The sequence below is a fragment of the Vanessa cardui genome, chromosome 2, assembly GCF_905220365.1.
Source record: "Vanessa cardui chromosome 2, ilVanCard2.1, whole genome shotgun sequence".
NCBI lineage: Eukaryota > Metazoa > Arthropoda > Insecta > Lepidoptera > Nymphalidae > Vanessa > Vanessa cardui.
Genome location: NC_061124.1, coordinates 14,867,998 through 15,012,176, shown reverse-complemented (window position 1 = coordinate 15,012,176; position 144,179 = coordinate 14,867,998).

The following is a 144,179-nucleotide window of genomic DNA, read 5'->3' as shown; positions in this document are numbered from 1 at the left end:
GTTTAGTTGAATAAGATATTTTAAATTGTTTTCTTTTACTACTTTTGTTTGTCAATATCACGTGTTATTTAATTTTAAAATAGTCGTTTTATAATCTACTATTGTATGCTTTGTGAATTGTTTGTTGGTTTGCAAATGTCATATACAAGGCTGAAAGCGATGTGTTTAGACTCAGATGTAATGGACTGGCTTCTTTTGCCACACAACGTTTTATTGAAGTTTTCGTTCTCTCTTTATTTCTGTTTGTAGTAAAGAAAAATATATTTCGAATTATTAAATGTTGAAAAAGCGCTTTGATAAAGAACTTATTCTATAAAAATATATTGCTGAACGCACAGTGTAATGAATATTTAAAACCAACTTTTTTAAAACTAGGCAAACTTTAGCGAAAAGAGAATCCACTCATACATTTTTTTCTGTTCAATTATAATTAACAGTGATGACGCTTATAAAATAAACAGAATTAAAATTGCACGAGATACACTCATTTGCAGTCACATATAATATTATCATAGAAAAATCGTATTTATGTCGACAATTATAAGGCTGTTTTTCCCGTCTCAACAGCTACAAAATGTTATAGAGGTTAAAGCATCAATTGGTAGCTATTCAACGTTTCATATGCTTTTCTAATTGTATTTTTAACTTTGAAAATGAAACGCAGCTAAGAAACATTAAAAATAACGGGAAATTTTATAGATCGCATTTGAAACTGTTTATTATTGGTTTGTAATTTATTTAAAGTATTTTGTAGTAAAGTTTCGCCGGCGGTTTTTTTGAACCGATACGACATGGGAACCTTCAAGAAAAGAGTGTACTCCTTTCTTAAAGGCCAGCAAGGCCGGTATTGCAGATGTTCATGTGCGGTGGTAGTTATTTTCCATCAGGTTGGCCACCTATGTCATAAAAAAGAAAAGTTCTGCAGCCAAAGGCGACGTTATCACTAACATTCAGCTACAGTTTATTAGATTTGAAAATTTACGTTAGTAATATTATCATTCAAAATATATTTTTGGATGACAAGTTATCAATTTATAAACAGTGTTTAATTATAAGTGCTAATCTATACATAACTATGTTAAGAACAGTAATTGGAAACTGGTCTTAGGAGTAGTGTATATTTGTCAAACGTCGAATACGAAATGGAGAGATACCGCTCTATTATTACTAGAAAAAACTATTACGAGCAAATCAGATATTTGGACCTTTTTCATATTGCATGCATACTATGGCTGAAAAATTAGGTGAACCTCGAATATTCATAAAAAGTAAAAAACATTAATAATTATATAGTGATCCATTCTATGTTGATTCATGATGATCCATTCTATCCATTGTTACATTAAAAATTATTTTCATAATTTTAACTTTTTTTTATAATTATATAAAACGCCAAAAAAGTGTCAATTCGCTAAATTCCGTGCCATTGACCCATTTCCCACTTAATTTATGTCGGTGTTGCTAGTATAACGCTTCGACTTGGCATTTTCTAAAATTTTAATTAATAAAATAAATTACATTTATTTTAAAGGCACATTAAAACAATTATTAAAATAAGATTTTAATCATCTAATTCGTTTGCTGAATTTTATTAGAGGTCATTTTCCATCGTTTCAGATTAATTTAATAGCTGTCTTCCAGTTTAATGGTTAGTTCTTCGATGTAGGTGTCGGAGTCTAGTTATGATAAATTTACTTTGCCTCATATTTGGCTTTTCTTAATTTTAATAATTATTCCATAATTATTTCCTTGATTTAATTATGGATTTAATTCCTTTTTCATTAAGGGTATTTTGGTAGTGATACTGGTCACACTCGTTAACCTTTCAAAGGTTCGTGAACTTTCGATTTCGTTCTTTTTGAATTTTGGAACTATCGGCTTCACACCGAATCCAAACTTCTAATTCGATATACTGAATATATCGGTGAGTTGTCTTAATAATTGAGTTTCTTAATTTGTGGTTGTTTAGTATTCAGTGCTTTAATAGCAGTTATCTTTTCAGAATTGATATTAACAATGAAGTTTTGAAGTTTGACAGAACTTTATATCATGTTTACCGACTCGTAAGAAATTGTAAGTCTTTAATTCTTGTTTTTGATTAAATGCATTGGTTTACAATTCGAAAAGTCGTAGTCATGTGTAAATTGTGGTTTCCAGTGACCCTTTGAAATGGTTCTCCGGAGTTGAGATCGTCAATTTGTGTAAGCAGGACTTTAAACCTCCAGAAGGTAAATTCGTGCTTACATCTCTCGTTAAAGGTATTTATAATTTTCTTATTAGCTTATCTTATTGAACCTGTATATTTCGTATTACAGGAGGTTTTTTTTTTTAATCGGATTTACCCACCACGTGGACTTCTTGAATGGAAATATTAAGAGTGAACAGGTTCCTGGTTGAGTGTGCCCAGATAGCGGCTGGTGCAACTCCAAGGACGGCAGGCCTGTTCCCTAAGCCTTTGTCGGTATCCACGTGTAGCTGGAAAATTTGGTGATGTACCCCCTTTCAATTATATTATAAATTTCGTTTACACCGGTCTGGCGAACGGTGTATTCTTTCAAACCACATCAACTAATTTAATCGTCAGTGGCGCCTAATTTTCAACCTTATAATAAATTGCATTGAATTACATTGAATTTTCAAGCTTGCCTTTTATCCCAAGTGACCCACGCTGAGTCTAGCTGGCATAATTTTATATAATAGTTATTATAAGAAGTAACATAAGTAACTAGTAAATTAAGTAATTGCTTGTTTATAATACTATGTTACTGGGCATTAAAAATTTTATAACATAATATTGTTTCTTTATACCCACCACCACGGAAAGGTAACAGTGGCGCCCAACGTGGGGCGTGACTTGGGATAGTCAGTATGTCTGTATTTGCTATATTGAAATAAGGCGTTTGAAAATCAATGTTTAATATTGTTATTGTATAAAAACTATTATAAAGATTTTACAAGTACTACTTTAATAATTATGTCCTTTATTATGTGTTTCAAATTAACTTTACAACATTTCATATTGCATTGGTAGTAAATTTTAAGTAAATTATCATACTGTGATATTACTTTAATTATATAATAATTATTACTTTAAGAGGATTATTTTAAATTATTGATGCAATTATATTTTAAACAGGTTTAGTATTAAGTGACTTACATATTATTATATTGTGAAGCCAGCTCGACTTAACTTTTTATTATCAGCATTTAATATGACAATTAATTTTACTTGCACTTTGGACTTTTGCACATTTAGTTTTATCTGAACTTTGATTCAAATTTATTTGTTTTTGAACCTTATTCATATTGTTTGTGTGGTTCTTTAGTATTACAACTTTTAGGGTTCTGCAAATATTTATACTGGTTCAATACAATTTTTTTTTACTGAACTTTTTTTTCAAATAGTTTTTTTAATTTTGTTTTATGTGTATATAAAACCAGTTGTCACATTCATAGCTTTTTTTTTTGGGAAATATTTTTTTTACATCATGGAAAGGCCTATAGCTTATCACTTACTTAGGAAGGATGAACTTATTTATGAAGTTGAGATAAGGGATGCTAAACCTAAAGGTTCAGTGGAAGAGTTGAGGATTCAGATTCGGGACTTAGTGAATTCAATTCCGGTTACCTGTTCCCAAAGCCGTTGTCGGTATCCACGTGTAGCTGGAAACTTTGGTGATGTACCCCTTTTAATTATATCATAAATTTTGTTTACACCGGTCTGGCGAACGGTGTATTCTTTCAAACCACATCAACTAATTTAATCGTCAGTGGCGCCTAATTTTCAACCTTATATTGAATTGCATTGAATTACATTGAATTTTCAAGCTTGCCTTTTATCCCAAGTGACCCACGCTGAGTCTAGCTGGCATAATTTTATATAATAGTCATTATAAGAAGTAACATAAGTAACTAGTAAATTAAGTAATTGGTTGTTTATAATACTATGTTACTGTGCATTAAAAATTTTATAACCTAATATTGTTTCTTTACACCCACACCACCAGAAAGGTGACAGTGGCAATTGTAATGAAAAATTTTGAAGGGGGGCCAATTGTAATATATAATTGGCTAAAAATAAATTTAAATTTAAAAAAATATTAATTTTCTTCGAGGTAAACTAAAAATGCGGTAGAGCTGGACAAGGTTTTTAAATTAAACAAATCCTCGAAAGAAAGTGCACCGGAAGTCAGTTAAATAACCCTTCAACATTACAAGTAGATTTACAGAAAAGGCAAATCTATGTTATAAATTAATTTATTCAAAAAAAATGTCAAAATAATTTTAACAATTAAAAAGTCTTAAAGTAACAACAGTAACAAAATCGGGCGCCTGGATGTTTACATCCATTTAAATTCACTAATCTTAATTAAATATTTACTTATTGTAAATGTTTTAAAGTTAGCAAAAAATATTTTAAAGTTAGACTAAGTTATGTAATAAAAAGTTACAAACAAGTCAAAAATGAAGTTTAAATAACGTTACAATAATATATAAATATCCTTTAAAAAAAAAGTGTTTGAATGCCAAATTTTCATAAAGTTATAAAAATGTATACTAAATCCCACGAAGTTCCAATGTTGCGGTAAAAATAAATATGTAAAAATTACATACCGAAATCCAGAAGTTAAATAAATGTTATAAAGTTTCCACTTCCTTTACGGTTTCTAAAATTTAATCTTCAAAATATCCAAAGAAATACAATAATTAACTATATTTATATTAGGCTAAAAATAAATTTAAATTAAAAAAAAATATTAAGTTTCTTCGAGGCAAACTAAAAATTCGGTAGAGCTGGACAAGGTTTTTAAATTAAACAAATCCTCGAAAGAAAGTGCTCCGGAAGTCAGTTAAATAACCCTTCAACATTACAAGTAGATTTACAAAAAAGGCAAATCTATGTTATAAATTAATTTATTCACAAGAATAGAATATAAAAAAATAATTTTAACAATTGTAAAATCTTAAATTTAAAGAGTAACAAAATCGGGCACCTGGATGTTTACATCCATTTAAATTCACTAATCTTAATTAAATATTTACTTATTGTAAATTTGTTAAAAGTACGGTTAAATTTAAACGATCAATCTACTGATCATTCACCTGCTTTGGTTAATCCTTTACCTATTTCTAAAATTTCTTGTTCGTCTGATAAGTCTATTGCTCGTTTAAATTTAAAATTTAATGGCAAATCATGTGTCCGTTTCTTTATTCTTAGGCTTGAAGAACTTTGTCTAGCTCGAGGTATTTCTGATGACATTTTATTTCAGTCAGCTGTTGAACTTTTTTCGGATGAAGTTTTAACATGGTACCGCAGTGTTCGTTCGGAAGTCGCAGACTGGCAGAGTTTAAAGAAGAAGCTGATTGAAGATTTTTCACCTTTGGAATATGATGAGCAGCTGTTATCTGAGATTCGTCGTCGAACGCAGGGTCAGTCAGAATCTTGTTTAATTTTTATTGCGGTCATGATTAATTATTTTTCGAGACTTTCATATTCACTACCAGAAAGGGATAAATTAAAGATTATACGTAAAAACCTACGTCCGTGTTTTACGCAAGCGCTAGCGCTGGAGAATATTGATAACTTGCAGCAACTTCGGGATAAATGTAAAATTTTAGAATTTACTTTTAAACAAGTAAAAGATTTTAGGGATCCACCAAAGATTGATGCTGATACTTTAGCTCCGGATTTAGGTTTCAAATATAGTAAATCATTTAAAGTCGAGTTGATACGCGGCAAGAATAAACCTGGTTTGTTTTGTTTTCGTTGTAGGGTTAAGGGACATGATTTGGGTACTTGTAAGTCTAAGGATATAGTCTGTTTTCGTTGTGGTACTAAGGGCATCACCGTTAAGTCCTGTCTTAATTGTAAATCTGCTGATCCGAAAAAACGGATAAGCCTTCCGTCAAGTCGTTCCGCTAACTTTGATCCTGACGATTGGCGGAAGTATTTAAAACGAATCTCACTTTTCTTTACTCATAGAGTAGCGGCTATGCAGCGTCCTCCGGATGACATTCGTCCTTATTTGTCGGTTTCTATTTTTGATGAACAATTTTGTGGTTTGTTGGATTCCGGTTCATCTATATCTATATTAGGGTCAAATTTAGGTCAATATTTTGTCGATCAGGGTGTTCAGATGTATGACACATCTGATATTTCTTATATAGCTACGGCTAATGATGCACGATCCCGTGTGTCAGGTTATTTATTTTTACCGATTACGCTGAAGTCTAAGACTAAAGTAATCAAATTTTATGTTGTCCCTAGTGTGACAACACCCTTAATTTTTGGGGTTAATTTTTGGCGTAGGTTTGGTTTAGCACCAAACTTATTTTTTGATGTAAGCTTTGATTCATCCGAAACGAATGTAGTTTCGGGAGTGAAGTTCTTACATCCCCTTGAGGATTTATCTTCTTCGCAAAGCGTAATTGCGAAGGAGGTGATTAGTAAGTTTGAAGAGGTTTCCTTCGAAAGGAAGGGCTTAGGTCGAACGGATGTTATAACACATTCGATAGATACGGGTGATACGGCACCCATTAAGCAACGTTATTATTGCTTGTCTCCCGAACGTTTAAAAGAATTAAATCGTCAGCTTGACGAAATGTTAGAATTAGGTGTGGTGGAACCTAGTACAAGCGCTTGGAATAATCCAGTTCTATTGGCTCCTAAATCTAATGGAGAGTTTCGATTCTGCCTTGATAGTCGCAAACTCAATGCAATTAGCAAAGGAGATGCATATCCACTTCCCTATATTTCACAGATTTTAGACCAGCTTAAGGAAGCTAAGTATTTGTCTTCTATTGACCTTAAAGCTGCGTTTTGGCAAATTCCTCTAGATCCAAAATCTCGAGAAAAAACTGCGTTCACTGTCCCTGGACGAGGTCTTTTCCAGTTTGCTGTTATGTGCTTTGGTCTGAAAGGTGCACCAGCTACCCAAGAACGTTTGATGGATAAGTTATTTGGCCCAGAATTTGGTAATCGAGTTTTTGTATATCTTGATGATATAATTATTGTTAGTTCTACCTTTGATGAACATATTTCTTTACTTGATAAGGTCTTGGATCGGCTTAAGTCAGCTAGTCTGACTATTAATTTGGATAAATCTCACTTCTTTAGAAAATAACTTAAATATCTTGGCTACATTGTAGATCAAAGGGGCTTACATACAGATCCCGCTAAAATTAAAACTATAGTTGAATATCCTACTCCCACTAATCGCAAGGAAGTTAAAATGTTTTTAGGTACTGCATCCTACTATCGCAGGTTCATTAAAGACTTTAGTTCAATCGCAGCTCCTTTAAAAGCTTTGACTAGTACCCGTAAAGATGCTCCTGCGTTTTCCTGGTCAGAGGAAGCTGAAAAAGCTTTTTTTAGAACTTAAATCCTGTTTGGTGTCGGCTCCTGTTTTGGCATGCCCCGACTTTTCAAAGCCGTTCTCTGTCCATTGCGATGCTTCTAGCTATGGGATTGCTGGAACTCTTACCCAATTAAATGATGACGGTCAAGAGCATCCCGTTGCTTTTGCTAGCCGTTCGCTTATCAGAGCTGAACGAAATTATTCCGCTACGGAACGAGAAGCCCTCGCTGTCGTTTTCGCGGTTGAACACTTTCGTGCTTATCTGGAGGGGGGCCCGCAATTCAAGATCATAACTGATCATTCTAGTTTGAAGTGGTTTTTTAATTTGTCCAATCCTACCGGTCGTTTAGCACGATGGGGGTGCAGGTTATCTCCGTTTGATTTTATCATCGAACACCGTAAGGGTAAAGACAACGTAGTTCCGGATGCTTTGTCACGCTCGGTTCCGGTGGTTTCTGAAATAAAGTCTGACTTATCAGATCCCTGGTTTAACAGATTTTATACTAAGTGTAACCAATTTCCTCGTTCTTGCCCTAACTACGTCGTTGAGGGAGATAAGCTCTTTAAATATTCCAAAAACAAATTCGGGTTTACAAGTGAATTTGATTGGAAGGAAGTTGTACCTTTGAAGCAACGTGAACATCTGCTAAAGTCCAATCATTGTAGTGAGACTTCCCCCCACTTCGGTATTTTTAAAACGTATAAACGTTTATCTCTTCGTTACTATTGGCCGAATATGTATCAGGACGTTATTAAATTTGTTAGTAATTGTGATGTTTGTTCTGCACACAAGCATCCACAGACCTCGGTTCCTGGGTTAATGGGTAGTGAAAAGAATTGTTCCCGTCCTTTTGAAACCATCAGCATAGATCTAGTTGGTCCACTACCACGTTCCAGAGCTGGTTATACATTTTTACTGGTGATAGTTTGCTGTTTCAGTAAGTATTGTCTTGCTTTTCCTTTGCGTAGGGCTGTCGCTAAGTCTATTGTGTCTCGACTGGAGGAAGGTGTATTTTTGGTACATGGTATCCCGCGTACAGTGATTGTAGATAACGGTACTCAATTCACGGGTAGCGAGATGAAATCCTTGTTCAAAAAATATCAGATTCCAGAAATTCACTTTACACCTAAATATTGCCCCCAAGTAAATACTGTGGAGCGGTATAACCGTACTATCATTACGGCCATTTCTACGCTTGTTAAAGAGGATCATCGCTCTTGGGATTCTTTCGTGCCTAAGGTAGTGTTTGCAATGAATTCTGCGGTCAACGAAGCCACCCGCTTTTCTCCGTTTTTCTTGGTACATGGTAGGGAACCCGTCTCTTGCGGAAGCCTTTATAACAGAGGTTGTCCTTCTAAACAGGGTACTCCTTCTTTGGAGGCTTATGGTAGTGGATTAGGTGCGTTAGAAGGTATTTTTTCTAAGGTTAAGACAGCACTCTCTAAGGCCCATCATAGAAGCAGAATTTATTACAATAAATCCCGGCGACATTTAGAGTTCAACGTTGGAGACATTGTTTGGAAGAAAACCTTTCCTCTCAGTGACGCTACAAAATTTTTTACAGCTAAGCTGGCTCCGAAATTCGAAAAGTGTCGGGTGGTACGTAAACTAAGCCCATTGGTTTACGAATTAGAAGATTTTAATAGTGGCAAACATTTAGGTAGTTGGCATATTAGAAACCTTAAAAAGTAAACTTATTTATTAAAGAACGTCCGGACAGCAGAGAGTTTATTGGTATGTAACATCAGTCCTGACAGTTGGTTTATTAAGGTATGATAGTGTCGTTAGGTATTGCAAAGTGTGTACGTCCGGACAGCAGAGAGTAGAGGTATGAAACATCAGTCCTGACAGTTGGTTTATTAAGGTATGATAGTGTCGTTAGGTATCGCAAAGTGTGAACGTCCGGACAGCAGAGAGGAGAGGTATGAAACATCAGTCCTGACAGTTGGTTTATTATGGTATGGATAGCAGTGTCTTTAGGTTTCGTTTGTGTTCGTTAGGCATCCTTTTATCCGTTTTCCTCATCCTATTATCCTTATGGAGCGGTTGGTAACTCCTTAAATAAGCCCTAATACTCAGAGCGGATTGTAACTCTGTAAAAATAAGCCTTACGACTCAGAGCGGATTGTAACTCTGTTAAAATAAGCCTTACGACTCAGAGCGGATTGTAACTCTGTAAAAATAAGCCTTAAAACTATTCCTTCAGGTTAGGTGACCGTCCAGTATCAACTTTGAGATAGTGTTGTATCTGTTTGGCATCCTTTTATTCCTTTTCCTCACCCTAAAATCCTTATGGAGCGGTTGGTAACTCCTTAAATAAGCCTTAATACTCAGAGCGGATTGTAACTCTGTAAAAATAAGCCTTACGACTCAGAGCGGTTTGTGACTCTGTAAAAATAAGCCTTAATACTATTCCTTGACATTTTGTCACCTTCCAGTGTCCACTTCTGTGTTGGCGTGGTAACTGTTTGGTTTCCTAATATTCCTTTCCCATCCCATATTACCTAACAAGTGTTGTTGTTCGTCTGGTCAGTAGAGAGTCTTATGTGTGAGTACCATCAGTCCTGACGGTTGGTTTTATCAAGGTTTGTTATGTCTGTTGGTTTGTATATTTTTTTTGGTATAGTGTGTTATGGTTAAGACTGTTAACTTCTCGTGGGTTCGAATAGTTAATCAGTCATATTATTTTCGCGAATTTTGGTGTCGTGATACTATTTTATAGAGGTTAATTATATTCTCTATTTAGTGGCATAGACCACTAGTAATTTTTTTTTAATATTGCTTCTGAGAAGCATTATTTTTATATTATCTGTGTTAGGGCAGATATTAGTTTTGCTCATGCGTTTGGTTATGCATGCAACGAAGCTTTTGCTGAGCTTAAGCTTTGGTGGAGCTTGTCCTGCTCATATCGTGGGAGCTCTGTTTGTTTTATTTGGTTGTAGCCGAATAAATGAGTTGTGGTGAGTAGTAGTTTTCTTAAGTTGGATTTTCCACTTTTTTTGTCATTTTATATTTCACATTTGAAATGTTATTTAAATTAATTATTTGTGTTGTTCGAGGTTCTGAGCTGGAGGGCCAGCTCGAATTTTTCTCGTTTATCCTCGCAAAATTCTTCCGGGAGGGGAGGTACTGTTACATTAAAAATTATTTTCATAATTTTAACTTTTTTTTATAATTATATAAAACGTCAAAAAAGTGTCAATTCGCTAAATTCCGTGCCATTGACTCATTTCCCACTTAATTTATGTCGGTGTTGCTAGTATAACGCTTCAACTTGGCATTTTCTAAAACTTTAATTAATAAAATAAATTACATTTATTTTAAAGGTGCATTAAAACAAATATTAAAATAAGATTTTAATCATCTAATTCGTTTGCTGAATTTGATTAGAGGTCATTTCACATCGTTTCAGATTAATTTAATGCCTGTCTTCCAGTTTAAAGGTTAGTTCTTCGATGTAGGTGTCGGAGTCTAGTTATGATAAATTTACTTTGCCTCATATTTGACTTTTCTTAATTTTAATAATTATTCCATAATTATTTCCTTGATTTAATTATGGATATAATTCCTTTTTCATTAAGGGTATTTTGGTAGTGATACTGGTCACACTCGTTAACCTTTCAAAGGTTCGTGAACTTTCGATTTCGTTCTTTTTGAATTTTGAAACTATCGGCTTCACACCGAATTCAAACTTCTAATTCGATATACTGAATATATCGGTGAGTTGTCTTAATAATTGAGTTTCTTAATTTGTGGTTGTTTAGTATTCAGTGCTTTAATAGCAGTTATCTTTTCAGAATTTATATTAACAATGAAGTTTTGAAGTTTGACAGAACTTTATATCATGTTTACCGACTCGTAAGAAATTGTAAGTCTTTAATTCTTGTTTTTGATTAAATGCATTGGTTTACAATTCGAAAAGTCGTAGTCATGTGTAAATTGTGGTTTCCAGTGACCCTTTGAAATGGTTCTCCGGAGTTGAGATCGTCAATTTGTGTAAGCAGGACTTTGAACCTCCAGAAGGTAAATTCGTGCTTACATCTCTCGTTAAAGGTATTTATCATTTGCTTATTTGCTTAACTTATTGAACCTGTATATTTCGTATTACAGGAGGTTTTTTTTTTTAATCGGATTTACCCACCACGTGGACTTCTTGAATGGAAATATTAAGAGTGAACAGCTCCAGGTTCCTGGTTGAGTGTGCCCAGATAGCGGCTGGTGCAACTCCAAGGACGGCAGGCCTGTTCCCTAAGCCATTGTCGGTATCCACGTGTAGCTGGAAACTTTGGTGATGTACCCCCTTTCAATTATATTATAAATTTCGTTTACACCGGTCTGGCGAACGGTGTATTCTTTCAAACCACATCAACTAATTTAATCGTCAGTGGCGCCTAATTTTCAACCTTATATTGAATTGCATTGAATTACATTGAATTTTCAAGCTTGCCTTTTATCCCAAGTGACCCACGCTGAGTCTAGCTGGCATAATTTTATATAATAGTCATTATAAGAAGTAACATAAGTAACTAGTAAATTAAGTAATTGGTTGTTTATAATATTATATTACTGTGCATTAAAAATTTTATAACCTAAGATTGTTTCTTTATACCCACCACCGGAAAGGTAACAGTATTACAGTGGCACCACAACGATAGGGGCGTGACTTGGGATAGTCAGTATGTCTGTATTTGCTATATTGAAATAAGGAGTTTGAAAATCAATGTTTAATATTGTTATTGTATAAAAACTATTATAAAGATTTAACAAGTACTATTTTAATAATTATGTCCTGTATTATGTGTTTCAAATTAACTTTACAACATTTCATATTGCATTGGAAGTAAATTTTAAGTAAATTATCATACTGTGATATTACTTTAATTATATAATAATTATTACTTTAAGAGGATTAATTTAAATTAATGATGCAATTATATTTTAAACAGGTTTAGTATTAAGTGACTTACATATTATATTGTGAAGCCAGCTCGACTTAACTTTTTATTATCAGCATTTAATATGACAATTAATTTTACTCGCACTTTGGACTTTTGCACATTTAGTTTTATTTGAACTTTGATTTAAATTTATTTGTTTTTGAACCTTATTCATATTGTTTGTGTGGTTCTTTAGTATTGCAACTTTTAGGGTTCTGCAAATTTTTATACTGGTTCAATACAATTTTTTTTTTACTGAACTTTTTTTTCAAATAGTTTTTTAATTTTGTTTTATATCTATATAAAACCAGTTGTCACATTCATAGCTTACACTTAGAATATTTTTTTTTGGGAAATATTTTTTTTATATCATGGAAAGGCCTATAGCTTATCACTTACTTAGGAAGGATGAACTTATTTATGAAGTTGAGATAAGGGATGCTAAACCTAAAGGTTCAGTTGAAGAGTTGAGGATTCAGATTCGGAACTTAGTGAATTCAATTCCTGCTGATGAGATTTTAGAAACATCTTTGGATCCAGCCAGCGAGTTTGAAATTATTGATTCTAAACTGGATGAAGTCTTACTCACCTTGTCATCTAAGCCTCAATTTAAAAGTTTTAACCGGTTAAGAGCTATAGCACATCACCTTTTCCATCGATTTAGTAGGATTGAAGTGGATGTTAATTTATTTTATAAAAAGGAAGAATTGAATGTGAAACTTAAGGATTGTCTCTCGAAAGTGGATAGTTTGTTTCAATCTTTTAGGAAAACTTTTGAAGAAGCTGCTAACGATCAATCTACTGATCATTCACCTGCTTTGATTAATCCTTTGCCTATTTCTAAAATTTCTTGTTCGTCTGATAAGTCTATTGCTCGTTTAAATTTAAAATTTAATGGCAAATCATGTGTCCGTTTCTTTATTCTTAGGCTTGAAGAACTTTGTCTAGCTCGAGGTATTTCTGATGACATTTTATTTCAGTCAGCTGTTGAACTTTTTTCGGATGAAGTTTTAACATGGTACCGGAGTGTTCGTTCGGAAGTCGCAGACTGGCAGAGTTTAAAGAAGAGGCTGATTGAAGATTTTTCACCTTTGGACTATGATGAGCAGCTGTTATCTGAGATTCGTAGTCGAACGCAGGGTCAGTCAGAATCTTGTTTAATTTTTATTGCGGTCATGATTAATTATTTTTCGAGACTTTCATATTCACTGCCAGAAAGGGATAAATTAAAGATTATACGTAAAAACCTACGTCCGTGTTTTACGCAAGCGCTAGCGCTGGAGAATATTGAGAACTTGCAGCAACTTCGGGATAAATGTAAAATTTTAGAATTAACTTTTAAACAAGTAAAAGATTTTAAGGATCCACCAAAGATTGATGCTGATACTTTAGCTCCGGATTTAGGTTTCAAATATAGTAAATCTTTTAAAGTCGAGATGATACGCGGCAAGAGTAAACCTGGTTTGTTTTGTTTTCGTTGTAGGGTTAAGGGACATGATTGGGGTACTTGTAAGTCTAAGAATATTGTCTGTTTTCGTTGTGGTACTAAGGGCATCACCGTTAAGTCCTGTCTTAATTGTAAATCTGCTGATCCGAAAAAACGGGTAAGCCTTCCGTCAAGTCGTTCCGCTAACTTTGATCCTGACGATTGGCGGAAGTATTTAAAACGAATCTCACTTTTCTTTACTCATAGTGTAGCGGCTATGCAGCGTCCTCCGGATGACATTCGTCCTTATTTGTCGGTTTCTATTTTTAATGAACAGTTTTGTGGTTTATTAGATTCCGGTTCATCTATATCTATTTTAGGGTCAAATTTAGGTCAATATTTTGTCGGTCAGGGTGTTCAGATGCATGACACATCTGATATTTCTTATATAGCTACGGCTAATGATGCACGATCCCGTGTGTCAGGTTATTTATTTTTACCGATTACGCTGAAGTCTAAGACTAAGGTAATCAAATTTTATGTTGTCCCTAGTGTGACAACACCCTTAATTTTTGGGGTTAATTTTTGGTGTAGGTTTGGTTTAGCACCAAACTTATTTTTTTTGATGTAAGCTTTGATTCATCCGAAACGAATGTAGTTTCGGGAGTGAAGTTCTTACGTCCCCTTACATCCCCTTGAGGATTTATCTTCTTCGCAAAGCGTAATTGCGAAGGAGGTGTTTGGTAAGTTTGAGGAGGTTTCCTTCGAAAGGAAGGGCTTAGGTCGAACGGATGTTATTATAACACATTCGATCGATACGGGTGATACGGCACCCATTAAGCAACGTTGTTATTGCTTGTCTTCTGAACGTCCGGACAGCTGAGTTTATTAGTATGAAACATCAGTCCTGACAGTTGGTTTATTAAGGTATGGATAGTGTCGTTAGGTATTGCAAAGTGTGAACGTCCGGGCAGCAGAGAAGAGAGGTGTGAAACATTAGTCCTGACAGTTGGTTTATTAAGGTACGATAGTGTCGTTAGGTATTGCAAAGTGTAAACGTCCGGACAGCAGAGAGGAGAGGTATGAAACATCAGTCCTGACAGTTGGTTTATTATGGTATGGATAGCAGAGTCTTTAGGTTTCGTTTGCGTTCGTTAGGCATCCTTTTATTCCTTTTCCTCATCCTATTATCCTTATGGAGCGGTTGGTAACTCCTTAAATAAGCCTAAATACTCAGAGCGGATTGTAACTCTGTAAAAATAAGCCTTACGACTCAGAGCGGTTGGTGACTCTGTAAAAATAAGCCTTAAAACTATTCCTTCACGTTTGGTGACCGTCCAGTATCAACTTTGTGATAATGTTGTATCTGTTTGGCATCCTTTTATTCCTTTTCCTCACCCTAAAATCCTTATGGAGCGGTTGGTAACTCCTTAAATAAGCCTTAATACTCAGAGCGGATTGTAACTCTGTAAAAATAAGCCTTACGACTCAGAGCGGATTGTAACTCTGTAAAAATAAGCCTTACGACTCAGAGCGGTTTGTGACTCTGTAAAAATAAGCCTTAAAACTATTCCTTCACGGGTGACCGTCCAGTATCAACTTTATGATGGTGTTGTATCTGTTTGGCATCCTTTATTCCTTTTCCTCACCCTAAAATCCTTATGGAGCGGTTGGTAACTCCTTAAATAAGCCTTAATACTCAGAGCGGATTGTAACTCTGTAAAAATAAGCCTTACGACTCAGAGCGGTTTGTGACTCTGTAAAAATAAGCCTTAATACTATTCCTTGACATTTTGTCACCTTCCAGTGTCCACTTCTGTGTTGGCGTGGCATCTGTTTGGTTTCCTAATATTCCTTTCCCATCCCATATTACCTAACAAGTGTTGTTGTTCGTCTGGTCAGTAGAGAGTCTTATGTGTGAGTACCATCAGTCCTGACGGTTGGTTTTATTAAGGTTTGTTATGTCTGTTGGTTTGTATATTTTTTTGTATAGTGTGTTAAGGTTAAGACTGTTAACTTCTCGTGGGTTCGAATAGTTAATTAGTCATATTATTTTCGCGAATTTTGGTGTCGTGATACTATTTTATAGAGGTTAATTATATTCTCTATTTAGTGGCATAGACTACTAGTAATTTTTTTTTTAAGATTGCTTATGAGAAGCATTCTTTTTTTATATTATCTGTGTTAGGGCAGATATTAGTTTTGTTCATGCGCCTGGTATTGCATGCAGCGAAGCTTTTGTTGAGCTTAAACTTAGGTGGAGTTTGTCCTGCACCTAATGTGGGAGCTCTGTTTGTTTTATTTGGTTGTAGCCGAATAAATGAGTTGTGGTGAGTAGTAGTTTTCTTAAGTTGGATTTTCCACTTTTTTTTTGTCATTTTATATTTCACATTTTAAATGTTATTTCAATTAATTATTTGTGTTGTTCGAGGTTCTGAGCTGGAGGGCCAGCTCGAATTTTTCTCGTTTATCCTCGCAAAATTCTTCCGGGAGGGGAGGTACTGTTACATTAAAAATTATTTTCATAATTTTAACTTTTTTTTATAATTATATAAAACGTCAAAAAAGTGTCAATTCGCTAAATTCCGTGCCATTGACCCATTTCCCACTTAATTTATGTCGGTGTTGCTAGTATAACGCTTCGACTTGGCATTTTCTAAAATGTTAATAAATAAAATAAATTACATTTATTTTAAAGGCACATTAAAACAATTAGTAAAATAAGATTTTAATCATCTAATTCGTTTGCTGAATTTAATTAGAGGTCATTTCACATCGTTTCAGATTATTTTAATAGCTGTCTTCCAGTTTAAAGGTTAGTTCTTCGATGTAGGTGTCGGAGTCTAGTTATGATAAATTTACTTTGTCTCATTTTTGACTTTTCTTAATTTTAATAATTATTCAAAAATTATTTCCCTGATTTAATTATGGATATAATTCCTTTTTCATTAAGGGTATTTTGGTAGTGATACTGGTCACACTCGCTAACCTTTCAAAGGTTCGTGAACTTTCGATTTCGTTCTTTTTGAATTTTGGAACTATCGGCTTCACACCGAATCCAAACTTCTAATTCGATATACTGAATATATCGGTGAGTTGTCTTAATAATTGAGTTTCTTAATTTGTGGTTGTTTAGTATTCAGTGCTTTAATAGCAGTTATCTTTTCAGAATTGATATTAACAATGAAGTTTTGAAGTTTGACAGAACTTTATATCATGTTTACCGACTCGTAAGAAATTGTAAGTCTTTAATTCTTGTTTTTGATTAAATGCATTGGTTTACAATTCGAAAAGTCGTAGTCATGTGTAAATTGTGGTTTCCAGTGACCCTTTGAAATGGTTCTCCGGAGTTGAGATCGTCAATTTGTGTAAGCAGGACTTTAAACCTCCAGAAGGTAAATTCGTGCTTACATCTCTCGTTAAAGGTATTTATAATTTTCTTATTAGCTTATCTTATTGAACCTGTATATTTCGTATTACAGGAGGTTTTTTTTTTTAATCGGATTTACCCACCACGTGGACTTCTTGAATGGAAATATTAAGAGTGAACAGGTTCCTGGTTGAGTGTGCCCAGATAGCGGCTGGTGCAACTCCAAGGACGGCAGGCCTGTTCCCTAAGCCTTTGTCGGTATCCACGTGTAGCTGGAAAATTTGGTGATGTACCCCCTTTCAATTATATTATAAATTTCGTTTACACCGGTCTGGCGAACGGTGTATTCTTTCAAACCACATCAACTAATTTAATCGTCAGTGGCGCCTAATTTTCAACCTTATAATAAATTGCATTGAATTACATTGAATTTTCAAGCTTGCCTTTTATCCCAAGTGACCCACGCTGAGTCTAGCTGGCATAATTTTATATAATAGTTATTATAAGAAGTAACATAAGTAACTAGTAAATTAAGTAATTGGTTGTTTATAATACTATGTTACTGGGCATTAAAAATTTTATAACATAATATTGTTTCTTTATACCCACCACCACGGAAAGGTAACACCATCAGCTGGAAATGTTGAATCTTTTCAACTTTTTTTTATGACACAGGTGGCAAGCGATCAGAAGACTCACCTGATGGAAAGTGACTACCACCGCCCATGGACACCAGGGTGCTTGCAGGTACATTGCCGGCCTTTAAGAAAGGTGTACGCTCTTTTCTTGAAGCTTCCCATGTCGTATCGGTTCGGAAAAACCACCGGCGAAAGCTGGTTCCACAAAGTGGTTGTGTGAGGCAGAAAATGTCTAATTCTATTACATATTTCAAATATTATACTCTTCAAATTATGAATTCGTTTATTTACACCATAAGGCAAATTTGACTGATTTAATTAATTTTTTCCTAAGAAATTCCTAAAACAAAAGCAAGAAAAGTTTTCATAGCATGGTATAATTAAAAACTGTTCATATCCAACATCAAAGCGAAAATCACGAACATTTTATCACAGATACAAAAAAGGCAAAACAAGGAAGCGCCCGACGCACGCTTAGAGCATTTAACAAAATGACTACCCTCAGCTGGATTACATTAGTGACGTCATAAATTATACGGAGATGTGTGTAATGTGTACACATATAGAACTTTGTATAGTACAACACAACTTAGATGTAGCATCGGCAAATTCAATAAAACCGACTAGTAACGACTTATACAACCAAAAAATAGCTCCCTATCGCGCCATTCGACTCTATTCGTCGCTATCTAATCTCATGTCAGCTTAACCCGAGAAAGCAAGTTCATGTAAATCGACGTGTCAAATTGACGAATATATTAGGTCATATATTCAAGTTTGTGTAAAGATTATATTCAAATAATGAAGAAATATTTATAATAATTTGAGTTAGCGTACTTAATTCGGATGTGACCGGTTTTACGAAATTTGCCGATGCTACGTCTAAGTTGTGTCGTAATATATCTGTATGCATTTTCCATCTGTTCACTTACTTAGACGCACCACTACAGTTTATACACTTTACAACCATAGGAATAATGTTAAAGGAGTGCTTTTGCCTTTTTTTGTTTGTAACTCTGTATTTTTTACGACCCATCATTACATAATACAGAACAACGCTTACCGCTGTCTTTCCCTATATGCTTAGATCTCTAAAATTACGCATCAGATTTTAATGCAATTTTTTTAAATAGATATAGTGATTCGAGGGAAAGATTTTTGTATATAGACAATACAGTAAATAAACACATCTTTTGTAGTATATTTTTTATCGGTATTTTACCCGTGCGAAGCTGGCTCGGGTCCGCTAGTACTTTCATATGCGATAATCCATATTCAAAACTATTTGTAAACAAAATTGTTTTCAAATCCGATAACCTTTACGAAACTAAATATTTTTGTTTGTATTTATGCTGTGTATATACTACACACATGTAGGATTCAAAGTTCACAACGTAGAGAGGCCATCCACATAATGCGGGTATGTCACACGATATCCTACGAGGTGGCAACAGATTTAGAACGCTTCCTGCCTTTGGGCATTTTGGCGGATATGGACGAGAGAGTGGATCAGACAAACGGGGAAAGCATACCCCCTCCGTGTGCACTAGAGGAGTTTAATCGTAAGCGTGCTATTTATAACAGAATCGATAAGATCATGATGTCCTAAAACCGGCTGTACACATACAAACATCGAGCACGAATTCATGTGTATAAATTAGAATAGCAAATACTTATGCGCAAATAACATGACTTTGTATTTTTAATAGTTGAAATAGAGTAACTACTAAGTTTCATATCAGTTCTTCTCGGTGGAATCTGTATGCCAAACTGTTGTTAGCTTCACTTAATATAGTTTGTTCAATGACGATTCAAAAGTGCTTGTATAAAATCCTTCTTGAATAAAGTATATTTTGATTTTGAAAAGCGAAACGATTACGATTCGACTCGTATTCTTGCACAATCAACTTCAGAAGTGGACGATAGTTACGTAGCAGAAAGACTCTTCGAGACATGTATCAATATTTTTGGTGCGTATCGCTAGGCAAAGTTTTCTTAACATCGACAATAAATAACGTATGAATTAGGTCACCAAGTTTAGTATCGAATATACTGTTCGAAGTTAGGACGCAAGTGGAAACAAATATGTTAAAATATACATATTCATGCACATTTTTATAGTATACAATGTAATGTAATGCATTTCATTGTACAGGCCTTCTCTTCCTTTGAGAAGGTTAGGAGCATATTCCACCACGTTACTCCAGTGCTGGTTGGTGGATTCACATGTGGCAGAATGTCGTTGAAATTAGACACATACAGGTTTCCTAACGATATTTTTCTCTATAGTCTGGCTTGAGATGAATTATAAATATAAATTAAGCACATGAAAATTCAATTGAAGATATACGCGCTCTAACCACTAGGCCATACTATTAGGCTTGATATTATTTTGTAATATACATATATTTGGTTTTTTTTTTGCATATTTATGTTGGTCAATAATAGTAAGAGTTCTGACTATAACAAATATAAACGTTAAAATACCTTTTATGTTGCTAACTTGTCATTGTCAGCCACAGCGAAAGGGTACTAAAAATCATTGTTGGTTGAAATATTTCGATGCTTGACACTGATGACGAAATGTTTTTATTAATGGGTATTTTAATTTTAGAAATGATGTTTTAGAAAAATAATATTATTTTAACAAAAGAAATATAACTCTTCAAACTCACATAAGGACACGTACCTTTTTTATTGGTAGGATTGTTACAAAATAAGGATTCCAGATTTTAGGAATATTAAGGTTTCCTCCTAGATAACCATTATTTTTATAACGATTCCCGGTCTTATTAAATATTATAACTATGATTATAAGTTATTAATTTAACCTATTATAGTTACTTATTTAGTTTTATTAAATAAATAAAAATATGACTGTTTTTAAGCAATAAATATTTTATAATTATTTTTATATTATGTTATGATTTCAAGTAAGATAAACGTTAGCAGTATTCAGTACGTTATATATATTTTCATCACCAGTCATGCTTTGCATTGTATTATAAACAAGTCCCGTTTATTCCCAATATCCCAAAAATAGTTTTTAGTCGTTGCTATAACCTACTTGCGTGCTGAATTTGAAACCACTAGTAATTATAGTTACGGAGATAGAGCTACTTTGGTTCGAAAATATAAATCCCATTTATTCCCTATCCCGTGGGAATTTTGAAAAATCCCTTCTTAGTGCACCTCTAAGACACTCAAGGCATACATGTGCCAAATTTCAAGTCTGTGTAGGTCTAGTGGTTTAGGCTGTGCGTTGTCTGTCAGTCACTCAGTAACGGAACAGTTTTATATACATATATTGGTTATAGTGATTATCCTTTAAATCATAAAACTTCAAAAGCAGATAATTAAAAAATAATATGTAAATAATACAGTATATCACATGCGGACTTATAAAATAAAACATTATGCAACGTAATTGAATTCCTACTAGCTTTCGTCTAATTGTAGCTATTATTCGAAGCTCTAAAACAATATTTCGTGTCCCAAAAGAGCCGTGTTCTATTTTTGTATGAAATGAGTTTCCTCTCTATTAGAAGCTTTTCAGTTGCAGAGTTTAATTCAGTTGGATAATAATTAAGCACGCTGGGCAAATAGTCAGCAGAATTTAAACAACGGCAATGCTTGCTGTTTCTGCGCCTGCATAGTTTTAAATTAACTTTTGTATATAAAGTAAAGTCACGGCCTGTAAATTTTACGTCGCTCGGCTAAGGTCTTCTCTCTTTGGAAAGTTTGGAACTAATTCCTCCCCGCTGTTATATTGCAGGTTAGATTAATTAGGGTACATATTTTGATTCGACATAGTTATTCTGGTTATGGATTATTAAGAATATTTCGTCGATGGTACGTCCACATCAGTATCTTCTTTTTGTGAACATTTCTGTGAAATTTTCTGCCTCGCATAACCACTCTGTGGAACTACCTTTTTCTTAGTTCCAAACCAATACGACTTATAAACCATTAAGAAAAGAGCCTACACATATCGCAAATCGCCCTGTGCTGCAAATATCCATGGGCGGTGATAGTCACTTTCCATCAAGTAAGCGTCCTGCTCATTTATACCAAAAAATAAAATAAAATTGCTTTAGTGATTGTCCAACTATGAACTTTCTTGGACGAGAGTGTAAGCATTAAAGAGAAATTGAAAGAGAAAGAACCTCGTTAGTTTAAATAAAGTTCCTCAATTTCCCCAAAAAAAGTGTGATTGATTATGACATTGATAATCAGTAACGTGCTAAGTTATCTTGAAATTGAAATTAAATGTTAAAAAAAAAGTAATTAAGAAAGTGCTATAAAAGTTCTTTTACAAATATCGTGAGCAAAATCGCTTGCGTCAGACTATTTATTTAAGATGATTGAAAGCCATGTTTGTGTTTGACGCGTCAATCACTAGAGATGAACGACGTCTCTAATTGAAGTCGCCCTGATCGTGACGTAAACATGAGGGAAGTCAAGGATGAAAAATAAAAGAAACGATTTATTTTATTAATTAAGAACTAAAGCTATGTGCACACTAGTACTAGACTGCTTCTGCCTGTATCCTATGTAATTCCACTGGAATTGTACGTGTTCATCGAAACTCATTGGATCAGTTTGACTTGAAACTCTGAACCTCCTTTTCTTTCAATGCCACGTCAACCACCAATTACTACCTGGTAGCCTATTAGATAGTCCGTCTTTTCTATAAAAAGAGAAGTGAGGTCCAGCTGAGCACATAGTATTGGAGATAGGTTTATTTCAGATCATTTACAATCTAATATTATTGGGTGATATTATCAAAAAAACTTACTGACTCTTTCATTTGATTTTATGAAACAATATACTTTTTTGTCGTTAAGATGGTATTAGAACTCAGAAGAATGTTCACTCGAGCGAATGTTTATCATTTTCGAATAGCTATGTCCATTATTGTTGAAACAGTCCATTGATGAATTTTACTGTCACGATTATTTCGTTATTTAGTTAAAAAATGTAATTTTGATTAAAGAATAAATGGGATGATAAGAAAGTCTGATTCTCCCATCTGATATGATTTTGACTCAATTATTATTATTTATTCATTAAATAGTTTGGAGAAAGGTTACATAGACCGCCTAATAGTAAGTTAGCGTCATCGCCTATGGTAAGAAATATCAACCATTGTTTAAAATACCCATATGCCACTAATATTGGGAATTAAGATGTTATATTATCTATAGGTACATCGGCTTACTCACTATTAAAACCGCAACACAACAATCCCAAGCTTTATTAATTGACAAATGAATAGAATAATTAATATTATTTATAGAATATCTATTATAGTTTCTAGAAAAATATAATATTCTTGTTTCTTATAAAATATTCCCTTAGCATTGGTTTTTATCATCTTACAACACAAGCCTTTATTCTCAGACCACGTTATTCGGGAAACAGAATTTTTACCATGTTTCAAATTTACCGTTCCTTGAATATTGGAATTCTGAGGGAATTCTTCAATATATCCGAACGGGTTCGATAAAAGACGAAAGAGTATGTACAGCTGTAAGCCATGTACAGTCAGCATCAAAAATATTTACAAGATATTTTGGATTGTCAAGAATACAATATTATATTTAAGTACGATACGTTAAGTCTTATGTTTGAAGGAAAAGTTTCTGACGAAGAAAACATTTATCTTTATCTATGCATGACTGTAGTGAGTAATACTTGCTTCTGTTTTTTATACAACCTATTTATATATTCTTTTGATGAATTTCTGTCTGCGTTCCTGAAATAAATAATATTAAGAAAAGGTCAGACGGTATTGAAGTCTAAACCTCCCAAATAGATACACCAACGTATATTATATATTTGGTATTTTTATTAAATAAGAAATATATTTATGAATACATTTATTTATCCCTAGGGAAAAAAAAAGTAAGTAAATAGGTACAGTTTTATATTTTGGTGAGGTTTCATCTATAAGCAGAATGATTTGAGTGTAAGTTTAGAAGCATTATGAATATACGCATATTATAGTAGAGAAAAGCAGAGAATTACAACTTTTTAGCTTATAAAAGATCTTTTTTGTATCTTTGTTCTTCAATTTCTCTTGTCATATGTGTAAGATACGAGTAGGAGGCTTACCTGATGGTAAGTGATTACCACTGCCCATGGATATCAGCAACACCGGGGCTTACTGGCCTTTAAGGAAAGTTTACGTTCTTTTATTGAAGGTACCCAAGTCGTATTGGTTCGAAAAAAACAGACGGCTAAAGCTAATACTATTCTAAGTTACTTTTTAGTTTTTTCAATCTGAATGTTCTTTATAAATCATTATACCTGCTTAAAGCTGAGACGGTTAGCTAGTGATTTGATTTGTGTAGTGATTAAATTTTCTCTACTTTTTAATGTGTAATTCGAGTTTAAAATAAGATTGTAACACCATTCGATTTCAGTAACGTCAATGAAAATTACCCACGAATATTATCACATTTTCATTTATATAATATTACGCTAAAATATTACTATGAATATTCCTTTAATGTGTTATGTAATTAGAAAAAGCCAGTGTCGGGCACAGCCTATTGCACTTATATCAGCGGACAATAGGCGGCAAAGTCTTTCCATTAACACGATAATAGAAGAACGTTCTGAGAATATGTGCGAAAATTAATTGCTAAAATTATTCTGTTAATTATATACTAAAATCAAATTTGATATTAAAGATAACAGGTTTTTAAATGAAGTCAGTTTGTTTATAGTTATTTCTTACGCATTCACAAGAAAATCACTAAACGGATTATCGATATATTTCGATAGTAGCACAGTCAGAGGTCCAGAAAAGAAAATATGATAAACCTGAACATAGGCTTTTTATGCGGGCAATGTCGCGGGCGGAAACAAGTTACAAAAAATTTTGAAAGAAATTTGTATTTGTGTACTCTTAAAAGTTATTACGTCATAAATACGACCTGTTGAAGTTTGGAGATGGCCGAGTGGTAAGAACGCGTGCATGCGATGATTGTAGGTTCTTGTTTCCGTATTCCCGCATTGGTAAACGTGAAGGAATTAGTTCCAAAACTTCTCCTCAACAAAAATAACAACTTAGTTGATAAAAGAGTTAATATTGATAGATAAATTTTTAAGTACTTAAATACTTGCTTAAGAAAATAATTATTTCCTTTTCAATACATTCCGCAAGGGAGATTTTACATTTAATTTAATCCTGATTTTATAAAAATTAAGAAATATAAGTTTTTGAGAGTATAACAACCACAACAACATAACTTTTTTTATATTATTAAATCGAAAAAGAAATTGAAAGAAAATTTCTCCCAAAAAATTAATATCGTACATTAATTATTTTACTTTAAATTGTGCAAGTTCACGCCAGATACTGGATGACACTTCAAAAATGTCGATAAGAAATTTAAGGGCGATATAAAATACATTAATCACTTAGGAACCGTTTAAGTGCTCAAGACACAGTAACAAGACGCTTTTCCGGGTATCGTAGTAATGCGTTACATTTTTCAGAGGGCAAGGCGACTGTACCGTGTCCGGCTGTAGCCATGGCAACGGCAGGGTCAAATTTCCGGTATCTTTTTTTATGTAAGAGGTACGTGGACCGGAAATGGGCCACCTGATGTTAAATGGTCACAATTACCCATATGCATTGATGCTGTCAGAATTACTTACCATTACTTATATGACTAATGTGCCACCAACCTTGGCGACTAGGATGTTATGTCTCGTGTGCCTGTAGCTACACCGAGTCACTTACCTACACAGGAATACAACAATACCAAGTAATGCTACTTGACGGTAAATCGCTAAAGCGTCACCAACCTAGGCAAGTAAAATGTTATGTCCCTTTGCTTGTTACTACACTGAGTCACTCACATTTTACACAGTAATACAATATCAAGTTTTTTTTTTGGCGACGGAATACTTGTTTAAGTTTACTACCAACATGGCCTTGCACAAAACACTACACAGCACAGAGATTGACTTGATAATTTATTAGCTATACTGATGAATATAAAATACTCGTAGAACTGTGCTTCATTACATAGTAAACAAAGTCGCTTACCGCTGTCTGTGCCTGTGTATGCTTAGATTTTTAAAATTAGGCAATGGATTTTTTTTTAATAGATAGAGTGATTCGAGAGGAAGGTTTTTGTAATACATGGACAATACAGTGAAGAAACACTAATAACATTTCCGAAGTTTCTAATGTGATGTCGTAAAAAAAACAGTAGTGTACTCGGTATCAGCATTGCACCCGTGCGAAGCCGGGGCGGGTCGCTAGTATACATATAAATTGCTTAAGTTTTATATCGGAAACTAGTTAAGCACTCCAGCATACTTCCTCAATGAAGGCTATGACAGGAGTACTCGAGGATCCGGGCAAGGGTCATAAAACTACTATTTCGTAACGAAAGGTTTTTAAAGTAAATCGTTCCGGATACTTCGAAATAGTTCAATGCATTTAACCTTACAACGTATATTATATGAAGCCAAATAATATACTCAATTATTGTAACATAATTTGTTATGTATAAAAAATATAAATAACATAGCAAAATACACAATCATCTATTTTTAAGGGACATGCAATTTAACTATAATATAAAATTAAAGTAAACTAAAGTAACAGCCTGTAAATTTCCCACTGCTGGGCTAAGGCCTCCTCTCCTTTTGAAAAGAAGGTTTGAAACAACGTTAATATTTCTTACAACGTCATTGTCTGTGGGTGATAGTGACCACTTACCGTCAGGTGGCCTATATGCTCGTCCGTCCAACCTATTCCTTAAAAAACGTAATTTTTCTACGTTTTCCTATATTACGGTCAGCAATCTTAATATAAATGCTGCTTACGTCATAATTAGCTCCAGTATATTCACGAAACTTATAATATGAAAACTATCAAAACTTGTTATTTTGATAACCCATTTAAAACTACACATTTGTTTACTAATCTCCATTTTAGCTTAAAACCGCAATAATGATATGCGTCGAATTTAGTTAATTGGATGAAAATGTGAAACACAACACGGAACAGCTATTGTTTTAACAATAGAGTTTATAATTAGCATAAATTGTATATTTGATAATCTTTGTTGAATTCGACTAACGAAATTGCTGAATGAATAATTAAATTTAAATCACAACACGGAAATAATAAATAAATATTTATAATTGTTTATTGTTACGCTCAACATTACTTTTTATGGTATCGGTAGTGTGACTGATATACATATGTGCCATATAGATACTGTAGGTAGGTTGGTGCTGTATTTTATTTAATTTCTTAGATGTCTAATGAGCCATCAACCTTGGGAACTAATATGTTATTGTATGGTATGGTATTATTATGGAGCTAGAGACTTTCTTCGGAATGTTTGTAACAAGGTTTTATGCCTGTAGTTATACTGACTAACTCACCCTTCAAACTGAAACATAGCATACATATATATTTATATATTGAGAAGAGTGGGTAGTACCCACATAAATGGGCTCGAAGAAAGCCCTACCCTTTTAAATCACTATTAACGTAACACTATTTCTAAATTACATTAAGTCATATTTTATCATCATTTTGTCATGACGTCAAAGACAGTAATAATACTAATAATCTTAATAAATGTACATAATTTATTAATTCTCAGTATAAAGAATACACGATTATCACTTGTTTCATAAATGGAAATTTCAGCCGTGCTCAGAATCCTGTGTGACGATTACGCAAGCGAAACATAAAAAATGTGAAACGTAAAATTTCTCGCTGAATTGGAATTCACATTTCCGAGGTCAAATAAGTAGGAAACGATTTGTCCTTTTCAAATTTTTGTTTTTATCTTTATATCGTTCGTAATTTTTAATGGTGTCTTTTTAAAGTAAGGCTCTGGCGGGTTTAATCGAATTTATTCATGGAAAAGCATTTATTGGCAGGTCTGGCAATTAAACTGCACGAGCTTTCACAGTTTGTAACATCGCCGTCGACATTTACGCTTTCCACCGCGTATATTTTGTAACCAGCATGGTTGAAATGCTTAACATTCGTGTATTATTAATATACGTACTTATATATTCATTTCTTTATACAGACTGCTTCATTTAACTAGTGGTAAACCACAAGATGTTAAAATTTCGAGACCAGGTCGGGTCATTACGTTTTATTGGTTCTATCCGACAAAAAATTGTCAAGAGCCCGAATTCGTGAAATTGTTAGTGTTTATAACGTAAAGTTCTGCACATTAATTATTCTGATGTATTTATATTAAACTGAGCTGAGATGGCCCAGTGGTTAGAACGCGTGCATCTTAACCGATGATTGCAGGTTCAAACCCAGGCAAGCACCACTATATATTTGTGCTTAATTTGTGTTTGTAATTCATCTCGTGCTCCGTGGTGAAGGAAAACATCGTGAGAAAACCTGCATGTGTATAATTTCATCGAAATTCTGCCACATGTGCATTCCACCCCCCCACACTGAAACAGCGTGGTGGAATATGTTCCAAGCCCTCTCTGTAATGAAAGAAAGAAAGAAAGAAAGAAAGAAAGAAAGAAATGTTTATTAGGAGACAGTGCATAATAAAATAATAAGAAGTATAAAAAACAAAAGGAAGAAAAAACAACAAAAAAATATAAACATATTAACTAACTATAACTACTCGCTAACTTAATATACAAAAAAAAAACAACAACAATACAAAACAACACAATGATGCTTAACGTGTCCTAAAGGTGTACCATTCAGCTTCCAAGTTGGGTTCTAAGAACCCAACGCTGATTTTCAATGGTACCCTGTAAGAGGAGGCCGTATCCCCGCAGTGGGAAATTAACAGGCTGTTACTTTACTTTACTTGCTTTGTATTAACCAAAACATTTCAGTTTATTGATTTAATAGCCTTTCCAGTCAGGCAGAAAGAGATGTTCCTTGATTTTTAGAAGAATATTTGACAACAATTGCTAAAACATTTTTATCTTCCTCATTTGCTTTGTAAAATTCGTTTATATTCTTTAAGTTAACAAAATGTTAGATTGTTTTAACATTATCGGAATGTTGGCAACGAGAATGCTATACAATCAACGTCACACGATTCTGTTTGGTGCCCGGCCAAAAATACTACCCAAAATACTTTTACCGTGACTATTTGTTAAAGCAGTTTTTATTTCATGGTGTTTCTCAGTAACATTTAAAGTGTATGGAGATAAATACAATCTAAAACCGTATATTTATATGCAATTTTGTTTATAGTATAGGCACACGTGCATGTAGGCCACCCGTTGAGGAGTGGTCATCACTCATAGATGGTAACTTTAAAAAAATGTCAAACATTTCACATTTCCAATACGCCACCAACCTTCGGAGCTAATATATTATGTAGGGTGCTATATACCTAGGTACCTGTAATACCTCTCTACTAGGTCACCCTACAAACAAGAACACAACAGAACTAAGTATTTCTGATTATCAGTGGAGTACCTGATGAGTGTGTAACACCTACCTAGATGGTCTACCACAAAGCCCTACCAAAAAATATTGTAATGTAGGAAATGGAATAATCGGAACCACTATGATAACGAAAAGTGTTTTGCCATTTTTTTTTCTATATAAACCGCGAGTGAATAGTTGAAAGAGTGAAGTGAAAAGAGTGAGATGAAATGAGCCACCTATTCTAAATCCAGATGCAGCAATGACTTTAAAAATATTACAAATCCTTTATAACGTGTAAATCCAGTATATAATCTATGGCTGGGCAATGGCTTATAATATTTCTCCTTTTGACACCATGAAGTAAATTGTTGAAGAAGAATAACTATTGAGTTTCTTGCCTGTTCTTCTCGGTAGTACCTACTTTCCGAACTAGTGGTAGCTTCTCTCAATATATTTATTAAATGACGATTCAAATTATTTGTAAAAAATTTAATTTTGAATTATAAATACATCTTAAACACATGTAAATCTATTAAATCCGTGATCTTTTAGTAAGATTTACTTGTTCAATTAACATATTTAAGCAAATCTTGGTTTACTTTAAGTTTATTTGATTATAACAAATAGATTTGATACTTGAATTTAATCCTACGAATAATAAAACAAAAGTTTGTGAGGGATGTATGTTTTTACTCTTTCACAAAAAAAATACTGGGCGGATTTGGATGAATTTTTACAGTAATATAGGATATACATCAGAATATAACATAAGCTTCAATTTATAATGATTTTATGTAATACGGTTGTTACCATATATAACGATACATATAAAGTAACCGTGCGAAGCCCGGGCGGGTCGGTAGTATATGTATATTCAAATGAATAAAAGAAATATCGACGTACTCTTCATTTACGTATAAAAAAGGGAGATGGCGATAGAAAAAAGGGGTGAGATTAGTGCTTGACGCGGGTGAATCCTTTTGGACTTCAGCCTTGTTCGACGCAATTTGTATCTTGTTTGATATTTTTATTAAATTAATTCAAGTGCTTATTAAAATCTATTTCAAGCGAGTTGATTTGTTTTTGTTAAATGAAAATTGTCTTTTGCAGAAAGAATAGAAAATATCGCTGTATGAAACTACTAATAACTACAATTTATATTATTTCATATTAACATAGCATCTAGCAGTACAATTATGTGTCATGTAGTTTCGGTTTATTTTTTATAGATATAGATAACTAGTGTTCGCCCGCGGCTTCGCTCGCGTTTTAGGACGTTGATTGTCATATGTTAGGCAAAAAAAGTAGCTTTTGTTCTGTTATAGTGAAGTTTATACCAGGCTTGTTATAGAGGAATAAAGTTAGTTGTCAATGACGTGATGTCTTTAATTTACAACATGTCGTGTCTTGGAGTTCAAGTTTGCTTCATACCAAATTTAATCGAATTCAGGTCAGCGGTTTTGTCATGAAAGAGTGATAGTCAGAGTTACTTTTCCATTTATAATATTAATAAATCTAGAATACATTCTATTATATTATTTATAGTAACAGCTGTTTGCTTCATAGCGCGCAAACACGTCGAGGAAACCGCCTTGCAATTTCGACTTTGCGCATAAATATTGTATGAGTGCTGTGCAATCGTTTTACAATTTCTTATAGAGTTCTAGTGTTCATTGTCATTTTATTGCGTAGTTGTTATGTTTGATTTATAGAACGAATAAAGCAAAACAAGTAGGTCGCCCGAAAAACGTCTCGTTTATTCAAAAGATTTTTTTCAATAAATTATTTTTTTGGAAAAATAAATAATTGGAGTTCCTCTTTAAAAATTACAACAAAAACAGCCTGTAAATTCCCACTGCTGGGCTAAAGACTTCCTCTCCCTTTGAGGAGAAGGTGTGGAACATATTCCACCACGCCGTTCCAATGCGGGAATACACATGTGGCAGAATTTTTTTGAAATTTGACACATTCAGGTTTCCCCGCGATGTTTTCCTTCACTGCTGAGCACAAGATTAATAATAAACACAAATTAAGCTCATGAATCAGGATTGCCTGTGTTTGATCCCGCAATCATCTTTTAAGCGCGCATTCTAACCGCTGGGCCATCTTGACTCCTTTAAAAATTACGATGAAGAAATTCAGATTGTAAATATTAATTAATAATTTGGTACTGCTTAAAAAAATATAAAATAAAATCTAATGACCTAGACATATATTTAATATCATAAAGGCGACATTATTTCCGTCTGTTTCGAGCTCCTCCACGGTCACATACTTGAACCAAATTTGAAAAAAAATTGTATGAAGATGATGATTTATTTATATACCCACTGGACAACTTTAACAGATAATAATATAATATATAATAGATAAATTAATAAATAATAATGATTCAATCTAAATTATAAAATGTAATTTATAAATTTAATAGGAATGTAAATAAATTTATTTGCTACAAAATCTGTATAGATTGAGCAAATATATTTAATGAAGACACTATTTGACTATTCTTGTTATATGGGCTACATAGACGAGTAATTAGAAAATCGCGACCTAGGTCTGAAATACACAGTGAAGGGCGATATAATGAAGAAACCGAAATGTATAGAAAAAATATTTGAGACAATGTGAAAGTAACTCTGAATTTTTATCTCGCGTTCACGCTAATACTACTGGACCGATTTAAACTTGATACTCAAATCTAGAGCCTAAGAAAGGACTTAAACTACTTGTTTTGAAACAACGGTGTAAGACCTTTTTATGTACCAATCATGAACGTTATATTTTAAGTTAGTTGGTAAATATATATTTTTATGGTATAGGTTGGTGGACGAGCATATGGGCCACCTGATGGTAAGTGGTCACCATCATCCATAGAATATGAAGCTGTAAGAAATATTAACTATTCCTTACATCGTTAATATGCCACCAACCTTGGGAACTAAGATGTTATGTTCCTTGTTCCTGTAGTTACACTGGCTCGCTTACCCTTCAAACCGGAACACAATAATACTGACTACTGTTATTTGGCGGTAGAATAACTGATGAGTGGGCGGTACCTACCCAGACGGGTTTGCACAAAGCCTTACCACCTATACACCTTACCACCTAGTTAAAGTAACAGCTAGTTAATAATATTTATTTTGACTAAACTCATCATCATATCGAGTTATCATCTAGAACACTCCTCAAGTCTAAACTAGAAAGGAAAGAATTCATGGGATAAACTAACATAGATATACCCATAACTCACGGTCGAAATTATACCGGGTTAAGTGATGTTTGTATAGGATGAAACCTTCATCCCGGAATACGAAATTTTCACATAACGTCACGACTCCCAGTTCTGTACGTAATAATGTTAAAGCCGTTTATATATACAGCTGTTATATACACGTAAGTCCGATTGAAAGAGACATAACAAGATAAATCTGAATCTTAGATTGTAGAGTTTTATTAAATCATTATTATTTATAAGGAATGAGTAAATATTCGTATATACAACCTCTTTTCGATTGGTTTATGAAATTCTCGTCACGATTTGTCTGTCTGTTTGTATCCAATTTACAATTTACTAATAAGGTTTTGTTCGAGTAAAATCGGTATATTTTTATCGGTAATATTTATTTATTTATTAATAGACTTTCGAAAAGACTTACATTGATATATCTTTAAAACAAAAATATCAACATCAATATGAAAGAAAATTAATCAACCAATACATACTTACAACAAAAAAAAAAATAACTTGACTCTTAGTTAAGAAAGAAGTCAGCGCTCTCTTTAAAACTTTTGCTATTGTATATATATAATATGTGCATGTCATAAGAAGCGATATTATTATAGATTCTCGTGTATTGGATTATAAGCGAAAACACCCTATATTTGAACGAAATTCAAGAATAGCGAAGGTATTTTGATCTGGGGGACGCGGAATCGTTCTTGAGTTATATAAATTTGAGAATGTAACCATAAATTAATTTATGCATAAACATTAAATCATTTTCTCCGACGAGGTGAGTTTGAAGTCTTCAGGTCGTAAAATTTTTACTTTGTAGAGCTTTTTGCTATAACCTTACTATAACATAATATCGATGTACCGCTTTTACACAAATATTATTGAATGTAATTACATTTTCAACGAATGCGATAAGCGTAAAAGTTTGAAGAGAATATATATTTTTTTTATCATTTTTATGTACTTTGTACTAGTCGAGTCGAGATGGCCCAATGGTTAGAACGTGTGCATCTTAACCGATGATTGCGGGTTCAAACCCAGACAAGCACCGCCGTTTCATGTACTTAATTTGTCTTTATAATTCATCTCTTGCTCAGCGGTGAAGGAAAACATCATGAGGAAACCTGCATGTGACAAATTTCTAAGAAATTCTGCCACATGTGCATTCCATCAACCCGCATTGGAACAGCGTGGTGGAATATGTCCCAAACCTTCTCCTCAAAGGGAGAGGAGGCCTTTAGCACAGCAGTGGGAATTTACAGGCTGTTGTTGTTGTCGTTGTTGTTGTACTAACCTTACTAATACTATAACAAAATTCATGCATTTATGTATACTTAGTAGGGAACATAGAGAAACTATCAGCATGTTCAGACGTTCAGTTACAATTTTATAGTGAGATTTAAAACGTAACAACCGAACTTTGTTGAATTCCAAGAAATTTTATAAAAAGTCGTACTCGTGTTATATCGCACCGGGATGGAGCTATGGTATAAATTATTCCTTTTCTCGTTCCACAAAAACCCTTTTCAATTCACGCAGAGACCAAAACAAACGTTACTTTTGTGATAAAAGTTAATATGTTAAAAGATATTTGGATTAGGTTAGAATAATAAACGATAAACAAAAATGTTAAGAACAAAAATAAAAACCGACTCGAAACAAAACACTATTTCAAAATAAATGTATATGAACTATAAATTTATTTTGAATTTATAATTACGTATTTTAAAATATTTTTTAAGTTTTCCTAGGTAAAATTAAATTAAAAAAATTAGAATACTTAAAAGTAGATTTACAATTATATAACGTAGTTACAATTATTGTTATATTTTTGTGGATGTGCATTACTGTTGTGGATCCCATGCTCACAACCGTTAACTTATGGGGTACCATAAAAAATACAGACGAATTGATAACCACTTCCTTTTTGAAGTCGGTTAAAACCGAGAAGGCTCAGCGGTTAAAATACGAGAATATTAACCGTACATAGCTCAAGTCCGGGTTTTACGTATGAAAGCTCTAAACTGTAGCCTTGAGTATCCGAGCCGTCTTATTCAACCGCTGCATATAAGCTTGTTGAATTGCACAATATTTCTTGAGTATAAAACATTTTGAACAAAGATCTATAGCCTTTTAAACAAGAAACCTTACTTGCTACTTGTATCTCGTGAAGTATATAATCGTGTTGAAACAAAATTTCGTGAAGTAGATATTTTAGTCAAAATGATGATCAACACGTGACAACCAGTGATTATCATGTTGCTGGTAATACTTACTTGATAAGGGAAATATATCGCCATGCTACGCTTAAATAATTAATTAATACAACGACGTAAGGCGATAAAAGAGAACATAGTTTCTTTTGGAAAAGCTTAGTATGGAAGTGTTTTGAAAGGATGCATTGGAAAGCGGACATTGTTTGGGCATGTGTATGTTTATACAGTTAAAAAAAAACAGGAGCGTATTAAGGCAGTGTGCGACGGGGATTTTATAGCGAGGGTTTCACAACGAGCCCATGTATGACAAGTAACGTATATAAAATTGCATGTCGTTTTTCAAAATAACTACTATATATATATAACAAATATAACAAATATAACAAATATATAAATATAACAAATATAACAAATATAACCTTGTCATTAATAATTAATAATTACTTAATTATTTATGTCTATGTTATTTTACTTTGTGGGTATTCTGGATATAGTTCGACTCGAGGTGGTGAATAAGTTTTACAAAATATTGTAATAGAATAAATTTTAGTAAACAAAGATTATCTTTGTCTTTTAACTTATACTATTATAGCATGTGTATTCTTTAGAGTTTTTTTGACGTGAAGCGTAATGGTGAAAACGAAAAATCAGTAATCAGGAAGAGTTCGTTCGTATTTTGATAATTATAATGTACGTAAGTTGTTTAAACGTCATAAGCTCGTAGCTCGCTCTTTGCATTTGTGAGATTTTATAGACCATTACACAGAAGGATTACTGGACGATGCTACCTTTGTGAATATTAAACGGCATTGAACATAGGACATTTTATTTGTACGTAATATACTAGAGTCTTACACAAAACTTAAATGTTGTACGCTACTAAAGGAAAACCTTGTAAAGACAGCTGTAATTGTAAATACAACTGAAAGATTATTTTTGTTATTGGTGGACGAGAAAATGGGCCATCTGATGGTAGGTGGTCACGACTATGCATAGAAATAAGCGAGGTAAAAACATTAACAATTCATACGTCATTAAAAAAGTGTGCCAACAACCTTGGGAGCTAAGTGTTATATCCCTAATAATATAATAAGCCTGTAGTTAGACTTACATACTCACCCTTAACATATTTTGGTGATAAAATATCACATTGGTGGTTGGTACCGAGTAAAATAATCAGAGGAAACCCTCTAGTTTATAAATTCATATTTGTGTCATATCTGAAAATTTTGGGAATATTAACTACTACTAATATTTTTAACAGGATACATACCTAAAATTAAATCAACTAATAATAGTTGGCACCATAGCTTCGAATATCACTGTAATAATACGTTAAATAGTAATGTTACGGTTCGCAATGTATCGACAGTTCACAATCTCGCGAAATAGATTATAATCTAACGGCATTTATAATTTTACGGTGACTTATAAACATTAATATAACTACCAAAACGTTTATAAAAAGTAGTGTTGCAATAAATTGACAGTAAGCTTTAACAATTGAACTAAAAATAAACAATCTTATAGACTTCTCGTTCTGATTATATACATATCTCTTTAATTATAAATTAAAATTATATTGCAATATGTTGTGATTTTTTGCATATTATTACAGCATGTATAGATGCTGCTTAAAATTTAAGCTACATTTTTGTTTCAAAAATGTCGAATCAAATCTGCTCCCGATGCTTTAGTAGACAATCAGTGGAGCGCGGTCTCCGGTCAGCCTTGTTTCTGTCAGCTGAAACCGCTTCATCTGCACAATTCAGACTTGCTGAGATGTATCTGCGGTATTGTATTCCATTTTTGGTTGAAATATTTAAATTTAAATATGTTTATGCAGTCAGAGAAAACTTTCGTCAGTTTTCAAATTCATTTCTTTATTGAGTATTAAATATTGTACCTTTTGAATCTAAACATCAAATCATTGCGACGCAATACGTCATTCTTGATCGGCAAAGCAGATTATCGCTCATACTGAGCGCACGAAAATAGATCATAAGGTGACGAACCTTTTCTTAGCCCGACTGTACAAAGTGAATAGTATTTACTTTTTAGCTTTTACATACGAAAATTTAGTAGAATTAGTTTTTAATTATCATTGCAATTTCTTTGATTATCGATGTTAGACTTTTCGTTAAGCATCTAAGTAGTCGTGTGAGAAATATCTTCAGTAAATTTACATTAAAATAGAGAACTGAGGAACTCGGTTTTGTTAACGAGGTTCAAGTTTGAGTTTCAATGCGAATGAAACGGATATACACACTCTGTCTCTCTCTATCGTATTACTTTATTATATTATCTTGTAAAATTTGGCAAGTCATTTACCTAATGAACGTTTATCTGATTAAACACTCCCGATAATTTCCCGGGAGAGGATGTTATAGATACGGACACGGGATATAATAAATGAACGGTGTTATCCGTTTTAACCTTCAGGTTTATTTAAAATTTTGATGTTTTTTTTTTTACCATCGACCACGATATACTATAAGTTCTAAAGCAACTCGGTGTGTTTGTTTTGTTTGTGCTGAGTTGAATTCGGTGAAATTCGCAGGCTCGATTCCGAAGGACACGTGATTTGTATACATACCGCCTACACTACTTTTTTTATTAAATTTAAACTAATAAAATCAAATAATGTGAAATCTGATAGAATATCAATCGCGATTGATTGATTGACGTTTCTATATTCGTAGATATTACGAAATATCGAGCTCCACCGAACAAAAATAAAAAAATAATAATAAAAATAACTTAATAAAAATGTTAATTAAAAATCTTATTATATTCATCAATAAACATGAAAGTAATTTCAACGTCGGTGGCATAAAAAAGTAGTAAAAAATGATATCAATTTAAAAATTCAACAGCTTCACACATTTTTTATCAGTATATTAATTGCTTCAATACTTTAGTTATATATTAATACCATCGTCCGACCATCGTTAAAGGTTCAATAAGGGATCGTCTTTATAAGTATATTTAAATATTTTTCAATGTTCATACATTAATTAATTAATTACACTCACGTTCTAATTAAGATAAACGAGATACCCCGGTGAGGGGTGATCGATGACTCTTTACCTTTTATTTAATTATATATTGATACTGCACAAAATGGCCATAATTGCCTTATCATGTGTATTAATAGTTCCTGTACTTTGTATTAAGGGAGATTTATGTAATTTAAACTTATAGTATTTAAATGTGTTATTTAGACACAAGCTGTATTTAATGTACTTTGCACAGCGTGACTTTATTTTTAATTTAAATATAAAATATAATTTTAAAATTAAAGTAACATCAGCTGTCTGCCAGTGAAAGTCCCATCAAAATCGGTCCAGCGGTCCCAGAGATGAGCCGGAACAAACAGACAGACAAAAATTGTAAAAATCTTAAGTTAGTACATGTGCCATGTACAAAATACAATAGCAAAAAGAGGTACTTTTAATATTACAAACATAGAGTCCAATTTTATTATATGTATAGATTTTATAATAGACAGTCAGTATACTTTTTATTAGAGTGTGTGTATTTTATAATCACATGCACACTATTAAAGTATATTGCGTGTAGTTGTGTGTGTATATTCATATACACGTATACTATTAACGTAGTATGACGTCAGACTTAGGTAACACACACACACACTTGCAAGGTTGGTTTGTTTTAGTTCTTTTGTAGTGGGATACTCTATGTATAATAATAATCTAAGGGTTTAATCTTAAAGCTTATCAGGGTATGTACTCCTAGATCATTGGTTTTACAGTCAAACATCGTCCTTGTATTACTAAATTCTAAATGGAAGGCAAGTAAGTCAATGAACTTATTCTATGGTATATTCGATAATGGAATTTATTTTCGAACAAATTATGTAGTTTTTTATTTATAATTTTATGTATATTGGACTCGATTAAAAGAGTAAGGATTTACTTAATTTCATTATAGTTATATACATTGTAGATAATACACAAAACAACGTTTTGAATAATTTAAGTTTTAAAAAAATTAAACTTTACTCAAAACGTTTAACATATTCGAAACCTTGGCTAGATTTAATTTTTACAAATTACATTATAATTTAATTAGTTATTACATAGCATAAAACCTTATGTAGCTTTAGAAGAACGCAACGAATTTTGATGTGTTTTTTTAATTAGATAGAATTATTCAAGAGAAATGTTTATTCATATAATACACGCATATTATAGTATACTGATAATTTTAGGCGTGATTGGTGATTTTCAGCAATACTTGGTGGCAGGGTTCCGGTTTGAAGGGTGAGTGAGCCAGTGTAACTACAGGCACAAGGGACATAACATCTTAGTTCCCAAGGTTGGTGGCACATTGACGATGTAAAGAATAGTTAATATTTCATACAGCTTCATTGTCTATGGGTGATGGTGACAACTTACCATCAGGTGGCCCATATGCTCGTCCGCCAACCTATACCATAAAAAAATACAGCATAAATCTTTATCCAATTAAATACCTTAAATACATTGTGTAATTGATAAAGATCAATACGGGCCTTTACAAAATGTAATTTTAATAAATACTTTATACTACTAAATATACATATATACTACGAAAGTTTTGCAAAAATGATTACTTGAATTTTAATTATAATTATATGTAAGTGTATACAGTGTAGTCCTGACTTATTTCGACCATGGCGACTAATCTCAAAAGGGACTAGCAAACTACGTGTAGTCACTCTCTCACACACTCATAATCCGAAGGGACGGCAAATTGGATACGAAAGAGTTTAGACAGGACCAAGGGCTATACGAACTTTCCAAGTTATATGCATACACACCTCTAACTTCCAAACAGGGATTTTATTGAGATTTTTTCAACAGGAAAACCTTATGCCTTTAAACTGAACTAAGCTCAGGATCTACAATATTATATCTAGCCACTGCTCCCACGAGGTAGTCATCACCATAATTTTCATTACATAGTATAAAGCAAAGTCGCTTACCGCTGTCTATCCATGTATGCTTAGATCTTTAAAATTACTCAACGGATTTTGTATGTATAGCGGTTTATATGTATAATACATGAAGTTGAGAATCACTGATTATTTTAAAGGTTTCTAAAATTATGTCGTGATGAACACATTTGTGTGCGCTTACATTGCAAACGCTGGCTAAGACCAATGATATAGAACAAATTATTATTGCACTGTATGCCTCTTAGTGATTATCGGTGACAGTATATTTATATCCTTTACTTTTTACTGGAAATAATGCTTACTTAGCGATTAGCGATTTGTAGTAACACAGCATTACTCCTTATCCAAAAAGCTATGAAAGTAGTATATAAAAATATTCTATAGTATATTTAGTACCAGCATTGCACCTATGCGAAGTTGATACGAGTCACTAGTATATAATAAAACAACACTGACGCAAGTATATTACCACAAATGAAAGGCCATATGTTGATTCTATTTACACACATATATTGGATCCAATTTCGTTTTCAATATACAGCGCGTTTGTTTGCCAATTCATTGTAATCAGAATGCGGTATTACAATTAATCCCACATCTAAGCCTTTGTTAAACGCGCGACCGAATTGCATAACTGTTTGACAAACGAAAATATGATTTTGATATTCGTGTGTTATTTTATCGATATTTAAATGTAATATGAGTTTGATATATAATAGGTAGGTGTATGGGCAAATGGGTAAGTGGTTACTATCACCCAGAGACATTACCCAATACGTCACTGACCTTGAGAACTAAGATAATATGTCCCTTGTACCTCAAGATATTTGAGTATATAATACAAGTCTTAATTATTGATCTCGCAAAAAGATTAGTTACTAAACTGACTAAAATATTACGTAAATATTAGATAATCCATATAAAACTATTTGAAAAGTTTATTGTTAATATGTACAAAATTGTAGTTTTTCCATTTTACTAAAAAATGCATGTCTTCTTTGCCTAAACATTTAATTTAAACTGGGCTACTATTATTATAAAACGGATTCACCCTTTATCTGTTGATCTCGATCAACGAAAACGAAAATGTTTTAAATCTACTTCCGATCAATTTTGTTTCTCCTATTAAATTAATGCTTAAAAATAACACTGAGTCACGTACATGTGTAGGTAACACAGCCAGTTAAACTTTGTTAATGTATTTAAAAGGCTGTACTCATTTAATTATGCAACAGATCCATTAACATGCGAAAGCCCTATCAGTAAGAGCACGTGTAGCCGGTAAATAAACCGTCGACGGTGAGTTGATCACTCGCTGCGTATCAATTATTTCATAGTGTGTACGTTTTTTATTTTGCTGCATTACTCAATTAACGTTCACTTGCTTTTAACAGGATTTTGGGATACCGTGACAATTTGACTGTTGACACGCCGAGCTAAACTGAGATAGCATAGAACTAGTGAGGGGATCAAATTAGAAAGCAAATGTGCAGTATTTTATGTAGCAAGCTATACAAACTATAAAAAAATTGAAGTGTCTGTTAAAATTATATTCATATTATGGTCAATTAAAATAAAATAATAATATAATTAATATATTTTTTTAATTTAATGTATAAAAATGATATAATTTAATAACAGAAAGATTAATTTACTTCATTTTGTTAAATTATTAAATATTTGAGGAATATATACATATAATGAAATTGGAATTTTTACTCTATGCATATGTATGTAGGTATACGCGGTACATACAGCAAAATAACATTTTTTACAATTTTTGTCAGTCTGTCTATCTGTTCATTCCGGCGGATATCTGGAACAGCCGGGCCGATTTTGACGGGACTTCAGGGGAATAATAAGAAGTAACTTAGGCTACAGTCATAATTTTTTTTGTTGAATTCAAACACGCATAAGATCGCAGGCACTGTTAGTGTATAATAAAAAGTTAAATATATATAATATAAAATGGACGTGTTGAGAAATAAAAAACATTTTTCATTTTATTAATTTATTACGATTGAATAGCATTCATTTCATATTTCGCACGTTTGTCGCAATTACGACATTACGCCAAGCAATTGTCACATACTGAGATTAATCAACGTGTAACGTCACTCATATCAATTAGTTTAATATACTGACAACATAGTTGGTTTATTGACTAGTGTATAAACTCCGTGTTATAATGATCATGAATATTTATAGAAGTGGCTATACATGTAATAAAATTGGTGTGTCGATTTTTTAATGAAAATAACCTCTTTGTATAAACTCAAACTCAAACTCAAATTCCTTTATTCAATATAAAAGCATTACACTTACTTATTGATTGTCAAATAAACATTACCACCGGTTCGGAAAAAGGAACACCCTGACCTGAGAAGAACCGGCGAAAGAAACTCAGCGGATCTTTTTTTTCTGTTATTTTTTTTTTTTGTTAAATTTATAAGGTACATAGTAGTATATGATTAGAAATAGCCAGGAGGCGATCGTTTCATTCCCAAGGTGTGCTATCAAACATAAACTCGCTAATTGTATAGTAACCTTTTGCACACAAGCGTTCCTTAACAATTTTTTTAAATTTGGCAACAAAAGCATTTTGAACGCTTTCTGGGATCCTGTTGTAGAAGCGTATACATTGCCCCACAAAAGAGTTACTGACTCTATGCAGTCGAGTAACAGGAGTAACAAGATTGTGTTTGTTCCTTGTACCAATGTTATGAGAGTCACATTTTCTCATAAAAACATTAATATTTTTCCGTACATACAAAACATTACAAAATATGTATTGAGAAGAATTATTAAATTAATTATTAAATTCACATGTCGTGTTATGCATATGTTATATAATTTTTGTCTGTATGTTTGATCCAGTGGATCAATTCTTGTGGGTATTTCACTAGTAGATAGCTTTTTTTTTTTTTATATGAGACAACATCACATACATTACTCTGATCCCAATGTGCACTTACATTGGGATCAGAGTAATGTATGTGATGTTGTCTCATATTTATTTATTTATTTATTTAATGTAAGTAGCTGAAGCACTTGTGTTATGGAAATCAGAAGTAACGACGGTACCACAAACACCCAGACCCAAGACAACATAGAAAACTAATGGTAATCTACATCGACTCTGCCGGGAATCGAACCCGGGACTTCAGAGTGGCGTACCCATGAAAACCGGTGTACACACCACTCGACCATGGAGGTCGTCGAGAGCTTAGAGCTTATGCATTAGGAAGTAACTTAGGCTACTTGTATCACGCTGCAATGTCCGAATACTGGTCTATACTCCGCCCGATGTCACTTCGAGTGCCCACTACCAACGAATTAATGTTATAAAAATTGCCTAATATATAATTAATTAGTTTATTTCTATATCTGTTTTCCTCTAAATGAAGGTTGCCTGGAAGAGATCGCTGTGTTAGCGATAAGGCCGCCTCTTGTACATCTTTCCTAACCGTGTCTATGTTATTTATTTACTGATGTACAATATAGAGTATTTTGATTTGATTAGGTATCGTAAAATCTGATCTGCGAACTAAACAATACTTTCTTTGTAAATTCAAACGCGCACGAAGTTGTGAGTATTCCTAGTGATTTATGTACACTCTCGTATACATATGCCGTGAATATCATCAACGTATAAATAATAAATATGATATAAAGCACGGGTATTGCTCGGAATCAGTATTGCTATCTCAATGGAACATTTTTCAAGCATCCATCAATACTTCATCGCACTTCTGCAAGCAATAACCAGTTTGGCTCGAAGTCTGGCTCCTCGCCAGCGATGTGCTTTGCTTATGATACCATCCTCAACTTGGCTGTCCGTCATTCTATATTACATGTAAACTAGCTAAGTATGATATGTTGTAATGGTTTGTAAGCAGAGATTTGAAATATTTGACATGAGCCTGGAATCTTAATTAATATTGTTTTGTTGTATATGGTTCGTCTTGAATCATAGCTGAGGAATTGGAATTTATAATTAATGTGTTTATTATGTCTTAAGTTGGCATCAACACAGTTGACAAGATTACGCACACACACACACGAACACAAACACACACAAACATAATTACGATTTCCAATTTATTACTTAACCCGCCCCGGCTTCGCACGGGTGCAATACTCATACTAAATATACTACAGACTTTGTTTATTTACGTCAATTTTGCAAACTTCTAAAATTATCAGTGTTTCTTTTCTATATTGTTCATGTATTATATACAAAAATCTTCCCCTTGAATCACACTATCTATTAAAAAAAAAAAACCATACAAAGTGAGGGATAAAAAAAGCGACTTTGTTTTATACTATGTAAAGATTAGTCAGATGCTTGTCTAAACAACCAATTGACGTGTAAAGTCATAGTCGAGAGAATGTATGAGACGCTCATCTACCAATAGCTGTTCTGTAAATTCGTATATAGAATCATATCTAGGCATTTTCGCTGCACATTTGTGAAATCGAAACATTATTCTATAAAATCAAACTTGAAATTCATGATGGAACACGATCGCAATATCAAAAAGCAATGAGATATTGAGTACTGTAAGTCAGTTTTCATTTCAGGAGTGATATTTGGAGTGAGATTTCACGGAATAGCACCGCCTGCTAGTGCGTTTGCATTCTACTATATTTATGAGCACTAGTTTCAACAACATCCTTAGAAAGCAAACATCATTCTCGCTTGAAAATATTTCCATCATATAATAAAATATCTACGTTCCCTTTACATTTATTTTTCTGTAAAATGCAGCGCATAAAATGTTCCCATTTAAACAAAGCGACGTTCAAAAAGTCTCAGTCAAAGAAAATTCAATGAAGCTATCCATTAATGTCAAACTTAATAAGATAAATTCTTTCTTTTACTTTCTTGTAGCGCATTTTTGAATCACTTGTCTCAGTAAGTCTAGAATGTCTTCAGAGTATCCATTTAAATCATTAGTTGCAGGAACTATATAAGTACGAGTGGGTCTAGCGAACTGCGCGTTTATTCAAAAGATTTTTTTGGAAAATAGATATCTATGTCATGTTTTGTTTTGATTTCATTTCATTGTAAGCTGTAAGTCACTCATCTCACTAATTTTATAGTAACCTTTCGCACACATGCGTTCTTTAACATTTTCTTAAATTTGGCAACAGAAGCATTTTGAACGCTTTCTGGGATCCTCTTGTAGAACCGTATACATTGCCCCACAAAAGAGTTACTGACTCTATGCAGTCGACTAACAGGAGTGTGTTTGTACCTTGTACCAATGTTATGAGCTAGATACTATTTTTTTTAGATTTTCTCATTAAACCATTAGTATTTTTACGTACATACAAAACATTACAGAATATATATTGAGAATCAACAGTTAATATCTTGATTTCTCTAAATTTGTACCTCAATGATTCCTTGGCTCCTAGGTTATATATGGAACGGGTAGCCCTTTTCTACCCCAACCCAAAGCATAATAACGTACCAACATCGTGATGGAATAAGCTCCAATAATTCTCTATAAAAGGAGAGAAACTCATAACCCAGGAATTATAACAGGCTTTTGGCTTTAAATGTAAAACTCTCTAAAGGACTTTATTATACTCATAAACATGAATCTCGCAGAGAAGTATCTACCGACTTGGTTTATAGATATTGTATACAATGTTGTTTTTTTTGTTGACTCAGTTGCGTGAATAAGTGTATCCTTACTTTTTATAACAACCCTTTTTTATTCTATAAACAACACGTAAATGGATCTGAGGTATCCCTGACCATTATCCGATAAAAAACGGACGTTTGTATGATAATGTATTATTTCACTTTTGTACTAGAAACCGAAAAAGGGTTCGATAAAAATTGTGATATATTTTTATTCGAAGCCATGATACCGCGTTTTTGTTACTTTTCTAGCAAACTATTAGGTATAAAAGAGAAGAGGTATAGTAATATAATAAAGCAATAGAATATCTATAATATAAATGAGGTAAAGAATGCTTTAGAATCAAAGAAAATCTTTTTCAAATCAATAAAATCATATCTGGGGGCACGGCAGTACCCCCACCAAGTCGAGCAAAAAAGCAGCACGGCCGTACCATCCTTTTCTCGAAGCAATTCAGGCCATTTTCGACCCCCTGTAACTTCGTTGTGGATAAAACTAGAAGACTGAATTTTCAGTAACCATGCAAGCATTGTAAAGACACGGTATATTTCAAATTTCATTCAATTTGAACTAGTAGTTTAAGAATTATAACGGGTCAAAGTTTCTTAATTTTGTCACTCACTCACTGACTCACCGATCATCAAAATTCTAAGGCACTTCTAGCAGACCTAGAAGCTTCAAATTTGGAATATAAGTAGTGTTTAGTGTATGAATATGTATATACTGGAGGGCTGGTTCGTTTTTTGCCCAGAGGATCGGAATTGCGATTCAACGGGGAAATGCTGCTAGCATTCTTGCCACCATTCCACGCGGTGAAGATTTATACAATAACTACTGTTAGTTCATATTTGTATATATTTAAGCATTTGATGTTATTAATTCTTATGTTAATAAATGATATTTTATATAAGTGGTTTTTTGAATTTCGTGTGTGCAAGAAAATAGACTACCAATAAAAAAATATCAATTTAATACATATTAGCTAATATTATTAAATACCAAAGTATAGACACAACTTAGATGTAGCATCGGCAAATTCAATAAAACCGATTACTGCCGATTTGTACAACCAATAGAAATAGCTCCCTATCGCGCCATTCGACGCTATTCGTCGCTATAGATTCTCGCGTCATTTCAAACCGAGGAAACAAGTGCGTGGTGTCAAATTGACGAATATTACGTCATACGATATTACAAGTTATTATGTTTGTGTAACGATCACATTCAAATAAGAAATAAATATTGATAATTTGGGATAGCGTACTTAATTTGGATGTGATCGGTTTTGCGAATTTAGCCGATGCTACATCTAAGTTGTGTCGTACTATACGCATTCATCTATATTTCTATACTTGATATTAAAAATGTGAATGTAACTCTGTCTGTCTGTCGTTCCTACACGACAAAACCGCTGAATCGAATTTGATGAAATTTGGTTTGAAGCAAACTTGAACTCTTAGAAAGGACATAGCCTACTTATTTTGCCTAACACATGACAACCAACACCATAAACCGTGCGAAGCAGCGGGCGACTACAAGTAATCTATATATTTAAAAGGTTTTTGAATCAATAATTTTTCAAAACGATTTAATCCAACATTACAATACTGACTTCAAATAATACAGTTTAATATGCGATACTGATTGATTCGATAAAAGAAAATACAATTCTTGTATTTAATTTCAAATGAAACGAATTGTGAACCAATTTCATTTATTCATAAATTAATTTCCATTTTCTGTATTTCCTTCCCGTCTCTTATCTTACGTTTAATTGTTTCGGAATACAACATGCGTGAAATGGAATTAATCAAACTTCACTGTGCTCCTCTTATGTAATAAATATTATATAATATGATCTCGATGGAATGTAGACTTTACCAACCAAGAACAAGCAATAATAGTAATGCTTTCTCTTTGTTAATATCAAAGAGCAAAAAAGACGTTTTGGTACTTTTTTACTTTCCTTTTGTGTACACGTATAAGCAGGCTGGTAAATGTAAAGGTACTTTAAGATTTAGTTATTGGAACAGCTTTAGACAAACTTGTCCACCAAACGGTATTAATTACTACGTATGGTTGTGTTCCGGTGTCAAAGGTGAATGAGCCAGTGTAACTACAGGTTCAAAAGACATCACATCAACAGCCTTTCCACCACGGTGCTCTAATGTGGGTTGGTGGATACAAATGTGGCAGAATTTCGTTGAAATAACATACATGCATGCGCCGAGCACGAGTTGAATTACACTCAAATTAAGCACACTTTGTAGTGCTTGCCTGAGTTTTAATCCGTAACCATCGGTTCAGATGCACGCCTTCTAACCACTGGGCCATCTGTGCTCATGTCAAATGACATAACATCTAAATATACCTTGGATATACAATCAAGTATAAATACTTAAAGTTGGTGCATGCAAGTGATATCTATTAAAACTAAAAAAAAATCAAAATAAACTTTATTCAAGTAGGTACTTTTGAATCGTCATTTTACAATAAAGTGAAGCTACCATCGGTTCGGATAGTAGATTCTACCGAGAAGAACCGGCAAGAAACTCAGTAGTTACTCTTTTTCAACATTTAAAAAATACAAAGTCAGGTTAGTTAAATACAATTATTTAAATTAACATACCCTTCTTGGAAGTCAACAGGTATTAACTCCACACTTTTTAATCATCTATAAAATCTTGTATCGAAATATAATATAAAATATGGATGGTAAATACCACTTACCCTTTTGAAAAAAAAAAACGTAACACAAGTTTTATAAGAATAAGGTACTTCTTGAAATATAACTTGAAATATAATTAAATAGAAATACATTAAAGTTAACGTTAAATAGAAATATAAAACAGTTTACCGTATAACAGGATTCGAGGATATCTTTGTATTTGAACGGAACTCCGCACCGATACAAGCCGTGTCGAATCAAGCCAGGATTGTTTATTTAGGATCGGTTTGGTTTCATTGTAGAATAATCTCTCTATCTCGCCATAAATTATTTAAAGTACTGAGTGTTTAATTGCTAGCAGTAATCTTCGAAATGAATGGAGTTAATATAAATTTTAATACCCTTATTGTATTGTACGAAAACTATAATGTTGTTTACTTTTGACGGTTCATTTTGACTTTTCAATGTTTGTTAGGGTTCCGTATTCTAGGAAGATAAGGGAACCTTGGTGGTAGGGCTTTGTGCAAGCCCTCCTGGGCAGGTACCTCCCACTCATCGGTTATTATACCGCCAAATAACAGTACACAGTATTCTAGTGTTCCGGTTTGAAGGGTGAGTGAGCCAGTGTAACTACAGGCATAACGGACATAACATCTTAGTTCCCAACGTTAGTGGCACATTGACGGTGTAAGAAATAGTTAATATTTCTTACAGAATCATTGTCTATAGGATCATATGCTTGTCCACCAACCTATACCATAAAAAAGAACCCTTATAAGAACACTTTAGTATCGGTCTATCTGTTAAGATAATTTTATAAAGACAAAATTGAAATTGATACCAAAGCATGTGGTCAAGAGATATAAAAAGAAATTGCTAAGTCTATGTACAAAGTATATACAAGTAAAAATATATGGCGTTCATTTTACATGTCCCATATATTCGCAAAGAGGACCTATAGGCCATTTCTGTTGACCTAGAATCATAAAATTTGGCAAGCAATATCTTACACAAGTATAAGAATAAATACGGAAATAATACAATTGTTTCATTAATGTCTGTTTGTCAAACTTTTGAGACCAAATTATGTATATATACTTTCTCTATTTATAATTCTTTGTTGTTAATTACATTATTGTGATAAAATTTCAAAAAATGTTACGTCATAAATTAGTTTTTAGTTTCATTTAAGTGTGTGCGTATATATTTTTTGGAACAATACAATCTTGAACCAGAAATAAAATGCTTAAAAATTATACCTAATTAATATCTGATTGCTATATTATTATTCATATTTTCTTTTGTTTTTATTAAAAATCAAACATACGAAGCCAGGTCTGAGCGCTCGTATAATTATATAATGTTTTCATATTTTATTCGAGAGCCGCTAATATATTTTTATTGTTTACTAAGCCTAAAAAATGAAAGCTTCTACATTCGAACAGTATATTTTTAAATTGGGATTAAACTTTTTTACTAGATTATCCAATGTATGGTTTATATTTCGTTTTATTATTCAAAAACGTGACAAATTAATACAGACTAGATTTTCGCGATATCTTTTCAAAACAAATGACAACCATCAAAATCATAATCTCATATTTTATTCGAACAGGCTTTCAAAAGCACTTTTGAATCGTCATTTTACAAACTATATTGAGTGAAGGTTCGGAAAGAAGATTTTCGAAAAAAATTGACAAGAAACTCAGTAGTTATAGTTAGTAAATACAATTATATATGAATCTAATATTTGCTGTTGGAAATCAACAACTATCAGATCCACGCTATTTTAACACCTATATAAAATTGTAAAGATTTTTTTACTAATTATAGTATTTTTTAATAATACTATTTTTTATTTTATTAAATAGGAAGCCTACCCATAGGCTAACTCATCAAGCACAGCTCCAGTTGTCACTTCAAATTTACATATTTTAATCCAAGACATAAAAACGGGGATACATTAAAGTAAAAGTGTTTATATTAAGGCATCTGTAATAAGAAAAAAAAAAATCTATCTATGTATAGATATAGATGTGTACGAGCAAGCGCGTACAATTAAGTACTCAGGTTGCATTTTCATTGTGACCTAATTACTTCACTTTTATAATCTACGCTTATATTTTATAAATCAGTTCGCTATCGATCATCAAAAGTACTGAGCGTAACTCACCATTTCGCATTCCGCCATTAAATTCATTACAGACTAAGTTCTTTTATAAATATGCATCTTACAGTTTGAGGCAATCATTTTATTTCTACTCATACGTATGGACAATCCAAGTCCAAGTCATAAGTACAAGATGTGAAGATATGGAACAATATATTTAGCGTTTTAATATTTTTACATAATTCTATCCTTATTCCAATCTCTTAATAAATAAAAGTCCATTATCACAGATCCGGAAGCCCGTGCGGTTTCCTCATTGAATAAAATATTAAGCCGACGTAAAGTGTCGGAGAAAACACACCCTCTCGAAAATGGCATTTGTGTGTAATGGATCCAAAAATGTGATTGTAATTTGTTCTTTTGCAATCCTCTATAGTAGTATTGTTTATTGAGGGTAAATTTCGTAAATTCAAATCGTTTACAAAAAATACATTGGTAAAAAAGGCATATTATTCGATACAAGATTTTGTAGATCATAAAAAAGCTTGGAATTTATACCTTATAATTTCAGGCAGTGATGAAATAAAAGTAAAGGCGACTATTTAATTGTAACAATTTATTTTATATGTAAGTAATGACAGTGCACAATATATATAGACGTCAGACGAGAGAACATACTTGACAAGTATTCAATACTTAAAAAGGTTTAATATTTAATTTATGTATGCGTCCTCCATACTCCTAACATCCTCTCCTGGACGCAGACGCTTTAAATGTAGTCCCATAGATGCGGTAAAGTTTTCATGCTTCGATCGAGGGAGCCCTTTCGTCAATATGTCGGCGACCATCTCTCCAGTGCATCTGTATTTAACCAGGATTTCTTTATTGGCAATCTTCTCTCGCACAAAGTGCATTTTTTGAAAGATTAATCAACCTTATTACTGTTTAAAGCTTCTTCAAGACTCTGTGGATCACTATTCAGTAAATACATTGTAGATTCAACACATTAGTGAAGACGGGTTCTGATAAGCGTCATTATTTTCTGACCTTATTCTATGTTGCAGCGGTCTCAAAGTCATATTGAATAACGGTGAAGAGTTTATCGTATTATCAGGTATGAATGTTTCATCATTAATATCCTCAAATTGATCAGATTCATCTGAAATACAAATACTTTGAGATACATTCTGTATTTCGTCTCTTCCTTGTGTCTCATCATCAATGTTTCTTTCCATAGGTTCTTCAGGTTCATCACACAGAAGTAAGTATACAGTTTTCCCCTTTTCTTGTTCATTACTCATTCTACTAACTTCATGTGTATTTTCAGCTTTATTTTCCTCTATATCCATTTTATTTTTAATAATCTCTTTTTCTTTTTCAGGTACTTCATCTACTTTATTTCTTTTAATTGCAGCTTCGAGGAACACTACATCTCTACTAACAATTCCTTTTTTTGTTTCAGGATCTATGAATTTGTAGCCTTTTGTACCGTCGCTGTAGCCAAAAAATATTAATTTTCGCGACTTTACATCCAACTTACTTCTGTTTTCTTTTGAAATATGCACCATCGTAGGACATTCGAATATTCTCATATGGCTCAAATTCGGCTTTTTTCCAGTCCATACCTCATATGGCGTTGCATCTGATAAGCTGCGAGTGGGAGAACAGTTCACTGTGTAAGCTACTGTAGTAACGGCTTCAGCCCAAAAATCTTTCTGTAAACCAGAGTTTAATAACATACATTTAGCACGCTCAATAAGGGTACGGTTCATTCGTTCGCTTAACCCATTTTGTTCAGGTGTGTAATTAATCTAGCTTCTGCTACTAATATTGTTACTAGGATTGTAAATTTGACAGCCAGATTCATTAAATATTACTTTGCATCCATTTTGAATTATTTTGCTAACTGATAAAAAATTTGTTTTCAATTCTGGTACAAGTAAAACATTCCTCGCCTGTATTAAATTGGTGCCACCATCACGTGCCGTTACCTGAATGCATACGTTCCCGCAGCATTCAACTTTTAATTCTTTGTTGTTAGCAATCCTTATGCTCGGTACAGGTGAAGCGGTGATATCAGTGAGCCAGTCCCGGTGCATCGTCATATGTATGGATGCTCCTGAGTCAACATGCCAAGAATTGGAATCATTTGCTGTGGATGCTGAAAAAGCTGCAACATAGCCTGTGTCTTTATCTGTTTTCTTATTGTTGTTTTTCTTTTTATACCAACAATTTTTGCTGAGATGTCCGTACTTATTACAATTAAAACATCTAGGACCTTTTTTGTCACTTTTGGGCATATTTTTTCTTGTGTTTGTATAAAGTGCGGTAGTGTCTGACATTTTCACATCCTGTAGTAATTTATTTTTTACTAAGTCAGCACTAATCTTCATACCGGAACTTTCCAAGCCCATAATCATGGACTTATACATTTCTGGTAGCCCTGCCAGCATTAATGTGCCCAACCACTCATCGTCCACGTGAAAATTTATATTTCTTAATTTGTGCGCGGCTGTCATTATCTTATTTACGTAGTCTTCCACTGACAAACTGCTTTCTAAATTAGTATTAATTAATTATTTTAATAAGCCAACCTTCCGTGTCAGTCCTTGGTCTTCAAATGCCTTTGTCAAATTGTCCCACACCTGTTTTGCATTCTGTGCATCCTGTATGTGCACATATAAAATTGGGTCAACCAACAATATTAACTTGGATTTTGCTTTGGTGTCTTGTTTAACTGCGTTGAGATCGGAAGCATCTGGTGCTTTCAAAATACAGCTATACAAATCTTCAAGTTGTAAGTATGCCTTGACTGCAAAACTCCAATCTGCCCAATTGTCGCGACCCTTCAACTTCTCAATTGACATCATAGCGTTAGTTCCAGCCATATTTATAACATATAATGTTTATCTGAAAATAGCTGAAAAAAGTAATCAGTCGCGAGCCGGTAACTAAAAGTGAAGTTATACTCGTCAGATTTTACTTTTATCATAACTTTGTTAGTACTGAAGTAAAACTTGAAAATAACACAAAACGGCGGGCTTGACTGGGCCCATAACCTGATGAAATAAAAGTAAAGGCGACTATTTAATTGTAACAATTTATTTTATATGTAAGTAATGACAGTGCACAATATATATAGACGTCAGACGAGAGAACATACTTGACAAGTATTCAATACTTAAAAAGGTTTAATATTTAATTTATGTATGCGTCCTCCATACTCCTAACAGGCAGGATACATTACATACATATATAATTGTATTTAACTGATATGATTGTAGTTATTAAATGTTGAAAAAGAGTAACTACTAAGTTTCTTGACGGTTCTTCCCGATAGAAACTGCTTTCCGAACCGGTAGCAGCTTCACTTAATTGTTAAATGACGACTACGACGACAAAAGCGCTTGTAAAACCCCACTTGAATAAAGTTTATTTTGATTTTGATTTTTTTAAAAACTTTGGATACCATTGCAGCAAAGCAAGTGACGTTTGTGTAAAACAATTGATGCGAAAAAACATGATCCTTATTACAATGCCATAACGCATATATTATATGATGTATATTTTGAAATATTTCATTAACTAAGATAGACAAATGAGACAGGATTTTTACTTTTACAATGCTTATGTTTTTAGTAATGAAAATAGGTTGAACGTGCAAAAAGGTCACTTGATAGGAAGTAGCCACCAAGCCCTAAGTATCTATAATCAAATAATCGTCATATTTTTTACACTGATCGTTTAAAAAAAAATTGTCAATGAATTACAAACCTGTTTTATTAACGACATAATTATTTATTTGGGTAAGTTAAATATTATGTTCTTTTCCCACATAACTGTAGTTTTAGGAAAGTCTAAAGGAAATAATTTTATCTGTCATCAATAGTTAGGCTATTAATTGAAATGCCTAATTAGTTAGTAGTCTGCGACACATTAAGCTAATCACCCACAATATATGCATAAATTAAACCGATAAAAATTGAGTAGATGTACAGGTTTAATTACGCAATTATTAGTAAAGATGATTGGAAAGAGTCAAGACCCAGTGGTTAGGACGCGTGCATCTTAACCGATGATTGCGGGTTCAAACTCAGGCAAGCACCGCTGAATATTCATGTACTTAATTTGTGGTTATAATTCATTTCGTGCTCAGCGATGAATGAAAACTTCGCGAGGAAATCTGCATGTGTGTAATTTCATAAGAAATTCTGCCACGTGTGAATTCCACCGATCCGTATTGGAACAGCGTGGTAGAGTATGTACCAAACTTTCTCCTCAAATGGAGCATGGGGAAATTGAAAGGCTGTTGTTATTGTTGGTAAAGATTGTCATAGAACTGTGTATTAATCACGACTTTATAAATTCAGAAATATATATTTCAAAGACGAAATAATTACGACATATTGATGATTTTATTTGCAAAATCAAATTTTATTTCAAATAATAGAAATTAATATGGACGTTATGATTACTCATTGTAAAACTCGCTTTTGTCTCACATCGAGCAAGTCGTAACTTCATTATAAATACTTATCACAGGACTTAATAATATTTCGTTTGTTTAAGACGCTTCACTTCAATTAATTAAAAGATAAACAAATGCAAATTATCACGCTTTCTTTCTTATTAAAACTCGTTATCCGTCACACGACGAGCGCTCATTAATAACTATTCCTAATCCCGTGAAAACGTGAATCGTTTGTCAAAGCCTTAGCGACTATTTATCACATGGACGGGATGTTTGTGATGAACATAGAACACTGCAATTAGGAAATTGATATTTATAAAATTATTGTCATGTGTTTTCGAACGTGTTATATCAGAATTATAGAAATACTATAATAAAAAATTAATTAGTTTAGCACTATCTAAATAAATAAAATTTTTAACAAAAACAAAAACCGACTTCAAACAGAACACTATTTTAAAACAAATGAATATACACTAAAAAGTAATAAAAATAATTGCGTATTCAACATATTTTTAGAGTTCTCCTAAGTAAAATGAAATTAAAAATATTAGACTACTTAAAAGAAATTGATATTTATAAAATTATTGTCATGTGTTTTCGAACGTGTTATATCAGAATTATAGAAATACTATAATAAAAAATTAATTAGTTTAGCGCTATCTAAATTAATAAAATTTTTAACAAAAACAAAAACCGACTTCAAACAAAACACTATTTTAAAACAAATGAATATGCACTAAAAAGTAATAAAAATAATTGCGTATTCAACATATTTTTTAGAGTTCTCCTAAGTAAAATGAAATTAAAAATATTAGACTACTTAAAAGTCGATTTACGACTATATAACGTAGTTATAGTTATTGTTATATTTGGAGCCGGTGTCAGCCACGGTGCCCTTGCCCCTACAATCAAAAGAAAGAAGCGATACGAGCCCCTTGATTGATCCAGTATATTATTGTATAAAACGTAATTTATAAAAAACATATTTGTTAAAGTATTCTCGTATTGTTTTTTGATAGATATACTGTAGGGTTTTCTTGGCAAAAAAAAAAGAAAAAAAAAATACAGACGAATTGATAACCTCCTCCTTTTTGAAGTCGGTTGAAAAAAAGTAAAGTAACAGCCTGTAAAGTACCCGCTGGGCTAAGGCCTCCTCTCCCATTAAGGAGAGGGTTTGGAACATATTCCACCGCGCTGTTCCAATGCGGGTTGGTGGAGTCGAGTACGAGATGAATTATAAACACAAATTAAGCACATATATGTATATAGTGGTGCTTGCCAGGGTTTGAACCCGAAATCATCGGTTAAGATGCACGCGTTATAACCACTGGGCCAAATCGGCTCTAGCGCTATCTGTTCTGTACATACTATGCTAAAATATTAAAAAATTGATGCGATTATTTGAAAGAGTGATTCGGGAGGAAGGTTTTTGTGTATAATACTCGGATAATATTCTAATAAGTAAGTCCTAAGTAAACAGATTTTTGCAATACAATGAGATCAAAATACGAGTAGTGTACGACAGTATTACACACCTTTAGAAGGTTTTCAAAAATGTGGTATAAGTATATCTCTAGGGGTAATCCGCAATATTAATTTTTATCCCTTACTTTTTAGGAGAGATAATGTACATTACAGTTGTAATACGCAGGAACATAACTGTTTGTTTTGTCTGATGACTGAAAATATAAGACACTCGGTAGTGGAATGCATGGAACCCACGCAAAGTCGGGGCGAGTCGCTAGCCATAATTATAATTCACTGTTACAAATGTGTTTTCAACAAGTACAGATGCATATATATTCATTTAAATGTTATTATTATCGCTTCGCAGAGATTACCATGGACATCTGCATCAACGGGTGCACATGCGTTACCGGCCTTTAAGGTACGCTCCTTTCTTGAAGGTTTCCAAGTCGTATCAGTTCGGTAAAACCCCTGGCGAAAGTTGGTACTATACAGTTGTCGGGCGGGGCTGTAAATGTCTGTCTTAGAAATCGTTGTGGATTTTCGGACATATACTTATAAGTTTGCCAAACATCTTGTATTAAGAAGTACACATATCTTACACGTCCTTGGATGTACCGCTCGTATAGCGTATATCCTGTTATCGTAAAATTTATTAACTACACCATAAAGGTCAGAGCACACTGTCATATAATACAATGTGCTTTTCTCCGTTCCGATGTCGTAAAGTGATATTCTCGCATATTATACGAGTGGAACTTTTATTAGCTCATTTATACGCTTTAACTGAGGATGCTGTACTCAAATATCAGCATGCGATTATGTGCTTCAATGACTCTAAAATTAAAGCTAGTTTTGCTTGTAATGGAAATCGAGTTATTAAGTGCAATTGATTGCAAGTAATTCTATACATTTCACGTGCTTTATTAAGTCATTACATTTTTAATGACGTCACAATATTTGGATATGTGAAAGTGTTATAGCACTTTAAATACCTTATGAGACATTAAACATAAAATTAACAGTCTTTAAATTTCATACTGCTAGGCTTAGGTCTCCTCTCCCTTTGAAGGGAACGTTTGGAGCACATTCTACCACGCTGCTCCAATGCGAGTTCATGGATACACATGGTTTTCGTTGAAATTTGTCACGTCATGGAAGGTTCCTTACAATGTTTTATCAAACGAATGAAATAATTTTGAAACATATTAAGCACATTAAAATTTAGTTGTAGTGGTTAATTATAATTATATGCATGTCAACAAGTATTAATTCGACGTTTTTAGTCGTCTGTATAATCTCGTATTGAATAATATCAGTCGAGATGGCCCAGTGGTTAGAACGCGTGCATCTTAAATGATGATTGCGGGTTCAAACCCACAAACACCGCTGATTCATGTGCTTAATTTGTCTTTATAATTCATCTCGTGCTCAGCGGTAAAGGAAAACATCGTGAAGAAGCCTGTATGTGACAAATTTCATAGAAATTCTGCCACATGTATATTCACAGCGTGGTGGAATATGTTTCAAACCTTCTCCTCAAAGGCAGAGGAGGCCTTTAGCCCAGCAGTGGGAATTTACAGGTTGTTGTTGTTGTTGTTGAATAATATGCCTTCTTCCCACAACTTTATAAGACCTGTTTGGACAAAGAATATTGTTCATTGGACTATTTTTTTCTCTACTATTATTGTTTCTCTATTTAATATACATAAAAAATAAATTAAAATGTGAAACAAAAGATTAAAGTCCAGACTAATTAGAGTCATTGCTAATTACGTTCTTTGGCCGCGAGCACTCAGTCGCGAGAGTTGTTTTCGTTTCAAGTTCATGGAAGACTTTATTAGGCTCCAGTTTTGTGAGACAAAGGTTGCGTTCCAGTCCAACTGCCTCGTTGGTTTCGTAGCTATATATAAGGGCGCATTTTCCAAGGACCTGTGTTGAAATTCCATGTCATGCCAAAATAAAATTGAATGGTTTTTACCTAAAATTCAAATTTGCATATGCTTGTACACTATAATATCCTGATCAGTAGCTGAGTAGGCTAGTGCAAAGCTTAGTCACCGTACTTAAGCCAGGATGAAATCATTAGTTTGTATCAGTGTATCTTTATATTTTTTTCATTTGATATGAAATATTTATTTGCGCTCTTTAAGGTCTAGACCATGCCAGTCCCGCATGAATCTCTATGAGATTTTATAAGATATTTGAGGAAAAAGTCATAATTTCAGAACATAAAAAAAATATTTTTATGACTCCCTATGGTTAACCTATTTGGTCGTCTCAAATATTATTGCAGGTTTTTTTTTAAAGTTGATATTTGCGAGATCAGTTCGTGTGGTTTAGTACTGTTCGTAAATAATATGTTTAATATTTTCTAAATGTGTGTATATATATTTTTAATCTCCACACAAAAGGAAGTTTTTCAGTTTTAAAACCTCATAAGCACTCCCAAAGTTTTCTAAATGTCTGAATCCACGCTGTCCGCATTTATTTAAATAACTAGTTGTTACTTTACGGCTTGCAGTTGAGTGAACTAACAGAAAACCACAAATAGGAAAAAAGTGTTGTCCCCCTCCAGGAGACTTTTATCTGTATCTCTCTCCCTCGCCCTGACTGTCTCTTTCTTTTATATACTGACTATTATTATTTTCAAAAACTATAAATTAATCTCATTGTCCTTGTTTTATTATACATAATATATAGCAAAAATAATTTCATTTCAACCGTTGTTAATGATGATACGATTAGTCTATACCAGTCGTATTTCTCACGAGAAGATTCACCAAGTTATAAGTGATAATGCCGAAATCGTTCGTAATCTTATAATTTTCAAGAAAAATAACTGACACAAAAATTAAGTGATTATTTAATGGGAAATGCGAAGCCATCATCCTCCTGCCTTGTCCCAATTTTATTTGGGGTCGGCGCAGCATGTCTTCTCCTTTCATACTTTTCTGTCAGATGTCATCTCACAAGTAACATTCTTTCTAACCATATCGTCTTTCACACAATCCATCCATCGTTTCCTTGGTCGTTCTCTACTTCTATATCCATCCACATCCATGCTCAAGGCCTTCCTCACAATATGTTCCTCATTCCTCCGCATAATGGAAAATGCAAAGTATAAACAATAAAGCGAATGACCCCTAGAATGATCGCGCGTTCCGTCAATACGTCAACGTCAGCCTCACATTGAATCTCATGTCAGGAATTTTCTCATTTTACGCCACACGATACAGTCTTCCCTTTACGTTTGAACGCTAAAATAATTCAATGTCACGAGAATAAAGTATAATTTTCATATGATTATTTACTTTATTTAAATATTTAATTTTTCTACCAAGATATAAATTATTATTACATGGAAAAACAATATTGCATTAACTAAGAAGGAGAGGATTTCCTCTATGAGTCCAGATTTATGTTATATCTCTAGTGAATATAATCGTTGATAATTTAGAAGATGATAGCTATAAAGTATAAATAGAACGAACTTTTACTTATTGGGAGTTTCACTCATCAGATATTCTACCGCCAAACAACAGTACTGTATTGTTGTGTTCCGGTTTTAACGGTGAGTTAGCTGGTGTTAGTACAGGCACAAGGGACGTAACATCTTAGTTCCCAAGGTTGGTGGCACATTGACGGTATAAGGAATAATAATATGACACAATCAAATAGTTTTTTATCAATACTATATTTGCTATTTAAAAGAATGTCAATATTTTATACGTACAAAAAGACAAAATTATCGAAATCTTAGAAAATTCCTTGCCATGTTTCACTCAAACCCGGAAAAGTTTACATTTAGGAGAACAATGGGTTTTACAGCTCATTTGTTCTTATATCAGCTCTCCCACTGATCGACAGCCTCATCATCTATCATCTTCTAGCAGATGATATACGGAACCATTGTTGGTATAGTATCGTCGTTTCCAAGTGCTTGATCGACGCCAGGCAAATGAATTAGCTGACTGCTTGAATGTCGAACTGTTTTTTTGCAAAAAATGTAATGAATATTAACTTAAATGGTATTACAAGTTTGCAAATTACTAACTTCAAGCTAGCCCCGTCTCTTATAAGTATTCCCAAAGGTAACATCTCAACTAACTACATTTCGCAAATGGTAAAGTTTTTCGATGAGCTGATCTAACTATTCCATCTTTTGTACACCTGAGGGCCAAAAAATCAGTTCCGAATATAATTAAATACAATGGATACCACGGAAATGGCTAACTTGTAATCAATATCATAGATTTAACGTTGGATTGAGTTAAAACAATGAAAACCTAAACAAAACGTTTGGCTCATCTACGTCACATCTATTAACACACTTATTTATAATCATTCATAACATTAGAACCTTAAATACATATAAACAAATATGAACTAAAAGTAGATACTGTATAAATCTTGACAGCGTGGAATGGTGGCAAGAATGCTAGCAGCATTTCCTCGTTCAATCGCAATTCCGATCCTCTGGGCAAAAAACGAACCAGCCCTCCTGTCAACAGTGGAGGCAATAAGGCAAGGTGTCTTATTTATATGTATCTGTGCTACTACTTCTTTCTTCTACGGCTACTTATCGTACTCCCTTGGGCTTGCATTATCTGACAGTCAGATTTAGTATTTATTTAGTTCATCTGACAGCATAATTAAGAACTGACTTATCATCAGTATAGTGTGCGTACACAAGTTTACAGGAGTAAGACAGAACATACAATCGAACGTTATCTCTTTTCAACAAATCGGTTTCCAAGTCATAAGATCCCAAAGCATAGGGTGGCACATCCTCTGATTAGACCATTACTTTTATTATCGTCATGCTTTATACTAAATAGATTGTAATTGTTATATAAAATATTTATTATGACAATAAATAAAGGAAAGCCTAAAACTGAATGATATTGCCTGATATCCAACTCCTTCATTAGCATAATTATTTTAATGCACTAGAGTTTAAACAGCCGCAGTGGATTTAACCGAATTTATTATTAAAATCCATTATTGACAGGTCGGTTTTAAATATGACTACAGTCGAAAGTAATTAAAATACAATCATTTTAAATGTAAAATGGTTGAACAAATAATAATTGCAGTAATTAAAAATTACATTTATGGGAATGGTCATTTACAGTTGAACTGGTTGTTTCTGTAGTATCAGTAAATTGGTTTTTGTCACCAATTTATTTTTTAGTTTCATGACTTCTTTTTTTGTCTGAGTACCACCTGTTTATCACATCCTACCGTCACCTATTACTCAGTGCTCTTGTGTTTTGGTTTGAAGGATGAGTGATCCAGTATAAACTGTACTGACACAAGGAGATAAAATTTCACTTTCAAAGAATGGTAATGCATTGGCTGTATTAAGATTGGTTTACGAAAGGCTTGATGCCTTGTGCAGTGCAGCGGTGACGGCATAATATCAGGTGGTCCATTTGTTCCAAAATCAATATTGTAACAAAAGTCTAACACCCACTGCTCGTCTATGGCTTCTTCTTTCAGAGGATAAATTTTGAAGTGTATTTCTATAGGTTGCTCCAAGCTGAAGTTTAGATGTGGCTTCATCCGATACATGCGAGTTTTCAGATAAGAACTTTTGTTTGGTTACACTAAATGCTACTATACCAAATGTTGTATATTAATTCGACCTTGAAATAATCTAAGTATGCGAGACGTTCGCCAAAGTGATGGGACGGAGATTGCATTATGACCAATAAGAGGACTGTTTTACGTGCTCTCCGAGGCACAAGGGCATACTTATCAAGACATTAAATTTTAACAGAAAATTTTAATAACTTTTAATTACCCCGCCCCGAAGTTGTCAGGCCCTTGAGATCTCTCCTTATAAGCTAGTCAGTGTAAACTTTACATAATTCAACAAGTACGAACCACAATCAAACATAACATTACTAAGTAAATAGCTTGAAACGAAACACACAATATTCGTCCCAATTGTCGTCCTAATGTTTCACTCAACCGCGATATTTCCTTGTAAAGTTTAATGAAGTCCGGAACTTGAGACTCTAACTTTCAATTCATAACTCAAAGCCCCTAAATTTGTATAAAGTTATATAATATAAATTAAATTGACTTTTATTTTAACTCGCACTTTTTTGGAAATGAGTTTAATATAATTATATAAATACGGGCACTTATAATTTCATTACGAAATTGTTAACGAGTTTTAGTCGTTGAGACTTCGCCCTTGTTTAAGAAAATCGTTCTCAGGTTATAGGGATAAAAATTACCTTCCTCGGAGTTCAAATTTACTTCATAACAAATTTCATCAAAATAAGCGCTGTAGTCGTTAAAGTATATCAGATAGACAGAGTTACTTTAGCATTCATAATATTAGCATAAATTATTACAATATGTACACCCTGAAATTTCCTACTGCTGGGCTTATGCCTCCTCTTCCTTTGAGGAGAATGTGACCATGCTGATGCAATGTGGGAAAATAAAAATAGATTACTGAAGAAGAATAACTTTTAAAAATGTTGTTACACTAAAACGCTATTGGTTTACTAATAAATAAATATAGCGAAAATATATACCAATATGAACCATAATGCGATCTTTGTTTTTAATATTAGTTCGAAAATATGTTACATTTTCTCACATAGTCAAATAAATTTCTTTGAGCGATATCATTTTCAGAATCACGGGAAACGTATTCGTATCAACAAAAATACTTTCCCGCGTAATCCAATCACAACTTGATTGCTTTTTGAAAATATAAGAAACTGAATATTATCCGAATTTATATGAATAAAAATAACCAAAAAAATTACGCACTTCAATAGCTTCAAGCAAACGTAAAAAAAATATTGCTTCTTGTCGGTAGAATACGTCACATATTCTACCGATAGATTGCAATACTTAGTATTGTTATGATATGGTTTTGAGGATGAGTGAGGCAGTGTAATTACAGGCACAAGGGTTATAACAACTTGGTTCCCAGGTTGGTGGCGCACTGGCGATGCTATTGATAATTAATTTGTTTGCAGTACCAATGTCTATGAATAATTGTATCTATTGTCTCGTGATCCTTTTTCATATTTTTGTACTCTATCCATTCCTACATCATTTACCTGATTTGGGTTAAACTTTAGTGACGTGTCTCTGCGTATCCCAACGGACTTAGTCCAAAACAAAGAAAGATTAGTTTTCTTTTATATTTGTTCTTTAATGTTCTGTTCTATGTACACAATTCTATTCATTCGACGCCAGAACGGATTGTTAATAAATAATTAAAATATTATAACTGTAATGAATAAAACGTAAAATAAATAAAAAAAATTCTCATCTGATATTAAAGTTTTACTGAATGTATTTGTGTTTACAAAAGTGAACATATAGTGATAATTAACAAATAATATTGCCTTCAGCATTTAAACTACAAGCTCATTTCGAGTAATGTTTATTATTGTTCTGTATTATGATTTTAATAATAAGTATTTCGCGATATGTATAGTGGCTTAAAAAAATATGAGTGCGTCCCTCGAGAGAGATGATGACTGAAACTGTACGAAATTGGGCCACAATTTTGCACAGTTCTAAACATTTCTTCTTTCATTCTAACACATAGGTAAAAATGAGAGAGCCTGCCTAGGTACTACTCCTGGATTGGTACATTGATAAGTATCAAGTATCTCCTTTCAAACATTTTCCGTTCACTTGTCTAATACCTTAGTTTATAAGTCTTAACGAGCTACCGTTGTTTTGCTCCGAGTCATTTCCGTTCCACAACTCTTTTCGCAAAAAAAATATATTTAAAAAGAAAATCCTTGTTGTCAAAACATATCATAGTTGATGCTGAATGAATTAAAAACAGTGAGTATTTTATTATTATTATAAAGATTGGAATATATGAAATGTATTTGAAACTTAGTCAGGTTAGTACGGCATCATCTCCTGAATTTATATGCACTGTTCAAACCCAATATAAGAGTGCAAAAATATAACGAAACATCATATATTCAGAGGCGTACCCCCTCATTGCAGGACGATGATTGTATCGCTATCCCGTGCCGCCATATCATATAAGCACCTGTGTCAGTCTGTACGTGAGCGTGCTATGTTCGTTACTCAGTGAGAAATGTAGGGCGCATATCTTCCACTGTCGTTAGACCTGATGATTTGGAACCCAAACTCCAATATCATTGTGAATTTAAGCTTCTTAGTATAGCGTTTTGATTCGCATTACCTGCCTGGACAGTCAAAGCTCACCCAGGCTCTCGCTTTTGATCTAGATTGTGTTCAATAACACTAGATCTACTCATTCAAATGCGGGAAACTTCTACGGGAAACAGTTTAAAATAAATTAAAATTTTAAAATAGAACGAGAGAATCGTATGCCATATATAAATTCGTCGTATTGGAAATTAAAAATGAATAAATAAATATTGTAATGTTTGTATGATATGATATTATATCTCATTTTTTTTAAATGTAGAACGCAAGAAAAACTTAGTTATTTATAAATTGAATCGCAGATAATTTAAAAATAATCACAAAATCAGTTTCTAATGAAGCGTCGAGACGAAATAATTGCATTGACCTGGAAAATGCGGCAACGCCTTTAATTTCTTATCAAGCTACTAAATTGAAGTGAGATTATTTAAAGTGTCGCTTAAACTCGTAACGTAATTACTAAATATTTAAAATGTATAAAATCGAAGCGCTTGTAACTTTTAGTACATGTATAACCTTCTTGGATCAGAATTGTTGTGCATCGTTACTTCAGACAATAGATTCTACCGAAAAGAATCAGTAAAAGATTCGGTAGTTAATTCTTATCATCTTTATTTATTTGCTCTTACCTTATGGTATGTATTCACCACGACTCAAAGGCGCTAATTATTTTATTCATAACCAATACGAAATAAACACAAGAACCGAGTTGTTATGTTCTTTATACTATTCGCTGATGCTTCAGCACAGGCTACTATTAGGTATCGCTGCTTTGAGGTAGAATATATAATTAGAGGGTGTTCTCTACCTAGATGACTTTGTACAAAGTGTTATCAGCAAGAGAGAAACAATTGTTGTACATGCTGCTTCAATAGCTATTCGATATGGATTAAAGTAAACACTAATAATCAGGTTGTCCCTTTGCTTATGTCAGGTGTCCCTTGTTTAAATGGCGTCCACAACGAGCGTTGGCAATGGTTGGCAGATCAGTACGTCTGTTCTGTAGCGATATAATCTATGGTCTGTTCGAAATTTGAATTTTCGATGGTTAGAACAGTGTTCGTTTGTTTTGTTGAGTTATCTGAATAGCAAGCACAGTCAGGAATATTTTAGACAATTAATAGGGGACAAATATACGTAGTTTTAAACTACTGGCTCAATATTTATTTCGAAAAAGAATAATAAATATACAATTTAGTAAATACTTGTATTCACCCAGTTTCCGTGCCTTATACTCTTCGGATTACGGCTAATAGGAAACACCTAGCTCTTTCCTCTTTCTCTTGAGTTTACCAAAATGGCGCATTAATAATAGCTTTGAATAATTATATCGGTCATGAAATCATTCCATAAAGGCTTTTAAAATAAAATACACAAAAACAATTTATGAAAATATTGTGAAATAATTTGTAATTTGAATAAAAAATCTCTAAGTCAAGGAACATAGCTAGCATAGCATAGCATAGCATAGCAGCATAGCTGTTAAATCAATACAATTAAAATTGTTAATGCGATATTAACTCTAATCTCTTATCAAATACGTACAATTCAATAATCACATTAATTCTACTGATTAAAAAAGTACACCAATTTTTCCTTGCGCATTTATTTTTACTACAAGGAAATTTTTAGAATTACTTTGAAATTACCTTTGAACCCAGAATAAGTCCGCATTAAATATAATATCAAATCTTCATATTATAAAAACTTCGAGTTAATTTCGCTCAGGGAAACGATGTTCATTATTATTATATAAAGCGTTAGCTATAACAAGTTTGAGTTTGTTCGTAAGTTGTTTTAACCAACAATCTCACGAGCTAAATCGAGTTAACGAGATATATTCCAATTGATTAAATTTCAGATTGTTTCGTGAGGTGTAATTTTTTTTTTTCTATTCCTTTTTTTCAGTACCTGTTGACTTCCAGGCAGGATACATTACATACACGTACAATTGTATTTAACTAATATGATTGTATTTTTTAAACGTTGAAAAAGAGTAACTACTGAGTTTCTTGTCGGTTCTTCTCGGTAGAATCTAATTTCCTAACCGGTGGTAGCTTCACTTAACTGTTAAATGACGATTCAGAAGTGCTTGTAAAAGCCTACTTGACTAATAATTATTCTAATTTCGAAATCGATGTTTATCTATATCTATAAATGATAAGACGTATTTGTTTAATAAGATAATTGAATGCAAAAAAACTATTCAACTGATGCAAATTAAATTTATAGCAAGAGTAAAAAGTTTTTATATATAATTCATAGCAGACATCTGCTGACAGTTTTCTTTAATTTATGTAAAATAATACTTGGAAAAATATTGAATAAAATAACAAGAAATGTTTATTGAAGTCACGAATATTTTACAATTGAAAAATATTAAAGTTTAACTATGTAAGTATTTATAGTTCAAATTTAACAATCTCTGTTAAGTTAAATTTATGTGTATAATGTATATATAAGGAAATACCAGACAAGCGAGTACGTCGACAGCGATCACAAACATACACATAACATCCTTCTAAAATATAAATATTTATATTTATATGTTATCATTAAACAACTTTTAGAAACTTGAAACTGTTATCATTTCTAGAGTACGCGTACAGCGAACCGTTATTGGTGGAACTAAAATGTTATGTCCCTTGTGCCTGTAGTTACACTTACACTTCGAACCGATTATATATTACGTATGCAAATATCTTAATCATATATCTATGTATAGATGCCCTTATTATTATTCAAACTGTATTATTAAAGTGTCGCTTTGAAATATTATGCTGACAGGATCATTTCTTAGTAGAGAATTAGTAGCACAGGTTTCTCCATTTTCTGTGCTCTTTTAAATGTCTTGATGGATACTTTATAAGCAAGCAACGATCAACGCAGTCAGTCTAGTAATACGAGTAGATAGAATAACACGTAAGATTTAATAGTCCTAATATTTCTCTAACCCCACAATAACAACAAAAACCTTCCTTTCGAGGTAAAGGTTTGGAACATATTACTCCACGCTTTTCCAATGCGGGTTGGTGGAACACACATGTGGCAGAATTTCTATGAAATTAGACACATGCAGGTTTCCTCACGACGTTTTCTTTCACCACCGAGCACAAGATGTATTGTAAACACAAATAAAGCACATGAATAATTAGTGCTGTTTGTTTGGATTTGAACCCGCAATCATCGGTTAAAATGCACGCGTTCTAACCATTAGGCCATCTCGGAATCAACTCTAATTTTCTACTTTCACTTTATGCAAACCAAACTAAAGTTGTAAGAGACTCGATGAAAAAAGTTGTTGTATTCAATTTCTTCTACGTCAGTCAGCTAATACGCCTAGAGACTTCTGAATATTACTTTTGACGGTATATAAAAATGTTCTTTGAAAATGAACGAGTTTTAGATCTCGTTATTTTTTAATGCGTCACGGATAACGTCATCTATACATGTAATAAAATTGGAGTGTCTGTTTCTAACATTAATGTAACGGCTTTTTACTAAATGCATACTTATGGTATTCACACTTCATACATATATAAAAAATAATAATAATGGCTAATAGCTGATGTAATAAGGAGTGGTAACTTGGGCTAATTTTATTTTAAAATTATGCAAAATATATTTAGTGATGTATGCTTATTTACTTCACTAGTTTTAATTGCACTCGTTGGTAAGTGGTCACCTCAATCTATATTATATACTGTTCTGTAATCCTTTACGAATGCACCATCAACGTTCTAAATTTAGTTGTGTTTTATGTTATGTCTCTTGTATGTGATGTGACAAGTGTGTGTGTGTGGTACGAGGCGGGATCTAGCATTAAATAAACATACGGAATATCAATGGTGCTTTAATTGGGTTTGCACGTTTGTTGATAATTTACGTTACTTATATATTTATATTAGTTATATAATAACTATATCCGTTAGCCAAAATACCTACAGGTCGAAAAAGATATACCCAAACTGTATGTGTAACGCTGTTAATTAACATTCTTATACTATAGACACTTAACACAAAACCTAAAACAGTATTCTTAGCTTCGGATTAAATATAAAAGAAACAAAAATAGTAAGTAACAAAAGTAGTCTCTCGAGCGAAACCAATAAGATTATCAGAGAACTTCACTCGATACAAAGTTAGGCGTCGAGCTATGAAATGAAATCAAACTTGTAATCAGAGATACCAAACGGTCAAATAGAGAAAAGGAAATTTCAATGAAATTAAAAAGAGACAACAATACTAATATATTGCTATCACAGTCTTATACGCTTTTAAATTATATCAATATAGATACAGTCAATATAATATATGTATCGCGTGTGTCGCACATGGAGGAATTTGGAAGGAGGATAAGGAGGAGACGTCTCCGGCCTGCGGTATTTAGCTGCGCCTATTTATTTAATATATGGTTATACCGCCATCTGTCGGTCACTAGAGGCGGGTGAGGTTGACTTGGGGCGCTAAGGTGTAGTTTGCGCCCCCTTACATCTCTCATCCATGTATGATGGATCACAGTGGCGTGCTATTGGATAGGCTTATGTCCAGCATTGGACGAAAAAAGGCTGTTGATGATGATGAATATATGTATTACTAGTAGTCGCCCGCGGTTTTGCTCGCGTTCTAGGCTGTTGCCTATGTTCTTGGAGTTAAAGTTTGGTGCATACTAAATTTCATCAAATTCGGTTCAGCGGTGGGTCATGAAAGAGCAACAGAGCGACAGATAAACAGACTTACTTTCACATTTAAAATATTAATATTGATAATGTGTACTACAAATGTGACTCAAACATACTATCATACCCATAATATAAATGATATAATTATGTACCCTTTTTGGTGTGCCCAAAATAACATTATAATGTTAACTTAATGTTTCAAATGAACAACAAGACACGTGCTTGAGCAAAGCAGTTTTGGTTCCGAACTATTTTATATTACAGTGTTAATTATACGATCACAGTAGTTCAATATAAGCTACCCATCAACTTCCCACGAGTGCAATTAAGGCTTACCCACCACACAGTATACAAGAAAATAGGGAAATGCTAAGTCTAATCTAATGGAACTAATTGCTAATAGAACCTTACCCAATTTTTGGTAGACGGTTTAGTTACGTTAGAAAGTAAACGATTGACCATTCAGTTTATAAAAATAGTTGAGTCAGCCACACCTAGTTTGATAAGGGACTACACCTTCGAAGCAAAAGCGCTGACAAGGAGCTGGAAGGTACGAATTTGTACTTTGAAGATCTATAAGGCGACAAATTAAAAGTAACGATCGATGAACGACGATAATGTATGTATGTATTTACTTCTAATGTTTCCCTATAAGAAAACAATACTGGTTGTTACTGGACAAACATTGATAAATCGAATAATTAAGTTATAAGTAAACGTGATGGCCTGTAAACGTCCTACTGCTGAACCAATGGGGAAAGATGAAAGTTAATTTAACCACGGTGCTCTAATGATTGTTAGTAGATATATACGTGGCCGAATTTGGTTGAAATAAGGCACGCGTATTTTCCCATAATATTGTCTTTCAACGCTTCGTTTTTTGCCCAGAGGATCGAAATTGCGATTCAACGGTGAAATGCTACTATATGCTACTGTAAATAATTTTGATTCATATTTTTATATATTTGTCTCAATGTTAATAATTCTCATATTAATTAATTAAATAACATATAATTAAAATAATAATTTCAAATTAATTTATTACGTTTTCGTTAATTCTTTTGTAAGTAAGTTTTTATCTAAACTTAGTTTACAGCTCTTGTTGTATGCTCAGTGTCAGCATCAGACTTTATGAATATTCATACTGGAAGTGTACTGAAGTTTCCAGTGATGCTAATGTGTATGGTAAGTTGGTTACTATCCAACTTAGTCGGTTTATTAAAATCTTATAGTCATGTATGATATTGAAAAATGTAAGCATGTTGTATTCATTAAAATAGGACGCATTACGGAAGATACTCTTCGTTTTCAGTTCTTAATATTATTTATATAGCACACGTAGCAATTATATTTTATGTATGTAGTAAACTAAAGTAAAGTAACAGCCTGTAAATTTCCCACTGCTTCGTTAAGGCCTCCTCGTCCATTAAGGAGAGGGTTTGGAATATATTCCACTATGCTGCTCCAGTGCGGGTTGGTGGAATGCATATGTGGCAGAATTTCGATTAAATTAGACAGATGCAGGTTTCCTCACGATGTTTTCCTTCACCGCCAAGCACGAGATGAATCCAATTGTGTTGCACAGTAACTTTTTAAAAGTTGCTATTAAATGTAATGGTTATAATAATATTCGTCTCATAAAAATATTTACCAAAACATTTTCAAGCAACACCAAAATATAATACCAGCCATCCAGTTCTCCATACAAACAACTTTTATCGCATTAAGTAGGGATGACGAAGTAATTAAGCGTCTGTTATTAGATAGTTAAGACCAATCGCTATAAGAATGTCTGACAATAATATTGTTAATTAAATTATACAATTAGTACTTGACACAGTAGTCAAGGACTATCACCGAGCGCTGTCTTTGCAAATAACGAGGGATATTTTAAATAGGAAAAGTTATTTTATTCCAGTTTTGTTTTTTTTTTCAGATAATTACGGCTATTTTTGAGGAAGACTGCGAAAGATATATTATTGTGCACAACTATGTAAGCATTCTTGCCACCATTCCACGCTCAAGATTTATACAGTAACTAGTTTTAGTTCATATTTGTATATATTTAAACATTTAATGTTATTAATTATCATGTTAATGAAAAATAAAAAGTTTACTATCACAAGTATGTAAGTAATCACAAGTACACTGTTTAATATCAATTTTATAATCGTATGGTGTGTGAAATCTTAGACTGAAGAAATCGTTTACGCATAGAAGTAACGCTTTCATGTACTTTCCGAGACACAAAAATCTTTTATTTTTTCTATTTAGCTGAAATAATAATTTCTTCCACATTAAATAGTAAATGGTGTGACTTTCTGGTGCGAAGCGTAGTTATATACTGGCTAAATACCCGACGTAGTGGATTTCTTTTGAGTACTTTACAAGACTGCTTTCGCATGCTATGGTAACTAAATAACTTCTCTAGCCTCGAGAGGCAATCTGACAGTAAACTGACCATACACAGTAACCTCCAAACTCTTGGATACAATTGTCATTTTTTGGTAGAAAATGTCAATAACTTGTCAATCGGCCTGAGAGGGCATTTAAGGACGCGACCATGATCGTAGGCATTAAAATATGCCCATAGAACGTTGTAATAAAACAATATATGAATAATATGAGTATAAGCATATATGATAATAATATGAGAATCAAAATACATCGATAAATATGAATAATCTTTCGTCATAAAAAGGAAACATCCATTTTATGACGGACGACTCATATATTTGCCCACAAAATAATAATTACCATAGAGTAGTTACTCAACTAAGTAGATAGAGTAGGTTTATACCATTATACTTAGTTTTCTTTGGTTAAAATTGTTCAAACATATCCAATTTTTTCTCTAAGATTTCTTTACTCTGTGTTCACTAGTAAAAACTAGTTTAAACTACTTCGCTAGTCATTTTATCGGACTTGAAGAAGACGTTATAAGTTTATTTGACTTCGGTATCGTAAAATTATCGCCTCTGATTCGAAGTATTACAGCTATAATAAACATAAAATAAGTTTTTAAGTACCTCTTTTGTATAAATATTTCAAATGACTGTGAGATTTACAGTCAGTGAATTTCATAGTCTATAAACACACTGAAGATTTTAATTCAAATACCATTAAGGCTTCGCCTCATTTAGGATTGTTAATAATTCAACTCTTGTTCAATGAGATAAATATAGTATAATTAATATAATGATAATCATTGTCTTCAGCTCATGTTCTCCTAAAACACATAATCACAGTTCCACTCTCCAAATCTAGCAAATTCAATACGAATGGAAATAGTTCAGGCGCAGGAATAGGCTCAGTGTACACTATCAACTTTCAAATCCCTTATTGCGTAAAATACAACAAAAGGCACGGGCTACTGAGAATCCGTGGATGTTGTAAATTATTTAAAATAAACTCCTGATTGCTACTGAGATTATTTTGAATGTAATTCGAAATAACTTTTCATAAGTCTAGTCTGGGTTTTAAACCTCACACTTGATAGTAAACAACATTAATAAATAGGGCCGTTTGTGTACATTCCATTGAGATACTAGTACAAAATACTATGTTCCGTTTTCGTTTGAATCACTAATGTTAAGAGGATCGGAACGTATGTTTCCATTAGCACTGCGACGCTAATGCATTTCGGCTTCAAGACAATCCGTTTATATCAACGTTTCATAGCGCGCGTCTTAACAGCTTAAGAGAAGTATTGAAGCAATCTCTATTTACACTACGATCTCATGAGCTAATGTACCCACTACTTGTATGTACATTATTCGCATTGTACTAATTTTATAGTTATAGTTACTTACAACAACAACAACAGCCTGTAAATTCCCACTGCTGGGCTAAAGGCCTCCTCTCCCTTTGAGGAGAAGGTTTGGAACATATTCCACCACGCTGTTCCAATGCGGGTTGGTGGAATACATATGTGGCAGAATTTCTATGAAATTTGTCACATGCAGGTTTCCTCCTCACGATGTTTTCCTTCACCGCTGAGCACGAGATGAATTATTAAGACGAATTAAGCACATGAATCAGTGGTGCTTGCCTGGGTTTGAACCCGCAATCATCGGTTAAAACGCACGCGTTCTAACCAGTGGGCCATCTCGACTCCGTAGTTACTTCCTACTGGCTAAATGGAAGAATAATTAAAACAACAGAATATCTCCTCATCGGAATACGAGCTAATATTCAAAGCAAGATTTAATTACTCAGTATTTATTGATTTCTAGGCAAGATATATGAAATTTAATTTGAATTTGTTAATTAATAAACTTAAAAAATATATTTTATTGCTGACTTAATCTCTAATTAAAATGATAGAAAAAGAGATATTTTTCAAAACGATGGTATTGCATTTAATTTAACATTTTACAATTACAAAAGTGCTTTCATGAGACTCAATAAAAGGTTAGTTTTTAGTTTAATTTGAATTAAGAACTAAATAATATGACGTCATAATTACCATTGATATAATGTTATTGTAATTATAAATAACAATTAGTATTAACGCCGTAACAAAGTAACTTATTTTGTTCATGACAGCTCACGTCCTCATTATTAGTGATTTACAATAATTATATGATAGAATTTCATTTTATTACTAACTAGGATATAATTTATAATGACAAATAAAAAATAATTTTATATGAATAATATGGAAAGAAGAACGCATTATTCTTTGTTGAAATCAATATTAGAGTTGATTGATTTACAGATATCAACAACCAGTAATCAAAATCAAAATTCAAAATCAAAATCAAAATATACATACTTTATTCAAGTAAGCTTTTACAAGCACTTTTAAATCGTCAATTTACTAACTATATTATGTAAAGTTACAATCAGCATACATAAAACATAGTAGGGAAATAGTGATCATTTTTGGGCTTACTTTGGAAACGTTAGCTAAACTATACGAGATAGATCAAAATAATGTACTACAGTACTATACACCGTAAAAAGGTATTTATAAAAATCCGCCATTTATATGTCTTTCTCTTAGAGACAACCCACAATAACCATATTTTACTTTTTACGATAAATAATGGTTTATTTCGAAGCGATATTAAGTAAAACAACATAAATCCTCATCTAATTAAGTACCTTAATTACATTATCCATTGTATATATATTTTCTAAGATATAACAGATTTCAAATGCTGGGACATAGGGGTCTGTTTTGTTTAACGACTGAAACGTTGTAAGACATTCAGTAGTTATATATATATTATATATTTGAGACAGCATCACATACATTACTCTGATCCCAATGTAAGTAGCTGAAGCACTTGTGTTATGGAAATTAGAAGTAACGACAGTACCACGAACACCCAGACCCAAGACAACATAGAAAACTAATGGTAATCTACATCGACTCGGCCGGGAATCGAACCCGGGACCTCAGAGTGGCGTACCCATAAAAACCGGTGTGCACACCACTCGACCATGGAGGTCGTCATATTTAGTATCAGCATTACACCCTCGCGAAGGCATACCGGTCGCTAGTCTTCCATATAATTCTGTATTGATTGATAATCCACACAAGCTCATCATACATATGATTTGCACTGAAATAATCTTTCTAATTAATGGAACTATCAGGTGAACGCAAGCATCGGATATGTATTTAAGTCTCGGCATGGATTAACGCGCTCGCCTCAGAACGATCTCATCAAGGATGCTGTCAGTCGTGCGCTTGCGGTAAACTCGCCGATGATAAACGTGCTCTTTAATGTTTATATAACAAAACACGTTTTCGTGTTCGACTTTGCCTGAACTTTTTGCTTAGGGATACATATCAGGTATAAAAAAAATGTCTATGTTTCAGTTAAGCATTACATTCCAAATTTCAAAAAGTCAATAAACAGATAGAGTAACATTATTTACATACATAAAAATATGCTGTAGTCGCGTGAAACAAAAATTAATTGTTATTATCTTGTAATCGAAGAAAACGAATATACAATTTTTTTCCAGAGGATCAGAATTGCGATTCGACGGAGAAATACTGCAGCATTAGCATTCTTGCCGCCGTTCCATGCAGTCAACATTTATACATTAACTATCTTTAATTCATGCTTGCATTCAAGCATTTAATGTTATGAATTCTTATGTTAATAAAGTATTTATATTATAAACTTCGTAAAATATTTAGTCACAAGATACACACATACGCATAGACACATAAGCACACGCAATGGAGCAGAGTACGACAGTAGAGTATTAGCATTGTGGCAATCGTCTTCCCCAACATAGTTCCGACGCGCAGGATTTAAATGACACGTGATTCGAGGCTCATGAAGTCATTTTTTAACAACTCTTAAGATAATGGAAGCCTTGATGCCATCGCACTGAAGTACGTATAAGAGAGAAGTTTGAGGGACGTGATCCTTTTTGCCCACTGAACTAATAGTGGAGCACATCACGAGAAAGACTAAGGATGCCTTACATCGACACGTATCTTCTCCATTTAAGTTTTAATAGGTAAGAATTCCAAATACCAATACCATTTCAGATCATAAGGCTTGGATACATTACTGAAGATTTACACGGTATGAAACAGGGCGAGTGCAAACAGCGAGCCGATAGGTGTTTCAATGGTTTGGAGAGCATTAATTATATGATTCTAATTGATAATTATATGTACAGAGTTTATTAACAACTAAAGAGCTTAGAGTTCAATGATAATTGCACAGGCGTAGTTTGTGTGAAATGTATTTCCAAGTGCTAATTAATTTGGAATAAAATCAAACTATGTTTATAATACCGCATACATTTTTAACTTTGCTGTTTCGTCAATCAAATCGTTTGTAAAAAATACATTGGTAAAAAGGCATATTCGATACAAGATTTTATAGATGATAAAAAGCGTAGAGTTAATACCTGTTGACATCCAAGAAGGATATATTAATTTCAATAATTGTTTTTTATTAACATTGAGCTTCTTGCCGGTTCTTCTCGGTAGAATCTACTTTCCGAAGCAGTGTAGCTTCACTTATTTGTTAAATGACGATTCAAAAGTGCTTGTAAAAGCCTACTTGTATAAAGTTTATTTTGATTTGTGTATCTATCTACATTATTAGTTCTATAATCAAGTGGAAAATATTTTCATATAAAACCTCTATACGTCTCTGAGTTTTACTTGTCGTATTTGCGAGAAAACAACCGCGTCGCCAGAATCAGATATAATCTTCTTGTTATTTTTCATAAACAAAAGAAAGCGGTTGATAGAAAAATTCCGATTTCATATTGAATGTTTATAGATTGTTTCGATTGAATGAAGTATTTATTTGATAGGATCTCTTTTATAGAAAATTTTAATTTTACAAGATAATGATCAAGCTATAAAAAAAATTATCATGCAATATTAATGTAACGTAGTTAATTGTTTTCGGTTTCAGATTATTCATTAGCATTGTTCAGCTGTGTACCAAAAGCCTTGGTTCTTCTCTTTCTATTTCTTCTTCGAACACTTGTTAATTCACAGTCTCCACTCTATATCACGTCTGTTCCATCAGCCATTATTCCTATATATATTAGTTCATCCATAGTTTTACGTTGTTTCTAAACACGTGTAAATTTTGGCAGAATCTCTCGAAAGACAAATCAAAATATTTTATTTTCCCTCAACTCGGATGTTAAGCCAAGAACTTAGGGATCTTCAGCTGGTTTAAATGTGACAGTCTTAATCTATATTAATGACATGAATGTGCAAGTATCTCTGTCTGTCTGTCTGTCGCTGTTTCATGGCCAGACCGCTGAACCGAATTTGATGAAATTTAGTATGAATCAAACATGAACTCCAAGAAAGGGCATGTTAGGCTAATTCTTGTTTTTTTAAATAATAATAAATATGAGACAACATCACATACATTACATTGATCCCAATGTAAGTAGCCTAAGTACTTGTGTTATGGAAAATCTGAATTAAAGACGGTACCACAAATACCCAGACCCAAGATAGTATAGAAAACTAATGGTATTCTACATCGACTCGGCCGGGAATCGAACCCTCCCGGGTTCGATTCAGAGTGGCGTACCCATGAAACCGGTGTACACCCCACACGACCACAGAGGTCGTCATTGCCAAACGCATAACAACCAATACCCTAAAACGGGAGTTATGTCGCAGGTTACTATTAGTAGTCCCTAAATTATAAGATTAAAGGAATGCACCAAAACCCACATCTTCCAATACGTCACAAACACGCTTGTTATGGCTGTAAGTTTTGTGTTAAGTGTTTTAGTTTTAACCTAAGCGATTTATTCACGTGATTGAATATGGAACATGAAAGGTAAACGAAAAATGCTATCGGAGATATTCGTAAGCATGACAAGTCACTTGTACTCAGTGAAATGAGCACGAGTTTCACCAGTATATGTCTGCGATATGAGAAGAAAAAGTTCGAGCATTTTTTTGTTTAGAAATATGTTATATTATTTAGTTAGGCGAGTTGAGACTCAGACGAGAATATTGATATCAAGCAAATTCCATTAATTTTAAAATTGATTAAACCAATTTTAAAAAAATCTATGGCGCTATTTAAATCCATACATCGTCAAACTATATCTGGAACATTACATTGATTTTGAATAAACCGACATTTTGTTTAATTTTAAATTAGCTTATGGGTCTATAGTCAAATTAATCACATGTAAACCCGATCGTATTACCAAGATATACTCTGTTTCGTTCCAAATACTTAAATGGACAAGAAATTCAGTATTCATTCATAATTTCCATTTCATGCTATTATAATTTCTTCCGAATTCGCTAAGATTCAATTTGAATGGCAACACCGAGTTCAATAAACACACTTTGTTTGTAATTTCAAATATAGAAACAGTTCGAAATTCGAAGCTGTTGTTATTTGCGATAATGCCTCGGGCATTAAGTCGCTTTTCGCATAAACATTGCTAGCAATATTATTCCCCGTGGAAGCGTAAAAGGAAGGTACGGCAAGTCATAAATAAGCTAATATCGCTTAACCGTCCGACTCACAAACATATACCGCGAACATGACGTTTCTTCAAGTCATTGAAGTAATAATGTTAACCCTTCTCTAATATGAAAATCAAATATGTGTTGTAACTTTGTTTGCTCATTTTGTATTACGATAAGTTAGTTATTAGTTGTGTGTTTTGCGACTTTTGCGCTTACGGTTGCTTCCTTGAATCGTGATAAATATTTGCCTTAGTATTATTACTGGTACCGGGCGAGAGTGTGGTTAAAACTACGTGGCAAGGCATTGCATAACCGTTAATCAAATGATCTATTGATGTTCTATATTAAAAAGTATTAAATCAATTGTTTTTATAATAAGATAAACATATAACAACGTATTGGTAAGAAAACAATTGCAATTGTTTAACAATGTTTTATTTTTTTTTTAAATGAAAATAAACGAGTCAAAATTTCGAACAAAAATTTAAACAAGATTTATGAACAAAAAGACTTCACGATACGATATTCCATAATATTTCATGTTTGAATTTCATAATATTATAAAATAAATTAGGAACATCTGAACTGAACGGAGCTGGAGGTGAAATCGGCATAATTTTTGCATGTTCCATACAAATAGCCTCTAGACAGCTTGAATATGAGTATTTTGTCTTCCGATCCTTTTCGTTTGGAAAATTTCCACATCTCATATAACGACTAGCAACATTTTGAGTCACAGAAAGTAGTGAGAAGTCAGTAGTCTGGGAAGAAATTGTAACAAAAAAAATATGATATTCTGTAAATGTTCTAAAGCTGGATTGTGACCTACTCTCCTTTTGAGAACAAGGTATAATATCGATGTAATACTTGGTGGTAGGGCTTTGTGCAAGCCCGACTGGGTAGGTACCACCCACTCATCAGTTATTCTATCGCCAAATAACAGTACTCAGTATTGTTGTATTCCGAGTTTGAAGGGTGAGTGAGCCAGTGTAACAGTAAACAGGCACAAGGGACATAACATCTTAGTTTCCAAGGTTGGTGGCACATTGACGATGTAAGGAATAGTTAATATTTCTTCCAGCTTCATTGTCTATGGGTGATGGTGACCACTTGTTGAAAAACACTGTAAATATATTATAAGCCGAACTTATTGCGGGTAGTTGGCGTACCTTCCGACTCGTATAAAAACGACCACCCGATAGACTGCAGGTCACTTTGTCATCAGTCGTCGGTCGGTAAGAGTGTCGGTACTGTCACTACTTAGCAGTAAGATCGTTTATTTATAATTGTGGTTTTGTGTTTATTTATGTGTTTGTCATATCTGAAATGAACGGTTGTTTGTGATTGCTCAATATTTTGAATTACTGTTAAAAGTTAAGATTATTTTTAAATAAATTAGCTATAGCTTGTTTCAATTGTATTTTTTTTTAATTATTTTTCCTTCTGATTGCTAAAAATATAATTAATAATTTATAAATACCAATTAAGCGGATGAAAATACAGCTTTTGCCGAGGATTGAACCCGCAATGTTCCTTTAAACTTAATGTGTTTCTGGGATATTTCTACTTTGTTTTGCTGCTTGTAAAGGAACTTTTTATAACTTCTTTATTCTACCCAGATTTACCTGTATTTAATAATCTAAATCGAAAATTCAATTATATATAAATCTGCCCCATACCTTTAATGTGCTCAAACTTCGTTATTAGTATAACAATTCAACTTCTTACCCCAGCGTTTAGACCAATCACTTGAGAATAATATGTCGGAAGGTTAGTGAATAATATATTAAATATGTAAGTGCAGGCTTACCCAAGTTGCCTTAGAATTTTGTAACAGTCCCTTGGGAGTCTCTTCATATATATCACACCCAAATAAACTATCACAATGCTAAATCCTTGTAATTATCAATGGAATGCGTAATTGGTTCACATGTTGATACATTACACTGTAATATATGTCAAACATCACTTATGTCGCTGTATATATGTTATGTATTAGAACATATACTACTCTAGCGAGCTGCCCCGCATGGCAATAACTGATATCAAAAATATACTACAGACTTTATTTATTTACGACATTACATTAGAAATTTCTAAAATGATCAGTGTTTCTTTACTATATTGACCCTGTTATATACAAAAACTTTGTATATAACAGGGACAATACCGCATCAAAATCTGTTGTGTAATTTTAATAATCAAAGCATACATAGGAACAGACAGCCATTATTATATATTTACTTGATAGTAGAGCTATGTATACCTGTACCAGTCTGTGTGTTGGGTACCATCTAAATATTTTCTATAGCCAAATAGCAATAATTAGTAGATACTGTTGTGTTTGGTTTAAAGTGTGAGAGAGCTAGTGACTACCCAAGAAGAAACAACATTTCAGTTGCCAATATTAGTGGTGTTTTAGTGATTAAACGAATCATTGATATTTCTTGTTATTTTTTTTTGGAATAGTTTGGCGGACGAGCATATGGGCCACCTGATGGTACTCGTATGACCGCTTGGACACCATCACCCATAGACAATGGAGCTGTAAGAAATATTAACTATTCCTTACATCGTCAACGCGCCACTAACCTTGGGAACTATGATGCTATTCAAACCGGAACACAAAAATACTGCGTACTGTTTTTTAGCGGTAGAATATCTTATGGGTGGGTGATACCTACCCAGGCGGGCTTGTACAAAGCCCTACCTCTAATACTAATGTCTATGGGCTGAAGTAATTATTACATATCACATTAATCAGAGGTGATAATGCCTTCGCAACCGACTTCGTAAAAAAAGTCTTCGTAAGTTCCTTATTTAAAAATATTTCTCGTGAAACTACTATAGTTCACGATTTTTAAGTTTTCTGTTTCTTATTGTACAGTCGGGGTAAGGAAACGTTCGTCTCATTAAGTTTTTCGTGTGCTCAGATTGAGCTCTAATCTACTTTACTGATCGATAATGACATATTGCATCGCAATGATTTGATGTTTAGATTCTAAAGGTACTAAGAGCTTAAGGCTCTACAAAGGATTTAATTTCAAACCTGACGAAAGATTTCTTACATTGTCTGTACAAATGTTACTAATACAAGTACGTAAGTACAAGTACGTAATTTCGGTTTTGAACAAAAGCGAGTGTTCTAAAATGTAATCACACAAAAAAGTATTCGAAGCGCTGTTAAATACCAAATAATTATAAATCTGAATAGATATAGACATCAACTCAGCAGAATTGTTTAAAGTTAATTAATAACTCTGAAACTTAAGTTAAAAAATATTCGATATGTATATTTTTATTAATAACATTTACACGGAGTATCTGTTGATTTTGAAAATAACCAATTAAAATATTTGTTTTATATTTCTTATATTAACATTAATTTATATTAGCCAATCAAAAACATAATTTCAATTTCCTTACGTAATCAAAGCTTAGCAAATATATCTCGTGAGTTACAATCGACTTTCTGATGAAACATCGAAACAGTTTGATAATTTTAATATTAATATTTTTACTGGCTTAAGAAAAAATACGTTTTTTATAAAATGTACTCTTTGCTTCACGTCGTTAAGGTTGAAAATAGCTTGTATGTATGATGTAATAAAATCTCAGAGGAGTTAAAGTTAAAATGTATGGGTAGCCATTAAAAGTTTTCTTCGAACGTACAATATATCGGAAGTGAATACATATTGTAACAAATTACAAGCGGTATGTACGAGTCTCGTGTATTTTATGCATAATCTGTAGTGATTTTAGTGTTCTCGATGGAAAAATTAATAAAATTTAAGTCATATTGTCTAGTCATCGTTTGAAAAATATCATAATCGTGCCTCTTATCAACGACGTGACAAATGTACTTAGGTCCTAAGACATTATGTTCTTTACGCCTGTATTTTTACTGGCATACTCACTTTTCAAGCCAAAAAACAACAATACTTCTGTTTGGCAGTAACATGTACAATTATTGGGTTTCTATTCGGACCGGCTTGCACACAGACATACCAAGTGTATTTGCATAAATCTTACACGGGAACGTAAAGGAACAAACGTCAAAAATACCTAGGGTTAGAACACGTGTAATCGTGATACCCGATAATTGTAGGTTCGCCCTCAAGGAACCACCATTGAATTCCAAGTGTCTCATTTGTAATATATGTTATTTGTTGAAAATTGTGAGTCGAATTTTAACTGTAATATACGTTTCGAATTGCGACTCATTTTAGCAGCAACAAAATCTCTTCTCAAGAGGGACCCGGGATATCACCCGGCTTCAAAATATGTTAAATGAAGGTGAGATCATACACTTGTAGAAAGTCAAATATCTTGTTAAGCTTGTTTTTTTATACTTCTGTTTGAGGAGTTTTAAAAAGCTAGAAGACATTTCCAACATTTCTTTTATACATTTCCAATTTTTTTTGCAAATTATGTGGTCTGGTCTTCTGGTTTCTGGTTCATCGTGAATCCTTAGGATAAGAAGAACAGTAAACATACTGCTTAGTTTAAAGAATTATAATATTTTTAGTTATATGAATGGTTTGTTTATGTTTAACTTCCTGCATCGCTTGGAAGCCTTTATTATATTGACCTTGGATAGTATCGATCAAATTAAGTAACAAGGTAATCTGACATCCCACTGGGGAACGATTTTAATCTATTAAATCACTCGACAGAATTTCTCGAGAGACGAGTGTCAGATCTGATTCAGGGCATTTGATGTATCACGAACATTTAAAATTATTTGTCTTACTTAAAATGTATAATATAATTTTATTTAAAAGATACGATGTTTAAGATACCTATTTAACAGAAATACCTATATAAAAGAAACGTGGAGCAGTTGATATGAAATTATCAGTGTCAAAATACTTCCGTCTACTACATTCCGTATTTTCATGTTCTTATTGGAATTAAAGCACCATTGGCTTGAAAATAACTTGCTTAATATCACAATAAAGTCATAAAACCTGTAAATTTTCCATGACGGATGAAAATAAAATAATTTCTTAGTCGTGCCTCTTATAGTACTCACTCATCAAATATTCCATCGCAAGCAATACTTAGTAATGTAATTCAGTTTGAAGGATAATTGGGTTAGTACGTCTAACTACACGGTCACAAGGGACAAAATATCCAAGTTCCCAAAGTAAGCACATTTGCAATTGAAGGAATAAATATTTCATATCATGCCAATGTGTTTGGGCTCAGGTAATCACTTCGCTTGATGCCTCTTAAAACGTCCTATAAAAACAACTTATGTATTGTACATATTTTTAGCAATCAGAAGGAAAATAAAACTGAAACTACTTAAAACAAATTTACTAAAAAAACTTAATTTTTAACAATAATTCAATTTGTAGTCAAATTTTGAGCGATTACAATCAACCGTTAATTTTAAACATGACAAACACATAAATAAATATAAAAATCACAATTTATAAATAAACGAGCTTACTGCTAAGTAATATAGGTACTGATTTTACCGACCGAAGACTGATTGCAGTCTATTGAGCGGTTGTTTTTATTCGTATCGGAGGGTCCCCCACTACCTATGATAAGTTGTACATCAGTAACCCATGTTTGTCCACTACTGGACATAGGCCTCTCCAGATGCACGCCACCGTGGTCTTTCTTCGGCTACTCGCATCCAGCTCCATCCAGCCGTCTTGCATAGATCGTCACTCCACCGTGCTCGAGGACGTCCTACACTACGTTTGCCGAGATGCGGTCTCCACTGTAGAACACGTTTTCCACAACCGTTATCGGTGCTATGACAAATAAGTTCGACTTATAATATATGTATATATCAGAAAACTAAGCGAATTTATTATTCCTTTAGTAAAACTATTGATATTTAATATTCATACGAGGTATAAATTATTCAATGAATTCACTTTTCACAATAAATGTGATTAGCGCAACGAGATTGCAAATTGCGTCTCGATAAGCGGTCTGCTGCGGAACCACTTTTATAGCGGAAATTGAACAGCATTTTATGAAGCGTCTAAAACACAGGATTTATTCCAGATCTATTATGAATTCGATTGTACTCGTATTTTTATGAAGTCAGCCTATTAAATATTTTAAAATTAAACGATAGTCACTTATTCTTGGCGATACATAGAAACAATGACCCAGTATAATTAAATCAGACAAGAAATGAGCCGAAAAAGTCGCTGAATTTTGCCGGTTCTTCTCAAGTCACGATATTCTTTTCCGAAGCAATGGTAGTGTTTCATTGACAATAAATAAGTACGTGTATTTCTTCTGTATTGAATAAAGTAATTCGATTTTATATGAAAGGTTTGTGATCCTGGAACAGCTATGAAACCTAGCGATATTAATATATTATGTACATAGCTACACTAGGTTCACATTATAATACAAACTTATTTATTTTTAATAATTCATAAAAAGGGGGAATGGTCATCATAGTTACACAGAATCAGACCTAGAAGTAATTGCTATACTGTAAGAAACAAAATGTTAAATATAACTAAATATATATTCTATTTATATTATTGCAAAGTTTGTTCGCGTGTATGTTACGGATTTACGTCTTAACACTATATTCGATCGTCATGAAATTTTCGTACAGGTTATATGGGCTACACTTAGGCCAAGCTTTTTTATGTTTTAGGGGGCAAACGAGCAGCTCATCTAATGGAAAGTGATTACCCACTCATGGACATCTTCAACACCGGGAGGCTTGCAAGTACCGGCCCTTAAGATAGAAGTACGATAAGAAATAGCTAAGAAAAAATATAATGATGCAATTTACAACGAAATACCACGTAACTACACATAGTTACGGTTGGTTCTCATCGTTATGCTTAGCGGAGCGCTCGAAGCGCGTGCCACATTAGAGTTGCAATGATTATGTGATTAAGAAGCGATTTAGTTTCATTAGAACCATGCTCGACAACATTTCTTGAAAGGATTATTTTTTTGCTATTGGTTGGCGGACGAGCATATGGGCTACCTAATGGTAAGTGGTCACCCATGAGCATATGGACCACCTAATGTTAAGTAGTCACCACCGCCCATAGGTAATCAAATGGCGTTGTAAGAAACATTGACCATGCCTTTCATCGCCAATGCGCCACCAAATTCGGGAACTAAGATTTTGTCTCTTGTGCCTGTAGTCACACTGGCTCACTCACCCTTCAACTGGAACACAACAATACCAAGTACTGATGTTTGGCGGTAGAATATCTGATGAGTGTGTGGTACCTACCCAGGCGGTGTGCCACAGAGCCGTATCACCAACAAAATATAAATATATATAAACTTTAATAATTTTTACAGTTTAAAAATGCTATCTCTCTCATTGGTTTAATATTGCATTTCTTTCATTGCCATATAATAAATAAATTACTTTAACTTTGTGAATTATAAATTACAGTCGTTGATATCGATAAACAGACTAAAAATAATTCTAACTAAATATATCACAGCTAGATAAAAGTATAAGCAAACAACCCCCTCCCCCTTCCCGAGTAGAAGGCTTTGAGCTTATTCGCCTACGCTTTTAAATGGCAGACACGTGTAACGTCAACTGACTCAAACTTACGATCACCTTCATCTTCGAGTGGGATGAATTACAGACCAAGTTCATCCACATGTATAGCTTGATTTAATAATAATGATTTAATAATTACATGTTCTAATAATTAGTCAACTAGACTTAAATACTTCGGTTACAATTATATTATATACCTACATATTAGTAAAAAAAAAAGTAAAGTAACAGCCTGTACATTTCCCACTGCTGAGATAAGGCCTCCTCTTCCATTAAGGAGAGGGTTTGGAACATATTCCACCACGCTGTTCCAATGCGGGTTGGTGGAATGCACATGTGGCAGAATTTCGATGAAATTAGACACATGCAGGTTTCCTCACGATGTTTTCCTTCACCGCCGAGCACGAGATGAATTATAAACACAAATTAAGCACATGAATCAGCGGTGCTTGCCTGGGTTTGAACCCGCAACCATCGGTTAAGATGCACGCGTTCTAACCACTGGGCCATCTCGACTCATACTTACATATTAAAAATATGTAAAATGTATACCTATATACCAATATTGTAAATGTCAAAGTTACTCTGTCTGTCTGTCTGACCCTCTTTCATAACTAAACCAATGAATCGAATTTGATGAAATTTTGTGCGAACCAAATTTGAACTAAAAAGAAGGACATAGGACGCTTTTTTGCCTGACAAATAACAGTAAACCCCCTGGAATACGAGGTGAGCCGCGGGCGACCATTAGTATTCTAAATAAATACTTATATTATAATTTTCCATTGTATATTAAAAATGATTGTATAAAAAAAACATTATTAAAAAAAATCATAACACATTACACGGGTAGGTATATAATCTTTCTCAAACAGATTGAACATTTTGTTTGATAAATCATAACGAATGATTTCCCATGGGAAATCGCCCCCCATCATTTACACGGAAGTGACAGAATGGAAAGCCATGACAGTTTTATTAAAAACATCATTTCGTGTCAAAATTAAAACATTTTTAATTCGAATGATTATAGTTGACGTCATCAAGCTTCTCATGACATTCATAAACTGACAGAACAGCTTCTTAAATCTTGTTATTCGATTCGCAAGAATTGTCTATCAACGAAAATAATTAGACGGAATTTTCTGCCACTAATAATATAATGGAAGGCGGCTATCATGGTATGGGCATGTAATGCGGAGGAATGAGGAATATATTGTGAGGAAGGCCTTGAGCATGGATGTGGATGGATATAGAGGTAGAGGACGACCAAGGAAACGATGGATGAATTGTGTGAAAGACGATATGGTTAGAAAGAATGTTACTTGTGAGATGACGTCTGACAGAGAAGTATGGAAGGATAAAATTGGGATAAGGGCAGGAGGATGATGAATAATAATCTCCACGCAACACTTTTTATGGCACTATGTAATTATTACTTGTTGACATCCAGGCTTTTTAACTAATGTGACTTTGTATTTTTAAATGTCGAAAATAAGTAAATATTGTCTTTCTTGCCGGTTCTTCTGGGTAGAAAATCTGCATTCCGAACCGGTGGCAGCTTCACTTAATATAGTTGTTAAATGACTAATTAAATTACTAAATAATTTAAAGTGCCTATTAAGTTATTTTGTGATTGTTGTTATGCATTTTAATAGAAGTTATTTTTTTATCTAATTATTATTATTATTCGTCTACTACTATTATGCATTCAAAATCAATTTGAGCATGTAATCTCTATCGTGTCTTCTCCATTGCTCGTGACTTTGGCGAAATAATCTGAGCCTATTTGGCACACAAAAAAGTCCTACTTGAATGAAGTAGATTTTGATTTTAGTGACAAAATATAGTCAAAACCTAACCTATGACAATTCAAAATATTTACCGATAATAATTAACAATAGAAGAATTAACAAGAGAAGCTTAAAATAATCTACCTATCAGTATTTAAACAGTCATTTATCATTAGAACATAAAACAAACAATGCCGTATTATTCAGTATAGCCGTATATTCATAAAATTTTCAATATTCGAATAATGGTTCCTTGTTATGGCCACTAAAATCCTTCCCTAATGCTGAAACAGCGAATTTATAAAATTTTAATTCAGTTAAATCAAATGGCCATTATAGATCACAATTATTGTGATAAATTAAGGTTTATAATTTCAATGTAACGGTTTATATAAGCACGTATTTATATTTTTAATCAAAGAAAAATATATTCTATTGTAAGAGGCATTTACAGCCATTTTTGAATGATTTAATGTAAACCTACTAACGTTTCGCAATGTATATTATATATAGAAGAAACTCAGTAGTTACTCTTTCACTATTTAAATTACACAGATATGTAATTCAAATCAAATTATATTTTTATGTATATTCTGCCTGAAATTTTTATTGAATATGCCTTATTTATTAAAGTTTTTTATTCTCTAACTAGCTATACCCGCCCGCTTCGCTGGGCATTAGTCGTAGAAAAATATTTTTTTAATTTTTAATTTTGTAATTAATTACTGACAGAATGTACAAATAATCAAGAAACATGCGAGCTCTAATCAAATACTTAAAAATTATTTCATTTAATATTCGTCAATGATGTTCTCGATAGGCTGCAGATTGGTCATAACACCCATAAACTTATTTATCAAGATCATATCTTCTTTTTTTGAATCCGGAAACAGATATGATTTATGAGAATGTTTTTGTTGGTGTAATCTCGATGTAAAGTTGGTACGATGAAAATTTTAATTAAATTTCTATAGTCTAGAAAAGTTTGTATCACACAAAAACGTCCTCTATTATCCGGTTCTATCAAATATCGATGTTATTACATTTACAACCTTGTCATCTGTATGTATCACGTAAATAAATGTACCCTTTGGCTTGAAGTTTTGATTGGTTGCATCGAATGTAATTTAATCGTTCGTTCTCGACCATAGCGTACATGTCAACAATGAATTGTTAAAACAGTTGACGATACTTCAGAATATGGTTAGATTAATTATCTCTAATAATACGATACGCATAAAAATCTAACTCTTCGATGTCATAGAGCCAGTCGTGAGATTATTTTGATACAGTCCGAGATGATATCCATCTTCTGCTCGCATAATCATAATTGGATAATCGTAATAATTGTCATACGATTGATATTTTTCAGCGATACCTTGATTGTTTTTGTGTCGCTTAGTGATAACAATACCTCGTTATGTAATTTCTGTACCGACAATTACAGCTGTGACTTCAGGAGCTATGGAAGCTTTAATACGCCTTTTATGCTCTGCGTTCTATCTGCATTGATAATTACTTTGAATCATTTGTTTTTTTCACTTTCTAGAGTAGTTTTAGGCATAATCGTAAACTTAGCGATTATTTCTCGATTAGTTGTGGTCATGCATCGAAGATCAATTTTTTTCTACGTTGTCCGTGAAATAAATGTCCAGAGATTGGGGATTTTATTTAGATACTGGAAGAAGTGAACCAATCATATGATACATTTTAAGCGTAGACGCGAAATTATTGTATTGTACAATATTTATTGCTCCAAAAGATGTCATTTAAAAGCATGAATTGTAATTTCTAATATACTGAAGGAAATATTTAGACTCCTTAATGGTTCCCGTCACGTAGGTAAGAAGAGGTTCTGGTGATTCAACCAGTTGTGGTAAATACATTTTACCAGTGGAGTACCATAAACCAACCTTGGGAATTAAGATGTTATCTCGTTTGTGTCGGTAATTACACTGGCTCACTAAAATTTTAAACTGTAATAAAACAATACTAATTATTACTATTTAGCGGTAGCATATCTAATTGGTTATCTATTTTCTGTGCAGATGGGCTTGCAATAAGCCCTATAAACAAGTAAAAAGATTTGGTGACCGGTGTTTACGCTGGAAACGTACGAAAAAGGAGGTAGTCCGATATAGACACTTCTAACGTTATCAACATCTACCCGCAAACTTCAGTCTCGCGAACAAGACATTCGTAGATAATGTCGAAATATCGAGCTCCACCGAACAAAATTAAAAAAACATGGTAAATATCCCGAAATCAATAACTTTTATAAGTAAAAAGATTGTCGGAAGACTTTGATTATATTTATATGGTTGATAAAAATTCATTATGACCACCAACCGTACGATAATACATTATATGATCAAATGTTTGAGGGCGTTGTGCTGTAGGGCATGTTGTTGATTCATATAAGGAATTCTACGATAAAATTTTCAAAAAGATTTTTCTCTTAGAAGTGTTTGAGAGTTTTTTCATTACATTAACCGCACACGAATGGCATTATGTCGTAATGTGACATCAAAGAGAGTTGTAATACATGTATCGCGTACGCAGACGTTATGTGCGTCTTATGTGCGTTCGAGTTTAAACATTTTATTGAGATCGAAATAATTAAATGGTTCGAAATAGAATGAATTTGGGTTTGAAAAAAGGATATCAATATTTTATTTATTGAATAAGATCTTTTTATTAAAAAATGGTAAGCTTGACGTCATTTAATGGTAAGGTTTTATTTATGTACTCATATACATATACGAAACATTAAATATTAGCTATTATGATCGGTTGTACATAGGTGTAGCGTAAAGAATGGTGTGTATGGGTGGTGGTGACATTTGCACTTCCGCCTACCTGTAACATAAAGAAGCATTGGCTACCACATTTTCTTTTAATAAGTTGTCACCTCTGAATAGAAAGATGAGTTGTTATATCAAACATTCCTTCATCTATCAATGCGCCGTCAACCCCTGCTTAAGATTATATTATGTACCTCGGAACAGAAATCTACTAGATTGAAAATTACATTCGCCTTTAATTTTAATAAATTGCAAAGTAACACGCAGATTTACAATATTATTCTAAGGCATTGTATTCGTAAATTAAAAAAAAAAGAATATTGTGCATTACATATTTAAAAAAATGTTATTATAAGTTATTATTAAAAAAAAATCAAAATCGATAATAGAATAACTAAATTATAAGGACATAAGTGCTTTGTTTTATGTATTGTTTGCACTCATATTGCACTTTCCCTTTTATTAACACTAAAAGCTTTCATACCTTTTTGCACTAAAAAGGTTCAATATAAACCAAAAAACACTCTAACTTAATTTTAATTATTTACGCACGGTTGAGTTGAGGGCAAATTATTATTTATATAGTAATAAATATAGTAATAAATCTTTACTCAGAAATAAACCACACATTTATATAATTATTGTTGTATAAAATACAGTATACAAATGATTGCGCAATATAAAAACAAAAACGCATCGCAGATTTTAAAGTTTTTTTTTTTTTTTTTTTTTTTTTTTATGGCATAGGAGGCAAACGAGCAGGAGGCTCACCTGATGGAAAGTGACTACCACCGCCCATGGACACCTGCAACACCAGGGGGCTTGCAGGTGCGTTGCCGGCCTTTCAAAAAGGAGTAGGCTCTTTTCTTGAAGGTTCCCATGTCGTATCGGTTCGGAAAAACCGCCGGCGAAAGCTGGTTCCACAAAGTGGTTGTGCGAGGCAGAAAATGTCTGAGAAATCGCGCTGTTGTGGATTTTCGGACATCAAGGTGGTGCGGGTGAAACTTAGAATTTTGGCGAGATGTCCGAAGGTGAAATTCAGCAGCCGGGATTAATCCGAACAATTCCTCGGAACATTCCCCGTGAAAAATTCGGTAGAAGATGCAGAGTGATCCGACATCTCTACGCAAAGCCAAAGGATCAAGGAGATCGGAAAGGGCTTGATCGTCGATAACTCGAGCCGCTCTACGTTGGATGCGGTCAAATGGAAGGAGCTGGTACTGGGGAGCACCCGCCCAGAGGTGAGAGCAGTACTCCATGTGAGGCCGAATTTGCGCCTTGTAAAGTTTTAGGCGATGGGTTGACGTGAAATACTGTCTCGCCTTGCTGAGCACACCGAGCTTCTTTGAAGCCAATTTGGCTTTGCCTTCCAATTGACCGCGGAACTGAACGAGGCTCGAAATATCAACGCCAAGTATTCCGATACTACCTGTAGCGGCTATCGGAATGTTCTCAAATCGTGGAGATACGACAAATGGTGTTTTTTTAGCGGTTAACGCGCAAACTTGCGTCTTTTTGGGGTTGAAATGGACTAGATTTAGCCGGCCCCAATTCGAGACTTCGTTTAATGAAGACTCGATTTCAGACACAAGTTTGTTCCGGTTCTCTTCGACGTTTTCCCGAGAAATATTAGCGCGGCCGGTGTATAAGGTGTCAACGGTACTGTCGTCTGCATAGCAATGAATGTTCCCGATTTGCAACAAATCATTGATATGCAGAAGAAACAGAGTGGGTGATAGAACACAGCCTTGTGGAACACCAGCATTGACGAATTTTAAGTCAGAGCATGCACCGTCGACAACGACCTTGATGCTTCGATCTGCCAAAAAGCTGGTAATCCAATTGCATAATTTCCCGGGAAGCCCATAGGAAGGAAGCTTCGAAAGAAGCGCTTTGTGCCATACACGATCGAAGGCCTTCGCTATGTCCAAGCTGGCTGCTAATGCCTCCCCCTTGCTCTCAACTGCTTCAGCCCACCTGTGAGTAAGGTAAACTAGAAGATCACCGGCTGACCGACCCCGACGGAAGCCGTACTGGCGGTCGCTAATCAGCTGGTTCACCTCTAGATACCGCAGGAGCTGGCAGTTTATAAGGGACTCCATTATCTTGGAGAGCAAGGAGGTGATGGCTATAGGCCTATAATTGGACGGGTCTGAGCGGTTGCCTTTTTTAGGGATCGGATGCACCAAAGCTGTCTTCCAGGAATGCGGGACGACGCCTAATGTGTAGGATTGCCGGAAAAGACGCGTTAAGACCGGTGCCAACTCGGGAGCACATGTCCGTAGCACGATTGGAGGGATACCATCGGGTCCGCTCGACTTATGAATGTCCAAGGAAAGAAGTGCTTTACGAACTGCACTTTGCCGGAATTTAACCTCCGGCATCGTGGTATCACATCGCGGAATTGTTGGTGGAGATTTTCCTTGGTCATCCAGAGTCGAGTTCGACGCGAAGAGAGAGCCTAAAAGATCAGCTTTCTCTTTCGCGGTATGGGCCAATGACTCACCGTCTCTGTGCAGAGATGGAAAAGATGGCTGACAGAAATTCCCTAAGACAGCCTTAGCGAGAGACCAGAACGCTCGTGTTCCTGAAGGGAGACGCACCAGTCTCTCGCCAATTCTGCCAATGTACTCCGTCTTCGCCCTAGCAATTACGTTTTTGAGGGACCTAGAGGCAGAGTTGTATTCCTTTTTAAATGCGCTGGTATTTACATCACGAGACGCAGATGCATTAGCCCAGGTTTGATAGCGTTCCCACTTTCGGCGTGATGCCGTTTTGCAGAAGCGACCAAACCAAGGCTGGGACTTGCCACCGATGGGTACTGCAGAGTAAGGAATGAATAGTTCCATACCCTGAAGCACCACATCGGCAACAGAGTCAGCAGCAGCGTTCGGATCATCCGGCGAGAAACAAATCTGCCCCCATGGGTAAGATGCAAAAAAAGACCGCATCCCATCCCAATCTGCTGACTTGTAGTGCCATACTCGGCGGCACCCAACAAAGCGAGGCCGTGAGTACCGCACAACCGGCACTGTACTCCGGACGAGACAGTGGTCAGACGAGCCCAGAGGGGGATCGACGATAACCTGATAGCCATCCGGATGTGAAGTCAGCAGAAGGTCCAACAGGGAAGGTGTATGATCCTCCACATCCGGTATTCGCGTTGGCGAGTTGACCAGTTGTGTCAGATCATATGCTAGAGCGAAGTCCAGAACAGATCTACCCGCATGATCGGTGGTGCGTGAGCCGAGCCATTCAGCGTGGTGGGCATTAAAGTCGCCCAGAATAATGATCTCTGCGGATGGAATCTGCTGAAGCACGGAATCTGTAGCCATTTGGACGTGCTCAACCAGTCGGTCGGTTTCGGCATTACCGCTATGGGACCTATAAAGGCACGCATAGATTCGCGGATGGTCATCGCAGTCTACACGCAGCCAGATAATCGATAGGTCCTGTCCTTCAAGGCTGCCGAGGCGTCGAGAACAGATATCATCTCTGACGTAAACGCATACCCCAGCTCGTGGTATAAAGGAATGTTCCAATTTGTACCCAGGGTACGAGAGAAAAGTCGTATCGGCAGGAGAAGATATCTGGGTCTCGGTTAGAAAGAGCAAGGCCGGCTTCGCCGTTTCCAGATGGTAGTGAACGGCGTTGAGGTTGGAGTTGAGTCCCCTTATGTTGCAGAAGTCCACAGCGAGGGTGGTAGGGGTTGCCTTATGATGCCTGCTCCGCTTGCCCCGAACAGTGGCGAGCGCAAAATTGCCCCCCCCAGAATTCGGAGGGCAGCCTGGGCATCCCTGCTCAGGTGGTGTATGTCCTGAGCATGGATGCCCAGAGAGGGATTCTCCACCGCTGTCGCTGATGGTACCCTCCTGGGGTAATTTAACCAAATTCTGCACAACCATCAAGTTTTGGGGGGGAGGGGGATTGGGCCTCCGGAACTCTCACTTACCGGACGAAACGCGGTAGCATAGCTACCACTTTACGCCGATTTTAAGTGAGAGAGTGGTACTTCCCCGGGCGTGCCGACCCATTCGGCTGTAACCCGAAGGTATACAGCGTGGCACTACCACTTGCAAAATGTTATATTTTTATTAAAGCAACGACAGGTTGAGAATAGAAATTTCTATTATAAATGGTATGCATCGTTAAATTTTGAAACAAGTATATTTCTATTCGAAAACATGATTTGCATAGAGGCTATTTTTAAATTTTTATTTGTATATGGATATGATATATTTATATGTATGGCTGCGTATGTGCGATGCAAAGAATGGATCTGAAGTCTACTGGGTTGGTGACCACTGACCAAATTATTCATAAGTAAATGTCTATGGGTGTTATGGTATATTTATATGTATTGCTAGCCGCCTATGGACGATATAAGGAATTAATCTGAAGTCTACTGGAGTGGTGACCACGAGATCCCATCGATCGATTTATTGGCCCATAGTAAAAAAAAGCTTATATAAAGATCAAAACAGCAAAGCCTTCAAAGTGATTTTTGATTTTTGTCGTTTGTTGTGATTTATTTAAAGAATTCGTAAGTTTATATATTAAATTATTATTTGAAAACTCCTTTTTTGATTTCGTTACAACTTTCGTCGAAAAAACTCCGAAACTCCTGTATTTTATATAGATTTCCTTTACGCCTTTCGTTTCGGTAAAAGTTTACAAAACATCCGTGAAACGAGGTCACGGTTTCATCGGGATTTATTTAGATTTGAATTTCAGAGAAGTCGTATCAATAGTTCTCAGTTTTGCAGAACGATTTTACGAATTAAATTAATATAAATATATATAACGAAATAATAACCGGCTTCGCTCGTGTATAATAAATAAAATTAAATAATTACGTATAATCATTTATTAATAATTTCTTTTGGATAAGTTTTTTTTTTATATGTTGGCGGACGAGCATATCGTCAGGTGGCCCCTGACGGTTTGTGGTCAACTTAAATCGTCAATGCGCCACTAACATTGGGAACTAAGATATTATGTGCCTGTAGTTGCACTGGCTCACTCACCCTTCAAACCGGAACACAACAGTACTGAGTACTGTTGCTTGGCGGAAGAATAATAGATGAGTGGCTGGTACCTACCCAGACGGGCTTGCACAAAGCCCTCCCACCAAGTAAGTTATCAAGTCTACCGTGCCCCTGTATGAAATTATTATAGGGAATACACTTTCTGAACGCACCAGTTAATGTCAAACATGGCTGCCCGTTGAACTGTCATGTCATTGAATTTCATTGTTTTAATATCGAAAAAGTTCGATTCTACGAATCTTGCATTTATTTGCTGTAAACTGGAAATTATTAATTTTGAACGATATGGATTGGTTTCGATCGGCACAATCGTAGACACGAAATCTACATTAATATTATCAATGTAACTCTGTCTGGTTATCTGTCGCTTTTTCGCGACCAAACCTCTGAAACGAATAAATTGGGTATGATGCAAACTTGAACTCTAAGAAAGGACATGGGCTACTTTTTTGCCTGCCTTTACACATGGTAACCAACGCCCTAAATCGCAAGTGAAGTCGCGGGCGACTGCTAGTTATCTATAAATGCGACCAGCAGTAACTTTGTACCCCTTTTTAACAAGAAGTCGTGAACGGAGGTGTATTCAATTTGGTACTATTACAGTTTATGTAGAAAAAAGTCCATTTAAAGAAACATGCATTAGATTACATTGAAATAACATAATTACGCACAATTAAGCGGTCAAGATTTATACAGTAGTCAGTAACTAGTTTTAGTTCATATTTGTATATATATATATATTTAAGCATGTAATGTTGTTAATTCTTATGTTAATAAAAAAAATTGAGATTACGCACACTACCACACGTTTTACACATACACGTTAATCACCATAATGTTAATTGATTTGATTCATTCATAGCTTATGAACAGTATACATCAATGTCCGTTAATGGCAGTATAAACAACTGCCAAAATTTGATTTTTTTTATTCTAGAGAAGGGATTGACCAGTTGAGCCTCAATTTCCCTACGTATCTTTTAAATCGATGCATCTAATATATTATTCGCAATGACTTTCGACCTACGGGCAACCACTGGCAATTATAGATATGGTCACCACTGCACGCCAATTCGATCTGAAATATCGAAATACGTAGATATTGATGGAATTTATAATTAAAGACAACCATCGAATATATCTGGTTTATTATTTACATTGAAGTAACTGGTACGGTTGTACAAACATTTACAGTTGCACAAGGTATTTCAAAATCAAAATGAAAATCAAAATAAACTTTATTCAAGTAGGCTTTTATAAGCACTTTTGAATCGTCATTTTACAATTAAGTGAAGCTACCACCGGTTCGGAAAGTAGATTCTACTGAGAAGAACCGGCAAGAAACTCAGTAGTTACTCTTTTTTATCATCTACAAAATCTTGTATCGAATAATATGCTTTTTCTACCAGTGTATTTTTTACAAACGATTTAAATTTACTAAACGGCAAAGTTAAAAATTTCTCTCCCATTTTTAACGTAGATCCAGAAGACTTTATTCCATTAATGAAAACTTGCTGGATTCTTTAACTTAAGTATGAAGCAAGGAGATCAAGAGCCCTACCATTAACGCCGTAATATTTGAGCTTATAAAGAAGCGTTTCGTGTTCTACACAATCGAATGCTTTAGATAAATCACAGAATACTCCAATAGCGTTCTGTGATTTCTCCCAAGCATCGTAAATATGTTTGAGAAGCGCAATCCCCGCATCAGTAGGCCCCCACAAGGTGGTCCGTCGACCTGGTGAAGGTCGCGCGAAGCCGCTATTTGCGGGCTGGTCAAGACCGGGCGTTGTGGTGATCTTTGGGGGAGGCCTATATCCAGCAGTGGACGTTCGTCGGCTGAAATTATGATGATGATTAACAAAGAAAATGAAAAATTCGCTTCTATTAACAACATCAGCCTGCAAATTTTTCACTACTGGGCTAAAGCCTCCTTTTTGAGGAGAAGTTTTGGAGCATATTCCACCACGCTTTGCCAATGCGGATTAAATACACATGTGACACACGATTTATCCACTGAGCCATCTCGCTTTGCAAAATTCGCTTATCAAAAACATATGTGGTATCAAAAATATATTTTCATTAGTTTATATAAGCATGCCATGAATGAGAAATATAAATACTACTATTATCGTCCAATATATCAGAATGTGTCCACGGCGTTGTAGATTCAAATTAAGATAATATTAACAACCAAGGAATTTTACATATTTGATTATACTTTTCCCATTGAACAATTATTTCCGTTACACGTAATTCGGTAACGATGGTACATTTGAAGCATAAGGTAAATTTACAGGAAAAGCCAAGGTATAATATATATCTGTCACATGTACAATTATTCCCATTTTTAAGGGCACTCTAACAATATCTGTAAAAAATCCGGTGGCAAAATCTGCAAATACAGATAAAATATCTTATTATTTCCATTACGCATTTGAAACAAAGTTTGTCATGTAAAGAAATTAAAAAAAAAAACATCAAAATTCACCTTCAACTGAAGAGTCATATGCTGCTCCTACTTGTGCTACGTTATCTGCATACGTTTCTTTAAAGCCATAATAAGATTACGATGAAAATAATCCTGAGTACGCCCTTTATTTAACAGGGACAGATAAATTATGTAAAAGGTAAAATCTATCATGCATCAATGTCCTCTAATCTGTAATCGTAATTATTAATTCAACTTCACTTATCCGCGAAATGTGCCGAGTATTAATGAAACCTTTAGACAAAACCTTTTTAACAAATGTTATTTGTTCTGTTCTATCGTCAATTATTAACAGACCATGTTCCATGCAGATATTTAGACATACTCCAATTAAATATTCCATGTGATGTCTAATTAGACAATCCTTCTTTAAAATATTGGACAAAATCACAAACATTACTCTGATCCCAATGTAAGTAGCTAAAACATTTGTGTTATGGAAAATCAAAAGTTATGACGGTACCACAAACACACAGATCCAAGACAAGATAGAAACTTAACTATTTCTACATCGATTGGCGTACCTATGAAAACCGGTACACACTACTTGACCACGGAGGTCCTCGTTCTTTTTCACCCATGTCGAGATTGAGGATAATAGTTGTCTTATTTTGGGACATAATAGGCTCTTATAAGAATTATCTTGGACAACGAAAGCCAATTTCATCTGAATCTAGACAGGCATGAAGTGTCTTAGGGACTATTGATAATATAGATATATTTATTGCAAATCGGTCACATGTAATAAAATGTAGGTAAATTATATCATATAGGATGACATAATGGCTCTTATGATGATTTTTCGAAGACAAATGATGATGTTTTACTTGGTGGTAGGGCTTTATGCTAGCCCGTCTGGGTAGGTACCACCCAATCATCAGTTATTCTTCCGCCAAATAACAGTACTCAGTATTGTTGTGTTCCGGTTTGAAGGGTGGGTGAGCCAGTGTGACTACAGACGCAAGGGACATAACATCTTAGTTCCCAAGTTTGGTGGCACATTAACGATGTAAAGAATAGTTAATATATCTAACAGCGTCATTGTCTCTTGGTGATGGTGACCACTTACCATCAGGTAGCCGATATGCTCGTCCGCCAACCTATACCATAAAAAAACAAACACATTATACTGTTATTAATTAATTCACTACGCTAACACAAAGATTCAAAAGATCTCTCGTGACTCTATTTGAATAAATATATTTTTTTCATTTTGATCCCATGATATTAAATAAGTTATAACACAATAAGTTTGTAATACCTTCACTTCCTTGGTCTTACAACAATAATTCTAGTACAGTACGTGTGTGCTTAATTAGTTAATTAAATTAACTATCAAATACCATTGTCAAATGGACTTCACTTAATACTGACGAACAACTCTGCTAATCTGAAACTAATGAATCGCATTGACAGAGCTTCCCTGTTATTAATCGCATAATCCTAACACGAGCGACGATTGTCAACACTATAATGCAAAATGTAGGTTATTAATATAGCTCCGAAATCACTTCGCTGTTTGATATTTCAAGAGATCAAAATTGGGACAGTCATGAACAGAACACTTAATGGTAAGTTATTACTAATTCTGCCGAGTTGCTAATGAGCTGAGATGGCCCAGTGGTTAGAACGTGTGCATCTTAAGCGATGATTTCGTGTTCAAACCCAGACAAGCACCACTATATGTATATGTGTGCCTAATTTGTGTTTATAATTCATCTCGTGCTCGGCGGTGAAGGAAAACATCGTGAGGAAACCTGCTTGTGTCTAATTTCATCGAAATTCTGCCACATGTGCATTCCACCAAGCCGCATTGGAACAGCGTGGTGAAATATGTTCCAAACCCTCTCCTTAATGGAAGAGGAGGCCTTAGCCCAGTAATGGGAAATTTACAGGCTGTTACCTTACTTTACTATTACTTATCGTTCACAGTAGTGAACGGAACGGAAGCGTCTACGGAACTCATAGGATATACGACATTAGTAATGGCTGAATAAGACCAAAGTTATGTCATTCATGCCTATAATTTAACTTGTTCTATTCACGAGAACAAATCTTTTGGCAAACGTATGCAGATTTGAGTTCAATTTTAATGTACTCTCATGGAATGGATTCGAATCACCGGAAGATTCTAAAGTGCTTGTAAAGGCGAACGTGAGTAATGTACATTTTATTTGAATTGAATGATGAAAGGGTTTGTGATGCATATACCAATATTATTTTGGCTGTTTTTATTGTATCGTTCAGTGGCTTTGTGAAGACACAGGTCTTGTGCAATTAAAAATTATAAGATATATCTTGCTTAGTTTCCTGCATAACCAATGAGTATTACTATACACATATGTATAGAGTTCCGCTTTAAAGAATGAGAATGTTAGTGGCGCATTGGTGATGTACGGGATAGTTATTATGTCTCACATTGATAGTGAACATAGGGTGCCCCATTTGTTAGTCTGCCTGCCTATTTTTAATATAAAAGGCATTCTAAATATTGGCTGATAACAATACATTTTAATCATTAAAATATTCCTCTTATTATCTTAACAAAAGTGTCTATTATTTTTTTCAGTTCACGTCGGTCCATTAGTGATATTGAAAATCACTCAACCCTCACTTTGAAAGAGCAATTACCGTCATTGTCAGTACAGCACGGACTGCGATCATTTAATGGAATCATTATTTTATGAAAACTGGTATGTATCACAACCAATTATTCGTATAAAAATAGTTTTTAATATATATTAAATCACGATAATCTAAATTACATTACATTTACATAATTGGAATAGATTCTTACGAGCAGTTCCAAATAATTTAGCAAGATTACATTGGAGAGCTATGATATGTTTCGAATGTCAAGTTTACTAAGATAAATCAGCAATAAGGCATTACGTACTAATGTTCATCAATCATATACAGTCATGTAATAATTAAAAGAACAATTTGAATTTGAATTTGGAATTTGAACATGATTTGATGGTCCAGTAATGAGTACCGTATATGTTATATTATATTTGTCGGGTTATTAGCAATCTCCAAATTTTACGGAAATCAATCCAACGACTTGAGATGATTGAGTAACAAACATACAATATTTCGTTTTTATAATAATATTTTAAATGAATGAATAATTAAAATAACGGCCGACATTACAACACTAATTCTCTCTTGAACCATAATTACGTTTCACAGAATGATTTTTAGAAAAGCATTACCAAAATTCAAATATATCATAGCAGGATACCAGACTAATCTCATGGATTAATTCACACAAATACTGAAGCTCGGAGCTATGGTAGCTCTAGCTGAGTGACGTGCCGATATCGATACTGTGCTTAGTCGATGATATCGATAATACCTCGTGCAAATACATGGACTAAAATTTACTATAACATCCACAATGCTAACAGCGAACAGTTACAATTTCGATTCTAATGGGCAGAACACTGTAACTCTGTAATTTAGTAGTGAATTTCGATAAAATAGATACCAGACAACAAATAACAATTAAACCAAAAAAGTGAGAGATTTCAACGGTAATGACAATTTACTGTATGTTTATATTCAATGAATATGTATATAGTTCAGAAAGATCAATATAACAACAACATTAACAGTCTGTAAATTTCTCACTGGTAAGCTACGGTATCTTCTTCCTCTAGAAGGTTTCAAGCATATTCCACCACGCTGTTCCAATGAGGGTTGGTGGACACACGTGTCATTTTCATTGAAATTATGACACATGCGGGTTTCCAAAGTTTTGCTTCACTGTCGAGCACGAGATGAATTACAAATATAAACACAATCATCGGTTAAGTGCACGCGTTCTAAACTGGCCATCTCGGCTTTCAGAAAAATCGGCTTTGATTAAAAATAACATATTAATTTCCATAAATATTCTAAAATAATGTAAATTTTACGATGTCATTATTCCATATAGCTATATCTTAGTTCCCAAGGTTAGAGGTTCTTTGCCGATGTAGGGAATGGTTAATATTTCTTACAGTGTCAATTTTTATGGGCGGTGGAGACCGCTCTCCATCAGATGTCAAAACTTCACGTCCGCCTAAAAAAATTCCCCTAAATAAATTAAAAAAATATATATGGCCGAAGAATCTTCTTTACAACCGGTTGCCGAAAAAACCTTAGTAAGTTTTTCTTAACTTCTACAATTAGTATGTAAACTTTTACTTTTACGTTGTATAAAAAATGTTTTATTAATTATAACATTTCACCTTATTGCCTCCACTGGTGGCAAGGGGACTGGTTCGTTTTTTGCCCAGTTCATCGGAATTGCGATTCAAGGGGGAAATCCTGCTAGCATTCTTGCCACCATTCCTTGTGGTCAATATTTATACAGTAACTATATTTAATTTATATTTGTATACACATATTTAAACATTCAATGTTATTAATTCTTTACGATATGTAATAAACTTTATTATATGTTACTTTTAACCGCGATCATATCTTACATATTTCTACGAGATTTTAGAAGAAGTAAGAAATATATAATTCATCTAGACTCAAATATGAGACAATGTTACTAATTACAGATAAAATAAATAAAATTTTAACAAAAAGAAAAACCGACTTCAAACAAAACAGTATTTTAAAACAAATTAAAATGCACTAAAAGTAATAAAAATAATTGCATAATTAACACATTTTTGATAGTCCTCCTAGGTAAAATGAAATGAAAAATATTAGACTACTTAAAAGTCGATATACGATTATATAACGTAGTTATAGTTATTGTTATATTTGGAGCCGGTGTCAGCCACAGGCACACGCTTCAACAATCAAAAGAAAGAAGCGATACGAGCCTCTTGATTGACCCAGTATAATATCGTATAAAAGGTAATTTGTAAGAAACATTTCTTAAAGTATTCTCGTATTGTTTTTTGATAGGTATAGTATAGGGTTGGCTTCGGAAGAATCATCAAAATTGGTTAACGTGATTTTGAGTTATTCACCTATTTGTCGCGCATATACATAATGCAAATTTAAGACTTATGTCGTTTTCATACGGATACCATCATCGGAAAAAAATAAAAAAAGCTGGGACCCCACGGGAAGCACTACCTTTCAAACAAAAAAAAATTATCAAAATCGGTCCACCCAGTAAAAAGTTATGAGGTAACAAACATAAAAAAAAAAAAAGAAAAAAAAAATACAGACGAATTGATAACCTCCTCCTTTTTGAAGTCGGTTGAAAAGAAAGAAAACAACAAATTAGAATGAAATTCAAATTCATCTTTTTTAAGTTACATGTAAACAGACCAGACAGCTAATGGGCTTTATGTTTAGTGTTACCACTAAGTTATAGGCATCCTTCCTTCCTTTCATCGACAATGCGCCATAAACTTTGAGAACTAAGATGTTATGTCCCTTGTGCCTGTAGTTACAGTGAATTCAAACTGGAATACAGCAATACTAAGTACTACATTAAAAATTTAGTTAATGTGTGTATCATAATCTGTAGTACAATCGCAAATATATGTATATGATTAATATTAAAATGTCCAGTTTAATACAAAAAAATACTTGATTTTTTATTAATAATATTTTTGCTTGTTAATTAATCTGTAAATGATATGATTGTATGGTAATGGTAATCAATATGTGGTTGATTTTTATAATGATGCGTATTCAACTCATTTTGTTGAAGTTCATAACACGAAATGTAAATAAATATATCCTCGAAAACTGCTTATAAACCGGAAAATAATTAACTTTTTATAGAGCAATCAATTGTTTCATTAGCCCCGAACCAATATCATAAAACCTTTTATGATAATCAAAATAACAAACGGCTTGATCCATTAAGATTAGTCCGGAATTGTTTTAAAAAGAAACTGTAAGATATTTTGGAAAGTAATGTACAACAGAAAAATAAATATGAAATACTGAGATATTGCTTTTTTATTTCTCGTCAATCACGAAAACAACTCTTTTCCAACATATTATTTTAGTTATAGTTTATTCATCTTGTTTACATCTATATACAATAAATATTTACAACGTCTTTTATTCCGTAACTTCGACTAGACTCGACTTCTAAATTTTTATAAGTTGTTTATTTGAAATAAGGACTCAAATCATATTCAACTGACTTCAAAAAGGAGGAGGTTATCAATTCGTCTGTTTTTTTTTTTTGTTTGTTTCCTCATAAATTTTTACTGGGTGTACCCCCCGGACACCGTTATATAAACTTATTAAGTTAGTTAGATAATTCTTACTCATTGTAATAAAGTAGTGATTTGTAAAAAGTAGTAAGAGTATCTACTAAGTTGTTTGTGAGTTTTTCCTGGTAGATTCTATGTTCCAAAGTGTACGTTTACTCTTAATAATTAATGGTTCTGTCTTGTCATTTTGATATAAAATTGCTTGTTAAAAAAGTTCAATATATAGCGGTGTCTGATTTTGAGAAGCTAAATTGCGTGACTTATATAGATATTTAATTCTCAGTCTGTTCACCACATTTGTTTGTCTGCATGTCAAATGCAAAAACTAAGCGGATTTTCATTGTTTATTTCCCCATTGAACGTAGTGATTCATGATTTAAGTGTATTCATTAAAAGTCTTGAGTAAATTATCTGACGATGTTTGATAAAGATGTCTATAATCACGACTGGTAGAAGATATCGTCAAATATTTTACGATATAAACGTTTTATATATGACCCCATGCTTACTTAACCGATGATTTCTCGCTCTTACTCGGAGGTGAAGAAAAACATCGTGAAGAAACCTACATGTGTCTAATTTCATCAAATTTCCGCCACATGTGCATTCCACCAACCCGCATTGGAACAGCGTGGTGGAATATGTTCCAAACCCTCTCTTTAATGGAAGAGGAGGCCTTAGCTCACCAGTGGGACATTTACGGGCTGTTACTTTACTTTTTTTTTACCGTACAAAGATGAGACTGGTACTTGCTTAAATTAAAAATTAATCAGTCAATTTGCTTCGGATATTACGCGTTTAAATTGCTTCCACTCCCAAGATAGTGACGTTAATATAGATTATCAAATGCAAATGCGTCCAGTATCCGTTGCGGGTTTATTTATGAGCCCTAATCAACAACCCGCCTACTAACTGTTGTTCTGCTATTGGAAACTCATTTGTAACCGTTCACAAAGCATAATCACAATAAATTATAATTTACAAACCAAGTTACTTTACATAAATGATATTTATTATATTATAAATGGGAAAGTAACTCTCTGTGTCTGTGTGTCTCTTTCACTTCCAAACCGCTGAACTGAAGTTGATGAAAATTGATATGAAGCAAGTATGAACCGGATTAGTAAGCTGAAGTGGCAGTGGGCTGGTCATATTTGTTGCAGAACAGACAACTGTCGGGGAAAACGCGTTCTAGAGTGGAGACCGCGTCTCGGCAAACGTAGTGTAGGACGTCCTCAGGCACGGTGGAGTGACGATTTACGCAAGGCGGCAGGCAGGAACTGGATGCGAGTAGCCGGAGGAAGACCACAGTGGCGTGCACTTGGAGAGACTTATGTCCAGCAGTGGACGGGTACGGGCTGATGATACTGATGATGATGAAGTATGGACTCCAAGGAAGGACTTTTTTTGCCCAAAACAAGACAATTAAACCCCTAAAACGCGAGGCCGCGGGGAACAACTAATTGTATAATATTTTAAGTATGTTCGTGATTCGAATGATTAAGTTTGATTTAACTATTGATACATTCAAAAGTTTGTTGCACTATATAACAATGTGGTTCCAACTTGATAACGTTGAACTCTACTACGTTTTTTTAATGTCATAAAGTTTTCTCACTGACTTGAAACGCCTTCTCTTCCGGAATAAAGAGTTCTGACTTATGACAGACTCAACTTACCATTATTACCTACGTCAGTATTTATTGCGTTTAATTTCAAAGTCACTTCACTTTATTATAAAAATCAGTACTTTTTATAAATTAAAGCATCAACTTCAAATTTAACGAGGAACATTGGTGAGACAGTGGAAATGTAACTATTATTGTAACAGTTTAAATGTTGGGGAATTATGTTTCTTTCTATGACTTCGCTTGGTGAACAAGCTAATGAGCCAACTGTTACTAATTCTGGTTACCATAGTAATGTCTTTAGGCTGCACAGTCCAAATTATTAAACATTCCTTTCAAAGCCAATAGGCCACTAACCAAGGTTTGATCAAATATTACATATTATATTAGTAGTTCAAATTGAAATATTTAGTCGTGACTTTAGACTTCAATATTTTCGTATAAGCAAATAAATGTAAGTAAGTGAATGTACGGTGCGGATGCTGCGAGTTATATGAGAGAACGTAACCCAGGGAGTAGGAGATATAAATCCCCGGCAGCTGTGCAGTTTTATAGCTGCTCTTACGTGTTTACGGTTCAAGGTAAAGTGAATTTCTTTTAATTTTCCACAATTAATTCTGTGTTCACTACATAGTTCTTTTATGTAACAAATCTTGATACTTTCAATTTACAAATGATCAAGACAAAATAATAGAAAATTTAGCAAAGCTTGTAAAGAAAATTCGACTAATCGTTCACGAACATAATAAACTCAATTAAGAAACGGATTATCCGTTTCGTGAAGTATCAAGATTTAATATTGTTGCAAATATTTATAAATCTTGTGTTCGAGGAGGTCGAAGGAAAATTTGGTTAGAGGTAAATTCTTCCTGAAGATCGCAATTACGATAAGGGATTGAAAAATAAGAAAAATCCTCTCATTCTTTGGAGGAAAACCAGTGATTACATAATTTGTGATATCGTTTACATTCTTTGAAATAAAAAAGTAAAATTGAAATTTTATCTGACTTTTAAAAGTCATCTCTTCTTAATGCTACGCAATTAGAATTATACCCACCACTCTTCTACTACGATTTAGTGGACATACTTGTCAGACATACGTGCAACGCCTTCATTTGACACGTGCAGGTTTTCTCACGATTATTTTTCGACCACTAAGGACGAGATGTATCGTATCGTGTTCCGACTTGGAACCGTAGTGTCTTGTAAGAGTAACTCAGGTTTTGGTAAATTTTTTGAGGTGATTTATTTCTTATGTATAACACTGGTTTAAAGCCGCGACGATACCCACGAGTGAGAAACATAATTTATTTCTCTTCCAATTTTCATTTATATCATTGGGATGTAATTGATTAACTATCTAGCTAAATTTTCAGATTAATAATATTAGTGTGATTAAATAGTAGTCAAAAGCAAAGACTGAAAAGGATTTCTGATTTTAAATTTACAGAATGACTGGCGAGCCGCCTCGTCTTCGCACCGGTATAATACTGATATTAAATATACTACAGAATTTGTTTATTTACGACATCACATTACAAACTTTTAAAATGATCAGTGTTTCTTTACTATATCGTTGATATATTAAATACAAAAAAAATCCTTGAATCAGTCTATTAAAAAAAAAGGAATCAAAATCCGTTGTGTCGTTTAAAAGATTTAAGCATACAAAGGGACATAGGAACAGAGAAAGCGACTTTGTTTTATACTTTGTAAAGATAAAGATATATAATACATATCACAACGAATATCGACTTCTCTGCAGTGGCTTTGTCGTGTGTAAGAAGCGAGGGTGAGTGTTAGGTACCGAACGTTTTATGTATCCGTGGCAATGTGTATACAAAATTTCACGATTCGAATTGAATATTTAATTCGTTTAAACGTAAAATAGAGTCCTTTTCAGATTAAAAATATTAGTTAGTATAATTCCAAATACGATATATATTTTTCAATTCCAAAATTGAATTAAATCCACCAATTACGAGCTTAAACGTTTAAATCCGATCTCAACTTCTACCAATCAAATTGATCGAGCAATATAGGTATTAGTATCGTCATTTATCCAATCAGTGACGTAGACATGATCCGCGACTGAATGAACTTTTTGATTATTTTTTGTCGAAGATATTCAAGATAAGCTTATTGGATTACAGACGCTCGAACTTTGACAGCGTATAGCGGCCATCTTGGTAAAGCTGTCAAACTTGACAAGTATTCCTGTTTAATTCTGACATTGCAACTTGGGAATTTTTAAACGTTTCAACAAAGCGTTAAAATTGTAAAAATCTATAATAAAAGTATTGTTTTGTTCATTTCAAGTGCTGCGTGCCATTTATGGCATTAATGGAGCCATTATTCTCTGTAGATGAGCTCTTCTGAAGCAAATATAATCCGTAGTTATTGCATAAATTTGAGACCTCCTGCTTGGTGATAAAGCATATGTGCGTCAAAGACTTAAGGATTAAAATGCCTTGAATTTAATGAACTTTAAAACATTTTTCAGCTGAACCATATCAAGAGATTGTTTCATTTAATTTCAAAACGAGTGCTCTTAATGAAACTGCCTAACCGCTGAATATAATTTTAAAAAATTTGGTTAGAATCCTGCATCTCAATCAAGGACAAAGGATACCTTTTTATACATAAAACGCGATACTCAATCTCCAAAATACGAAATCAGTAATGGGTGGTCAGAACCAACAAAACTTAACCACATGTTGCATATTAAAACACGTTTATATTTGTATCACATATACTTTCGGTAGTAAAGGAAATCATAATTTAATAACAACTGTATAAATATTTTTCAAACAACAAATATTTCATGAAATCTAAACAAACCGCTAATTCGTTTATGAACATGATAACGTTCATTCAATCCGCATTCTAAATTTGAAAATAAAAGATTACGAATACAATTTTACATAGAAATAAACAGTATTGATTAGTATTTGTTGGAATCATTCGCTGGAAATGTTATTCGAATGAATTGGAGTTGCAATACACAGCAAGGGTTGCTTTTTGTTTCATTTTGAGAGCTATAAATTTATCTCGGTCAGCCCGCATCTGCTGGTATTAAAATTAAGGATTGCAGTTGTATGAAATCTCTATACAAAGTATTATCTATGTCAACGTTTATTTGTCATTACGTTGAATACAAAGGATCGATTTTAGTATACTGAAATCGATGTTATTTTATTTCGAGTAGGAACATTTTCTTTGAAATGGTTTTTAAATATACGACCCAATTAAATAACAATACTCTTAAATATGTAACAATAAACACATACATTAGTCACCCTCAAGAAAGATTCACAACAGGTATCCTTACCATTATAAAAGCGATCTCTTCCAGGCAACCTTAAGTCAGAGAAAAGAAACACAGGTAAAAAACATTTTTTTCTATATTAGCTATATAAAAAATATTATTTAATAGCAATTATACATGTAGTATACTGGCTAGTTTATCATTTAAACTTTTAAAAACTAAAAATCTTATTTATTCAGACATATATATATTTTATGTTATAGATTGGCGGACGAGCATATGGGCCACCTGATGGTACGTGGTCACCATCACTCATAGACAATGACGCTGTAAGAAATATTAACTATTCCTTACATCGTGCCACCAACCTTGGGAACTAAGATGTTATTTCCCTTGTGCCTGTAGTTACACTGGCTCACTCACCCTTCAACCCGGAACACAACAATACTGAGGTACTGTTATTTGGCGGTAGAATAACTGATGAGTGGGTGGTACCTACCCAGACGGGCTTGCACAAAGCCCTACCACCGAGTAAAATATATCTTTATATTAAAGATGATGTCCCCTTGAGAGACGTCAAACAAGGAGTATAATCTCAAAAGAGAATAGCTAAATGCAGGAAACATTAAAGGTTATTGCTCCAATCTTGTAATCCAAAGGAACTGCAATCTAGAGAAGGTTCAGGCTCATGCTTAAGTTCCAAGGCGCTGAATTGTGACTGTCAAAATACGACTGCTATTCTTCAGAAACACCCAGTAACTTTCAAATGGCTAGTATTTATGTTTGAATCTACAATAGTATCCGCGGTCCTTTAAGCTAGCCACAAGACCGACAAAGCTTCGCGTATCTATGGTAAACGATAACAAAGTTTTGGAAACCGCTCAATGGTTAATAAAATCGGCGATCTGGTACGACAGTTCAAAGTTAAGTCGCTTATATTATAGTCGCAGTTTCTCCGGATGAACGCTTAGAACTTACAAATTTAGTTGAAAACTATGACAAAGTCAGATTGGAATTATGGTTAGTTTAACCACCAAGTCTTGTACAGGATCATTGAGAATCTTTGTTTTAAAATATGTTTTAGAATACACTTTAGAATATATTTCATTCATTTGAATACAAAATGTGATGTTTTTCTTTCAATTAATGTATCGAATTAAAATTTGTCAGATGTGTAATAACCTAAAATACGAGTAGTGGAATCATCATCAATCATCATCATCATCAACAGCCTTTTGTTCGTCCACTGCTGGACATAGGCCTCTCCAATAGCACGCCACTGTGATCGATCTCCGGCTACTCGCATCCAGCTCCTGCCAGCCGCCTTGCGTAAATCGTTATTCCACTGTGCCCGAGGACGTCCTACACTACGCTTGCCAAGACGCGGTCTGCATTCTAGACCACGTTTTACCCAACGGTTATCAGTTCTGCAACAAATATGGCTATAAACGGAAAATGCTCCAAAAATTGTATTCTCAATAAGAGCGTAAGTCAAACCAGAAGTATGAACTTTCCATATTGCTGCTATTTTCTGTCACTGTTTTGTTCTTCTTTATTAATTCTGTAATATTTAATATTGTTCGTCATATATGTTTTCCAGATCTAAATAAGTGACATTTGGAATCAGATATTTTATAATCCAAAAGCATTATCTGACTGATATCTGATATTTCGGGTTTCGTGTGTCGATTTTACTTTGCAACAGTCAACGTTGAAGTATTATTCTTATTCCTTTATTAAGGTTATTATATTAGTTGATATTATTCATTATAGGTACATTATAATCATTTAAAAGATATTGTTAATAATATGTGGGTAATATGAGGTTGAAATCAATCTTAACCCTTAAATATATACTTACAATGAGATCATATAATTTTAGAAAATTATTTTCTCTTCTATTTAAATAAACCAAATAATTTATAACACTCTTTCGAATACACAATACTTCGTATCGCTTTTTGCCGATGCAATGTGTGGGTGGTACCCATTGAGACAGATTTCCGAAAACACTACCACCTAGACGTATTAAACGGATAACATAATACATTATCTTAATAAAACATCCCTCATCAAATATCATCTGTAGCAGATTACTTAAAGCATTCCATTGCATTTTATTTTATTGTAATCCGTTAGTTAGATTTGCTCGGTTTATTTTACGATGTGCAAATGTATTGAAATATATAAGCCGTTGGTGTGTTTGTTGGTGCAGAAACGAGTTAATTTAATAGGATATTCTGAATAAGCTGAGATTAACATTGCAGCGATTCCGACATTATTAATAAAAATACATACAAATGTCAGTGCAAAGTTGAAACGTACAATTTAGCCTAATTCATTTTACTTCATATCGTTATAAAGAAAGCCTTTTCTCAACTCTTGACAAGTCACAAATTCCTTCTGAATATTACTTTCGAGACGTAAAAATATACATATTTATTAGGACGAAGCGGGAACTTCTGCTGCGAATTACTTTGGGAAAGATACTTTGTCTCTAAAATGATTTTTTGTGTACCTTAACTTTTCCGAATACTTTTCTAAATTTAACAGGAATTTGTTAACACTCTTAAATAATCTCGCAGAGTAGCTTTATGCTAATATTCTAAAGATAACAAGAATTTAGAACCACGATTACAAGAATATTACAAGTTTAGTGTAAAACATAAATATCTTTGGTGTTTAGATTTAAATAGGATTACGCAATAAATTAGAGTAAAAATATTTAAATGGAGCAAAACGTAACGGAATCATTTTGATACTTTTATATGTAAAATATATTAATGAAGTCTATATTTATTTCGAAATGTCATTTCCCCTGTGGATGTACATTTTAACTGTCTTTCACATACTCATTCCCAAGCTAGTGCTTCGCGAATCAGAAAGAAATATTACAAATAGGGATAAAACTAAAAGAGATTAAGTAACGCTTAACTCATACTATGCACTGACTTTTTCCTTTTAACCGTGCACTATCACTTGAATAAAAGTATTGTTTACTTGTGTTATGATATGTTTGTCACTTAAATCTAATCTTGAATTAGTATGGACTGTTTATACTGTATTTCGTAATTAAAAATATATTTAAGGAAATTTGAGAGCTGAGATGGTCCAGTGGTTAGAACGCGTCTTAACCGATGTTTGCGGGTTCAAACCCACGAAAGCACCACTGTATATATATGTGCTTAATATGTGTTTATAATTCATCTCCAGCTCGGCGGTGAAGGAAAACATCGTGAGGAAACCTGCATGTGTCTAATTTCATCGAAATTCTGCCACATGTGCATTCCACCAACCCGCATTGGAACAACGTGGTGGAATATGTTCCAAAACCTCTCCTTAATGGAAGAGGAGGCCTTAACGCAGCGGTGGGAAATTTATGGGCTGTTACTTTACTTTACTTTATTCATACAATTCCTTTCCTGGATCATTAAGTCAATCAGACGAATCTTTATAAAATAGAATAGGAAGACTTTATGAACTACGCAACTGAAACTCTGAAAGATAAATCAATAAAAAAATATTTTTGTAATCTTGCTTAAGAGTTATAAGTCAACATTTCGATTCATATAACGCGTACTAGAAATATTAAAACTGTTTTAATATTTATGCATTTACTGTCAAAGTATTCGTTATTTGGTGTCGTATAACTAGCACGGTGCCGCCGGCGTCTCCGCGACTAGAGATGTCAAAGGGACGTTTATGTGAAATAGTTGATACCAGCTCTTGCTCCAATTTTAAAGGACTTACATATTTTTAAATATTACAAATACGTATTACACTATTTGTATATCGATTATATGGACTCATCGGTTTTCTTACTTGTAAATTATTTCAAAAAAATCATCAATACGTAGTATAATATTATTTTTATTTCGATTACATTAATAATCTTTGTATTTTCTTATAAATTCTTCCAAAAACATCATTACATAGTATTAAACTAAGTCGCTTACCAATTCTGTCCCTATGTATGTTTAAATCTTTAAAATTGCAGAACGGATTTTGATGAGGTTTTTTTAATAGATGAAGTGGTTCGAGAGGAAGGTTTTTGTATATAATACATGGACAATATAGTAGAAAACACTGATAATTTTAGAAGTTTATAATGTGATGTCGTAAATACACAAATTCTGGTGTATATTTAGTCTCAATATTGCACTCGTGCAAAGCTGGTTTGGACACTAGTATTCAGTATTTCAGATATATTGACGTTTCATCATAATAATATTTAATTATATAAAGTCAAAAGTATTCTGTTAGTATAGAAATATATTAGTTACAAATATTAAATACATAATTGACTCGTAAATCAACATTTCAAAAGTGAGTTTCGAAGTGTATTCTTACAGAGTCGCACTGCTGATGTAAATAAAAGTAATTGCGTGTCAGTAAACGAACGATTCATTTCACCAACGACAGCTTATTCGGATGTTGACAAGTCGTTCGGAATGAAAGCGGTTTAAATGTTAAATGAGGTAAATCATTTACATCCGAATATGTGCCCCTTTTGAAAATACAACTGCTGTGTGTGTTAATCAAATTGTTATTGTATAATTTGAAATAGGTACATAGATTGGCAAATGAGTTATATACTTTGGCATTGGATGAAATATTTACAATTTCTTTGAATTATAGATATGATAAGTTATATGTTATAACAGTACTCAGTATTGTTATGTTCCGGTTTGAAGGGTGAGTGAGCCAGTGTAACTACAGGTACAAGGGACATAACATCTTTGTTCCCAAGGTTGGTGGCACATTGACGATGTAAGGAATAGTTAATATTTCTTACAGCGTCTTTGTCTATGGGTGATGGTGACCACTTACTATCAGGTGGCCTACATGCTCGTCCGCAAATCTATACCTTAAAAAAATGTCTTGTATTATTACATATGCTGCCTTACTTACGCTTCATATTGAAACACAACAATACTAAGTATTGTATTTTGATTTGGTATAATAATGAAGGCCAGACGCCAAGGCCCTGTCAACAAAACATGTTAAACAAAAGACGATCATATTATATTATCAATGACTGAAGAGATAGATAAATTGTCTTTAAATTTTTTTATTGCTTTTTTCAAGTAAATTAATTATCAATATACGAACGTTGGATTTTTAAATGTAACTATTACTTTGTCTAACTAATGAGCTAATATAATTACAAGACCACATATATTAATAACAAGTTTATAATGCCTAACCTATGAGAGTGCACTAGTACTGTTGGTTTATCGTGTTTGGTCTCCTATGCAACGGAATTTTCGAAGCCCTTTTCTGACTTCAAAAAATGTACTATTTCTATTAAAATGCAAATTTTGTATTTACCCTATTCATTTATAATTTACCTCTAACAATATTACTATTCTTAACAAAAAATTAACCATATTATTAATAAAACCCTATCCTATATACCAATTCTTGACCTAGGAGCATCAAGCTGATTCGGAATAAATAGTCAAGTACCTATACTGTCTAATAAACATCTGGCTATGAGCTATATAATAGATGTAGAGACATCATGTAATCCTTAATTGTCAATTTGATGGCACGCCAAATATAAAACTTAATAGAGATACGACACCTTTACATTTTTTTATCGAATCACAAGTCTAACAACTTCGAAGCTCCGTTGCTACTGATGAAGTTTATTGGCAGGAACACTCAATAACTTTTTATTGGACCGCCTAGTACACAGCGCTGTTGTTATAAATCACTTATTTTTTTACACCAACGATTTTATTACCCGCAAGCACTTGACAGGTGTGAAAACAAACAAAAAATGTAATGAAATGTTTTTTTTTAAATAATGTATTTTGACCACCTCCCTGGTCGAGTAGTGTGTACACCGTTTTTCATGGGTATCCGAGGTCCCGGGTTCGATTCCCGGGCGAGTCTGGGTGTTCGTCGTTCCGTCGTTACTTCTGAATTTCCATAACACAAGGGCTTTAGATAATTACATTCGGATCAGAGTAATGTATGTGATGCTGTCCAATATTTATTTATGTTATTTATTTAAATAACGAAATAAATCAAAATGTTCTTCCATCAAAATATAGGTTTCGCATACAACTGTAATTGTTTGATTACCTAAAGTATATGAACGTGTTTATTTTCCTTGAATTGCTAAAGTGATTGACAAGCCTGCCGGGACGATAATTGGATATGGCTGGGTTCAATGACCTCTTTTCGTTTATCTCTATGTAGCAATAAAATACTTTTTCATCCTGGAGTAGAAAATATACATTATTTGGTATTACTGTCTTACTTAAGGAATTTAGCAGAACATTGTTTTTTATTTATTACTAGCGATCGTATACTAATACCAAATATACTACAAATTATGTCTTTTTCAATTCTTATTTTCTTTACTATATTGTCCATGTACATAGAACAGTGAACACAGTGTAACAAAGACCTTCCGCTCCAATCAGTCTGTCGTTAAAAAACCGCATCAAAATCCATAGCGTAATTTTAAAGATCTAAGGAGACATTGGGACAGATGCGGTAGGTGCCTTTGTTTTATTATATACTATGTAATGATGATGGTGGTAATTAAAAATACGAAAGTAACTTTTTTGTCTGTGTCTGTAATACTTCCACGTCCCAGAACTTTGGTAATATGTCAAATAAATATATTACATTATAGGTTTAAAGATCTTTATTTCTCAAAAAGATTTACAAGAAAATCACTTACATGAGAAACAAAAATACAAAAACAAAAATTGTTGGGACTAAACGGAAGTAACTAAACACTTACTAGATTACATAAAACAAAGTATTTAAATATTTAAAGTGTAGGGCGAAATAATGTAGTTATAAAAATAGTGTGTGGGTAGAAAGGTTATAAATAAATTTACAGCTGTTTGTTGTAAAATGTAGAGCTTATTTCACACCACTAATATTACAAGATTAAATAAATATACTAAATAAACGTAATATATTGGGATTGTTTCCATATTAAAAAATTGAGTCACAACGGACGCCTGTGAGTACCCCTGAATAATTCATTACCTCAGTCACCTGCTCTACATCGATATGCTCTCTATCGTTTTTATGTATCCATAAAGCGCGATCCAGACTCTCTCATGAATCGCGATTTGAATTCACGTCGCGATATTCCTCATATAAATATGTCATATCACGCGTTCAATAGTTTACTATCTCATATCGAGTCGAATGTGCGTGGATGATTGTATTAAAATGTAACTATTAGCTATTTAATTATTTATTAACAAAAACTAAATTAAAAAAGGAATTAATATGTAAATTTTTTACAGCTTGATGTTTACATTGGCACATTGTTTGTCTTGACTCACATTTGGTGACACTGCATAGCTTTTTAAATTTAACCAATCAAGAGAGACGAGAGTTATGTGTCATCATCTCTTATCGATGCATCAACATCGTCACCTCATAAGTGAAAACTCTATAAATTTACAAATTTTAATGTAAAGGCAACCTCTGACATTTACTTCTGTTTTTCACCAATAGCAATAGCAGTAATATTGTATAAAACTTTGTCATATTAAAGCCGGAAACCTCTGAAATTTACTTATAATATTCGTTAATGGCAGTCATTATAGAGAACTATGTCACATTAAACCCATTTAAACATCCGCACTGACATCTGCTCATGTACTGTAAGACAGGTTCGTTTCAACATTTAGTCCATTTTCAGAGTGAATGGAAGGAAACTCTCTAGATGGAAGTTTGAAGTCGGTGCGCTCTTCCCCGCATAGCACATTACACACGACAGCACAAAGTCATCCAATATTGTTTTCATCACGAGAATTTAGTTCAGAAAATTGAATGTTAATTGAAATCTGCAATTGAAAATCATGTTACGTGTAACATAAACTCAGATATATGGCTTGTAAGTGTAACTGAACCGTGCAGTTTTACGGCTTCTCTTACTGCTTTTAATTAAAGTTAGAGTTGAAATTGTATCTCGGTTTCTTAATATATAATAAAATATTCAGAGAGCATCATAAGTATAATTAGTGTAATATGAAAGTAACTAGTAATAAAATGTAATTAACGATTTTTATACTAGATGTGTCCGCGACTTCGTGTGCGAATGTATTTAAGAAAAATAATTTTTGTAGCCTGAGTTAGTTAGTCTGCTAGTGAAAGTTCCATTCAAATTGGTTCAGCTGGACTGGCCTGGCGGAGTCGATGTCAGCCTAGGAAACCCTACATTATATGATGCAAAAAATAATACTAGAATACTTTAAGAAATATGTTTTTTTTTTTTTCAAATTACGTATAAAAATACGATAATGTCCTGGGACTCGTATCGATTCTTTCTTTTGATTGTTGAGGCGCGTGCCCGTGGCTGTCACCGGCTCTAAATATGACAATAATTGTAACTACATTATATGTATAATCGTAAGCGAATTTTAAGTAGCCTAATATTTTTCATCAAATTTTAATTAGGAGAGCTCTAAAAAATATTTTGAATACGTAATTATTATTATTTTACTTTTTAGTGCATATTAATTTATTTTAAAATCGTGTTTTGTTTAGAGTCTCTTTTTCTTTTTTTGTTAAAATATTTATTTATTTTTTATTTTAAAGTTACGGGACGAACAATTATACCTACAGAAAATGTTTCATACGTATATATTATACAATATTTCATGTAAGATATTACAATAAACTTAACTCAGTACATGCTTAAGGTAAAAATTTATTTTTAATATTATAAATGACTGAACGAACTCATAAATGATGTATAACTATGAGATATTACACAAAAGCAATGGAAGTTAAAACGACCAAATCATACAAAACCACGATACAATTATTGTAACGATTAAAAGTAATACCTTATCATATTATCGAAGAACGATATTTCTTATTTAGGATAGAATTAACGCGTCATCTTTAATGATAAATTGTCTAAGAACTATCGAGCGAACTCCCTTTGGTACGGAACAAAACTTGCGTTACAGAAAGTTACGCGATCTGCAAGAGTTTCTATTTAATTGATTATTGAAAATCGATAAATGTAACAGCGTATCATAATAAAAGATTACGTTCTTTTTTTGAATTATAATACAAGCTGTTCGTCCCGACTTAGTAGAATAAAATAAATTATTATAACCCGTTATGTAGCTAACGAGATACACATTTCGCCAACGGATTTATTCGTCCGTACTGCTAATTCGCAATACCGCACACCGCGCGTGTTTTTCGACGCGTTTATTAAAATATTTCGTCATATTTCTAAAACAACTGGATCGAATTACAAAATTCAAACTGTTATATCTACATGAAATCTGTTTGAAATTAAAATATTTTTTTATAAATGTAACTTATATTTATTTATTCATTCTAACACTGGTAGGCTTAGAAAATAGGCCATCAGATTGTAAGTACTATTGCCAATTTTGACTATCTGGTTGGTGGCGTATAATGTCATTATAGAAATCTATAATAATATTATAATTCATGTGAAAGTAACTCTGTCTGGCTGCCTCTGTCGTTCTTTCATCACCAAACCTTTAAACAGAATTTGATGAAATTTGGTATGAAGCAAACTTGAACTCCAAGAAAGCTATTTTATGTGTCTAACACATGACAACCAACATCCTAAAACGCATGCGAACCCTAGACCGACTACTAGTAGTAATATTTCTTACAGTACTGTAATGGCCACCACATGTCCTTAAATAGCCTTCCGATTATTATAAATAAAAAATGTAATGTTTTATTTATTCAACTCAAACGTATTATTGTATATATGAGTTAATTGATCTTTATCGTATTCCCTGATTAAAAATAACAGTAAATATTGATATTGCCTTAACTTGCGAATTATTTGTTACGAACAGTATTTACTTTTTACTTCAAAAATATGTATCGGTAAATATGACTAGAAGATAAATGTATTAAGAGCATCGTTATTTTGTTGTATTTATTTTATAATTATTAATGTCTTCGCCATTTAATTAACTATGAAAAGTTTGTAAGAGTTGGAGTTTGTTTTGACAATAGGCGACATCTGCACCAAGCTTCATTTAATGATTGATAGTTGCTGCTTACAGTTTTGTCCTTTCTGTATCTTTGCTGAGAGAGCATCGGAGGGTAGAGGATTCGTAAATCTGTGTAAATATAGCACCTCGATTGAGGAATTTTGAAGTACAATGACCCTACTCGATAGTATCTGCTAAAATATAATCTGTGTAAATATATTTTGAATTGATCCATAAACAAAAATTACATTTAGTACCTAACAGTAGCATTACGAAATTATAATCACTTCCTTTTTTTTAATGGAAAATTCAATAACAAGGTCTACAGCGGACCCAAATCAATAATTTCCTTTACCACCAAGCACGAGGTTAATATTATAACTACAAATTAAGCACATGAAAATTTATCAGTGCTTGTCTGGGTTTGAACCCGCAACAATTGGTTAAGATGCACACGTTCTAACCACTGGGCGATCTCGGTTTACACTTGCTTATTGATGACAAAAATCCACTGGTTCAGCAAGAAATACCTAACTCGAATACTAAGAGAAAGAATACTGATAACGCCTGCGGAAGAAACTCAGGGAAATGTTACACGATTCTCGTTTACAGTAAATATATTTGTATTTTTGTACGAAACTGCCAGTAAATCTCGAATATAAAACAGTTTCTTAAAGGGCGAGAAAGGAGAGGTAAGTTGGTCTGGATATGGTATCTCATCCTTTAAATACCTGAATATTAAACCTTAGATAGATCAGACTTAACCCTCTTTCATAATATGTTTTAATATCGAAAGATAGGGCTTTGGGGTTGCTTGGCTTGAGGATAGGGCTTTGTGGTTTTGTGAAAGCCAGTCAGCCAGCCAGATATTCTAGCATTACTCGGTATTGTGTTCCAATTTTAAGGGTGAACCAGTGTAACTACAGGCACTAAGACACAACACCTTAGTTCTCGAGGTTGGTGGCGCATGGGGCTTATTATCAGGAAGCCCATTTGATCGTCTGCCAACCGATTTCATATAAAAAATATAAATTAAAGTAACAGTCTGTAAATTTCCCACTGCTGGGCTAGGGCCTCCTCTCCCATTAAGGAAAGGGTTTGGAACATATTCCACCACGCTGTTCCAATGCGGGTTGGTGGATACATATGTGGCAGATTTTTTATGAAATAAGACACAGCCAGTTTTCCTCACGATGTTTTCCTTCACCACCGAGCGCGAGATGAATGAAATGAATAAACAAAAATTAAGCACATATTATATATAGTGGTGCTTGCCTGGGTTTGAATCCGCAATCATCGGTTAAGATGCACGCGGTCTAACCCAGTGGTTAGACCGCGTGCATCTTTATGGTAGAGCCAACATGGCCCAGTGGCCATGTTGGCTCATATATATGTATGTGATAAATATATTATTATTCTTTATTTTTTATTAATAATATTTATAGCTGTCGCGCTTAAAGTGAACGTCGTATATGTGTGCCCCGCTGAGACGAGCCAAGCGAAGCGCAAGCGTTCATTACAAGAACATTAATATATTATCTAACAGGAAAATAATGAACAGTGTATAAATTTTAACCTTACATCGTGAATGTAGCGTGTTGACTGAGATGTAGAGTTCGTGAAGTTAGGACTTATATAGTCAGGAAGAGTTAGAATTAGTAGTTTGGGTCTATATCTGATAAATTTCTGACAATGTAATTCATATGATCTTATCTTGGCAATATTTTACATGAAAATGTTTTAGTGTTATAGTTATTACTAGCGACCTATTTCACTTCGCAAGGGTGCAATGTGGATATTAAACATACTACAGAATGTATTACAACGTCAACAGTTTTTCAGATAATAACTAGTATAGTATAGTAACTTCGAAAATATTTATTTAAATTACGTATTGTACAGAGTCATGTTGATCTACTTAAATGTAGAATGTATTTAAGGTACTTAAATGGATGAGGATTAATGCTGTTTCGTTTAAAATCGATTCGAAATCCATTTTGCTCGTAAAAATAAAGGATTAAAATGTTTGTTGTTGTTTATCCCTAAGAGCTAGACGTATGTATAATATCCAGGAAAACTTTTTTAAAGTACACAATACTGTACAATATTATTTTGATCTATCTCATAGTTTTTAGCCAGCTTTTGTAATGAAAACGCAAAAACGTGATTACTTACGACATCACATTAGTAACTTCTAAAATTGTCAATATTTTTTTACTATATTGTCCATGTATTATATACAAATATCTATCTATAAAAACACATCAAAATCCGTTGCGTCCTTTAAAGATCTAAGCATAGAAAGGGAGCGATAAGCGGCTTAGTTTTATACTATGAAATGTTGATGATAATGATGATAATGACGCTTAGTGCTCAAGCCGATGATAAAGCACCGTATATAGTGATAGTTTTGTTTTCAGTATACTTTATTTACAACGATACTAGAAATATGTGGTCACAGACACGAGTAAACCACGTGTTTCTACTTCTCAATCCCTAAGCACATTTTCCTTTTCAAAACCGCATCGCTGAATTTATGTAGACAAATCGGAAACCAAGATAAACGGTGACACTAGTGAATACCTACAGATCTAGTTTATAATTTGTTAATAATAATAATATATTATACATAAAAATGTTTAATAAAAATAACGATATAATCGTAGTGACACCTCGATCATCAATACAAGAACTATCTCAACTTTTTATAACCATGATATAACAAATTATAATATACATATATTTAATTTTGATATTCAGTTCAAGGTAGTTGAGAAGTGCTAACAGCATAATGTTAACTTAATGTTAAGTTAACTCATATTCCAAACTTAAGTTGGGTGGGTGACACTTAGTCTCAAACTAAGACCAATAGTCTAGAAGTTTGGCGTGTGCGTCGCTTCAGATCAAACAAATGAAGCAAGCTAATGAAGATTAGCTGACGCCATATTACGTTCACTGTTGTTTCATTGATTTATACGAAAAACCAAAAAAGTATTGATCTATATTTAATACTATAAATGTGAAAGTAACTCTATTTGTCTGTCGCTCTTTCAAGATCAAACCAATGAACTGAATTTCATGAAATTTGGTGTGAAGCAAACTTGAACTCCAAAGAATGTCATTGGTTACTTTTAGCCTGATACAACCAATCTCCTTAAAGGAGCGAAGCCGCAAGCGATAACTAGTAGTTGATAAAAGACTAATTTAGTCCAAGTCAAAATCCTTATTCAATAGAGAAATGTTACTTGGAAAATTTCCTTTATAATTGGAAAAAATCAACGACTTCTTCGGAAAATCCCTTTGAAAGAACCGGAAAGAATAATTATTAATTATGGTATATTCTAAAGCAATGAGGCCTGGGGTGATCGTTTCTTTCCAAAATCGTCTAAAAAGTCATTCGTTTCGTTATATCTTTTATTACACAATTAACGTTCCTTAACGATTCTTTGAAATTTTACAATTAAAACTTTTTGGACGTCTACTGGGATCTCATTGTTAAGTATAGTATATTGTTCCAAAAATCCTGTGTAATCGGGATATAGTAATAAAAAGAATGTCCTTGTTCCTTGTATTAACAATCTATTCTAACATACAGCAAACAACAACAACAGCCTGTAAGTTCCCACTGCTAGGCTAAAGGCCTCCGCTCCCTTTAAGGAGAAGGTTTGGAACATATTCCACCACGCTGTTCCAATGCGGGTTGGTGGAATACACATGTGGCAGAATTTCTATGAAATTTGTCACATGCAGATGTTTTCCTTCACCACTGAGCACGAGATGAATTAAAAAGACAAATTAAGCACACGAATCAGCGGTGATTGCCTGGGTTTGAACCCGCAATCATCGGTTAAGATGCACGCGTTCTAACCAGTGGGCCATCTTAGCTCTTTCTAATATAATAAATGTAAATGTAAGGCTGTCTGTCTGTCTGTCTGTCTGTCGTCTCTTTCATATCCAAACCAAAGGAGTGAATTGAGTGAAATTTGGTATGCAGCAAACTTGAAGTCCAAGGAAGAGCGAATCTGCGGCAACTAGCGTTAAAATAATTTCCTGGAAAAGTCTTATGTTTTGAGAAATGAATCACATTATATATATTTACGAAGGTTACACCATGATTTAAAGGGTTCCGTATCTTAAAGGGAAAAAGTGACCCATATAGATCACTGCGTTGTTCATCTATCCGTCCGCTTGTGTGTATGTTTGTCAATCCGTCTAAACCCTTTTTGTAAAGTGGAGTTGTAAAAACATATCTTCTGTATTTACGTAATCAAATATATAACATAAATTATGATATTCACTTCGTTATTTCTCTGAAAATGTATGAGTAAATGATATCAAAATCTATGTACGGTATCTTGTTAGGCACAAATAAAAAAAAAAATAACATAAGTAACCACAGAATCTGTTTATCAATCTGTCTGGTACGAAACTTTTGCCTGTTTTGTTTTTATTTTTATTTAATTTCCTTTAAGTTTTTTATTAAACTTATTATAAAATCCATCCAACATTTAATATATTTTTAAACTAAACCGTATTTTGCCCTAGTACAAATTATCTGTTTGTATTCATAGTGAGCTGCGATGTCCCAGTGGTTAGATCGCGTGCATCTTAACCGATGATGGTGGGTTCAAACCCAGGCAAGCACCACTACATATATGTGCTTAATTTGTGTTTATAATTCATCTCGTGCTCGACAGTGAAGGAAAACATCGTGAGGAAACCTGCATGTGTCTAATTTAATCGAAATTGCCACATGTGCATTCCACCAACCCGCATTGGAACAGCGTGGTGAAATATGTTCCAAGCCCTCTTCTTAAAGGAAGAGGAGGCTTAGTCCCAGCAGTGGGAAATTAACAGGCTGTTACTTTACTTTACTTTACTTTACTTTACAAATTATCTGTTTGTATTCATAGTATACACCGTGTCCGTATCTGTAATGACTGCACCACGCCATGCCAACCATACTGTTATTGAATAAACAATTGTCTTAACAAATTAATATTAAATAAATTATCTATATCAAGTCTGTTTCATTGTATTTATTATAAAGCTTTTGTTTCTAATACAATGAGTAATTAAATTAAAGCTGCCTTCTAAAGAATCAGGATTGAATAGCGCTCCCGTAATGAGAGTAGCGTTGTTTGAATAAATAACTTATAAATGTATTTACTGGAATACCTTTTATTTCTTTCGATTTAATATATTTGTTCTTACGTACGTAAGAAGAAGTCAGTAAGTGGCAACGATAGCAGATAAGTTGTGCGTGGCATGTTATGCGGGAGAATGAGGAACCTATTGTGAGGAAGATGTTGAGTATGAATATGGATGGATGGATTGTGTGAAAGGTGATGACCTATTTATGGATGGACTTGGATATTTAAAAATAACACCGACTTCAAAGTGATCACTAAAAAAGTAATAAAATAATTTGATTTAAACACGTATTATTAAAATCGGCCGATCGTATGTAAATATTTCTACATTTTGTGTTATTTTTTAAAAAAATATATTTTTTTCTACTCTTTTTAGTGTTATTTTCTCAAAATAGTAATTAAAAGTCCTTTTTTAATAAATGGTTATTTCTTGATTTTTTCAAAAAGTGCTAAATCTATTTCAGTAAAACTTATATGGGACTACTTTTGGAGCATGATATACCAAACAATAACAAAACAAAAGAAATGTTTAGTTAACCTGTACTTCTCTTCATAAAAGCTACGAAGAGGAGTATAAATCCATATATTAATGTTGATAGAGCTATATTACCTAACTCCTAGTAATTGAGGACTTACAGCTTCCATCATCAGCTCAGCAGAATAATATTATGATTTCCAGAAGTAAATGCCAATATAACTTCAGAAAATCAGACTCTGTTATCGTCATCGTGGTACCATTCCAGGAGTATCTTCTTTCCAACAAAAAAGAAAATCAAAATCGGTTCATAAATGACGAAGTAATCGGCGAACAAACATAAAAAAAATATACCGTTCGAATTGAGAACACTACTTTTTTTGAAGTCGCTTAAAAATCGGCTGAAAAGTAATATACATTGTCAATTAAAACCATTTTAATTTGTATATGATTGGAAAATAATAAAATGAGGGCAATAAATATTAAATATATTAAAAACAATAATTATTAATTTACAACTATTTTCATTAATCTTGTTCTACAATTCAAAATAATACACAATTAAAAATCAAGCACTGTGTGCATTTTCTCCAGTGTTATATTTCTATATGATTTGACTAGCTGTGCACGCGACCTTGACCGCGTTTGAATTTAAAAAAAAATATTATTGTACCCTAAGTTACTCCGTATTATATAAGTTATCTGCCAGTGAAAGTTCCGTCAAAATCGGTTCAGCCGTTCCAGAGATTAGTTGGTTGGAACAAACAGACAAAAATTGTAAAAAATGTCATTTTTGTAAATGTATTGTGTTTTCAACTATTCATACATAGGCATTGAGTGAAAAAGGGCCATTCTAATATTACAAACCGACTCACACAAAAGAAAATATTATATGTATAGGTTATAAGAGTATATAATTTTTGACGCACATAATATAGCGTTGTCTTTACAAATATCATAATAGAAGCCTCTCATTCTGAGAACTATTTAACGAAATATTTCAACATTTACACAATATTAATTATCTTGCTAGTTACACAAGAGCTGATATTTACTTATTCCATAGACTCATACATCTTATTTAAAATCATATATATAGTATATACTATATACTCAACTTATATATGATTTTAAATCAACGCCAAATTTTAGATAAAAAATATACTTAACATAATATGATTGACGACATCGGTGGTCGAGTAGTGTGCACGCCAGTTTTTCATTTCACGCCATTCAGAGGTCCTGAGTTCGATTCGCGGCCGAGACATGTAGAAAAAGTTCATTAAATTTCAATTATGTCTTGGGGTTGGGTGTTTGTGGTACCGTCCTTACTTCTGATTTCCATAACACAAGTCCTTTAGCTACTTACATTGGGATCAGAGTAATGTATGTGATGTTGTTCAATATTTATTTATTACTGTAAATGTACTTATATTCTAACTACAATAGCCAAATATCAAGATCGATTAAGCGATTTTTTACATCGCTAGGCAGTTCTTAAACCATTGCGCTATTGAGTCTTAAAACGTATCGATACTCATGTATTTCCTAGTGATTCTTAAGGAGACTTAAGAACTTTCACATCGCATCTTCAAAAGTAATATATATAAAGCATACTTGCTACATCTTTATACGATACTTCGTTGACAGTAAGTCTCAATGTTGCGGATTAAGCGAGGAAGCGTACGAGATTACCGAGTCGCTACTTAACCTATATCCTTGTACCGGAATAAAGTTTGCTTTATAAATATGGGTAGCGAATCTTGTAGCGCTTGATTTACGGTGGATTTTAGTATTGGGTTTTTATATAATTTTAGTCCTGTAGTTGTAATTTTTATTCGTTTCCATTGGAGATTCCAGCGGTGCTAGAGGGAAGGTAGTCATCTGATGTTAATTCGTGATGAAAGACACTGTGAGTTTTTATTAAAAAATATTATTATATCAAGATACATTGAGGAATCTAAATTAATATTATGAAAGCGAAAGTAACTCTGTCTGTAGGTTACAGACTTAACGCTTCAACCGTTGAATCGATTTGGATGAAATTTGGTATGAAGATAGTTTGAGTTCCGGAGAAGAACATACTTTAAAGCAACTTTTCTTTAATTTACCCCTCAAGGGCGTTGAATAGAGCTGATGGTTATTGTGCTGACTTTTGTTCTTGGTAAAGTCAAAAGTTTTATTTTATTGAACTATCGCTTGTAATTGAATAAATAAAAGTTTAACAAAAATAAAAACCGACTTCAAACAAAACTGCACTAAAAAGTAATAAAAATAATTGCGTATTCAACATATTTTTTTAAAGTCCTCCTAAGTAAAATTAAATGAAAAATATAAGACTACTTAAAAGTCGATTTACGATTATATAACGTATTTATAGTTATTGTTGCAATTGGAGCCGATGTCGGCAAAGAAAACCCTACAGTATAAAATATAAAAAATACAGAAGAATTGATAACCTCCTCCTTTTTGAAGTCGGTTGAAAACAATGTTTTCTCTTCTCCGGTAATTTTAAATTGATGAATTTTGTAATCATGATATTTGTAAGTTTGTTGAAAGTAATATTTTATTGCAATTTAAAAAATAAAAAATGAACATCTCATAATTTTAAAGATAATTTTTACAAAGAAATATTAGATGACTAATACATTCGAGCCGAGATGGCCCAGTGGTTAGAAGAGCCGAGATGGCCCAGTGGTGAGAACACGTACATCTTAACCGATGATTTCGGGTTCGAACCCAGGCAAGCACCACTATATGTGCTTAATTTGTGTTTATAATTCATCTCGTGCTCAGCGGTGAAGGAAAACATCGTGAGGAAACCTGCATGTGTATAATGTCATTGAAATTCTGCCACATGTGCATTCCACCAACCCGCATTGGAACAGCGTGGTGGAATATGTTCCAAGACCTCTCCTTAATGGGAGAGGAGGCCAATAGCCCAGCAGAGGGCAATTTACAGGCTGTTACTAATACATTCATTTTGCTATATAAAAAATCTATTCTTTTGCCGCGATCAAAACAATATACGACGAATAGCTTGGAAATGGTCATTCTAATATTAATAGCTACGCGACGGCTGGCGTTTGTGTTGATAAAAGAGAACATTTTGCCTACGTACACATAGTCCAACGTAGTCTATTTATTTTTGATAGTTGTTTGGAGGGAGTTCGTCAAGAATTTATTTTTATAAATAAAATTTTAACAAAAAGAAAAACCGACTTCAAACAAAACACTATTTTAAAACAAATGAATATGCACGAAAAAGTAATAAAAATAATTGCGTATTCAACATATTTTTTAGAGTCTTCCTAAGTTAAATGAAATGAAAAATATTAGACTACTTAAAAGTCGATTAACGATTATATCATGTAGTTATAGTTATTGGTATATTTGGAGCCGGTGTCAGCCACGGTGCCCTTGCCCCAACAATCAAAAGAAAGAAGCGATACGAGCCCCTTGATTGATCCAGTATATTATTGTGTAAAAGGTAATTTGTAAAAAACATATTTGTTAAAGTATTCTCGTATTGTTTTTTGATAGATATACTGTAGGGTTTTATTGGCTGACACCGACTCCAAATATAACAATAATTATAACTACATGATATAATCGTTAATCGACTTTTAAGTAGTCTAATATTTTTCATTTCATTTAACTTAGGAAGACTCTAAAAAATATGTTGAATACGCAATTATTTTTATTACTTTTTCGTGCATATTCATTTGTTTTAAAATAGTGTTTTGTTTGAAGTCGGTTTTTCTTTTTGTTAAAATTTTATTTATTTTTTGATTTTAAGTGAAGCTGATGTTGACTAACTATTTTTTTTTAATATGGATAGATTAAGCGTTCCGTTTATATGAGTCAGAAACTACTTTGAGGACAATTTCAAAGGAAACTTGCGAATAAAGCAAAAATAGACTTTCGAAAATGCGGATTTAATACGTCACGCGGCGTAAACTACAAGGATCGCTCGAAAGAGCTGTAATCGAACTCAGCAAAAAAACTTTGAAAAAGACCAACTATATTTCGTACATCATATGACATCACATCACATACACAAAATTTGATTAAAGATAGTAAGAAATTCTGCCCCATATCGCACCCTAACTGCGAGCCGTATAGGAGTTCCATCACTACATAATATAAAACAAAGTCGCTTTCTCTGTCCCTATATCTTTAAATCTACGCAACGGATTTTGGTGCGGTTTTTTTTAAAAGATAGTGTGATTCAAGGGGAAGGTTTGTGTATATAATAAATGAACAATATAGTAAAGAAACACTGATAATTTTAGAAGTTTGCGATGTGATGTCGTATATAAACAAATTCTGTAGTATATTTAGTATCAGTATTGCACCCGTGCGAAGCCGGGGTGGGTAGCTAGTTGATTATAATATTCGACTATGATAATTACATAAACATAACCACATTACGGAAGGTGACTCAAATATCCAAATAACCTATAAATAAAAGATTCGACCGAGTATCGCTAACGCGCTCCTCAGAATTGTTCCGTTCCCTTCCGTTCCGTCACTTTGTCATGGATCCTGTGCTCAGAACCTTACCAAACTTTCACCAAATTACCCTTGAAGTATATATTTTATAATAAAAAAAGAATTATCAAAATTGGTTAACGTGATTTTCCGTTATTCACCTATTTGTCGCGCATATACATAACGCAAATTTCAGACTTATGTCGTTTTCACATGGATACCATCATCGGAAAAAAAAATAAAAAAAATGGGACCCCACGGGAAGCACTACCTTTCAAACAAAAAAAAAATTATCAAAATCGGTCCACCCAGTGAAAAGTTATGAGGTAACAAACATAAAAAAAAAAAAAAAAAAAAAAAAAAAAAAAAAAAATACAGACGAATTGATAACCTCCTCCTTTTGGAAGTCGGTTGAAAAGTATTCTTTACTGAAACAATTTTCATCAATTTTTTTTAACATCATCTAAAAACAACTTAGCAGTTTATACAACCTTAAACACGTAAGTCTATTACGTCATACTCATATACTCATACTTATATCGCACCACCTTGATGTCCGAAAATCCACAACAGCGCGATTTCTTAGAAATTTTCAGCCTCGCACAACCACTTTGAACTTGGAACCAGCTCTCGCCGGCGGTTTTTCCGATCCGAGACGACATGGGAACCTACAAGAAAAGAGCGTACTTCAGAACTTTACTTGGTGGTAGGGCTTTGTGCAAGCCCGTCTGGGTAGGTAACACCCACTCATTAGTTATTCTATTTTCTTACAGCGTCATTGTCTATGGGTGATGGTGACCACTTACCATCAGGTGGCCCATATGCTCGTCCGCCAACCTAAACCATAAAAAAAGAAGCGAAGCATTAAAGAGCGTCTTAAAGGCCGGCAACGCACCTGCAAGCCCCCTGCTGTTGCAGATGTCCATGGGCGGTGGTAGTTTTATTTCACTTTCCATCAGATGAGCCTCCTGCGCGTTTGCCACCTAAAATGTTATTTTTTCCAATCAATAGTTTACGCAGATGTCTTCCAGAATAGCTGTCAAATATTGAGATAAAAGAGGGTCCGTCTCATGTCTCTGTCAATCATAAAGTATTCTTGTCTATTAGTATCGTAAAAAAATAGTAGCAATTTCCTTTATAAACAATGCCTTCACAACTTTGGGAACTATGGTATTACTTCCCCGAATAAAGCATGTAACAGGCAATATTAAAAAAAAAACTTTTATAATCTTCTTCAATTTTCTAAAAGCATCCTTAATAGATAAATGTGTTATTTTATCGAATTCCTTGAAATAGTCCGTGTTCGATAGTGAAATCGATTTGTTAAACTTTTTGAATATGTATTAAAATAAAAGTAAAGTAAATATTAGTAAAGTAAATATTATCAATATTATTTTTCTGAAAAATGAAGGTGAAGTCCGACTGTTTTATTCCTAATATGATTTCTAATCCGTTTCTTGTTTAAATATACCTTATGCAAAATATACTATCGATATTACGCTTGATTCTAAATCTAAGTCGTTAATTTAAGCTTCATTCTGTATTATGTATTTTTTTTTTGTTATAGTTTGGTAGACAAGCATTTGGACCACTTGATGACAAGTGTTCACCACCGCCCATAGACAACGGCGCTGTAAGAAACATTAATCATTCCCTACATCGCCAATGTGCCACCAACCTTGGGAACTAAGATGTTGTGTCTCTTGTGCCTGTAGTTATACTAACTCACCAAACCGGAATACAACAATTTTGAGTACAATGGTTTGGCGGTAGAATATCTGATGAATAGGTGATACCTACCCAGACGGGCCTGCCACCAAGTAAAATACAGAACTTCGTGCTATATACATGTTTAATATTTTTAATATTATAGCGTGTCATGTCATAGATAGTAAGTATGACTCGTTTGACCTAAATCTCACTACAGTCAAATATTGCTCATAATAAACCCAACAATTCAATTACTAGCAAGTCAATAATGTAATGAAATATCACGTCTCGTCACGCCCTGAGGTTGAAGTTTGACTAGGGTCCAAGAGTTATGGAGGGTGCCGAAACAATCAGCCGTGGATATATTTTTCTCATCCCAAAAATATGGAATAACTTATATATTTCTTATACTGTTTTTCTATCAAACATTACTTTACTTTCAATATAAGTTCTTTGATTTGGTGGCGCATAGCGATGTAAGGAATTATTCATATTACTTGCAACCATTATCTAAGGATAAAGGTGACCACTTATCATCTGATAGTCCATCTCATCTAGCTATACCCAGAAAATTCTATAGTAAAGTTTATAAAATATGCATAGAAAATATTAAGATATGGATTGGCATAGAAATGTGCTGAATCAAACATAAAAAAACACTCATGTGAAGAAGAAAATGTAGGCTTGTATCACCTTTAAGTTCTTACGTTAATTATAATATTCTAATAAAAACATAACCTGAATATTTATTAAAACATTATCTTTTTTTGTGTTTACGATTTACTAACTTACAACTTATGCTTGTTAGCAATTTTCACTATTACTGTGATAGTTCATTCGAATTAATTTCAAAACGTAGGTCATCGCAGGTCATATTTAGACACTGACTATATCATAAAATACATATTATTACATATCACTATTTAATGTATATAGAAAGAAGAGCACCATTATAATCTTAAAATATTTCCTGAGATATTCAACCCATCTCCAATACACTACTAATGTTGAAATGTTGTAGCATTGAGTTTAAATATTTACACATTTCAACTTTTACACAAGCTGCTTGAATCAAAATGAAATTTTACAAACATAAGGTATCACTATGCATTTTAGTTTAACATTCTATAATGCTGTAAGCGACTATTGGGAACTGCATGTTACTAGCTGTCTTACTGTAGATGTTTTTAGGATATTCTTCTTCCATTATTACGTTATAAAGTCATAAACAATACATGAAGCTAGAAGAGGTTTCAATAGCATACAAAATTATACGTTAGTTTGTTAGTCCTGCTGAAATCTGAACTCTACAAGAACCGTCATACTTGTGTCAGGAAATATGACGTCATATAAATGTACAAATACTTTTATATAAATTAAAATGACTGTCATAAAAATTTTGGCAGGGGCATAGGTTGTGAACATCTGAAACTGATGTTTTAAAATTCATAAAAAATATTAAAATTCTTTAAAACTCTTCTAAGTCATTTAAATGGGAGATGATGATATGTATGTATGGATACTAATAATATATAAATAAAATACATACATCAATTCATTACTGCCGTCAGCAATTTATAAACACTTCAATCAAAATATACCAAATAAGACAAAAATCAGACGTATTTTGAGTTAAACACCAAAATTAATTCGATACCATTTAACAGCATAATAAAATTGACATACTAGAACACTTACCTTGATAATCATATACAGGGTATGTAAAGATATATGAAAATCAAAACGAACATGCGTTTAATGGGTAATATAAAATAATTGTTATTATACACGTGGAACAGAGCGTAACATGAAGACGGGTGTATCAACATAGCTGTGAAGACCCGCTCAGTGTTTGCTCTTAAACTGAGATGAGACATGGTTTTGTTACACGAACTCTTTAATATTTATGAACATGAAATGCAGGTTTGCTTTCCGAGCTCTCTCGACGACTTCCGTTTGCGTTTTTATATGAACCAAAAACATTAGGAACAGAACAAGGATCTTAATAATTCTTCGTTTTATGTAAAAGAACAGGAATGAGGAGGATTATTCATTTAAACAATTTTTATTTTTACTATAAACGTGAATAATACTGATCATTACAAATATTCTCTCAATTTGTTTAAATTATATCATACAGGCCCAGTGAAGTGAAATGGGCCATTGGTTAGAACATTTATATCAAAACCGATTATGCTGGTTGCAAGTACTACTGAATTTTTATATGCTCAATTTGTGTTAATAATTCATCTCGTGCGCAGCGGTGAAAACATCGCGAGGAAACCTGCATGTGTCTAATTTTCACGAAATAGTGTCACATATTAATCCAGCATCCAGCATTGGTGCAGCGTTATGGAATATGCTCCTAACCTTCTCCTCAAAAGTAGAGGAGGCATTAATACAGAAGTGGGAGTTTTGCATGGTGTTGTATGTTTTATTCATTTTTAAAAATGTTATCAAATAAAAAATATATATAAACTTTATATAATTAGTGTGAAAGATCATTAATCAATAAAATACTTTTTTAATCAAGGAAATCTCGACGAATAACAGGCTTTCTTGAATTTTCTCGTACTTTGTTCATAAGTTATTTACATCCAGCCGTCTTCTATAATTTATCGTCCTCTCATCTTTCAACGAATCTGTTTTGACTTGTTCAGAGGGACAAGCATGTAAATTAGAATTAAACTCATAGTTTGTAGAAATATTGTTCAGCAACAGAAGTAATAAAGTAAACGTATTATTTAGTCATAGTTCGACGATGGTTTATCTTAAACCAGCGAATCAGATCTCACGCCACGTTTTTCTGAGTTCATTCATTCATAAAGCATCCTTAAAGCTTATAAAAAATATATAATCAAATTATTGCAATGATCAAAATCCAAAAATTTGATGAAATTATCGAAATAATCGATAGAAATGATTAATAACGAATCCTTATACATACAATAAATATTTAACTATTTCATCGGAATTGATAAAAAAACCTCGCCTTTTATTATTTTGTATTTCAATGTCTTAATGTCTTGGGTTCAAATCATAATAAAACGTTATGGCCTTGAATAAAAATTTTTTGAATTTACCTTTTATTAAATCATAGAAATTTCTACAATTTAAAAACGTAACCTAACCTTTATAAGATGTACAATAGCAGTTTCAACACTTAATCAATTTCCTTACCTTTTTAATTTCCTCGCATAATTAATTAGTGGGACGTGCTCAGTGAGTAATTGAAACTGAGAACGCCGAGGTATTTTCAATTAGTTACTGTATCATTGAAAACGTTTGTTTTGATTGAAACTAAACTGTCGTATTTAGAAACATAATTATAAATTACACAATTTTTTTTAAAAATTATAACACCGACTTCAAAGTGATCATTAAAAAAGTAATAAGATAATTTAATTTAAACACGTATTATTGAAATCGGCCGATCGTATGTAAATATTTTACATTTTGTTTTTAACTCAAAGTCCGACTACTACTACTACTATCGTACTATTACTAATTGAGCTGGTAAAATAATAGGTCTTATTCGATGGCACAATTGTCCTTTCCGTACAACTTTTTGAGAAGCTAAGTCACTGGTCCCAAAACTGTGTTAGCTCCTGAACCAGGTGTAACCTTTTGTTAACCTTACGCAGATTCAATTTACCCCTCTAGGAAGTACAGTTTGTCTGAACTTCAACAATAAATAATGTTATCAATATATAATTTTTGTTTTTACGTTGTTATTTAATTTTTGTATAAAGCAAATATCTTTTGGTAATTAATATAATATATAGGTAATATCACTGTTATGTTTATATTCATTTCATAGGATGAAGTTATAATAATAATAATAATAATATACTTTATTGTACACCACAGTAACAGAGTAATTTAACAATAAAAATGAAATATATAGAAAATAAAATGAGATGCACAATAAGGCGGTCTTATCGCTAGGTAGCGATTTCTACCAGACAACCTTATGGGCTTAAAAACACAGTCTTCATTTCAGTGAAGGGTGGTGTCACATGTTATATATATAATGTTTAATGTACCTATATTAAATAATAATTATCATATAATATACATACACATATTCATACAAAAATATATAAATATATACTTACTTACATACATACATACATACATACATACATACATAGATACTTACATACATACATTCAAAATGTCTATATCAAATATTAAAAGTATTGTCACCATAAGACAATGCCAGGAAATGGTCTTTCACAAGCTTTTTAAAAATTGATAGATTTTTTGCTTGTTTAATACACAGTTATATATATTATCTGTTAGACTTAGTATTTCATTAAAAAAAATACTTTATGTTTTAATATTTGGGAGTAAATGATGCCGCTAGGGATTGATATAAAAAAAAAGATTTTAGCCTGAGACTTAAAATAGAAAAGCATTCAACTAACAATGAGATGGAATGGAATTGGAAAGGGTCGGATTAACGGTTTCCTAATAACATAAAGTTTCAAGGGCACGCAATAAATATCTCTTGGCCGAAACGAGTAATAATTAATCTTAGGCAAAACATTGTTATGAAAGTTAGCGCGCTAGTAAAAATATATCGAAAGCTTAATAAATCATCATAAAGAGTCTAAAATATTGGCAGAGAGCCAACACTTGATAAATTTATTACTTGACTTAGCTGAAACGCAGTTCACTATTAAGAAAGAACTTTTATGAGCGGTTTCTGAAACTCTTCAAAATTTTCCTCTAAAACTGTAATATCCTATCAAATACTTGTATGCAAAAATAATCGTTAATATATTGATCAGTTTTGATTGATGATTACTTCTCATTCCAATCTATTTCTATATATGAAGAAAAAGAAGAAATTTGATGTCAATGTCAAAATAAATTTCGGTTTTAATTTTATTATAATAAAATTATTTATCGATCCATTTCTTATTAAATTGACATCAAGTTTATTCTTAACATCAAATTATTCGAAATAAATATTTGGAATTTCATGATTTACTGATTTCGCTTTTTGTTCTCAGGGGTCGTGACGAGTGAGGCGATGCCGAGCAAGTCTAGCGTCCCTACGATGAGCCGCTTGCTGTAATGCTGTGCTGGTGACACTCTAGCGGCATAATAGTGACTTTATATGTTTATAGTGTTTATAAGTTGATACAGTTAAATGTTATGTTCTAATAATGATAGGACAATCATTAATTCTCAGCCGGACCTCTTAACATGTCCCCAATGTACTAATGGGAGGCTATTCAGAAGCCAAAAAGGCTTAAAAATTCATACAACCCGCTGTCATAGCCTTCCATTAGAAAAATCAAATGATACTTTTTCTATTTTACCTACTAATTCGAACAGTGATACAGATTCAATTAATTTTGAAAATCTATTAACAAAATGTCACAAAAATATACCTTTAGTAAAAAGAATCCCTAGGGGAGCGAGAATATCTCTAGCTAGATCTTTATCCATTGTACTTCAAAATTGTCTTTCTAATAGTAATTCGGCATGGCAAAATCTTTTTACGTTTTCTTTTAAGTTTTTTCATGTCGATAAAACCAAAAATGGTTCCTTATCGACCAAATTAAAACAAAATAGTTTATTAGATAAACAAATTTCAATTCCAAAATACTCATCACGACCTCAAAAATTTGATTTAAAGAAAAATGTTGAGAATAAAGCAATGGATGGAGATTTTAAGAATGCAGCTCGCATTCTTTTTTCTAGCGATACCATCGCACCTTTTAATGATATAACGTTAGAATCCTTGCAAGAAAAGCATCCTTTGCCATACCCAACAACTGTGCTTCCGCCCCCGCCTACACAGAACAATTTTTTACAGGTTAAGGATGAAGATACCTATGCCGCCATTATGTCATTTTCTAGCGGGTCTGCTAGTGGCATTGATGGTATCACTCCACAACATCTTAAAGATCTTGTGAGTGCCTCGGCCGGTGACGCTGGCAGGGCCCTATTAAGTGACATAACTAATCTTTGCAATTTTATGCTATCTGGTAAGGTGATTTCATCCTTTTTACCACTTCTTTATGGTGCAAGACTTTGTGCCTTTAATAAAAAAGACGGAAGTATCCGTCCAATAGCAATCGGGACCACTTTTCGCCGTTTATCATCTAAATTAGCATGTAGGCACATAGTCTCCACCCTAAAAACCAAATTTCAACCAATTCAACTCGGTTTTGGAAGCAGAGGTGGTTGTGAAGCAGCAGTACACTCTACTCGTACCTTTCTAAAAGGAAACGAGGCCGAGGTACTTCTGAAAGTTGATGTAAAGAATGCTTTTAACTCCTTAGATAGAGGAACCTTGCTTAACGAAGTCTTCTCTAATCTGCCTGAAATTTACCCATACGTTTGGCAATGTTATAGTTCACCTTCCAAATTATTTTTTGGTGAAGATACAATTCATTCTAATGTAGGCGTTCAGCAAGGAGATCCATTGGGTCCTGCTCTTTTTAGCTTAGGTATTCATAGCTGCATTTCGAATTTAAAATCTAAATTAAACGTTTCGTACCTAGATGATGGAACTATAGGAGGTAAAGTAGATGACGTTATTAAAGATTTAATTAAAATTAAAGAACAATTTGATAAAATTGGTCTTAAATTGAATTTTTCAAAATGTGAATTTTTATTTACGGACAATTTAACTCACAAAAATATTAGTTTGGCAATAGATAAATTTAATAAAATTGCACCTAACATAAAAATTCTTCATAAAGATACACTTTGCCTCCTTGGTGCACCACTATTTGATGAGGGCATAGAGCCTTCTCTTAAAGAAAAAATTAAAATATTTTCGGACAATTTTGACAGACTGGACATTTTAAATTCTCATATAGCTTATACAATCTTAAAACATTGCCTTTTCGTTCCAAAATTAATGTACATTCTACGTGCGAGCCCAATCTGGAAATATCCTAGTCTTACCAATCAAATCGATGCCACCCTTAAAAAAGCTTTAGAAAAAATTCTAAATTTATCTCTTGATGAATATTCTTGGACTCAAGCTACACTTCCCATTCCTTTTGGTGGCATCGGCGTGAGAAAAATATCAAGTGTTGCCCTCCCGGCCTTTCTCTCTTCTGTACATAGCATTTCAGACCTTTGTTCAGAAATTTTAAAATCAAAATCTGTAAAAATCATGAATGTTACTGAGGCGATAGAGACCTGGAAGGTAAAGTGCCCTAATGATGATATCCCTAAGGAAGTTACAAAACAAAAACTTTGGGATTCTTCATTGGTTCACGCTACACTACACAGTTTGACACAAAATTTAACAAGTGCTCAAGATCGTGCCAGGCTTCTAGCGTTATCATCTAAAGAGTCTAGTCACTGGTTGAATTCATTACCCTCTAAAAATCTTGGGACACTTTTAGATAATGAATGTTTTCGCATATCGATTGGTCTCCGACTGGGAACACCTCTGTGTTCTGAACACATATGCCCGTGTGGAAAGGAGGTAGACTCTTTCGGTTTACATGGTCTCTCTTGCCCAAGGAGTTCAGGTAGGCTTTTCCGCCACGGTTCTCTTAATGACATAATAAAAAGGGCTCTTGCCACCATCGACGTTCCTGCTCTTACTGAGCCTCGTGGAATTAGTCGTGATGATGGTAAGAGACCTGATGGATTAACATTGGTTCCCTGGGAACGAGGTCGGGCCCTTGTGTGGGACGCTACATGTGTTGACACGTTGGCCCCATCTCATATCCGAGAAACAATGTTAAGAGCCGGTGCCGCTGCGGAAAAAGCTGAAGCCAAAAAAATAACTAAATATTCGTGTATTATGTCTAATTACTTTTTTGTTCCATTTGCTGTCGAAACGCTTGGCCCTTGGAGTAGTGGTGCAAAAAGCTTCATCAAAAGTATAACACCTCGCCTCATTGCCTCCACTGGTGACAGGAGGGCTGGTTCGTTTTTTGCCCAGAGGATCGGAATTGCGATTCAACGGGGAAATGCTGCTAGCATTCTTGCCACCATTCCACGCGGTCAAGATTTATACAGTAACTAGTTTTAGTTCATATTTGTATATATATATTTAAGCATTTAATGTTGTTAATTCTTATGTCTCTGAATAAAAATCTATTTCTTCTAAAAACTTTTTACCTCTTAGATGACTGACTATTCAGTTTTGGTGTAAATTTAGAATACATTTCAAATTTGTTCGTATCTACTCTCACTGAGTTAATTTAAGAACCTTATTTTCAAATAATCTGTGGAAGGTAAACGCAATCTATATGGAGATGTATGCATTATACACTTAATGACATGACCGGTTTCCCCCATTCCGTAATAAAGCACTCAAAGGGGAAGCGATACACCACGAAATCACCATAGAAAAACAAAAGGTTGATACATTAGCTTTGACTAAAAATCGATTTAATGATCTTAAAGTATACTAATTTGAACTTCAAAGAATTGCATAAAACCGTATCCCTCTCGCTTAAAGTGAGATGACAATATTCAGAATTAAATTTGGCTTCGGAATCATATTGATAACTTCATCTTATATTCCTCACTCACAGCTGGTCTTAAGATAATTTATTTTACCTTGATAGTTATCAGTGCGGAGTTCCTCTTTTTAATGCACGTAGACAGAAGTTACTTAGATCATAATTCTGTACTTATACATATAACTTGTTTGGTTCATAATTAATAAATACAAATAGTATAATACATGAATCTTTTAATTTAATATTAACTAATTATTTGTGTCTGTCTGTTTTGCCATTCGTCCAGGATATTATCAAAAACAACAAAACAAAATAAATAATTTGATTTTCTTACTTCTGATCAGAAGACTGGCAAATGAGTAGTCGACACAAACATATGTAGGTCGGAACTGTGAGAAATATTTACATTCCATTTTCCAATATACCATAATATATGCTTTCTGTTATTGTTATTATACTAGATCATATATCATTGAAACGTGAAAAGAAAACAATAAAGGTATATTAAACGATATTATAAATGATGTATGGTACTTACTCAGATGGGATTGCAAAAAGCTATCAAGTAAAATATGTTCTGATAGTGAGAAATCAGAACTAACTTTACCCAACAGAGCCTAGTCTATAGTTGACGACAGCTCACATGATTTTCTAAGCAAGTTATTTGATTTATGTATATTCTAATAAACTTTTCGACTTATGTTTTGAACTGACAGCAATGTACGGACGTGAGCGTGTCAGCGGGAAATTAGCTTCCAACTTCAACTATCTTTAGTCAGAAGTTACCCAACGATTTAATACAAAAGTAAGTCATTTGTGTCGGGTCTTTGCGATTATCTTTATTTTGTTGGCTGAGACCGTAATTCCTTTCTCAGATTTAGTTAATTAGGTAACTTCGCGATACGCTCTGAATGGCTATTGTTTAACTGTGAAGTTAATGGGGCTAATAATTTTTGTACAATAGAATCTTTTTAACCGTCTTTGTTCGATTTGGCTGCTAGATAATACATTGTTTGTCCAGCATATACCCGCCATATTGTTCTACAATAATATATTGCTTGGTTTTCTTTTAAAGAACAAATTAAACAATGTCTTTCTACTAATATTATAAAGTGCTTAGTTAATTTGTTTCTTCACCGATTCACGTAAATACTACTTATTATCGTATTATTTGTGGTGTCAAATTTTCTGTTATAAAGTATTTTCTAATAATTTGTTTTTTATTACTTTTGGTGTATTTTTTCAGTGATTACTATGTAAAAGAATAACTACTGTTAAAAGTTCTTCTCGGTAGAATCTACTTTCTGGACCGGTGGTTGTTTCACTTAATTGTAAAATGACGATACAAAAGTGCTTGTAAAAGCCTAATTGAATAAAGTTTATTTTGATTGATTGATTGATTGATTGATATGACTTTTAACTTTATGTATGACAAATCATGGAACATTGACAAAATCACTAATCAGTCAGGACCAAGTGACAAGATAGTAACACGCCCTAGAATTCAAAATCTATCTTCTAGGGAAAACTCACGGTATCCATTTTTAAAAGATAATTATATATGAAGCTTTTTTAAGCAATATGGTGTTGATATGTTTATAGTTTAGTCAGACATGGGCTATAAAGTAGTATTATATATTGCACCTTTTAAAATATACATATAAGGTCACTAGTCATTTTAGTTATCTCATTGTCAATACATAAAGCATCATCATCCTACCCTTATCCCAATTTTATTTGGGCTCGGCGCAGCATGTCTTTTTCCATACTTCTCTGACAGACGTCATCTCACAAGTAACATTCTTTCTAACCATATCTTCTTTCACACAATCCATCTATCAATACATAAAGCGTTACATAAAATTATTTTATCAACATCACTTCGAGAGAAATAAGTCTACTTTAGTTTGAAAATTCTGAGGGCAAGAATAAATATTTACTGTTCCCTTGAGACTGTCTCTTTACAGTTAATACACTTGAGAACGCTGAAGTTCAAACGTAAAAATAATACACTTCATTTAATTAAAAGTGTTACAAAACTTTATTCGAATAATTAATATTTATAACTTTGATTTAATATCGTTAGCAAAAAACTTGAATACAGTGCTGTGTTTAGTCAATGATATTTTTATGCTATAGGTTTGAGGGCGATCCTAAGGGCCACCTGATGGGAAGTGGTCACCACCGCCCATATACATTGGCGATGTAAGAAATATTAACTATTCCTTACATCGTCAATACGCCACCAACCTTGGGAACTAAGATGTTATGTCCCTTGTGCCTATAGTTACACTGGGTCACTCACCCTTCAAATCGGAACACGACAGTACTAAGTACTGTTGTTTGGTGGTAGAATATCTGATGAGTGGATGGTACCTACCCAAACGGGCTTGCATAAAGCCCTACCACCGAGTGTTTTAATGATGTTAATCAATCGTAAGTATATGTACTTTATTCAAGAAAGCTCTGAGAAGGGGTTTATATGCCAAATAATTTTAGAGTAGCATATTATAATAAACACCTTCTGCTTAAAGAGGCAGCCTTAGCCAAGTCATGGAACATTTACAAGCTGTTAATAGTAGCTGCATAATAGTTTATCGTGAGTGAAAAAGAAGAATGGCTAAAGAGCCAAATTGGTACTTTTGAAAATGAGGCTTAAAGTTAAATTGGTAAGGCACATTTTCCAAAGTACTATTTTCGCACTAAGTCTAATCTTCCTTTCTCCTGATGATATAATTGTTACCTTACCCCCTCTACTAGATGTGCACAGTGTATAAGCTGCATTTAAAGAAAAAACTAGACGCGTACAGTTTGACTGACAAAGGTTCGTTTGAAATTTGTTGCGAAAACGGGATAGACGCGCTTCGCAAATTAACGACATTTTTCTATTGAATTATTGAATTTAAAATCAGAGATAGTTCTATTTAAGAGATGTCTACTGTAATTTTTGCGTGTCTGTCTGTCTATATGTTTGTTCCGGCTTACCTCTGGAACAGCCGTTCCAGAGGTAAGCCGGAACCAGCCAGCCAGAAGTCATTCGGTCCAGCCGGACCGAATGACGGATCTTTCTCTTATAGATAGCTTAAGTAATAGGGAGTAATTTAGGCTCTTTTTTATTTTAGAATTATATATAAAGTCACGCTAATACTGTTTAGTATATCAGAAACGGCGAACTGAACAATGATTTCATTTGTTAAATTTTAATACGCGCGAAATCGCGGGCACAGCTGTTTTATCAATATATATCAAAAAAGTATTAGTTACTTTTCAATAACGACACGATATGTATACGACCGATGTTGTAAGAGCCCTAAGGCAAAGTAATTTTGAACCAAATATACCAATTTAATGATTCATTGTTCCTCATTGTTCGAATAAAGGAAACTATCCTTACAATCGTTATTGTAGCCTCAATGCTACACAATTAGACTACACACGCTTATTCAAATTCGAACTCCGCACAAAGTTTCACGGACCTATTTGCTTTAGCGAACAGTTCCGTTATAAATGAACCATTCAAGGTTGTCCAATTGTTTGGCCAACGTTGGCTGTGTGATATAAAATTCATTTGCTAAACATCTGTACCATGCTTTGATATTGAAATTGTATTTGATTTTCGTTGACTTTATTAGAATAAGATTCAAGTACATTGACCATATATTTTTATTTTATTTTGTATTTATTTATTGATTTCTTTTTTAAATTAATTAATACGTTACTCGAAATAACGCATGAGTTACTACGTTTTTTAGATTTGGGTTATTTATTTTTGAATTTATTTTCCTGTTTTATTATTACCATCAATGAGAAAGAGGAAAGGCTAAAGAGCCAAAGTGGAACTTTTGAAAAATGAAGTTTATAGTTGAATTAGTACGGTTCATTTTCCAAAGTACTATTTTCGCGCTTAGGAAATGGGTATGCAGAGGGTGTGATTAAAATATAATTTGAAGTTAGTCGGTAAACCGCCTCTCGTCGGGATGCTCAAAATAGGCAACTTGACATCTATATTATTGTATTTTATGTTAGTCACCTTTTATGATGTATCAACATATGTAAACAGTTTTACAACAGGATCATAGGATGTTCAAAATTCCTTCATGGCCGAATTTAAAAAAATGTTAAAGCGTACTTTGGGAATGAAACAATAACCATTTTAGCGTGGTTATTTCTTTTTAACATTGTAATAATAATAATAATCATATATTGACAACGCTGGGGGTTTTCGCTGGTTTCAAGTAGGTATTTAGTACGTTCCATGATCATTAAAAATAGCGTAAGTTCTTACTAAAGATTGTAAACTGTTGTAAAATTATGTACCTACCATGCGTATACATCAAATTTTTTATATAACGCACCAATTGAGGTTATGACCACGCATCGATATTACCTAAAAGATTATAACTATCATAACTGAAATTGATATTAGAACTTTTTCGTGACATCATCATACAAATAAACACCTATATAATTAATAAAGTTAATATACGAAAAAAATTAAAAAAAATAAACTACGATTTTAATAATACCAATAATGTTTATATTTTTCTTACCTAAGACCTATTAATCCTTTTTTTTAATATGCAGTTCCTTGTGCATTTTTATCGCCACTTATTATGTACCTACTAACCATTATTATTATTATATATATTTATTTTGACATACATTTTCTATGCACTTAACGTATTACTAATATAATAGCACTTTACTCCTGAGGTTGTCTGTAAGAAATCACTAATAGTGATAAGACCGCCTTTGCATACTAATGTTTTCTCTTGTCAATTTCTTTTACTTATTGTCAACTTTACGTGTGTGCAATAAAGAAGTTTATCTATCTATCTATCTATCTACTAACCAGTATGAACCAAAATCTAGCAGTTACTGACGGACAGATAACTGACATTAACAGCTCGATTTTCCAAATGGAAACCTGCGAAACCAACTCTACTCGAGAAGGTTTATGTTAACTAGGGCAACTGAAACTTAGTTAAACTGTAAACAAAATGATCGTTAAGTGAATACTCGATTGCATAGCAGTTTCAATTAAACATACTTCGATCTAATTAGCTTGTTAATGTTTAACTAAGATGGTTAATTATAACATAAATACGATTAAAAGCGGTTTCAAATATAAGCAATGATATTTATTTTAAGTGCTTATAATTTATTTTTACTCGATGACAGGACTTGGAATCCGTTTTTGTGCGTACCAGCTATTCGTACTGTAATGTCCAAAAGCAATGCTTAGTATTGTTGTCTTATTTGAGCCAGTGCATATAACATCTTAGCTCCTTAGATTGGTGCCGCACAAGCGATGTAAAAATAAATGTGAATATAAATATTCGACGACATCGCATACGTACATTACTCGGACATTTTTAACTTTGCCGTTTCGTAAA